The sequence below is a fragment of the Liolophura sinensis genome, chromosome 1, assembly GCF_032854445.1.
Source record: "Liolophura sinensis isolate JHLJ2023 chromosome 1, CUHK_Ljap_v2, whole genome shotgun sequence".
In the NCBI taxonomy this organism is placed as follows: Eukaryota; Metazoa; Mollusca; class Polyplacophora; order Chitonida; family Chitonidae; genus Liolophura; species Liolophura sinensis.
Window position 1 is genome coordinate 72,460,228 of NC_088295.1, and position 144,179 is coordinate 72,604,406.

At 39.2% G+C, this 144,179-nt stretch overlaps 5 protein-coding genes across 7 annotated transcripts in view; 3 read left to right on the forward strand and 2 right to left on the reverse strand.

The window, feature by feature from the left end:
• The window catches only part of LOC135475913 (sorting nexin-10B-like), an 11,680-nt gene extending 5,702 nt beyond the window's left edge, over positions 1-5,978 (reverse strand). The window contains exons 1-4 of one of the 2 annotated variants that reach the window (XM_064755883.1): positions 5,860-5,978; positions 3,992-4,072; positions 2,731-2,831; positions 713-811 (exon numbers count right to left, since the gene is read on the reverse strand). In XM_064755883.1, the coding sequence (XP_064611953.1) occupies positions 713-811; positions 2,731-2,831; positions 3,992-4,072; positions 5,860-5,862 (284 nt within the window). In that variant the 5' untranslated portion in view covers positions 5,863-5,978. Of the gene's footprint in view, positions 1-712; positions 812-2,730; positions 2,832-3,991; positions 4,073-5,148; positions 5,784-5,859 lie in introns of those variants that run through there. The other variant, XM_064755875.1, reaches the window with a different exon arrangement.
• Positions 5,979-10,850: 4,872 nt separating this feature from the next.
• On the forward strand, positions 10,851-12,005 carry LOC135463793 (GATOR1 complex protein NPRL2-like). The gene has a single exon (XM_064741235.1). It carries the CDS (start codon positions 10,851-10,853, stop codon positions 12,003-12,005), a length of 1,155 nt encoding a protein of 384 aa, XP_064597305.1.
• A 22,297-nt stretch (positions 12,006-34,302) lies between these two features.
• LOC135461319 (sodium-dependent phosphate transport protein 2B-like) lies at positions 34,303-42,622 on the forward strand. Of its 2 annotated transcripts, XM_064738348.1 has the most exons (9): positions 34,303-34,847; positions 34,946-35,144; positions 36,208-36,348; positions 36,792-36,923; positions 37,434-37,625; positions 38,530-38,648; positions 38,919-38,987; positions 39,237-39,384; positions 39,578-42,622. In XM_064738348.1, the coding sequence occupies exons 1-9, from the start codon at positions 34,782-34,784 to the stop codon at positions 40,576-40,578; spliced, it is 2,067 nt and encodes a 688-aa protein (XP_064594418.1). In that variant the 5' UTR covers positions 34,303-34,781; the 3' UTR covers positions 40,579-42,622. The 2 variants fall into 2 exon arrangements, with proteins under 2 accessions (XP_064594418.1, XP_064594419.1); XM_064738349.1 differs by lacking the exon at positions 34,946-35,144.
• Positions 42,623-48,396: 5,774 nt separating this feature from the next.
• LOC135463801 (uncharacterized) lies at positions 48,397-53,913 on the forward strand. Its single transcript, XM_064741246.1, has 3 exons — positions 48,397-48,421; positions 48,883-48,981; positions 51,266-53,913. The coding sequence occupies exons 1-3, from the start codon at positions 48,397-48,399 to the stop codon at positions 53,911-53,913; spliced, it is 2,772 nt and encodes a 923-aa protein (XP_064597316.1).
• A 16,370-nt stretch (positions 53,914-70,283) lies between these two features.
• LOC135461791 (uncharacterized) lies at positions 70,284-96,747 on the reverse strand. The gene is made up of 3 exons (XM_064739023.1): positions 96,241-96,747; positions 78,146-78,551; positions 70,284-70,892 (listed from the first exon to the last, which is right to left on the reverse strand). The coding sequence occupies exons 1-3, from the start codon at positions 96,376-96,378 to the stop codon at positions 70,825-70,827; spliced, it is 612 nt and encodes a 203-aa protein (XP_064595093.1). The 5' UTR covers positions 96,379-96,747; the 3' UTR covers positions 70,284-70,824.
• Positions 96,748-144,179: the final 47,432 nt, after the last annotated feature.

Consider the following 144,179-nt stretch of genomic DNA (forward strand, 5'->3'; position numbering starts at 1 on the left):
ACAGGTGCTGAGGGCAGCATGAGATGGCAAATGCGACAACCTCAGGAGGTCAAGTGTGACATCTTGAGGGGACAAATGTGATAACATGGGAGGAGGTTAGGGGGCATATGTTAGAACCTAGGGAGTCAAATGTGGCAATATGAGAGGGCAAATATTGCAACCTGTGAGGTCAAGTGTGACAAACTAAGAGGTCAGATGTGACCACCTGAGAGCCCAAGAGTAACAATTTGAGAGAGCAAATGTGACAACCTGAGAAGTCAAAAGTAACAATGAGAGGGCATTGTGACAACTCGAGAATGCAAAAATGACAACGTGCGAGCCAAACGTGACAGTCCCTTTTTCACAGATCATGTCACCTTTACCTTTGATACCTTATAAAACTGTTACGTTATTGGAAAGTCATGATGGGACAAAGATTATTAACTTCCTTTACGGAACTCACAACAGTCGTTGTCCATAAGACAAATGTAGACAAATGTGAAATGTTTTTACCCCTTTTAGGGAATTTACATTTACAACAATTGTTATCCATGATAAAATGCTACCTCCTCCTACCAGAGGTTGTTGACATTTTAGAAAACTTAGGACTGTTATTTCGGTAAGAGTGAATGACAACTTTCACATTTAACTGAGATCCCATACCAGATGAGCAAGCTCCAAGTAGTCGTAATAGAAACCTGTATCATTTACATGTTACAAACATTTACTTTACCTTGTCAGAAAATCTTCCAAACTTTTCATACGGATGGAGATGAACTCTGGATCAAATCTCTCCGCAAAGAAAGTCTTCCTTGGTAATTCTGGTGGTTTGCTGGAATGGGAAAACACACAAAATATGGAGGAATACTAAATATTTGATTACAATGCTGTTTACATCTTTTTTTTAACCCATCATCAGGTATGTACTTCAGGCAGGGTTGGTTACATATTTTTCAGCAATAATCACTGTATGTAGTTTATTTAATTATCTTGTATTGAATCAAGTTTTAACCTGATTCAACTTCATTTTTATTTGGATCTGTCTCTTTACTTGAGTTATATCTCATCTATCATCTATCTACTCCTATCAGAACTTTTAAGGACCATGTGACCAAATACTGATGACCATGTGACCAAATATTGTTGGTTAAGTACGACAATAAACCCCACTGTTGAGCATTTGACTAAATATTGTTTAAAATACATGTACCGGTACATCAGGTGATGAGTCAGGGTTATCTACTACAGATAAATCACCTGGCTTGCAGATAACTATCATACTTCTAGAAGCAAAATCAAGTCGTGAATGGTGCAATAAATCTATGTAAGACAAAAATGATAACACAGAAAAATGTAAGTCCATGTGATACATAAGATGTAACAGGGCCAAAAGTCAGGAAGTATGCATGTCACTGTCAAAGTAAAAGAAAGGCTGGTCTTTTATTTATTTATTTATTTACTTGATTGGTGTTTACGTTGTACTCAAAAATATATGACAGCAGGCAGTATGATGGGTGGAGGAAGCCAGAAAACTTAATCCACACATATGGTCGGGGTGGAAGCCAGGATGAGGCTGATCTCATTATAGAACACTGCCTCAAACCAAGAAACAAAATACAAGGTGCACTGCAACATCTCCCCAGATTTAGTGATGCCCCCCTAATACTGCAGCACTGTAGCCAAAGTCTAGAATGTTGTTACGCTTCACTCCCTCTTGGTATCGGCACGGTGCAGAATGGGATTCATTCAATATTGTTGGTTAATGGAAAAATCTTTAAAAATTCTGCCTTCCATGTTTTGGCTGGGTCCACTTTGCCCGTCATACTGAATTATGACCTTATTCTGATAGTCTTTGTTTGTATTCAAGATGTCACTGGCACTTAACCCTTTCATGGGAGAAAGAGTGTGGTAGATGGAGCAGTCAAAATTCTTATCTGATGTATTGAGCCATCTATGCTTTTGTGAAAAGTGTAAAAAGATACGAGGTTAGACACAGGTCATGTGTACACGCCCACACCACAATATGATACCTATTTTAATCCCAGATGATGCACACACTGTCCACGGACACAGGTGGTAACACCAACGTCAGAGGTCAGGTATCAAAGACAGCCTGCTGTGCTGTGTGTGTGTGTGTGTATGCATGGAGGTAGAACAGAGTCCTACCGTCATCTGTTCTACCTGCATTGGGTATGATAGTAATGCAACAGTAGGTATCTAGTTCATACTCATGTAGGCTACAAATGGAGAGTAAGCTGTTACCACAGTAAAAACAGAACAATTTGTCTAACATACCATCGCCAAGTCACAGGATTGTAAGTGAAAACAGACACAGATGTGGTCATGAACATACGAATATATCCTCACTGTTTCTAAAAATGAAACACTGCTACCAAAATTCCATACAGAAAAATTACATGTATACAATGGGGACCTAATTATACAGTTACAGTTGGGACAAACCGCAACAGAACTTCATATGAATATTTTCCGCAGTAAATAAATACCATTTTGTCTTAGCTCAAATATATACAAGACTTAGTGACTTCACTGATAGAGAAACATCTCTGATTAGTAAATGTAGTCTCTGTCCCAATTCATGTTGTCTTTTAGTCATCTGTGTCCTTCTGCAGGCACATACCATGTTTACCAAGAGAATAAATACTGTCACGTCACAGGATAATGTGTACCTCTATGAGAGAACAACTTACTGCAGGCATTCTGACAAGATTCTAAATTACCAGTACTTACAGTTGTGGGTGATGATCTTTTAACTGTTTCCTCAGCCAGCAAAATTCTGAGAACCTTCTACGTGTGACCGAACTTGACAGAGAAAAGGCAATATTGGTGGTCTAATAAGAGAACAACGGAAAAACAAACGATATTAAAATAATGTTTAATATAGGTCTGGATAAAGTATCGCAGAAAATGTAAATGTTTAAAACAAGAATGTTACAAAGATTTTGTTCTTTTACAAACCTGGAAATAAGCAGCCGGTCAAATGCAATGTTCTTCACCAAACAGTAACATTGTAACTTTTTAAATAACACAATATTATGTCCTGTACCACCTTTAAATTTATTCACAAGCTTTTTTGTTCTGCTAGCTTCCTTACAACACAAAACTAAAACAAAATAATCATTTATTAATGCTGTCATGAGAAACCTTGCTAACTCTGGAAATATAGTCTGGTCAAGTCCATTAACCTCCATGTACTGGGTATAAGCAAACCTGTCAACGTGTACCCAGATGTGAAATCTCACATACTTTGATAAGTAGAGTGTTTCGCAAGTCAACCTTCTAATCATAACCTAGCCAGGTATTTGTGACACAGGTAAATAAGACACTAGTAGCTTTGATTATCTTAGTATGACAATATAGAGCCTTAATGGAAAGAGTAACTCAAGTAAGAATGACATCAGCCAACAAAGGTTCCTCAGCATCTTTGACATGCCCTATTCTGACAACATTAACATGGGAGAGATAAGAAAAATAAGAGGAAATTGGAAATGAGATGACCTGATTTCAAATTCTGGCTAAATCTATGATAGCCAAGTAACATTTCATTTCTGGTAAGAATTGAATGTCTCAGATATTAGAGTATTCCATGTCTGAAGAAATTAAAAGGACACATGTATGCACAACAAAACTGATGAAGGAACTGACAAACAAAACCTCATGTACAAATCTGCCGAATCAGCAATTCAGGTGTCTAGCAAGTTCACAGCACGTTTTAGTGTGAGAACAAATTCTTCTAAAGGATATGAATTTATGTCAGTTGCTAAATAGCTCCCTGGAGCTGACGAATTCAAGTATGCAAGATGTATATTCAATCTAACCATTACTGTAAAATCACATCTTCGTGTTATTTTGCACGTTAGCAAACCTGTGAGAATTTATGACGTGCCTTACTGAATTTAATTAATTTGGCCACGAAACCCACTGATAATACCACTTAAAACTCTAGACCTGATAGATGAGAGCAGATTAAGCTATTAGGGAGCGTATATACCTGCACTGCGATCTCATATGTGGTGTACTTCTCCTCACAAACCACCTTGACAGGGTTTCGGACAGAGATATCCACAACGTCCTGAAACATAAATATGATAACTGAATTCATAAATGTAAACAAGACAGTTCAGTAAATATTATGACAGGTACTAAATGTATCTGTTTGTAAAAATTGATTTCGTATTGGAAATCACAGGAAGATACTCCTTGTAATTATTACATACTTAATTTTGTAGGTCAAATTCCTCTTTTTTTCATGTCATAAGGCATAACATGACATAACATATTTAAGAAAAGCGAACAAAAAACATGACATACATGTGTAAGAAAAGTGAACAAAAAACTGATCTACAAAGTTTTATGAAAGCTAATGTGATAGCATTTGTCAGTTGATGAATCAGACACAGTGATGACTTAGCTCTGGCATAAGTTCCTGAGTTTTGAAGCTTGAAGCTGACAGAGAATAGTGTACAATAAATACAGAGCTACATCATTTCCTTTGAGAGAGCACAGGGTATAAAGTCCACATATAGAGCTTCACATAGATCCTTCCCTCCCATAACACAATTGTTCAGTTTGGTGTCGAGGAGAAAATGCTTAGAGGCCAATACCGGGTGAGATCAAGTTTTAGTCAGGCTACAATACATGCCATCACATCACAGAATTCTGGAGATGACCAATATGTTAAAGAATGATTTCCAGGTTAAACAATTCGTGTACTAACGTACATTTATTTATACATTTATTCATTTATCCATTTATTTATTTATTTATTTTGTAATCACCAACAACCTCTTTCTTCAAATACAAATATCACCAATACTACATGTCAATGATACCAATGGAACCAGATACATCTGAATGCTTTAACATCTAATATAGAATGCATATATATACTGCAGTCAAATCATTTCACAAAGAAGAAATAATACTGAATGTTTATGCTGAGTGCAAAGACTTCTTTCTACACATATAGCGAGACGGACATCCTCAGCTGCTGGGGTAAAAATAAAATTTTTAAAAAATGTCTGGTCCAATGATTGCATGCTGTTCTGCATATCTGCCTGTTTGGTTTGCCTGTACATGAGTACCATTTAACTTTACACCTGCTAACATAGCTGGACAATGATATCGCATTATAAGCCAAATACTTACACACAAAACAATGGGCAGTCTCATGGTTGCTGTATATGTAGAGGATGGCTGTGTAAACTGGATAACGTAATTCCACTGCTTACTGAAGATCTAATGAAATTCACACTGAAGTCGAAACTGGTCAGATCTGCTGACAAGTGACCATGCAATTGCCTGTCTCAGCACAAAACAAGCCCTTTTAAAAGCTTTCGGACAGTTAATTGTTTGAACTGCAAGATGTCAATCACAATGTGTTGGCACTTTGAACTATCACTTCAGGCCAAATCGTAGATGCCACAGGCAACTGACACTGTAGTGGTTACGTCAGCTTACATGTATGTATCATATATATACACATGTTCGACATGCTTGAATTAACAGGCCTACGTACCCCTTGACCACCCGTTGACCTCACAAACCAAAGGCCAAAAACTATTGCTACGGTCAGCCTGACAGGTTAATTTAGACTAGAATCCACAACACAAGCTGTGGTTGTGGTGGACAATTGAGCTAATCCGCCTTTGATACGCTCCACAGAGTTCCATCTGCCTAACAATAGCGATTTGACCAGTCACACACAAAATCTCTGTCTCTACAACTCGGAAGGACAAGGCCTAGGGTACACCAATCCGAGATAGCACGTCAGCTCTCTCGGTCTCTGTGCTCAAACTAGCCTCTATGCGATTTCCCTAACTGGAGAAAGAGGAAGAAGGAAACCTAATCAAATCTTACCATTAAAGTATCACCCGGTGGTCATGAGGCTAGTCATGCGGCGAAGTTCAACCAAACACTTTGTTAAGTTCCAACCTGCGATCTTCCAGCAGCTTTCCGCCTGCTGACATCTCGTTCAGTCACGTGCATGACACGAAACGTAAATATAAGTCACGTGCTACGTTGCAGGAAGGGGCGTTACTCTGAGAGGCCCAGCAACACAGATTTAAACATAGGCCCTAATCGAAGTTATCTTTGAGGTTTAATGTATTATTCCGTACACAAATTTCTATACTTTCCAACTTATTTATTTACTACTTTTATGCCATTCACTGAATTTTCAGTACAAGTATACATAAACGGATTTTTCAAATGCTGAATCCATCCCTATAACAAGCTACATGTCATTACAGAAAGCTTATGTCATTTATGACGATAGATCAAACTCTCGTTACTCGGCTGATTTACTCTGACTTCTGATCCACGTAGGTTTACAAATACTCCTATAACAGGACCGTCTTCTTATTAGCACATACCTATATACTTTAACATGTACATGTGTGCGTACGTGACCGTGTACATAGGCCTACACCCGCATATCAGTTCATCTTATAACAACAGAAGCTCAGTCTTCGGAGAACAAATAGTAAATATTCTAATTTTAGGCCATTTTTTAAATTCAAGAATAAAATAAAGCCCGCATATGTTTAATATCGTATTTTATTTTACTTTTCTCGAAATGCGTGAAGATTTATATATTTATCTATATATTTCAGCACAATCAAGAAGGATACATTATTAAAAACTTCGATGTTATAAAATTTAGATTAACTACAGTACACCTACAATATCACCAGTTCAAAATTTAGTAACAAGTTACTTCTACATTCATATTCATACTGACTTTCCCTACATCATTGGATTATCATGAGACTGACCAGTGAGCACGCAGCGTCAGTTAAAAATAGGGCTAATTCCTAGAATAAAAGCACATAATGGTTTTTGCATGTGTTACATTACTCGACATGCAGCCTTTTGTTTTATCTGGCGACATACTGTGAGTTTAGAGCCTGTAGTGTTAGCAGCACACTTAATGTGATCATAAAACTATGATATATTAACTTCGCACTACAGCTATTGTATATTTATCAAAACATTCAACAGCTTTTTAGTTTACAATGATAGTATGCAGATATAGTTTAACAGTTTACAACCCTGTAGTGCAAACATTGACTAAACATTATTAGCATCCTTAATGTGATTACAAAACAGTACAAGAAACATAGACAATGGAGCCCTTAGGAAAACGAACACGTGCGTATGAGGAGAAAAGACCATCAAATGTCTACAAGTTCCACGCCAAACTTTCCACCGGCGCAGCAGGAATGAGCCTTGAACATGCCGAAAACAACAGAGGTCTTTTGATCACATTAGCGATGTGTGTTATAAACAATAAAATAAAGATTGGAAAATAACACATGATTAGTGAGGCCACATGTGTTTTAAGTATGTTGCAGATCTCGGCTAAACAAGTTACAAGTTTATATATTAGCTTCCATATAGCTTGGGATATATAGGTAGGGGGTCTACATGTACATTTGTAAAATCATTTGGTATATCCACGATGAAAAGCAGTATAGGGAAGTCAGTATATATGTAGCTGTCCATAAGTGCTTGCTATGACATAATGTTTTATAACTACAACATATTCAACATTCCCTGTAGGATTTACATCTCTAAGTATACATAGACGTGTACAGTCTGTTGCAAAAAAGTAAGTGCTATCCGGATTATCGGGGACACACAGGCCAAAGCCAGCATGTATAAAAGACCAATATACAACTGAGCTATTCTTACAAGAATATGTGTATATAGACCTACATTGGGTCTAAAACCATTTCCTTTTTTCTCTAATGTATTGCACCTGTGTATTCTCAACAGTTCTTAGTCGTGAGCGGTTATATAAATCTACATAATGCCAATACTAATATTACGTGAAGTTACCCAACATGGCTAATCACCTGCTGATAGTACACACCAAGCAGTCTTATACATGTACGCCTACTTATGTAGGCATTGTCTAAGGCGTACCTATATACTTTTTTTATTTCTTGGATCCTTTATTTGGAGGCGAAATTATGCTGAAGCGGGTGGGGGTAGGAGAGGGGGGAGGGGGGTACGTGAGATTACGTAGCTGCCTTTTGAATATCAAGTCCTGTGAGATCCGGTCTTGATGCGACACCGCTTTTTTTATTAAATAAATGATTAAATGATGCGTGAAAACTGTGAATAAGTGCATGCTGCCACTATGTAGGCATATGCATATATATTATACATATATATACATTAAGCCTTGGGCCTGTATGCAACTAAACAATGGTACCGGTACACTGAAAGAACTCCTTCTTCATCTAACCATGTGTGAGTGGGTGGGTGTGTATATGTATCGGTGCATGTACCTGTACATATGTCTATTCTCTGTTTATCCACAGTCGCTCTTCTGATCGACTTACCACTCGCCAGATGTATTGTGGTACACTCAAAAATTAATCAGTTAATTTTAACAGAAAGTCTGTTGTCTGAGTGATGTTAGAATGTATTCTTTTATTGCAGTAGATGGTTCTGTTAAATATCAGACACATATTTTATTACTTCAACATAAATATTACAATAGACTAACATGATAATATGTTGAATGCGACGGAATATTGTGTCATAATAACAGAATACATTCTAGAGATGTTGGATCTCTAACAAAAGAATTTCATGGTGCGATGAACGTGGTAAAAAGCGCTCCGTGCACCTGATCCCACGGAATTCCTTTGTTATAGAGATTCAGTATAGCCGTGAGTACTCGTTTTACTTGTTTATGAGCATTTGTTTAACGTTGCCTTTTTTTACATGTAACTGATGCACGTCTACACTATACCGCAGCAACATGTATGTACCGTGTCCAAATCGTTCAAAGCGGTTTACCATATATATATATGCAGTACATGTATAGGCCTTCCGTGCACAAAATTGAAAAAAGACAGGACACACCTGTAGACTCCAAAAAAAAAAAAAAAACTTCAACTTTTTTTTCTATTATAACCTGGGACTAGTACAACTGTTATATTAGTCCCAATTATAACATAATACAGTGTCATACTCAACATTCATGTGTTCTAATGCAATCTTTGTGTTAAATTAACAGAATATGTGTGCCATTTCACTGAATAATCTTCTGCAATAACAGACTGCAATCTAGCATCACTGAGACTGATTTTCTGTTAAATTAAGTGCCCCCCGCCTTTCAAGTAGTGGGGGCCGAAATATGGAGCCCACCTCCCTTCCCCCAAACTTCTTACGTGGCAGGTAGAATTTGACCTTGCTGGGAAGGCAAAGTGTAGTGCATAGTGCCCCATTCTAAAATTTCAACTCTTCCACTTTTACTGTACTAAAATGAACAATAAAGACTAGATCAGTATTTCTTAAAGTACTTACATGAATGATTCTTATAATATCTGCGTCTGATTAAATAGATAACGCTGTCCATACAATTTAGAGATAGGTTCTCTTTGATATGCACATATAAACTAAAGTAAGAAATTATTCAAAATTATGTTAAGAATTTTCTGACGATCAGGTCTCTTTACGCAGCAGTTCAAAGGTATAAATAGTGATAAAAATTTCGCTAAAGACGCTGTGGCTGGTATAGAAAAGGGGACTCGGAATCGTGGCTCCTATATTCGGGATGTTACTGTTCCAGGTGCCCTATATTTGAATGGCTGAGAAATCGTCAATGACAATTTAAGGTCACGGAGCCTCCAGGGCCCGAGTGGCACCTGAGGCTGATTCGACAAAGACATTTCTGACTTAAATCAAAATTTAAAATGTTTTCACAATGTTTAGTTTTCGACGATGAAGTTGAAATGGTGACACAATTTTCTTAAGATAACATTGATGATGTGGTCAAAATCTTAATTTACAGAGTTCAAAAATAAGCTCTAAAATCATGTTTTTCGTTTTTGAGTCCAAATGGGCTGTGAATCGGCCTCTGGACCCTATGAATAGCCTAATGAATGTGTTGGGGTATAGATTTTTAAACTCGGAGCTCCGGGTTTTACTCTCCTGTATATCTGCACCAACCCCCACCCCGACCTCTCGCTTACCCACGACCGCTCTTAATTAGCTATATGCTATATATACACTTCACACTCCATCTCTCGGTGTCCCAAAATGGCTGAGATCTCCTCTACAGCAATCTATGACCTAGACAGTTCCTGGACCCCCCTCCCCTTATGTGATGAGCTGGGCCCTCCATTTTTAATTTCCTTCTGACGCCCCTGATTATGCTGGCCGCTGTCGTATAAGACAAATATTCTTGAGTACGGCGTAAACCACCAGTCAAACCAGATAATTAGGCCATTTCTTTTTATACACAGTTCAATTTTTTATTAAAGAACCGGAATGTTAAACATCCGCATTGTTTTTTGTGGTAAAACACGCATTACTACACGCATTGCATGCAAGCTCTCGCTGGCTTAACGGTTTAAAACGTCGATCTAGCTGAAACCAAGCATCTACAAATCAAACGAAATATGTTTAAAACTTGTCCATGTTTAAAGCGCATAGGGGAGCCAAAAATAACTCGTCGACAATTTGTTTACGGTAACCGGTTCTGATGTTTACCGATGTTAAATTAACCAGCTTACAAGCTAGTGTAGTGCTTATTATATCTCAAATTCAGATGGGATCGTAAGTTTGAGCTGAAACCTTCTAAAATCTTTTTGCCAGCTGAGAATCGCCAAATAAGAAAATTTCGTAAAATTAAACAACTCCAACTTCGATTCTTAACACCTATTTTCCCATTCAAGGGGGGTAACTCTCGCAGGCATATTTGACATGAACGCGAACCAGGAAGTTGAATTTGTAGTGGCGCGTACGACAGGGAATAGAAGGAAAGTTGATGGAGAAATGAGATAGTCATCGACCACAGCAGTTTTCTGACTAAACTTTCGTTACCAGATATGTTGAAGGCACCTGGACACATCAAGTGTATATTCTATAGTGAGTTCCACCCAAAGAAAGGCCCTCGAATAACGTATCAGGTGCCCACGAATTATATCAGTAAAGAAGTGTTCGATGCTCTACACGTTTACATCATCACCAAACCCGAATTGCAGACCCGGCTGATCACAACAAACGCACTGGGCCATACGATTGTGGGATGCCCAGTGTGTATCGATGGCGTCAAGTACAAACGCAATGCCCTGATATTTAACCTCTGTCTGGTTTTTGATGTGGACACCCCGACTTCTAAATACGAAGTGGTGGTGAAAAAACTCTCCACTTATCTGACACAATTAGAGCTGGATAGAGGGTTCCTATCACAGGTAGACAGCAAGAAAATGTTACCGGACATGCTCCACATTATACGGGCAGAGCTGAATAGGAATGGATATTGCAGCATCTCAGTAAACGAGGTTGACACGATTCATCTTAAGGTGTCCCCTTACGTTACCCAGCTCCCCCAAATAGAAGACCAAGACGTTCCCCAGCTGCTACCAGAGTTCGAAACTCTCAGTGCTCAGGATTGGGATCTCACAACACAACAAATCATTGGTTTTATAGATGGCTTTAATCACGTTGTACGGATTGCTTCGGAGGCGGGAGTTGAATCGAACCTGGTGAAAGCCTGTGTGCAGAATTTGCTGCACTACAAAGTAGTAAAACTGACAAGTAGTTTTCAGTACTCTAATGTGTACACAACTACACCTAGACTAGCGGACCTGTCCGGAGACAAAAACCTGCAGGAGAAGTGCATTAAGTTTGTGACAAATCATGGGTGTTCAGTGCCCACATTCCGAGACGTGTTCATGTTTTACTGCAGTTTTACCCCGGGGACGACTGTCAGGGACCTGTGTGTAAGGTATAACCCCTCCGGGCTTCGCATAGACGAGAAGAAACTGGTTCAGTATGGACTGATGAAAGGATACATTAGGCGATTGTACAAGTACCCAATTAAACTGCTAGACGCTGAGTACACCAAGGGGAAACAACTCTACGAATTTTGCAATGGTTGTCATAATTATGACGAAATATGCTGTAAAACAGGCTTAAGTACTCAGGAACTGGAAGAGAAGTTGGAGAAAGACCCAAACATAGTTATTATATGGAAATAAAGACCCTAGAAGTCATCGGTTTTGATCGGTGCAAATATTAACAGTCGCCACATTTGGCTAATATTGAAATATTGAAATATTGCCGCTAAAGGAACAATGACCTAAGGAAATCTCACAACAGCTATATATATATATATATATATATATATATATATATATATATATATAACACCTCGTTCATTTTTTTTTGAACAAGTTAATGAGTGTGCCAATCAAAAAAGGTGTTGTTTATTGCACATTTCCTATGTGATGAGGTCAATATAATACATGTGCTTCAGTCATACAGCTTTCCAGAAAACAATATTGTTATGCATTCCATCTGTTCAAATTTTAGTGATAATGTATTATTCCATATAGAGCTTGGAGTTCCACTTTGATGCACTTTGTCTTAAATTGTTTTATTGGTACCTGGTTTACATCACGTTTTTGTTGTACATTTCATATTTATTGGAGACATTGTGCAATGCTTTATATTTTAATTGTTTACTATTTACCAGTGTTGTTAGATCAATTTTTTTTAAAGATGAAAATGTGTATGTACTTTACTTTGATTTTGTATTCACTATTTTTGGGTGTGTCAGTTATAAAGGAACGATAATATATGGAAAACAAATATCTTATATCTGGAGCATTAGGTTAAAGCTGCAGCATCTGTGAAATAAAGCAACATTATTTAAAGGTACATATGAAAACCTGCTTTACACAAAATCAAGTTCCAATTCACCAACGTGTTGTTTATATTTATCGCTACAGGTGGCGGATTTCTGTTGTATTTATTTTATACACAGAATCGTTTCAATTCACCAAGGAAGGAATGAGTGAGGCACATTATCATGACCATCTGTGTGTTCATGCCTTCTATATCCTGCTGATTAGCACAATATCTTCAGGCCATATCGAAGACACAATAGCGTAGATTCAACCGAAAACTTTACGTATACGTAATTTGGCGAGGCTTTGGAATTTGGGCGTTTCATGTACACTTGACATGTCTTCTTTCGAAGATGTAAATTTCTTGAACACAGCAGTGAGGGTGGCAACGAGACCTTCCGGTCGGTTGGCTAAACCTGTGCCCAAGGACGTCGATTCAGTCTGCCATTAGTTAATTATGAAGTGCTTGCATAGTGAGGTGACGACGTGTGAGAGTGTTCTGCATTTGCGTTAACTCTGGGTAGCCACATCAGCTCCACTGCATTTTATAGCTCACCATATTTATTTATTTATTTGATGTTGGTGTTTTATGCTCTATGCTCGAGAATAAGTTACTTTGATTTCAGACCTGGTTCTAGATGTACATGCATATGTTATAGCTCTTTCTTTAAAAAAAAACTATAAATAACAAGATTTATATATTTTTTTTATCTCATAATTTGCCCGTGTCAGTGATGTAAATTTTCAGTAATCCACGCGTTATATAAATCACCCGAACTTTTGATTGGTCACCTGAACTTTCATCGAAAAGCTTATCCCGTGAAAAAGTACAACTTCATACCGGATACTTCTATTGTTTGTTGCCATGGGGGGAGAAACCGGCTAGCAATCACTTACTGCACCGGGCAGCAGTTTCTTGGTACCAAAAGGTTAAGTTTTTTGGACTCTAGATAGAGAAAAAAGTTATCTTCATGAAATGTGAAAAAAGGAAATGAAGTGCTTGACGACGTAAGCCTAAATAAGATACCGGTACTCACAAACGGTGAATCCGGGTTCAACCGTCAACTACAGCGGCATGCCTCGGTTTCAGATTTTCACGAAATTAAAAACCTACAAACTTAACTTTGTAGAGCACCAAAGAGTTGTCTAATGTGAATGAACTGGTCTGCAACTGGTGTACCTCAAGATTATTCTTATATCTAGGCCATTCTATTTGCCACATCGAACACGATAGTTGGTCTCACTGTGACCCTTTGATTCAATGTCATTCTACCATCAAACAGTCCAAAACAGAACCAAAATTAAGCCCTTTGAAATATGGTAAACACTGTTTTGTTGCATACTCCAAGTTCCATGATGGCTAGATGGTTAGTAAGATTAGGAACTAAGTTAAAGCCTATATTTGAATATTTCATTCAGTATGATTTTCGAAATCACCGCTCCTCGCACCCTGGAAGTCATCGCACCACTTCATAGAGATATGACCTAGATTTAGGTCATAGTTTTTGAGCCAAATGTTTCCACAAATAGCAGTTATGAATGCTGATAGTGACCTTTCAATTTATTACACGTCACTAAAAAATGGGATGTACGGAGGCTCCCAAGAGGGAGCAAGAGCAAGAGGGAACTAAATGCGCAACGACGCTATAATAGCTTGAGGCGGGTGTGACATTCTTAGCGAGAACATATCACCACGAATGTCTGTCAAGGTCAACATCAATGAATGAAAGAAAAGCACGATACTCTTCAGCTTTTATCCTCGAGGAGACTGAAATACTGCCTATGAGGCAATCATTAACCACGCATTCATTCTTTCATTCTGCACATCCGGCCTCAGGACACCCTTTACCGGAATACTGTTGCTTGGCTCAAATATTTGACTGAGGTTACAATGTAATATCAAAGGAATTGAGGCATCTGGCATGAAGTTATTTATTAATTTGTCCTTAATTTTTTTTTATTTATTTTATTGTTTTGTAACCACATTTTCAAAATTTTTAGGTTGCGGAAACCATGGTCATGCCCGACGTAAACCACCAATCCTGGCTAAGTTGTGGGTATAAATTTTCATATGTATATGCATATTGTTGCACATGCTGCGTAAACGTGGTTTTCAAGCATTCCCAATGTTACTTACAGGCTGTATATTTGTTAGGTATATATATGTACATATAATGAAATACTGGGTACAGCTTTCAAAGCTGACACCGGAAGTCAGAGTACACCCGGCTGTATTGACATGCGGAGCGAAGACGTGATATTTTTTTTTTTGACTCTGATGAATGTGCGTACCTGATAGTGTGAGGCTTACCTTAAGTACCGAGACAGTCCACAGGTGAATCTAGTGCACATAAGTTAATGAGTTTGACCTTTGCACAGGTGAAACTGTTTGGTGCTTTTGTTTTTGTCTTTGAGTGAATGCCTGGGTGCCTGGCTGTTCCTATCTGTCCCAAATATAAATGCAACCATGTAGACGTTACCGTTACATCTGTTTAGGTGTACCCGTTAAGGAATCAATCCCAGACAACGGCGTTATTCACTGAAGACCGGTAACCATATTTAACCTGGGACTAACATATTATGTATATATTAGTCCCAGATTTATCAAATAAGTATTTATGTCAAAAATTCAAACTCGGCTACAGTTAAAATGCTTTGTTCTGTAGAAAGTTCAAACTTAATATACACTGATTTAGCACTGCAGAGCAATGTGACAATCACAATTCGAGATCTTTCCTGTTCACATTTATTTGTTTATTTATTTATTTGATTGGTGTTTTACGCCGTACTCAAATATATTTCACTTATACGACGGCGGCCAGTATTATGGTGGGGGGAACCCACGACCTTCCGCAGGTTGCTGACAGATCTTCCCACGTACTCCCTGTTCTCAGTTTGGCTTTTTAAAAGTTACAATTGATGACCTTAGCCTTAAGTTGTTTGATAAATAGGATCCCTGGGTGAGCTTGCATCACAAGATAAACTGGCTCGTTCAGGTTATGTATTTGTGTGGAGGTTAATATCATGCCCGCTTCCCTGTAACTGTATATGTACTTGTATCTTGGTAAAAGAACAGCATCCTGGTATAAGAACAATAAATATAAGCTGTGATGTATATCGACCTATATTTACATTAAGTATGTGCCTGTTAATTAGTGAGTGTGTAGCAACGGCTCTTCAACTTACTTGGTTGGCTACATTGCCTTACTAGAAAACGCCAATAACCGAATTAACTCCGTTCTTGTAACAGGACATATTGTTACACAAGCGTCCGTGTGGACACAAAGCGCATAAGTGTACCATGAGTGTAGACATTTGTTTGTCATGTGAACGTGTTAATTGTCCCTCATTCATGGGACTAATACAACCGTTATATTAGTCCCAGTTCATTCTGAAGTATACCACCCCAAACATAACTGTTACTGGTACATTTAGATCGGTATTCCCGCGATAGTTTAAGTTATAGGCGAAACCATTAGACCTAACGTACAGTCTCGATAACTGGGGTAGAATTAGCTCTACGTCAGATTGTAGGTTTGTAGGCCATAAAAAACAAAACAATTCTGTCAAAAGTTTTAAACATTTACATGGCTTTATGAATCTTACTTACTCAAGCCTAAGTGTAATTGATGTCCTCTTTGCAATTGCAAATGTTTAAGAAAGAGAAAAAAAAAAAAAAAAAAATATATATATATATATATATATATATATATATATATATATATATATATATATATATATATATATATATATATATATATATATATATAGTACGAACATCTCTTCGTGTTTCTTCTAGAGGATTTTCCGGTCGGTGCAGGTATAAATTTTGTCCTGTTTCTCCACCCGTAATCCCGATGTCCGTCAAACATATAAACAAATTATCTTCGATTACGATGTGTGGCCTCGGTGGCCGAGATAGTTAGATAGAGACTGAATTCAAGTCCAGTTCATGCTGTCTTCCTCATCGGCCGTGTGTGGGAAGGTCACTCAATAGATTTCGGATTGTTGGGGGTTATTAAATGAAATCAGACATTTTTCTTTATTTCAGCAAATGAATATTTTTGAAGATAATTTTCCCAGACTGATTTTCTTTTGTGAAAATATCGGTGTGGGGGGTTCTACAGTACAATTTCAACTCTTGAGAGACATTACATGTAAGACATACATATACATACAGGTATACAGTACACCCACAACAAATTTCTGTATTCATAACTTGTCTATATCCTGTTTGCACATATTTCAGAAAATGTCGTCGTCATTCAAAGAAAGGACCAAATAGTCACCTCTTTAGCGCGTCCTGTCGTTTGGATCCGGGATCACGCTGATTTTTATCGAATAACACAACAATATTATATGTTATACTATTTAGGGCCTCAGAAAATATGCAGGGTGTGTACATGGGCACTCATGGACGGGATGTGTATTACGGGTAATGCATAAGTGTTACAAATGCAATGTTGGGAGTGTCATCTGTCCAGTTTAAACCAGTGTATTCATATAGACAATTATCATAAATGACTAATGTATAACAAAGCTTGCAGAGCGGATGTTTTCTCCACCAAGTTCAGCCGAATGTGTTGTGTTTTTTTTGTAAATACAATGTTAATGTTTTCAGTCTTCTGAATTTATTTATTTATTTGATTGGTGTTTTACGCCGTACTCAAGAATATTTCACTTATGCGACGGCGGCCAGCGTTATGGTTGGAGGAAACCGGGCAGAGCCCGGGGGAAACCCACCGCCATCCGCAGGTTGTTGGCAGACCTTCCCACGTACGGCCGGAGAGGAAGCCAGCATGAGCTGGACTTGAACTCACAGCGACCGCACATTGTTCTGAAAGAGTGGTTCTTGTTGCTTGTTTTCGTGTGTTTCAACCAAATATTTGCGGCCCAGTTGTTACCAGTGTATGTAGTTCAAAATATTTCCTCCCGCTCACTAAATTTCAAATATTTGTATTTCTCGGTACTCTAACACTTGATTCTGAGAAATATTCTTTTTTTTTCTGTAGTTTTTATACGACACTTCCATGCACGATTGCTACTATATATATACTGAAAACAGTTGAACAGAAAAGAAAGACGCTAAGCCCTTAAAGAACGACTGTGTTGATGACGTCATCATAAGTATATGGCTGATATAAAACAGTCTAGTATCCAGGGAGATAACCGCACCTCGTCAGTTGGCTGCCAAATCCCTTGACTTGAGGGCGCTTCCGGGCCAAGTGGAAACTGGAAGCGAGAGGTTGACGGCTTGCAGAAACTTTCGGCATCAAAGAAGCAAATAGAAATAGAACTACGAAACAGCGATGCCGGAGTTCAAGCTGACATTTGGGGTTTATGACGTCACTTCTGGTTTAAGGTACTCTTTAATGCATTGAGATGCCAAACGGTGTTGCCTTATGATTTGTAAAGTAGATATGATCACAATAGGGATTCAGGTCGAAGTCATGAATGCCTAAAGGCTTCCAGAGTCCACCATTGACAAATATTAAGCAAAGTTTACATCATCAATTGTTTCGAAACTCCACACCAGTCAATTGTGACCATATTCAGCCGACTAAACGTGTCTGCACAAGTACACCCTGAATGACAAAACTGTCTAAATACGTAACAGACACCAGATAATGTCAACAAATACATTCTGGCCAGGTTACAAGCTGTTCCGAGGTTGCCCTGCTCCTACAAACAGCGGTATAGTTGGAAACAAAGCTCATTTGATGCTTGGAAACGTTCATGTAAAGTTAAGTATAAAATGCATATGTTTCTAAAACGTTAACCTTATACATTTAAATAGTTTCAGAAAAACTTTTGCAAACATTTTAAATTTTAAAGTTTAAACTCTGCAGGAGAAAGTTAATCTAAATTATAATGAGTTTGTTTTGGTGGTATGACATTTTCCCGACCGGTGGTTATAGAGTCAGAACGTGCTTGAGCCCAAGTCGTGATAAGGCGGCACAGGACGGAAGGATTAACCCAGAATTTTGACGGCGACCCTTACAACAGCAATTAGCCTAACAAAACATTAGGTGTATTGTGTCACAAAGGCAAAATAACAACTGCACACCACAGCTTTGGTGTCTATAGCTTAAGCCCCTTTCTTTACATCTCTACGTTCTGTATGTATTACTTAAACAGCATACAGCCTCTCACAATGCTCCAGATTCATGTTATACTGTATGTTTAAACTTGCATACCAATTGCATAATGCATCGTTACACACATTGCCAAAATGATAATGATACATTTTTTGCACACTGATTACAACACCTTTGTGAATTTCCAAAACTATTTTTAGATATGGCTTTATATACACGTACAAGTGGATGTAACTTTTGTTCAAGTTTTTAAAACTTTTGTGGAAACAATTGTTTTTCATCCCATTGTATTCATGGAATCTGTGATTAATCTGAGATAGAACTCATGTATGGCTGATGTTATCAACACATGTATTTGCTTGGATTTCACAACTGTTTGTTCTGTCAGTTTTCGCGCTATAGCCGCACATCACGAATTCATGTACCTGCGTATGCATTGCATCAAAGCATATTTCTCATTTTTAACATCATGTCCAACCCAATGAAAACCTGAACAGATTACGCATATAACAGGTGTCATTTTCATAGTAGGCTCCGCTGGAATGAACAGTACACATGTATATAATATGTGATTTATAGAAATCAGCGTTTTACTACTTATTATGCACTGCTGTAGGGCTGTGTTTAAACACAAGATGTTAGCTTAACCACGCACATCGTTAACTCATCATTAAAGTGTTACCTGCATTTTTACACCAATATATCATCCTATTTTAAGCTACTTAAAATACCAAAAAGAAAAGTATCTGATGAAAATTAAAGCTAGCAGAATACATATGCATTAACTTTGATTTAAATGTGCTTCTTGTATAATCAGTTAATTCCGGCATAAATTAACTTACGTTAGAACAAGACTACAACATAGAGAATAAAACCAGAGCAGTGACGACATCGTGATAGTTGGCATATGGTCATATGTATTATCGGTGAAATCTGGTTTTTGTTTTGTTTGTTTTTTTTTGGTGTTTTTTTTTTTTTTCGTTGTTGTTGTTAATTTACGTCAATTAAAGTTTTATATCTGTTGTTCATGTATATGTTTAAAAATAGGAACATATACAGCCCCTAGCATCATGGCTGAAGCAGAATTAGATAATAGAAATGCGGTGGTGTTAATTGCAATTTATTAGACGACACTGGTACAGAATTACTCAAAATCTATGCATCGAAATAAACATTCGTATACAAGCGGTCAAAGAATAAGTTGTTATCATATTCAACATACAAACACATTAAAACAATGCAAATGGACCGAGCCTTACTGTATGCTTAGTCCACCAGCAGAATCCTGGTTTATATAGTAATGGAACATTTCAGACATCACGATTCAACGTTTATGGACTAAGACTTGACTATGTCGTCATATGTTAATCCAAAATACAAATGTAGTCTGTATCCTGGCGGTGGCTCTATAGCAACACTTTCTCACGTAGCCACTTAGGAAGCAGTTTTTCGATGTCACACTTCGATTTTAGGTAGACGAGATCCAGCTGCGGCTTCCTGTCAATACAACAGCCTGTGATAGTGGGCGAACGTGAACGGCTGTTGACAGGCGGCTGCGTATGTCGAAAACAACGGATCCATATCATATAGCCAAACAACTGGTCTGATATATGAAAATATAGATACCTTAATCTAATGTGCATCTTATTCCATATAATCGGGGCCTCCGTGGCCGAGATGGTTAACACGCCAGGGCGGCACAATAACCCTGAACCTCTCACTAATGCGGTCTCTATGAGTTCAAGTCCAGCTCATGCTTGGTTCCTCTCCTGCCGTACGTGGGAAGGTCTTGCAGCAGCCTGCGGATGGTCGTGGGTTTCCTCCGGGCTTTGCCCGGTTTCCTCCCTCAGTAATGCTGGCCGCCGTCGTACAAGTGAAATATTCTTGAGTACGGCGTTAAAATCAAATAAATAAATATTCTCTATAATCGAAATGAGACTGGACAAAGGTATCGATATATCACATGGGAGTCACTCATGGTGGTTGTACAGAAGGTCATTTAACAGCTATCAAACGTCAAAGATTCGTACATTGAGCAGCATCTTGTAAACTTACTCACTGATTACACAAAACCTTTCTAAGGTTATTTATTACCTGTAGTAACAATGCCAATATTGTCAATATACCCTAGCAGTCTGTCCACCATCGTTCCTGCATGATTGGCCAGAAGCCCGTACTATCATTCTCTCTGCCTACAAAATCAAACCTTTTCTTTCTGGTTGCTTCCAAACCAACATTGTCATCCTCTTTTAGTCAGTAGAGTCGTTATAATCCCTTCAATCCCACAATGGACACCACTTCTACATTGTCAATTTTCTCTAAACACCGCACCCAATATCGTTCACACGTAAAGAGGCTATACGGGAGATTTTTTGGCGTCCATATTGGCTAAAATCAATTTATCTGTATTTACAAAGAATAGCACAAATCACTGACCTTACCAGCACTGTTTATAATGTTAAAATGAGTTTAAAAAGTTATAATGCTCCGACTGGCTTTATTTTATTTTATCAACGTTATTACCGAATTTGAAAGATAACACGTGTACAGATTAGGCTGACATTTTGTGAAAGGTAATTATTTTGGCTATCCTAAAATAGCAAAAATTCTGTTGGATGTGAGCCATTGTCAGCTGGGCATCATGCAGGACTACAATGGCTTTGTAGAAATCGGCACGTGACACCACTACTGTCATTATTCTCTAAACACCAAGCCAACATTGCCCGAACATCAATTCTGTTGGTTTCATGACACGGTCTTTATAGAAACAGACCTTCACACAAAAACACTCGTGTTGTGTGATCACGCACTTGTGTTCTTTCCAACAAAAGTCTTGTGTCATATTTGAACAACCCTATCTTGTGTTGAACAAACATAAGGTCTTGTGTTGAAAGAATTGAACAATGAAGATGTGTTCGATGTAGTACACAACTTTTTGATGTACCAATACAACTGGGCATGATAGGCATAAATTACCTCATTTTGGTTTAACACAAGTTTGTGTCTTATTATTTGTATCGCAAACATGTGTATTTCACATCTATTTAACACATGTTTTTGTTGGGGTAACATATTTCTGTGTTGAATAAAAACAACACAAGTTGTGTCAGATTTCAAAAAAGTGTTATTTTGAGTGCATATGTACGTTATAATTCCCCTGTCCACAATGGACACCATTTCCACACTGTCATTCTACTCTACACACCAACACCCACATTGCAACTTTTTATAACAACCCCATTTTTATTCTCGACGGAAACAGTCTAAATGCACCATTCCCTACTAAGCTCCAGACGCTCTCTTTTAACCATTTAGGACACCACGCCTGTGAACTGTTTCTTATTCTCTGACGAAAATGTTAAATTTCAACGTGCAAATATTTCGTATAAATTAGATTTATCAATTTTGTTCCTTCACATCTACACTCAGAAAAGATCTTCTATACGTTCAAGCTTTCCTGTCAGAAAAGTTTGCCTGCCTTCGCAGCAGGCTATATATGTACAAATAATCAGGTTTTATTTTAATTGTCAACCTTCACACCCACTAGCATCATGGAAATGATAATAAAATGCTGTGAAATTAATAACAATTTACTATACGTCACATATACATGGATATACCCGTTTTTGTTCTTTTTTTTTTACTAAATTGTTATTTCCACCCGGCCTTTCAAATAGTTTACATTCCCGTTCTCATCCGAACAAAGACAGTTTGTACAACTACCAATTCAAGCTGCACAACAATCTCTTCTGTTCTTATCAAAACAAATGTGTCTATGACTAACGGATTATGTCATATATTCACGCTTTCCCCAGAAAGCATACCATTCTACCGTATATGCGTATCCAAGCAATACACTTCTACTCCATTAATGACTCCAGCAAAACCTACCACCATGACTCCAATAAAACCACCCACCGTGACATCAGCATCATCAACCACCATCACTGCAGAAATACTAATCACTATTGATTGATTGATTGGCATTTAACGCCTTGTCCATGTCCAGCAACACTAGCCAACGTAACTCTAGCAACTCCGATAACAATGACTCCAGCAACACCAACCACCGTAACTTCAACAACATCAACCACCTCAGTCCAGTAACGCTAACAAAAATGACTGCATCAACACCAACATTCATGACCTCAACAACACCAACCACCGTATCTCCAGCAACTCCGATAACAATGACTCCAGTAACACCAACCGCCCTAACTACAGCAACACCAACCACGGTAACTTCAACAACACCAGCCACCGTAACTCCAGTAACTCCAACAATAATGACTCCATCGACACCAACATTAATGACTTCAGCAACACCAACCACCGTAACTCCAGCAACTCCAATAACAATGATTTCAGCAACACCAATAACAATGACTCCAACACCGGCCACCGTAAGTCGTGCAGCAACAATAGCATTAATAACCACAACAACACCAACCACTATAACTCGAACAACATCAATCAGCATGACGCCAGCAACACAAACCACCGTGAAAACAGTAACCACCATGAATCCTGAAGCACGCTGTACCTGAAGAACCTCTTGAATTAGAGCCGTCACAACCGTGTACAACACACGCCTCCTGAGTTAGAGCCGAAACATTTCATCCTTGTACCTGACATACCCCCTGAGTTAGAGGAGGCCATTTAGGACACCATGCCTGTGAAATCGAGTTCTTATCGCTTGACGAAAATGTCACCATAGTCCTCCATCCTGAGTTAGAACCGCCACACCCCACCAAGGACAGCGATCCTGAGTTAGAACCACCACACCTCACCAAGGACCTCGATCCTGAGTTAGAACCACCACACCTCACCAGGGTCCTCAAACCTGAGTTACAACCGCCATACTTCCCCACGGACCTCGATCCTGAGTTAGAATCACCACACCTCACCAAGGACCTTGAAACTGAGTTAGAAGTGCCACACTTCACCAGCGACCACGATCCTAAGTTACAACCACCAAACCTCACCAAGTACCTCGATCCTGATTTAGAACCACCACACCAAGGACCTCGATCCTGAGTTAGAACAGCCACACCACAAGAGGGACCTATAGGCTGAGTTAAAACTCAGGCAGACGACCAAGCGGTACATGAAATAGAACCCTTTACAGTATTTCTCGATGCCTGCAGTGCAAAATATTTATATTGAATGCTGTTCGTCGATATATGACGATATATATCAGTAATCTTCAAAGCTTGTATTGACCATGATACAGTTGTTTGCTTCTCTGCACGCCGTCCAATAACACGAAATAAACAGAAACTTTTGATTTACTTCACTCAAGCGACGGCGGCCAGGATAATGGTGGTAGGAAACAAGGCAAAGCCTAGGGGAAACCCACGATCATCCGGAGAGGAACCCAACATGAGCTGCACTTGAACTCAATGACCTCTTTGATGTGAGGCTTCCTTTGACTTAACGGAGGACCCGAGTGCAGAATGTCATAGCTAACGGTAATTTGCGCAAGTTCTTGCGCCAATCGAGGATGTATCAAGGCTGGCAATTTTGAAGTTTATATATTATCCCGATCAACGCTGAAGGCGCATACGATTTACTGAACCGGAGTCAAATGCCGCCTTCGATCGTGGCACTGCGTTTGTCAGAAACCTGAATACACGTACTTGAAGACCGGTGTGACAGTTCGAGCCAGAAGAGTAAGTTAACGGAAGATGACCGGACTACAGACAAGAATGTTCGCCTCGCGTCGCCATGCAATGTTGTCATGCCTCGCGCTGCCATGCCCCACTTAAATCACAGCATATTCCGGAGGTTGATATATCAAGAAACCAACCATTGTTAATCCATTAGCTCATAGATCCACCAGTCGATGAAGGATGAAGCCGAAGGGTGCCTGTTGCAATATAAGAGACATCTATATATAGGCTATAATAATGTAATACTGGGTGGACGTTAAACATGAATTAGACAACTAAAGATAAATTGCAAATATATATACATCCTTATTGCCGTTTTGTTTACTACCACACAGACCCTTTAGCTTCTGCTGAGGAAATTAATGTACAGTAATCTTCAAGGCTTTTCTTCATTCCGATGACATTTTTCTTAAAATATACATCGCTGACCAAGCTCAACATGGCAACACATGACATACTTAAATGAAAAATAGGCAGTCCTCACACCTTATATGTGAATGTTAGGCCACGTTCCTCTGCAATGTGTAGGAGCCGTATACGCTATAACTGCGCATGTAGAACGCCATGACCTAAACCCATATAGACAATGCCCAGATAGGATTCACCACCCAGGGTTTGATTAGATGGATTCGAGCCAAAATGTCTTTGGGCCGACTGCAAACACTTGTATATATTGGGTAAGCATAAAAAATGGTCCGTACTTTGATACTGCATTGATCCATTATCCTTTTTTCAAACCCTTTCAAACTATAGACGGTCCCCTTTTCATGACTTAATATAATGACCAGTTTTCAAGGTCATATCTTGAGTAGTCTGTACATATGGTTAAAATAAAGACATAGCCTCAAAAACGCACGTTCCGGTGACCCACATTGCATCACCTGTCAGGTGTCATGAGTAGAGCGCGCGCTGCACCTGTGTGACACGCGTCAGTCAATTGTTGTCTGGAAAAATTGTCTGGCTCTTGTGTCAGAGAAACCCTTCTGCCAGATAGGCACAAGTTTTGCTGAATCAAGATGGTTTTCTCTGCGGCGGATAAGGAATTGATCAACTTTTCTAGTAAAACAAGGTAGAACATCACTTTGAAATGTCCAGATCATGCGCTTTCGATTCTATTTTGATGTTGGTCCCATTAACAGAAATCTTAAAGGATGAAATTGAAATTTGGTCTGCAGACTTAGGACATAATGGTTTTTGAGTGTGTAAATTTTTAGACGCTGACGTAATAGGGTTTCGGAGATATTTAGTGTCAAAGTATGGCCCATTTTTTATGCCAACCCGATATACTTCCATCAATACTAAAGGTTTGGGCTCTCTTGGCGTCCTGCTCAGTAAATGTATATGTACCTACATGTTCAGCTGTTACAAACAAAGCACCACATGCTATAGTATGTTGAAGTACATGCATACATGGCACGACACCTACTTGTATGTATAAAAGCTATATATGTATTACAATATATCAATACATATATAGTTTTTGAACCACTAATTGGTAGTAGGAAGAAAAATGTTCGATTCTCCTCCGATCAATAAGTTTTAAAAAAGCAAAGTGTTTTTTTCTGTTAAAACTGACAGATTAATTTTTTAGTGTATTAAATCTGACAGGCAGTTTGATAATACAATCTCAGAGGCAGTGTAATTTTAGTTTTGGAATATTATACTATCTATTTGCATGTATTGAGATTTGCGGGAAGGATGTGTGTGCATTGTTATAATTTCTCATTTAACTCCCTAGAAATCGGTTAGAATGCATCCCAGGCGGTCTTGAGTTAATTTCAGGGGCTTCCTGGGTCTATGCGATCCCTTAGTCCTGATATCTGTGCTGCGACACTAGCGCCCTCAATCCAGAAAAAGTTCCACCACAATTGATGCATGCACCACGTAGACATTTTCTGAGGCAACAAATGCTTTATTGAACGTTATCTCGCGAATTAATATTTTTTTTTCAACATTTAGGGTATTTGGAATAAAACTTCCGGAATATTAACATTTTTTTCTTGGTTTTCTTGCAACAAAAAAATTACTGGCATGATGTAATTATTATCTGGTCAGATAAGTTAATATGTTGACGTGTATAGAGACTACTCAGGATTTTATTGTATACCTGGCATAAAATCGGTACTATATATAGTCTATATAAATCTCGAATAATTGTGAAAAAAATGTTAGATGGTGCTCAGACGACATTTCCTGAGGGGAAGCGCATTGTATAACCGGTCCCTCTGTACCCGATCAAACATGTATAATGTCTTCGCTCCATTTAACTCCTCTCTTACGCCTGATATACCAAAATAAATGTGGTTTACATGCCAGCTTTTAGTAATAGCCTGGACCATTGACGTTTGGTGCTATCTTTACCCCCGATGGACGGGATGCTTGTACCAAAACAGCACAAAGGGGACATAAACACCTGCAGAGAAAACACATAGACGAAGCTACAGTGGAATGGACATATGTTGGCCATGCTGCTATAAGCTTTACGCCATCAGACGTCATACCAGTATACTGGAGACTCTCGGCTTCTGCACAGTATCCGGTACCCCCAAACCCCGAAACAGTAAACAATAGATACGATCATCCACGAATTGCCGTGCTCTCTAGCTTCACTTTTATGTTGGTCTGGGAGAAATGTTACCGGGCCAGTGGGGTAAATCTAAAAACAGAGGCCGTATCTATAGATTGAGCCTCGCAGCCTCTTGGACTCGATCCAGTTTTACGGACTCTTAATTTCTCATTTGCGTAATTCGACATACTGTGGCTTGTGTTTTATGTACTGGCGTGTATGTCAAATAACTGAGATTATTCACCCTCACATATATAAAGCCTGATATCAAACCCTTGCCACTCAGGATATAAACTCATTCTTCCCTTGGTTGGTCTGAAGTGCCAGCTCAATGCCTTGCTGATCTGTCTATCTGCTGGCAGCCTACTCGGATCTGTGCAAACGAATGGAAGGAGACGGCGAAGCGTCTGTGAAACTAGCGAAGAGCTAGAATGGGATATTTAATCCATAAGCTTCATCCTGTTTAATAGCCTATATAACGTGCTATATAACGCTTGCCAGCTTTTCTAGCGTCATATGACGGTATGCTGTATATGAGGCATTTACAGTCAATTCACTGATGCAGCTCTTGTTACAGACAAACAATAACGAGGTGCATTTTCAGATATCTATTTCACCTGCAACAAGTAAGTATCTTTTTTTCTATGTTAATGAAATGTTCCATTATACATATATAAGCTTAACATATCTGTCTATGCTTAGAACTCAAGCCACGTTCTTGTTTAATTATTGTTGCAAGGGAATTATTCGTGTAGTGCATGTATAGATGTATAAGGTAACCTATGATAGGCCAGTGCATGGTATAATAATATAGAATTGTTTTCAACCAGAAACAGATGATTAATTATGTATTTAGGAAAACATACATTGTATTCTTGGCCACAGCGGGATCGAGGTGGTAGGATAAATTCGTCGATAATATTTAGATATTTTTAGAATGAACAGCCACAGAACGTAGTATTCTATGCATAATATTCTTAATATCCGTGTCGGTATCCTTACTTGCATGTGTTTAACGAGGTAAGTAATGCCCTACAGTCGGTACGTATGGCGGTTAAGGCCATCATAGTACATGTACATATGTACTATCGTTCCATCGTATATCGCCCGGTGACGGTACGAAGCGATGGTACGATGGTACGAAGCGATGACACAACCTTACGATTTATTTATTTATTTGATTGGTGTTTTGCGCCGTACTCAAGAATATTTCACTTATACGACGGCGGCCAGCATTATGGTGGGAGGAAACCGGGCAGAGCCCGGGGAAAACCCACAACCTTCCGCAGGTTGTTGGCAGATCTTCCCACGTACGGCCGGAGAGGAAGCCAGCATGAGCTGGACAGCGACCACATTGGTGGGAGGCTACTGGGCAACATTACGACCCGATGATGCGAGGCGACATTTTAGCAAACAACTGGGGTTAGTCATCAAACATGTCACTAGTTCGTCATATCACTTCGTACAATCATACAATCGATTCATGCCATTGTGTCATTGTTCATGCCATGCCTCGTGCAATCGACTATGGCCTAAAGCGGCTTCCACAAGTTGAAGCCTTTGTAATTTAATAAATGGCGCCAACTCCATACTAACACGTGAAAAGCACGCACCAGAACCGGCATACAGCCGTGTAAAAGCAAGTTGCCTGCATGTAGCGTACAAATTTTACGTGTATATGCCACTGGTTTGACTCTTTCAAAACATAACAAAACAGTAATTAAGGTTGTCTTGGGTGCAGTTCTGCAATTTCGGTCAGACCAATACCTGTATGGCGCCAGATTATAACTGTCATGAATACGTCAGATTTCTCAACAAGGTTTCCCACTTTCAGGTGGACTGGGTTTCGGTGACATGAACTTTGTTAAAGAAGACGTCACGTTTACGCCGTTCTCCTTTACAAGGTGCGTGCTTTCGACTCTGAGCATGCATGACCGTGCTCGACGAACCTTCGAAAAGGTTGATCACAATAACTGATCACTAGTGTAGCACCTGGTTGTAGGCCTTTAAAGTCGTGTGTCCAGCATCCGTACGAGAGAGTTCGTGGCCGAGCGGTGACGTCAGGATGCATCATTCCAGGCTGCCGTCTACACCGTCAGAGTCGCCAGAAAGAGAGACCTCTGTCTACACAAACGAGGCCTTTTCTCAGGTGAGTACAGCCTATTTATTTACTTTTATTGCTGTTTAACCCAACACTCAAGGATTTTTTTAATTTTACGAAGTCTCCCGTGTATAAACCTCTGACCATAATTTCATTATTTGTTGACTTTCCCCGTGTAACGTCTACAGATTTGTACGCCATATTGGCGAAGGCAAGTGATGTTAAACATATGTACTTCATAAACGTCCCCGCAAGCAGCGTATCACCAAAGCCCACAATGACCGACGTAATCTACAAATGGCTATCATTCCTCTCCAAGGACGGTACTGAACTCGCACTGCGTGTGCCTCCGTCGTAGTTAAGAGTGGCACACCTTCTAAGTGAGTGAGTGCTTGGGGTTTAACGTCGTACTTAACAATTTTCCAGTCACATGGCGACGAAGGAATCCTTAGAATACGTCTAATATGACTCCTTGTTGCTGGACGGATTTTCACTGCTCTTACCGAAGGCGAGTAAGCGGACACACCGAACCAATATACTGATATGGGTTAAATCAGTCGTTGCACTATCTCCTTGATGCTGAACGCCAGGCGAGGAAGTTACTACTTCCTCTATAAGGTCTTAGGATCTATCGGCCCCTGAAGCGGACGCTCTACCAACTGAGCCATCGGAGCCGGTAGCACCTTATAAAGCACACTCACTGAACAGCGTTCCGCTATACAAGGCCAAAAAAAAAAATAACAATTACAACTTTTTCCATAATTTAAAATCTTAGAGAGAAGGATAACTTTCGAGTAGGCCCTATACTGAAATGCCGAATTCGAGTTTTTTAATCTTCCCTAAAACAAGGAAATTCATTATCTGTTCATATTCAACACTTTCTTTGAATAGGGTTAAGTACTTTATGAACCCTTAAAGCATTCACAACTGTAAACTAAAGTCTGTGCATGTAGGCCTACAGTTTGTTTGTTACATTTTTCTTCATTGTGTTATGACTGATAACGAGACTGAGCGCTCTTCGCGAGAATCTATATCCAAATACATTATTGATAATATTATGTAATATTTTATAATAATATAAATGCTATCATATATATCTGAAAATACAAATCCTTATTTCCTTCAACTTATGTACCTATGCCACTCAGAGGAAGCTCATGCTCAATCAGTCTAAGCAATATTATATCTCCCTGAGTGCATCGTTCTGTATAGGCCTACCTACCATAGCTGCAATATGCTTTAATTGGTTCATCTGATATTGGCATTGCTAAAAATAGATGAATTTTATAGTCCATGTATGCTGATAAATGTTCATAAATGTCGATCTTTTAGCCCGTACGTGTATGCACATCGGTTTTCTGCACCCATAAAACTGTATGACTTTACAGAATTTCTTTTGCCAGTACTCATTATTGTAACAAGGCAAAAGCTTCACCCGAAAGATCCAGCCCAGAGGCTCCGCCTATACAATAAAGGGGAGACAATTTTTTTTTTGTATTTGGCAAATGTGTCAAATTACTACAGTTATTGTCTCGTGAGGACATAATCAAAAATTTTGAAATTTAGCCGAATTTACATTTTGTCAAAACAATAACAATGTTTGCGACGTGCACTTTAAAGAAAATCATTTATTTCAGGGTCGAGTAAGCCATGCATGCCTTAACACTAAATTTGCTTTGTGCATATCTAGAGCATACTCAAATTTAATTTAGGCCCATTTGTACTGATCGAGCGCGAAATATATGATTCACAAAGTGAATTGATAAATATGTTCACAATTATGTTCTATGCTTGCTTTCAGTATCTATAAGAAAAGACGATTATTACTAGCTCTTATACAGGTCTAGTTAGAATAGTATTCAAAGAATCATGACGAGTATTCAAAACGCACGTATGCCTACATGCAACTGTCCAAGACATACGTGAGTATCCAACACTGCATGTCACGCACGCGTGACCTCGTGAACTGATGACATCAAATTTTGGTGTATCGAGATAAGACCGACAAATAAGCCTAGTGTAGAACTACGTGTGCCTACTTGGTACAGTATTGCGAAGCTTGGACAGTCACCTATTGTTTTAAGAATTTACTAATTTTATTTGGTTGGTGTTTTATGTCTTACTCGGGAATGTTTTACTTATATAATGGCGGCCAGCATTATGCCAGGAGGAAACCGGGCACAGCTCGGGCCATATCCACGACCATAAGCAGATCGCTGACAGGCCCCACGTTGGTCACGGCTGGGGAGTACTCCAGCAACAGCTGGACTTGATCTCAAGGCGAGCCCATTGGTGAGGGGCTCCAGATGAATCATTGGACACTTTGCGTCTGGGCTAACATCTGTCAGGTTGTGTGTTTCGTTTTGTTCTTAGATTGAAAAACGTTTATTTCGCACATAAATTTAGAATTTCAACTTTATATGTTTTGTTTGTAATGTTTTCCACTCAGCCATTCCATAGATGACATAAAAGGTACAAATTGACTGATCTGATTGTTCTCACGTATATACTACCTACAAAATACATAATGTACTCTGCATACACTAAACACATTCACAAGTACTTCACCAATTCTGTCCACCGTGCACTGGTGTACATATTTCGAGAAGTTTACAAAAGTAAGTACATGAACAGTAACAAATGATTTAACCTTATCTTAATTGTTGCTATTATTTTTCGTTGCCGGTAATAAACAATTGCCAGCTATTTTTTAGCATATACCCAGAATTGATTTAAATCCATAAATCCATGATTTACCCGGATCATACGACTCGTAGTACATGTCCATGACTGACTCGGACCACACGACTCGTAGTACCTACCCATGACAGACTCGGACCACACGACTCGTAGTACCTACCTATGATAGACTCGGACCACACGACTCGTAGTACATATCCATGATTGACTCGGACCACACGACTCGTAGTACCTACCCATGATAGACTCGGACCACACGACTCGTAGTACCTAACAATGATAGACTCGGATCACACGACTCGTAGTACCTACCCATGACAGACTCGGACCACACGACTCGTAGTACCTACCCATGATAGACTCGGACCATACGACTCGTAGTATCTACCCATAACTGACTCGGACCACACAACTCGTAGTACCTACCCATGATAGACTCCGACCACACGACTCGTAGTACCTACCCATAATAGACTGGGACCACGCGACTCTAGTACCTACCCATGATTAACTCTGACCACACGACTCGTAGTACCTACCCATGATAGACTCGGACCACACGACTCGTAGTATCTACCCATAACTGACTCGGACCACACCACTCGCAGTACATACCCATAACTGACTCCGACCACACGACTCGTAGTATCTACCCATAACTGACTCGGACCACACAACTCGTAGTACCTACCCATGATAGACTCCGACCACACGACTCGTAGTACCTACCCATAATAGACTGGGACCACACGACTCTAGTACCTACCCATGATTAACTCTGACCACACGACTCGTAGTACCTACCCATGATAGACTAGGGCCACACGACTCGTAGTACCTACCCATAATAGACTCGGACCACACGACTCGTAGTACCTACCCATGATAGACTCGGACCACACGACTCGTGGTACCTCCCCATAATAGACTCGGACTACACGACTCTAGTATCTACCCATGATAGACTCGGACCACACGACTCGTAGTACCTACCCATGATAGACTCGGACCACACGACTCGTAGTATCTTCATGTATAGCAGAAACTAGGGATACACATTTAAAGCTATACTGACCTCTGCTTCATTGCATGACAAAGCGGTGACCTGTTGGCACCCTTACAAAATAGAACCACTTCATACAAATAAAATTATGAGCCTGTTATGAAACCCTATCAGAAATCAATTCAAAACAAAAAAAAAAAAAACAAAAAAAAAACTTGTATTTAATATCTTTCTCTGGTCTTGGTCACAGAGAGGATAATAGTAATAGATTAACTTAAACTCTGTGCACTGACGCCGTTATTAATATGCGTGTAGGAGCACAAAATAATAGACTTCCGCAAGCACGAACGTTCCCCCCACAGAGTGCACGTCCACAAACATGTTACACTCAGGTACCCGGTATCAATTTGGGTTAATTATGAGCCGTGTATAAAGCAAACAAAACCATATGTTGCTGTATTGTTATTTAAGGGCAAACCGGCGCTAGGTGTTAAGCCCGCAGTTAATCTTTCGTGTAGCCAGTACAGGCTGATATTTCACAGTGGGGATATTAAGTGAATTAAATAGACTTAACGCTGTGATTTAGCTGACCTCTGCAGGCATGCCGAGATTTGACTAACAGTTAGACCAAGGCCGTTGGCAAGCTGTCATACATGTATATATCGGTATGAGGTAGAATAAATTAATTTCATGTCATTTTTAAGGCATAGGCCTATGTTTGTAAGCATCAAATCAGCCCCGAACAAAAAAAAAGAAAAAAAATGTCAAAAACTTCAAATATATGCAGCCTACATTCTAAATCTTGACCCGCTTTAAACGTTTAAATGACACACACACTGCCTGTGTTCAAAACCAGAAATAGGATTTTCTTCCCTCTTCATTGCTGACCAAAGCGCCGGCCAGCCAGTGCTTTTCTACAGCGTTGAGGCTGTAGGTAAATGTGAACTGGGCAGCCTGTAATCTGCATATGAGGAAGAGAGACGTTTATAGCTCCTATAGGCTGAAACAGCCTAGAACTGTAGTCCTGCGTAGCTGCTATCAATGCACTAGGAAATGGAAACTTGAAATAATGCATGAGGGTCCTCGACACGAGCTTTATAAGCCGAGTCGGGCCTACATAATGCGGGGCAGTGAGCGGACACGTGCTGCACACAGAAACTGCCTAGAAGCAGATCCAACCGGTTTCAATATTGACGTCACTGGAGAGCGAAGAAAATCCAATTCTTGACAGTGAAATTGGCCACACTATTCCCTGTTTAATCATATAGAAAAATAATAAAATAGTCTAATGAGTAACTTAGTTTCATAAGACATAACTAGTTGATAAGACACCAGTATAAATCGATGTTAAACCTGTGTTACGCACGTGGCGCCATATGTTCTGAATAAATTACAGATCTTCATAATTTATGTCATCTTCCCTTCCATTTCAGTCAGAAACAAAGCCTGGAAAACGCGTCAATTGGTAGCTGGGAGCCAAGAAATACTAACACAGATCACATATTTCATTACTCTTCTAAGCTGAAATTTCGTAAAAGCCGGCTCAAGGTGACAAATACTATATAGTATACGTAGTGACCCCGCTTAGTAAGTAGTCCGTGCCATTCACCTTCATGTTACACTCGTGTTCCCCGCATGTTCAGAATCCTGATTGGCTAGCAGAGACGAGCCTATTTCTTTATTATTATAATTACCTTGATAATCAGGATTAGAAAAATAGATTACATACTGCCTTTATCCGACATATTAACGATATTAACTGCCGTCGTTGACATGGTAAACATTATCAGCTTAATTTCAACTTAATTTGGTTATAATGGGAGTAAACATTCAGGGTCATTTCACGTGAGATCGGCGCATGAACACAACATGAATATGTATGAGTCTGTAAAAATCACACGTTGCCGGCGAGTTACCGGCAGAATATGGTGAGCATTTGAGACAGGCAGACACCACTGGAAAGAAAGCCGAACTCGACCATTTCGATGTCTGCTAAAGGCATCTATCTCCCCGACACACCGCCACCTGAGTACGAAGACGCTGTGAAGCAGGTAAGTGGTTAGGCTAGAGTGAATTATAACCCTTTCTTAGTTAAGATAACACCAAGTGGCGGTGAAACACGCTATTTTTCGTCCTCCCCAAATCACAGGTTCCCGATGACATTTATGCGGAGACTCCACAAAATGCCGCTGAACACGCTGAAGCTGTGGTTGTATTACTGGCAAAGGAAGGGTTAGGCCGTGGGGAGAGCCCTCCGCCGGAGTATGATCTAGTAGATGATGACCTGAGTGACCCTTGGTCGGACACTGACTCTGCCTTAGAGGAGAGCGATGGCCCAACATGGTCTGGTGGGTATATGGAGAGCATAATTTGTGTTGTGTATGGAGCGCGCGAGGCGCCAAGCTAACGGTCATTTCTGCGCGCGCCGGCATATCTCCGGGTTTTAATCTCCTCCTTCCTCTTCCCGCTAACACAACAATACATACCCCATCCATGCCACGCGCACCGCTTTACGTAGACATTTTCTCAGTTTTTAAACAGGTAGATATCTAGCGCGAGCAGTTGTCGAGATTCCATAAACATCTGGGAAGAAGTAATATTGATTTGCAATAAACTTTCCATTGGATCCTGATGATATCATTGTCATCATTTTATGTATACAGTGCTTTAATTTTAATTTTTTTCTTTCTATAAATCGTTTGGTAATATGGAACTAATCGACTATAATCAAGTGTTAACAAGGGTTTTATGATCGCCACTTAGTTGCGTCTTTGAAATTTTTCAATGAAATAGTCGTCATAATGTTTTTCAAAAAATTAAGGGGAAAAAAGGCTTAGTGATAATTAATTTTTTTTAAAAAGTCAGTAGATATATATTTTATGTTGTTATTGGAGGGGGTGCTTGTGTAGGAATCCTGCGTGTTCTGACCATTCTTCTAATCTTGTCATATTGTCATCTTCTGAAACATTGTAAAAGGGTGTAGCAGATTGAAGGGTGCTAAACTTGATTTAAGATCCACCACCCCAGTTAACTGTTAGACAATGAAGATGACCTGATGTGACTTAACATTTAAGGCAACAGTGCTTTAATTGTTTGAAATGAATTTAAATCGGAACATATTGACACCCGGAGATTGCTTGTTCTTGATTGTTTATTCATGATGTCAACATAATTAAACCTTTCGTTTTCAGGTGCATGGAATGCATTAAAATGTGGAAAACATTGAATCTAAATTAATGTATCTTTGGTCATTGTTTGTAGGACCATATTCACAGATGCATGTTTTTGTTTGTATAATAAATAATCTTTCTCCTTTCTAGGAGAGAGTAAATGTTTTATTTGTGGACTAAGACACTCATGATTTTCCATTTTTCTTTTTTTTTTTTTTCTTTTTTTTTTTTCTCTCACTAGAATTGGGATGTTGGTTGAAGTTCAGACGGGTGACAAAATGGACCATCCAAATTCTCGGCCTCTTTATGCTCCTTTTCTTCTTCATCTGCTCTCTGGGTTTGCTCAGCTCAGCCTTCCGTCTCCTGGGTGGGAAAACAGCTGGTAAGTTAAAATCTTCCTGATTTTTGTAAATTCAGTGTTTCTTCCTCTGTCTTTTACCTGTATTTACCTGATTGGCTAAAATATATAAAACTGTTCTAAAAGACGAAATAAACCAAGTTGAAAGTAAGGAATACTGAGCAGAATTTCCTATGAATTGGTGTGTTTTGTAAAGATTTTGGGTCCAGTTGTAGGAAAAGTTCAATGCACTTATTTGCCATGGCAACCAGCAGAGTTTCCATTACCATTAATGGATTATGTTGCCATGGCAACTTTTGTAACTAAAAGAGCAAGTTGTGTAGGTGGAACCTGAAATCTTCTCAAAGTCCTTAATATTTTATTTTGTGTATCAAATTGTTAAGATCCATGAATTGAGCACAGATTTCCATTGGCTTTGATGAGAGTGTGCCTTTACCTAACTATATCATGCATTTTGTCTGTTACAGGAAATGCCCTCTCCGACAACGAGTTAATGAGAAATCCAGTGGCAGGCTTGATGATAGGAGTACTAGCCACAGTACTGGTTCAGAGCTCCAGTACCTCCACCTCTATTGTGGTTACAATGGTGGCATCAGGAAGTGAGTAACTGGGTCATCATTGAAAAGCTGAACCAGTAAATCTGGCCGTTATATCAGATGCATTCATTTTTGTCTGCTATTAGTAAAACATAGTTCAGAAAAGGTTGCAGAAATGTGCACATTTGTCTCTTGCCTCCATTTTATGTACTTTCAGTAAAATGTAATTAAGGGGAAAAAAGGTTGTGGTGAAACTTGTGATTTTTCTTTTTTTCGGATTTATATAGAAAATGAATGTAAAGAAAAGAGTTGGGATTGAGTGTATTTGACCTAAAGTTTAGCAGTTTTCGAGTGGCACCATTTGTTTGGTTTTGATTCAAACATCTTAAGCGGCTATTAATTGGCAGGTCTAACAGTTCTGTGTTAAGTTTGAATAATTTCTTGTCTGAAAAAGTTAAGTACTGTTAAAACTTCAGGTACACTGTACAGTTGTTATCAGTGAGCTGAGGAATGAGGGGGGATTTTTTTGTAACTCATCGATTAAATTATTTTTCTCTTTGTTTCTGATGTTAGTCATTGACGTTCCCTCGGCTATTCCGATTGTGATGGGAGCAAACATTGGGACATCGGTGACAAACACAATCGTGTCTCTGGGTCAAGCTGTGGACAGGAAGCAGTTTTGCCGAGCCTTTGGTGGCGCCACAGTTCATGATATGTTCAACTGGTTGACTGTCATTGTTCTGTTACCGCTAGAGGTCTTTTCAGGTAAGAAATTAGTCCTTGTGCAGCACTGGAAAAAAAAATCGAATCAAATCAGCAAAGTTGGTACTTAGATTAATGAACAGGGCCAAGCATTGGTCAGTCAAGTGTTTTGTGATTGGGTGGGGTTTCAGGAAACTAACATTTTGAATATGCTTGTTGCCACTTTGATTGGCAGTCAGCACTGAGAGGCTTTAGCAGGGAAACAGGACTGTGTCCTGATTCACAAAGCGCACATAGCACTAGGTTCACGTAACTGCCATGGCAACGTAATACCTACAGTGCTGGTCGCCATGAAAGTTACGTGCATGTAACGTTACATGTACTTTGCAAAACGGGCCCCATGTTGGCTGGGTTTCAGTATAATGTTATCGGGTGGAGTTTCATGTTTGGTGTCTCAGGCATGATACTTAAGTGACGGCAGCACTTTGGTGGCATGGGCTCGCCCTGCCTCAAGAAGACACAGTGTATGTTCACCCTCTTAATGACTTTTCGTTGTCTGAAAAATTGTTAAGTAGGACATAAAGACCCAGACATATGATACATACATTTCAAATGTAGGAGCATGGGTATTACCTGGTTGCTAGGTGACCACAGCATGTTGTGTAGGTCTTGTAATCCTGCACAATTAACGAGTTAGCCATAGTTCATTATTTTCTTGACAAATGAATCTGTGTAGTTTGCACAGACACAAAAGACCCACTTCTACCGGTTGAGGGCACAGACAGTGGGTCACTGATCATAGACAAAAAGGGTAATGCAAGATCCTAATCCATCATTATGCCAGACAAAGGCGCATTTGTCTACAGTAAGTGATGGGTATGTAGGCTAGCTCAGGTTACTGCACTGTTTTTTGGAGGTCACCGAGCCATGCAGTTCTCACCTGATAGAGGTCACTTTGTACTCACAGGTTACATGTTCCGCCTGACCAGTATCATTGTCGACAGTTTCCAGTTGAGCACAGCCAAGGGAGGTAAGCCTGATCTTCTGAAGACCCTGACCAAACCAGTGACAAACCTGATTATCAAGGTGAGTTTGATAAGCTAGGTACATGTAGATGACAGTCAAATTTTGTGACAAATATTATTAGTATTATAGATGTGTGAAAATGTTCACCTAACTAATTTTCTTGAAGTTATTTGAAATGAGTTAGAAGTGTATTTTATTGGAAGTTGGTAAAATGAATTATTTTAGGTAAGGTTGTAGAACTACATAATTGTTTGTGCATAAAACATGTGAACTATTGTGGTTAGGAATGCTGGGAATTTTTATTTATTTATTTATTTTTTTTTTTTTCAGCTTGACAAGAAAGTCATCAGTAAAATTGCAGAGGGACATAAAGAATATGCTGAAAAAAGTCTGTTAAAGGTATGTGTATTTGAGACGCATAAATATGTCCTTCAAGAGCTTGTGGGTGTCTATTATATTTATCATTTTTTGAAATATTTCTAGCAAAGTGGACCATAGAAAACAAAAAAAAAAACCCAACAAAGCAAAAGCATTTATTTTGAATTGATTTACAAATCTTGTTTTGAAAATGACTTTCCTCAAACAAATTGTGATGAAAAGAAAATCAATCTGTTTAGCAAAAATGTGATGTTCTTATTTTGTCATTAGATATGGTGCAAGTTTCAAGAAGTCAACAGTGTGGAGAATAGAAGCAGGGAAGCAAATGTGACCTCACTGATCAATGGAGCCTCAGTTGTCTCCCTTCAGAACATCACAGAACCAGTTAATGTTACCAACTCTATTGGCCTGGAGAAATGTGAGTGAGCTGAGATTCAAACAGAATTAATAAAACAAAATCTCTTAATTTTGGTACTGTTTTCAGATATTGGTAAATGTGCATTTATTCATAAAATCCAGTTGCTCCTCCAAGAGTACAGATTTTAAATCTCCACTTTTCTTGATGCTTCATTTGTGGGGAATGGCAAAGAACATCTACCTTGTTTTTCCAGGCCACACACTATTCAGCCATCTTGGATTGAGCGACATGGTCACTGGGATCATCCTCCTGATCTTCTCCATCTTCCTTCTCTGTCTTTGTCTCGTTGGGATGGTGAAGCTGCTACAACACATGCTCAAGAGCCACATCTGCAAAGTCATCCGCAAGTTTGTCAACGCTGACTTCCCTGGCTACCTGGCCTTTCTCACTGGCTATGTGGCCATCATAGTCGGTGCTGGACTAACTATACTTGTGCAGAGTAGTTCTATTTTCACATCCGCTCTCACCCCACTGGTAGGTCTAGGTGTCCTGAAGATAGAGCGCATGTACCCCTTGTGCCTGGGTGCCAATATCGGTACCACGGCCACGGGGTTATTGGCCGCCCTTGCTGCCTCCGGGGACAAACTAGAAGCTAGTCTGCAGATAGCTCTCTGTCATCTCTTCTTCAACATTAGTGGTATTGTTCTGTTTTATCCTGTTCCATTCATGAGAAAACTTCCCATAGGCTTAGCGAAGATGTTAGGAAGGACAACAGCTAAGTACCGTTGGTTTTCCATCCTGTATTTGCTGGTGATGTTTTTCCTGCTCCCCGTTGGTGTGTTTGGCTTGTCCATGGCTGGAGTCATTCCCTTGGCCGTAGTGGGAGGAACCTTTCTCCTCCTCATATTTGTCATTGTCCTCATTAATGTGCTCCAGAGAAAAGCTCCCCGCGTCTTGCCTGCAACACTCAAGTCCTGGAAGTTCCTGCCCAAGTGGATGCGCTCTCTCCAGCCCCTGGACAAGCTGCTGCAAAAGGTAGGAGAAGTGGTGCAGAAGTGCTGCCCATGCTGTTGTAAAAAAGACAGCTCTGACGAGTCCTACTCCGAGATCGAGTCAGTGGGATGCTTGTGTTGCTCTATGACAAAACCCCAAAACCGTAGACCGGAAGAGACTTGTATGGACGAATCGCCTATAAGTTCCAGATCTACCTCTGTCTTGTTACCTATACATATAGAGCGTTGTAGTGTAGTATGACACCAGTGCTTTCAATAGAAGATCTTATTTTTGTACCATCTATGCTCTGCACAAACACCGTGTGCGAGAAATATGTAAATATATTTGTACTTGTACGTAAGATGCTAAATACAGCTGTTTAGAAGAATCTCATTGAACAAAAAGGCAAACCCCTTTTTTTATATTCCATTTTATTTGCAGTCTTTTTGTCCTTTTCTCTATCATTTGTACAATGTGTTGTTTTGCTGTTATTTCAACCATTTCCAGCTATTTATTCCTGTTTGGTTTATTTATGACCTTGACTGTGAGGCATTCAGCATTGAAAATCATTAACCGGGAAGGCCGCGACTTTATTCTCATCAAAGTCACCGACCGACATAAATTCAGCAAGGTTGAAGCTTGTCCGTAAATCGTTCTGTCCAAAACAAGATTTCGTGAAGAAAGCTCTTGTTCTATCGTAAACCTCTTTGGTAATTGTAAGAATCGATTTTCATAGCATTTATTAAGCTTGATCCAAGGCAATGTGTGCTTCATTTGTCGTAGGTTTTTTTTAACGGAACAATTTTGTCTGGTGAAGAGGTTTATTGTACATAACTTTTCTCTTTTTTTTTTCTTTTTTTTTTTGATGTTAATGAGTTATTCCTTTTACTGTATATTGTATTTCCTGTTCGAGTTGAAATAAGAGGTCAGTATGCGTTACATCTGAACGGTTTTTCTTTCGTTTTGGGCCATATTTCTAGTCTGCAACGGTACAGATTTGCTGCTGATGTCCGCGCTCTATCTTGTCAGACGTTGTCAACGAACTCCACCTATGCATTTATTAGTAAGGGTGAACTATATACCCTATAGCTAGTCAACGGTCTCTCGTATTACATTATGTGAGTACATTCAGGTGAACAAATTTGAACTTCGCAGATGATTGCATTGTATACAAGGCCAAGCTTGCGTTACCCATTCCGACTTCTTATGCGTGGTATTGTTCAAATGAAGTATTTTAACAAGTCGTGCACGAAATGTTTTGCTTACTGCCGTCGTATTTATGTGAAGATAAAGATGCTGAATTTTGATATAAACATTCTTTTAACTGCATTTATTTATTGAGATTTGACTAGTTATGGCACTTACCATTGTGTAAGGTATCAGCTGATGTTACTTGTACGGTATTTTTATTTTCGACAGAAGAACAACTGTTTTGACTTTTCTTTTCACCAAATTTACAGGGTAGTACCTGTAGCGAATTCCTATTTTACTTAATCAAGTTAAGCTCGGAAACATATTGACATATATACTGACATGTTAAAGTTCTTACAGTAATTGATCTTCACCTATTTAATGAGTTTTCTCTTCACAGAACCGTTTAATGTTAATAGTGACGTTGAACTATGCTTGTTACGATCAATCTGTTTTTTGGGACATTGTGTTTACAGTGGTTATATTTATGTTGTTACATATATTTTGTTCACTGACTATTGTTTTGGGATGTCAATAGCCATGCAGCTGTTTTGAGTTCTCTGCTGTAAACATATTTATCAATAACTGATTATTTGTTATTGAAGCCTGTAGTTTCCTTTCTATGGGTATTTGCGTCCACAAGCCAGAACAAGAGTTGGACATATAAAGTATTATTTGCTGGGTTTAAATGTGCTAAGATGAACATATCCGAAGATCTTGGGGGTTTTTTTTTATTCCAGTTCATTCCGGTGAATGAACTGGTGACGGGAAATCCATCGCCACTGATTGACCAACCAACTTACCGCCATCATGCAACCCTGTGCAACTACCAAATAGGGTTTTATTTATTGTAAATTATGTCCTGTTATTTTATGTCACAAATTGTTCTGAAAGCGGAGAAAATAGCTCAGAATAAAATTCTTACACTTGGAAAAAAATATCAATTTGTGGAATTGTTTGTGTAGGTTGGTGAATGCTGGCTTGGTTTTGGAAAATTTTAGAGACGGTAATAAAACATTCTGTGAAATCTTCCTCGCGATCGGGCTGAACTAATGTCTATGTGGCTAGAAAGGAAACGCGAAAAAGAACAACACAACGAAGATTTTGGGTTTGAAGGGAAATGAAGAAAGTTATGTAAAAAACTTTCATCTTTGCAACTTATTTTTTTCAACTCTATTGTTTGGAAATTGCAAACTTTCCGCCAATGGCTTGAAATTTTCAAGAATGGCGATTTCCGTGAACTTGCTGGCAACGTGAGGCCAGACTAGGTATCCCTCCACAACCCAGTGGGGCTCTTTCCCTACATTGTCATGCCAGTTGTGTTGGCAACTATCACTGTTGATGTCAAGAAAGCAGGCTACATATTTGCCGGACAGTCCGATGGAGCTTTGAAAACCAGTAGTTCAAATCCATTTCTGTTGAGCGTTACAGACGTTACATAACAAGGGCATGCGCCTGTGTTGGGTTGTATCCTAAACTAAAACCAATCGTTTAATACATCCTCTTTTTTTTTTTTTTTTTTTTTTTTTTTTTTTTTTGTTAGCTCGCCGAAATTAAGGGCCTTTGCGTCTGTTTGTAGACAATTTCAGACTCGATCTATGACGAGCTTTAACAATAGTTTGAATCAATGGTAGGCCTACGTGAAGAAATTGATGGGGGTAAAAACTACAGTTGACGTTCCGAACTTTGAAGGAGAAGAAAAATAAAACTGACACCAAAATCTGATGAAAGAGCGCGAAAACGTATTTGCAAATATGGCTTCAATATTATTTTCTTTAAAGGGAAAAGTATTTAAAAATATTTTTTGTAGTGTGGGTATTTGTGACCACCTCTTGATACATTTGTATTTTATCGTCTTTGCATAATAATGTTCTAAATAACGATGTGATGCATGTCTAATAAATTTATTTAAATTTAAACTGGTCTATATCCAAATACATGCATTTAACCTGAGTTAATAATTTATAAATATATTTAAAAAATATAAATATAATCAAAATCCAGGTTGAACACATTTGTTAGATGAAAAGACCAAATTCTAGTGCAAATATATTTGTTATACATGTGTTACGTCCCCATTTATAACATTATTACGCGGACAATATATACCAAGAGGTAGTCCCAAACGCCCACTATGCAAAAATTAATTTCAGGTGTCTGCTTGTCTTCAAAGAAAAATTGAAAAAATATTAAAAACCTAAATGATTTACAACTAACTTTTGGCACCTTCACTAGTATGTTTTCTTCACCTTTAATGGTAAAATGCAATGGTTTTCCAGCTGGTTTGCTCCACATTAAACCTGTACGTGTTGACAAAAGATTTTACAGTAACACCTAATCTGGAATAGTAATGAATACAGCCCCAAATTACCGATGAAATGACGAGTTCAACTCGCTTGAGAACGAGCGATCCTCATCAGGGAAAATACATGTAGTCTTGCTGGTGATATTTGGACGCTCCAATTCACTTGCTCCGAACCCTCTCCATAGTTACATGTACTTGCAACAAGAATCTGATCATCTGTAATCATGAATTCAAATCTCTCACTTCTAAATTTTACCGAATTTCATTGCAATGTCAGATAACAAACATACAAAAAAGTAAGCCTGTGAAAGAAACATTGTTCTGACTAATATGCCAACTGACAACACACTGCATTACAATTTTAATTTTGACGGTCGGACCGGATGCTTAACATAAAGAGTATACTTTTAGGTATCGGTGATCTCAAACAATGATGAGCTCATACGGCTGAAAATAGTCGAACACCATTTCGTTGTTAAAAACGAGACGTCTTCTCACGAGGAATGCGCAGTTACAAAGAAAACGGTAGAAGGGAGATAACCACATCCGCCCACAGCCAATGCTGATTGCGTGGATGACGTCAGTATGTAATGTATGACTGTTGGCAATAATGTATGTTTGGATAGCACTAGATGGCGGTGCGCAGGCGGCGATGCTGAAGACATGCCAGCCGGGGAATGCCGAATAGGCGCCAAAACAGGTGCAGTATAATGGGCTATATTTACTACTTCGCTTCCCCTACTAACAGCAACTGCATGCATATACAGTGTTAACATCGTGGAAGCCGTGTTGATGGCTGTAACCGCGTATTGTGTTATTGCCATTGTACAGTGTTCGTCTCTCCTGAGATGAGGCTGAGTGTATCTTATCTCTGGCTACAGTAATTAGTATCTCGGCCACTCGGTTCGATATTCACAGTCCCGCTGACATGGACAGCCTGCTATTCCGACCTTCTCATATTGCTAATTTTGTACGCGGTTTGGGTGCCTACAAGGCTACCTAGCTGCACGCGGCTTGTAGACCCAACCGGGCCTTGGGAAAGGCGAATAGAGTGTACACACACTAACCATTATTAGATCAATGACATTAATAGTCATTTTTACCATGAAAACAAATTAGGTGCTGATACAAGGGTTAAGTTCTAGCAAGGGCATTGGATTATATACATGAATATAAAACAAGGGCTTGAACCCTTTCTCTGGGTCATGCGAAACGTTATGTAACTGCTATGGCTGAAAGAATGCGTGGCTGTCGTTTAAAAGCATCAAAGCGAAAGCGCAGTGGATTAATGTAGGCCTGTTTGTGTAAAGGACACATTCTGTGTGGATGCACGGCATGTCATATGGCTTGTGTCCTCTTCATGATGTTTCAGTGAGACAGCACAATGAATATGACGTCAGTGCATGGGATAATATAGTCAAATAAACAGACGTAATGATTTCTGTTGAAGACCAATCACACATAATAAAGTCTACAAAAACGTATAATGGTTATACAAAGAATCGGAACGTTATAGACGATTTTTCATATTAGCCTATACAAATTTTTCAAACCAGTGTACAAATGATTAGCATCAGCAGTAAACATGTAAAACGAATTGTTGAACACCACGGTTTTGGGGATATTACTGCTCGGCTATCCAGCTGTGAATTGTTATTATTTTTAAATCCTTATATACTGTCATATATAATGATACTACGAAGTAGAAATGTAATCTCGAAAAGTTAAGCCGCATCCACACGGTGGGATTTGTCATATACTGACTTGCCTTGCGATTAGTCGAATGAATTAATGGACAAGCTTTAGTTCGAACTATTTATATTTCCACCAAATCGACTGTCAACAAGTTTCAATTTTGTTGAATCGGTGTAAATGGCAAATCATGCCGTGTGATCGGAACTTAAACATACAGATGATTTCATTCAGACCGACTTATATGCGGTAAATCAGTTCGATCTAGTCATTCAATCGTGGTCAAGTTATCACAGGGCGAAGCTTCAGATTATAGCAGACTTTATGCTGGTGCACTGTAGACATATATACGTCAGCACAATCTGTGAGACTCTACATGTGTCTCTTTTCTGACACCGCTAATTAGTCTGTCAATCGTTTGTGGAGTTCATCTACGAGGTATTTCAATAATAAAACCAATAACCAGTTTCAATCATATGTTCAGTCTGTAAATTTGTTCATAAGTTGATATGTGGACTAATCCCACACTCATTTCCAATAGGTTGATGAATGGGTTAATCCCTCAGACCTTTGATGTCATTCAGTTTGTGATCATTTTATACAGGTTGATCGATCTGGTAATGCCACAACCAGCTCATGAAGCCAATCATCCCATACATTAATCAGTGAAAGAATCAGTCGTTCGAATTAATAAATGGCATGTCAAGAAACTTATCATTTCATTTAGTTAGTCATGTAACCGACCATTTATTGTCAAAATTTCATTTCTTTATATTTATTGTTTGCTTCATTTTAACCATATTTTATTGTTTTATTTTGGAACAGAGAACTGGCTCAGTGCAAACCCAATTTCATTAGCCACGTAAATTCTTCCAGTAATCTCTTCTTCCTGTTTTCATTTCGTATTTATTGACTGTATGTTAGACGTAGCATCTCCCTGTATGTGCAAACTAAGCTAACGAAGGTATAGATCTGACGTCTTACAACAACTGGTCCAGAAGTGGGAATTTCCATTTCCATGACGTCGAATCTCGTCGAATCTGCTTCGTGTTCTCCCTCGATCTATCAATTTCCCAAGCTGTTTCAACAGTCGTTGACCCCTCTGTCTGCCTAGATTCTGGTCAGACCGTGGTCTCGCTGCGCTTGTTCTGTTTTAGTGACTGTGTTGTCCAGATTTTCTACAAGCTTTTGTTCGTATGAGTATTCAAGCTTATGCACTTTTATAGGAAGATAACTGCTGATTTGTAAGCCACAAATTCATAAACAAAAGAAAACAGTTTTAGCAAGGGATAAATAGATAGAAATTCATTTTATTGGATAAACTCTGATTGAGTCCTGGATCTGAGCAATTAGATGCAAGATTTAAAATTATGGGACCTATGACGTCACCCTCGAAAGGAACTCCTTATATGAGGAAGCACGACGGCTGTGTTAATATCAAAATGTTAATTTTACGGTCTCAGCCAATATGGCCGATCTGTAAAACTGTTCTGCAGCATGTATTGTGATGATGTGAAGGCATTGCAGGCATGCGCGCTTCTGACGTCTATGGAAAATACGCGGAGGAACAATATATATACACGCACGTGATCACCACAGCAACAGTATTACATAATCAGCGTGTCATAAGATATGCAAGGCTTATATGACAAACAGACCAGAAGCGAGTGTGATTAGTGTACCATTCATACCTGCCCCATCCACTTCGTACATAAGACATGCATAAATGTGTTCCGTCCTTTTCTGAAGGTAAGGATATGTATATGTATCAGCTTATACAACACGATTAAACTGGGTGAAGTTGGCGTGTTGGTTCGAACTGTAGACCTATGAACTGCATGTCGAACTAATCTCTTTCCGCTTTGGACAGTGGATTTAGAGAGAGATACATATGTAACTTTGTCTGTATTCTGTTTATTAAACTTTCCGAATGTATACAGGAGAGCAATGTGTAACTGCATCAATTCAAATTAAAATCCGGAGTAGTATTCTCTTTATCATTCAGATGCACAGTTATGTCTATATCAATGAATCCAACCGTGTAATAACAAAAGCGTTGCGTTACTCAGCAGTCAAATACATGTATATAATAATAAAGTGCAATACCAAGTGACATATTACACCGAAATATATAAATTTTCTCCATCAGTGGGTAATCCCTGATATGTTATCTTTTTACAAATTATAATGCAATTATACTGTTGTACAGGGTATGACATACAAGAAACATGTCATGCATGCTTCCACGATATGTACACCTTGGGAATATTATACTCTTGACTTAACTACCCTATATCAGACATTGGCTGTGATTTCACCGTTGTCTGAATTATCCACGTGAGGACTAAGCTTGAGTGGCTTAATTACCATTTCTCTGCATATGTACGCCCCCTTTCCATTCTGCATAGCGTGGCGTGCATGCATATGTACATGTCATGTATGTGGGTATTGGTGAAAGTGGCTAAATGCCTGAGGTTGTAACCACGTAACCCATCGGCAGACAAGTGAATGTTCTAATCAGGGCACAAGACAATGTGGCCATAGCATCGATTTGATTATCTGCTGAAATGACGCCTTCATCTCACCACTAACCGAGAGTTCCCGCATCGTAATGTGAACGAGGCTAATCCCATTTGAGTTCACCCGGCACGCCACCTTGGCAGGCTCCATACGTTCTCAGTCAGGCACGTCTGGCTTATCTTGTAGGTCTACTCCTATAATGCCATTATGAACTTATGTGATATTTTCTCCGCTTTTAGGTAAAGAGGAACATTGGACATGAAAGCAAGATGGTTCGTGTTGAGTTTACGTGGATGCCTGTTCACATGGCTGTACATTATGTGACCGACTAAAACCACTCATCCGTGGTCAAAGCTTCACTCAGGGAGAAAATGGGTCATTCTAATTCAAAACCAGGTAGGTTAAAGGAACCAAGATGACCACAGTGTATATTCGTATCACATGGATTGATGACTTTAATAGACCATTTTGATCGAAATGGATTATGCTTTACGATTCACAGACCTCCAGATATGTAAAGTTATTTTCAGCTATAGTCTCTAACTGTATAGCTGTAATGAAAGCTGTTGTTATATCCGAGGAGACATATTAAAACACACAAGCGTACCAAAGATATGCGGTATATATATATATATATATATATATATATATATATATATATATATATATATATATATTAATGCGCCAGTCTTAACATTCGTATTTTGCATATGCCAATGTGAACATCACTGGCTATAGTAAATAAACTTGTGTTGTGCGTGTAAAGTTGAAGACCTTTCCCCGAAACTGAATTCACAGAGGCGCTTGTTTTCTGATTTGGTACACTAGGATGAGATGATTTGTTATTGATGTTGAAGGTTCGTTACTCGACACGGTGTATGGGAGTTACGTCAGCAAGGACATTCTCAAGGCGGTTAACGAAAACGGCGTGGGTGAGGAGCAGGAGTATTTGAAGCGTGAGTATGGGTCTGGGATTGTTGAGTATAAATGTGTGAAGGACTGAGGGGTATAGATATGTCAAGAACTGTTGAATATAAATGTGTCAAGGACTGTTGAGTATAAATGTGTCAAGGACTGAAGAGTATAGATCTGTCAAGGACTGCTTATTATAAATGTGTCAATGACTGTTGAGTATGTTGAGTATAAATGTGTCAATGACTGTTGAGTATGTTGAGTATAAATGTGTCAGGGACTGTTGAGTATAAATGTGTCAAGGACTGATGAGTATAAATGTGCCATGGACTAATGAGTAAATGTGTCAGGGATTAAAGGTGGAGAAAACATAAATATGACATGAAGTTCAGATGAAAGAGTGTGAAAAGTTATTCCTAAATGTGGTCTTAAGTATTTTTTCCGATTTTTCCCTAAGGAGAAAAAGACACTTGAAAATAAATTTTGTATGGTGAGTATTAGGGACCTCCTTTTGGTATTTATAGTCTTTGTTTAATAATGTCATAAATGAGGATGTAACACAGGTTTAATAAATATTTTTGCACTAGAATTTGTTCTTTTCAGCTAACAAATGTATTAAACCTCAAATTGGATCATATTTATATGTTTAATATGTTCATAAATATTATCATGATTTAGGTTAAATGCAAAAGTTTCGATATAAACAACAAATTTACTTTCAAATAAATTTATTAGACAAGCATCACATCCTTATTTAGAGCATTATTATGCAACAATGATAAATACCAAAAGTTGGTCCCAAATACCCACCATAAAAAATATTTTCAAATACGCTTTTCTCTTGAAAAAAAAAGTAAAAAAAAAGTATTAAACATCATATTTGCAAATAAGTTTTGACACTCTTTGATCTGATTTTGCCATCATTTTTATGTTTTCTTCTCCTTTAATGAGTAAATGTGCCATGGACTAATGAGTAAATGTGCCATGGTCTAATGAGTAAATGTGTCAGGGATTAATGAGTAAATGTGCCATGGACTAATGAGTAAATGTGCCATATACTAATGAGTAAATGTGTCAGGGATTAATGAGTAAATGTGCCATGGATTAATGAGTAAATGTGCCATGGACTAATGAGTAAATGTGTCAGGGATTAATGAGTAAATGTGTCATGGACTAATGAGTAAATGTGCCATGGACTAATAAGTAATTGTGCCATGGACTAATGAGTAAATGTGTCATGGACTAATAAGTAAATGTGCCATGGAATAATGAGTAAATGTGTCAGGGATTAATGAGTAGAAATGTGTCTGGCGGTTAAATTCCTCAGAAATTGGTGAGTAAATGTGGTAGGGAGTAGTGCTAGAGATTGGTGAGTAAATGAACCAGAGGCTGTAGCTAGTGTGTCAGAGACTAATGACTAAATATGTCAGAGACTAGTGAGGAAATGTTCCAGAGACTATTGAGGAAAGGTGCCAGACTAGTGAGGAAACGTGCCAGAGAGTAGTGAGGAAATGCACCAGACTAGTGAAGAAATATGCCAGAGAGTGGTGAGGAAATGTGCCCGACTAGTAAGGAAATGTGCCAGAGAGTAGTGAGGAAATGTGCCAGAGACTAGTGAGGAAATGTGCCAGAGACTAGTGAGGAAATGTGCTAGAGACTAGTTAGGAAATTTGCCAGAAACTAATGACGAAATGTGTCAGAGACTAGTGAGGTAATGTGCCAGAGATTAGAGGGCAAATGTGTTGGGGATTGTTTTTGTTTTCATCCGAAAAATGTTTGGGTCGAATCTCAAATATTTCCTTAAAGATTAATTCCAATGTGAGTGTGTCAAGGAATATTCTTTAACGATGCCTGTGGTGTTAATAATATTAAACTATGAAGGACGAAACGTTTAGGTCCTAATTATGTATAAAGAGAGAGAGTTTTTGACATTTATTTATAGCGTATCAATACTGCTACACTCAAATTCTCATGGTGATTTGCTAAGAAAATATATTATGTAGCAGTATGTATGTTGATTAAAAAACTATGGTTCTTATTCTTTACAAATGCTCTCTATATTAGATTTTCTGTTCATATCCATTATACTTCTCACAAAGGCCATGTTGTTACAATGAGAGATGGAGCAATATTGCTTTGTTGAAATACGTAACATTTCTGTTTTTGTTTCCGTATACGAAGACCAGATAGTGGCCCTGTTGTAACAGTGGGAGAAGGAGCTTTATTATTGAGTTTAAACACTTAACAGATCTCTTTCTGTTGACATAGGGAGGAATTAGCTATATTATTGCATTGAAATACGTAACAGTTTTGTTTCTGTTTGATTAGATCGGACAGAGGCCCTGTTGTTACAATGGGAGAAAGAACAGGAAGTGTTTGTGGAGACGCTGCCGTACAGAAAGGCGCTCAAACAGCTGGAAGAGGTGGGAGTAGTGTTCGTGGTGGGAGAACCCGGGGACGGGAAATCAGTCATAGGCCAGAAGCTTTTGCAGCATTACCAGGGCCAAGGTTATGAGCCATACTGCGTCACTTCGGTGGACGAGTTTTTCCAATGCTGGACTTTACAGCCGAGCAAACCACTGGTCATTCTTGTGGACGACGTGTTCGGCAAATTGAACTTCACACCTTCGGATGCGGCGCATTGGTGCCAGATCCGCCAAATCTGCACCGTCACTGCTGGCAAGAGCAAATTGATATTTACCAGCCGACGACATTTGTACGCCGAGTTCTGCGAGAAGTTCGTGACTCAGCGGGAATCAGTCAGTGCTCTTGTGCTCAACCTGTCCGACACGAGCAGCCGTCTCACCACGGAAGACAAGTACGAGATGCTCCAGGGATTCTGTGATGCCAATAATGTGAACATTATTGTTAGGGAATTGAAGTCCATCGCGTCAAACCCGGCGAACACCACCTCATATCCATTTGCATGCAAGTTTTTCACGTCCGTTGGTGATTTCAGGAAACGAGGCGGGGAGTTCTTTACAAAACCCGTAGAAATTTTACAAGAATATATCGAAACCCTTCGCCAAACCAATAAGACTTCCTATTTTTGCTTGGTCGTGTTGATGTTGTCCGGCGGTCAGCTACAAGTGTCGTCTCTGGACGCCTCTCAGACAGAAGAGCAGCAAGCCCGCATCACGGCCATCGCCGCCGCCTGCGGCTTACAACAAGGCAGTTGTCCAGGAGAGCTCAAGAAATGTCTGCTCGGTATGAAAGGCGTGCTTTTGTACCAAGACGACACCACGCATATTGTGGAATTTTCTCATGAAATCGTGGAAGAAGCCGTGGTTGTGAATTTTGGGAGTCATAACCCACAGGAACTATTGACACTCTGCTCAGCGGCGTTTATTCAGCAGCATGTAAACGCTGCAGTGAGTAAAACCGGATTTGTTATTCAGATACAACCAGCCATGTATAAGATTCTTGCCAAACGCTTTCTCTTAGACATTTTAGAAGACAATGCTGAGTGGGTGTTTAAGAATCCAGTTGTTTGTGATGTCAGCTTTCAGAAAATCTGGTGCAAAGTATTCAGCGAAAACCTTCCGCTGATGCACAAAATACTTGAGAAAGAGAAACACTGTTGGTCACAAGTCAAAGATGGTAAATTGAAAGTGGACTGGAACGGTCCTCAGGTTTTGATGAAAGACAAAATGACCGGGAAATCTGTTACGTCTGTATTTTGTTGGGCTGTTTACTCTGGTGCTCAAGTTATTCTTGATTTCTTAATGGACAGAGTGGAGCAGTTTCTTCCCGTTGAGACTCTCAAAGGCACTTCTCTTCACGGTTCTATCATACCTGCTACAAAAGGAAGGCAGACTCTCAAAGAGGCCACACCCAAGAAGGTTCTCAAGTCGCTTGTTTTACAAGCAGAAATCCAGAACTGTACGCGACCGTCTTTCATTCATATTGCAGCCGGAAGTGGAGATCTGGACATGTTGTCCATTCTACTGCAGCATCAGGTGGCAATTACGACCAAAGATTCGTTTGGGTTGACCCCGACACTGTGCGCAGCCATGCATGGTCACACGGAGGCGGTGAAGCTGCTCCTGAAGAGTAGTGATGCGGCTCTAGTGGCTAGAGATTCATTTGGTCGTGGATTATTGTACCTGGCTTCACTTCATGGTATGCTAGAGATTGCAGAGATCATCATATTCAAAGGGGCGGTAACGTCAAAGGAGTCACGTGATAGCTACGGGATTACACCCCTCCACTTATCGGCGTCCAGGGGGGACAACGAGTTGACAGTGCTTTTGATTAAACAAGGGTTTGACATTAAAGCCAAAGACTTCCAAGGCTGTACTCCACTGCACCATTCTAGCGGCGGAGGCTTTGAGAAAACCGTCAAAATTATCCTGGAAGCTGATGCGGATGTTGATGCCTTGGACAAAAGTGATCGGTCGGCTCTTCACCATGCGTCTCGCGCTGGTGCGGAGAACGTTGTGTCTCTGCTAATAGAAAGGGGCGGATCTGTATCGACGCGAGATAAGGACGGCAACACAGCCTTACATCTCGCTGCCCAGTTTGGACACTGTGCCTGTGTGACAGTGCTCACGGAAAAAAGAGCCGATACTGACGGAAAAAACGCCAGTGGGTGGTCGCCATTACATCTGGCGGCACAGGAAGGACGGAACGATTGTATTCGGATGCTTGTGAAGGCGGGAGTGGGTGTGGGTCAGGTAGGGGGAGAAGGTGAGACTGCCCTGCACTGTGCGGCTTCCTATGGTCACGTTAACACGGTGTTGCTTCTGTTGGAACTCGGTGCTTCTCTGTCCGCTAGAGATGACAGGGGCTGGACGCCACTTCATTCGGCAACGTGGATAGAACAAGAACAAATCGTCGCCCTCCTTCTGGACAAAGGTGCAAACCCCGCGGACAAAACCATCACCGGTCGTACTGCACTCGATTTTGCCGAATTGTGGCACTCGAAAGACATGGTTCAGTTAATGATGGACAAGCTTGCTGACGAATGGTGCTGAAGCATTTTCAGTTCTTTGCGAATAAAAGACCCCATTTAGCTGACATGTACTGATTTAAACAAAAAAAAATTCCAAGGTGAATCTGGAGAAAAATGCTTTCCAAACTTGTCCCAAAATGTGCTTCAATTGGTAGCTCGACTATTGGACGTGAACATCTACATGTGTTATTTGGTGCGCATTGATCCATTCCACAGTTTTATCAATTCCGAATGAATAGGTTTAGCGAAATGTACTTCCGTGCTAGTTTGTACACCCAGAAAACCGCCATAACTAAACAGGCTCAATTTACCCATATACAGTGGAGAATGTCATTCAAAAACGACAAGACTATAGTTCCTAATGTAGGCAAAAGTCACCATATCTTCATTCAAGAACAGATCTGTAATTTATTCTTCTAATGTTAAATTATTCAAACCGACTGGAGATGCCAAACCGCAATAATGGCAAGCATGCACAAAACTTTCTTGTTTACATATTGTTTAATGTTGTAGCTTTCATTCTCTTTGGTGTAGTTTGTACTCAATGGCTATCCTTGTAAAGAAATACGTCTTTTGCTGTCAACAGTCCCGTGTTAATTGCCCTAATTTTGAATAGGCACAATGCACTAGAAGAAAAGTGATGAAGTGCTAAATCTGGTACTTGGCTTCAAATCCCCCTCACTGAAGACTATAACCATTTGTACGAAATATTGAGAAAAAAAACAAACAAATCATTTCGGACTGAAATGATGACTGCTCTCAGTAATGAGTAATTCGAATTCCTGAGGACCAGTAGTTTCCCGGCGATGTACGCCTGTAGAGTAAGGTGTAGTACCGTGCCTGTTGTATACAACATGGCACTGGATAGGCTGTGTTGTCGTTAGTATCTAGAGCCCATGAAGTTTTATCCCGTATATATAGCTAGCTTGGTAGTATTACGCTCTTGTCTGTTTCTTGTACGTCCTCTTGTCTGTCCTGACATCTGCACGCAGACCACCAATCTGCATGATATCAATTCCCTCAATACACAATTAGTGGCCTGAACAATCACTATCTGTCTCTAACAGTTTCCTCAAACACAGCTTGCGCCAAAAGCAAAATTGTTTCAGACCCCAGTGACTAGTCCATTACCAGATGGTAAAGCCTGAGACCACTTGGAACGCGTTAGGGTGTTTCTCATTGCCTAAACTCTTTTGGAGTGGTTGCAGATCATTTTGCTTGACATGAGGCACTCACCCTACCTTCAAACAGAACACATGAGTGGCTGAAAATGTTCTTTACAGAATATTTCTGATAATACTGTAATAAAATTAAAAGCATTTTACTTTTTTATTAACGATGTTTTGTATTCCAATAAGTGTGAATAATATAACAGACGCATTACGCTTCAGTCTAAAATACTAGAAAACATGGTATTTTGACTGACCGCAGTTAGTTGACGACCGACCATAAACCACCGAATAATTCCAGCGGACCTTATGAAAGAAGTTAGGAATCACCTATCATGGTGATCCAGATATTTTCATCACACCCAACTATGTATTCAGACGAAATCGAAAAACTCCTTCTTGCCTTTAACAAAACGGTTCAAATCTCTGTACTGTATTTGTCTGTACCTTTCATGTTTCCTGTACACTTCCCCGCGTGTCTGTGCCCATAAACCACTTACGTAATACCCATACACTGCAACGTGGCAGCGTGAAACGATTTGTTTTACTGAGCCTTGAAGCTCATTGTGCAGCCTGTCAGATTCTCTCATTGTTTATCGCTGTCTTTTTGAGTGTGTTCCTGATGACTTACTTAAAAGAACAAGCGAAATTGTCTTCTTTTTTCTGTTGATACTGTTTTTAATATTTTACATTGCCTATGTTTGCTTAGATACGCTCACACAACAGTATAACTTAACTGAAAGCTAGATCACAAATTATTGCGTATCTTTGATGTTTGATTTGATTGTTGTTCCTTGGAAAAAAATACAATTACTTTCCTTGGAAAAAGTAAGATGATAAATTAAAACTATGAAAAATACGGTATTTACGTCAAGGCTGCAGCAAAACTTCTCTCTGTCAATTCTACTAAATGGACAATCGCATTTCATTAGGTAATGCTGTCTGCATATTGCCAATCACGCAGGGAAATTTCCCGTGAACTTTGACTTAGGCTATAACTGCAACCGAATAATGGAACAATATCACACATTATTTTGATTTTAAGAACCCACAACAACATACATTCTGTGAAAATCGCCACAGATAAGAGCTAGGGACCACGTTACCTTTTGTGATTTCTAAGCCACGGTATTCAACCATGGTTGATATGTATACACGCATGGTATTGTCACGCGGTTTAATGTGTTTCGCTGATTTCTGTGTCGTTGATTTGATTACTTTTTTACAGTGATTTTTATATTTTACCCATTGTTTTGATATTTTATTTGTTGCCAATGTCAGGCCTAAATTGAATCGATTCTGTGATAATAATGTTGACACTGGTTATGTTGTGTCCTGGTTTGACAGTTGTTGACGTTGAACATGAAGTATGTATAAGGTTACATGTGATCAAAAAATAAATGTAAATGTTGGAGTAATCTGAAGTAGTGAAGCCTTTCATGTTTTACATGGTGACATATTCCGTGTTTTTACAGAGTTGTTAAATACGCAGTTGAGTTGTTTGGCTCCGTGAAGCTGTCAATTTGTCAGCGCCCTCAACATTCGAAGAAACTATACATTTTTTGTTATATATAATTATATGATTTTTATGCTGAATGGAGAATGTGACATTTCAATCTTCGGATGATGAATGTTGATGGAATGATTTTATGTAGGTTTTAAACAATTTTCCATTCTTACCTGGAAAGAAGTCCCCCATGGCATCAGAAAGCCTTCTAATACAATTAAATTACATCATCCAAATGTGAGCTCATTTAACTCGTCAAAGAATCCAGATTACACTATTATGGCAATTTTTTAATTTGAATCTCATTTAAACGAAGATCGAATTGTTCGTCTTGAGAACGCTCCTTTGAATTTGAAAATTAACGAAGCCATTATCATCATGACAAAGGCAGTCCTTTTTGGACGAGGTGGAGTGTCGTAAATTGACAGAACTAAGCAAAACTGATTTTATCTTGTTTATTTTAGCACGGGATCTAATATCAATCCACTTCTAGTGGAACGTCATTACTTTACTTGTCAAATATATCATAAAGTTGGAACGGAGATATCCTTAGCCCTCAGCGAGCCGACTTTCAGTGAGTCCTATACACGTTCGAGACGAAGAAAACCTTGTTTGGCTGTCAAAGCGATCGCTCGATACAACGGCCATTCTTCTGTGCTGCAATGATGGGTTTTCTGCGAGTAAATTTATTACAGAGCGGCAGGATATGAAAATATACAGGGTCAGTAACCCTAACATTAAGCCCAATATATGAAGGTTACTGACCCCATATATTGTCGTATCTTGTCACTGAGTAACCATGTATTAAAATAATACTATCATCGCTTGGGAAGGATACCGTACGGTTCGTTCACGTCGTTGGTGCAGGAAGTAATTTTTCCACAACAGTATTTGTTACGTAATAAAAGAATTATGATATATATGTGTGTATATATGTTTGAGGTTTTACGTCGTATTTAACAATTTTTCAGTCATATGACGACGAAGGTCATTAGGTGTGTGCACATATACTGTGTCGTCTTGTGGCAGGGCGAGTCGATGCCGCCACTAAAGTATCATGTCGAAGACGTCATGCAGACATGTCACATTATACTGACACCGGGTCAACCAGTCATGTTTCTTCGCTTTAACCTCTCCTTACTGAGCGTCAAGCGAGTCAGCAACAAGTACCATGTTTTAAGTCTTGGGTATGACCCTAACTGGATTTGATCAAAGGTCGCCCGACATCCAGGCGGACGTTATATCCATTAAGTCAACGAAGCGGTCCTAATAACAGTACGTGCTGATCGTTTCTTTGATTTGAGCTTAACACCGTGGTTAGGAATTTTTGTCTTGGCAGCTGTCAGGTTTATAGATGGACTAAAACGGGAGTTCTCTTATAAAACCAAACACTTTCACCTGACAAACCTCCTGACTGAAAGCCGCACCCGAAACAGCGAGAGCTAGATTCCAACACGCTTTGGTCAATTGCCTGTCAGTTGCAGCTTTAACCATCTAAACTACGATATTTGTTCCTTTTTTATCCATTTTCCACACGCATGACGCAGGTGGTGTTATATCTTATCATTTCCTTTGACTCATCGTAACCCGACTGTATAACGTCATTGCGATAAATTAACGCTGGAATTGTGTGCCTTGGAGACGTCAATTTGGCCTCTGCCATGTCGGTCTGCCATTTGATTCATACAAAGTATATCCAATATAGTTATATATTTATTTTTAATGAAATATAGAAACATGAAAGATAGGCCTATACTGTTTATTCTGTTTGAATTAACAGAACATGAAAACAGTAAAATGTACACGTAGGTCGGGAAAATGTCCATATTGTATGTCGCCACGATTTATTGTCATTATAGCGTTAATCCCGAATCGCCCATTCATTATATACCGCATGACAACCCCTGACAACGTTGGAAGCCTGATAGTTATCATAGTATCAGAGTTGTTTCCCCTGCATTATAAGCACACAGATGAGAATTTGTTATGAAAAAGGGATTTGCGGTAATGAAGATTTGTTCAATTCACATCGAAAATTATCCATGATGTTTGAATCCATCTGAAACTTAGCATTAAGATTCTGTTCTACAATTCGGTTTCTTGAACAAAAACGGACTAGAATGAAAATCTGTTAATGTTAATATTAATCACAGGGGCTAACCAGCCTTAGTTGGTAGTAGCTGTTAATGTTATTTCTAGTGTAAGTACACTGTTTTGAAATTGGAAACTTCATCATACAAACTTCTGCGAGCGATCACAATTTTTTTCTTGGGCCATCTACTTGTATTGGCATCATATGCTGGATTTAAAAAGCGACCTGACTGGCCAGGAAATTGTGATCTGAGCTGAAACAATCAAGACCCCTTGTGTCAGCAGGTGTTCCGTAAAAGCGTTTAAAGCACATTATTACTATTCATATCTTCTCGTGCGATTAAGTCGTAAACGTTTATAGCCGTTTCTGACAGGACACGCAGTGTTTGTACAATAAACGTATTTGTTCAAATGAATGAATGGAAAATAGAAAATATATATTCGTACAATGTATATGGTGACGCTCTTTCAAATGATCCGATTTTATAGGATGTTTATGTTTGTTCAGTACACATACACAAGCAAACTTTCACAGAGCATGGTATAGTTCAGCTAGAGCTTAGTACAGATTGACTGACAGACAACACTTTTTTTCATTAATAAACTATTATGCACCAATAGGGAGTTTCAAGTTGGAACTCTTTTGTTGTCAAAGGTAAAAACAGTCCTACTGTGTCATGTGCCTTGTGAAAAATGTTAGCCAACCTGTACTGACATTAATTTATTAATCACCTGTTTCACCCAGTTCCAGAAGTATAGATGACACCTCTCTCCTTTATGAACATCTCAAGTTCACAAACGTTCATCTTCTCAATTTTTCTCCATCATTCGTCTAGTCGTTTTCTTCAGATATGTTTCAAAAGAGTCTTGACATTGCGAACAGTCTTCATTCTAGACCACTGACGTCTAATGAATTGTAATTAACAGCACTGCATTTTTTTCCAAATTCAGCTTAAGCCGTGGTGCTAGAGGGTGGGTAACTTTCTGCTGTTTGAACATTTACGTGAACAGTTAGAATAAAAATTCTACTGAGCTACCACACTGTCGTCGCTGAATTTTTGCACCCTGTATATGGAACACGAGAATATGTGACGAAGAGTTTAAAGTGCACGTAGCAATGTGTACACATAATAGTAGTATACGTCAATATATGGCAAGCAGTCAAAAGTGCACGTAGCATTGCGTAAATTTAATTATAGTATACGTGAATATGTGACAAGCAGTCCAAAGTGCACGTAACTTTGCGTGAACATAACTATGCTATATGTGAATATGTGACAAGCATCCCAAAGAGCGCATAGGAATGTGTACACATAACTCTAGTACACGCGAATATGTTTCAAACAAACGTGTGACAAACACATAACTCTACTACACATAAATATGTAAAAAATAGTTCTAAGTGCACATAGCATTGCGAACACATAACTATGCAACACGTGAATATGTGACAAGCATTCCAAAATGCACGTAGCATTATGTAAACTTAATTATAGTATACGTGAATATGTGACAAGCAGTCCAAAGTGCACGTAACTTTGCGTGAACATAACTATGCTATATGTGAATATGTGACAAGCATCCCAAAGTGCGCATAGGAATGTGTACACATAACTATAGTACACGCGAATATGTTTCAAACAAACATGTGACAAGCAGTCTGAAGTGCACGTAGCATTGCGTACATACAACTATAGTACACCCTAATATCTAAAAACAGTACGAAGTGCGCGGTACTATTGCATACACATAACAATTACCTCAATCTAATAACTAAAGTAAGCGCCATTTCGATATAGTTACGTGCTTGTAACGCTATGGATTTCGTGAAACTGAGACAGGAGAGAAATGAACCTCTCAGATATACTATCTTTAATATTTTTATGTGATTTTTTTAAAGAATTCAATAATGATTTTTGGACATGCTTTTTAACTGACTACTATACATGCTATATTCGTTATTTAGTTACCAGCTTTCGTTGTCTGTTATCCGCTGCTAAATATAGAGCCAAACACAATTTCTTGACTGTCTCCAGATTTATTTATTTATTTATTTATTTGATTGGTGTTTTACGCCGTACTCAAGAATATTTCTCTTATACGACGGCGGCCAGCATTATGGTGGGTGGAAACCAGGCAGAGCCCGGGGGAAACCCAAGACCATCCGCAGGTTGCTGGCAGACGTCCCACGTACGGCCGGAGAGGAAGCCAGCATGAGCTGGACTTGAATTCACAGCGACCGCATTGGTGAGAGGCTCCTGGGTCATTACGCTGCGCTAGCGGGCTAACCAACCAAGCCACAGAGGCCCCTGACTGTCTCAATATAAGACTTCACCTAGCATCATTTTGCACACACACATTAAAGGTAAGTCGAAATAAGAAAAATAAAGCAGCTTAGGCCATTAAGCGCAATGATTATATTTCACTGGTGATTGAAGTCTTATGTTAAACTGTCTATTCGCCTACAGTCTTGTCATTTTTTTGACTGACATATTTTCTGTTATAGTACTCCGGTAGCTTATATACAGTCTTGTGCACAGCCGTGTTTATTAGGGAATTAACGGTCAATTCACTTTATTATACTCGGTGTGCCTGAAGTAACATGGGATTAGACAGAAATGTCAGTAGCCTGTCAATGAAGGGCCTCAAGGCTATCTGTCCATGGACATAAAATGGCCAACTGTTGTAGCCTTGAGCTGAAAGATTTAATTTATCTTCAACTTTTGTTTTTTTTTTCTCACAAAGTATTTAGCCGTGAAACCATATCTTGTTACACAACAGGGAAGCTTAAATTAAGCTTCTCTCCAAAGACTAATGATTCAAAAACGTTCCTATAGCTGTTACATGAAGTCAATTAGATGTCAAGTCTCTTTTTCGGGTTAAATGTAAGGATTTTTCTTAGCATTTCAAACTGATTTGCACACCATTCCCATTGATATTTCCTGTCCAAAAATCAATTTTACTGCTCTTAATTACGACATAAAATAACACAAATTTTTTGGAGGGAGTAGGCTGTGTAATACAGTCTTTGCGCAAAGGGATAGTCCGTTGATATTCCGCTATTTATTTTCACTTTTAAAAGGCTCTTATCCATTAAGGCGTTCAAATTCAGTCGTATCCGTTTTGCATTGAGTTTTAGCTGAAGGCATATCTTTTGTGACACAAAAATATATCCGGGTTGTCTAACTGAGCAACTGAGATTCAAAAAAGCTATTCATCTGCTATTGTTCACCAATGCAAATGAATGATTGAATGCTTGGGGTTTACACTTGTGTGTGTACACTTATTGTGTCTTCTTGTAGCAGGGCGAGCCCATGCCCCAAAGTGCTGCCGCCACTGAAGTACCATGCCAAAGACACCATACATGACACCCAGCCCAGTTACATTATACTGACACCGGGCCAACCAGCCATCTATCCTCGGTCTAACCTTCCCGTGCTGAGCACCAAACGAGGCAGCAACAAATACCATTTTTAAAGCGTTTGGCATGACCCGTTCTTCACCAATACAAAGCAGAGGTCAATTCCACAAAGCCAGATTTGTTTCAAATCAAACCTCAGTCAAACTATGAAATTGGATGTAAACCTGACGTACTGAATTCTGACAATGAAAATGGCATTGACGACTACTTTATTTATTACAGTGCTATAATGCCATATTCAAGAATTGTTCACTCATACGATGACTTGTAGAATTCTTCAGTTTAATGGGCGGATGAAACCTGTGGTGCCTTGGGTAAACAACCCACCTTTGGCACTTTACTTTCGAACTTTCCCACGTTCGATGTACAGCTATATACTATATATTTGCCTCTAACGAACGATAGACTACGCAAATGTTAACCCGAGTCTCCTCGACGGGTTAATGCCATCAAATCCGCACGAAGAGTAAGGCTCATAAATACTCTGCTCTAAAGATAATATTACATTTTGTTGCTATGCTCCATTCCAGTTCCTCGCCATTGAACATCTTGCGCATCATAACTCAATTACTTAGTCGCGAAACTTCAAACGGACGTCATCAGATACAGTGGGTATGTTGGATAATGTGTTATTGTAGAATACGCTCTTGTGTAAGCAAACCTTACCACTCTTCATCCGGATTGCGTGTTCCGACATGGAACACAGTCCGGTCGATACACCACTTATTGTCGGAGAAAACAAATTAGTGAGGGCAAAAGAAGTTAACCTGCAATCACCATTATTCACTCCATTGGATCTCCGTGGGGAAGGGATTATTTTTACGAACTGTTTAATTACGTGATATGATCATCGGTTCAGTCGGTCATTTGCTGTTGTTATAGCGGTGTATCTTGTGGTTACAACAGATTTGCTCACTGGAGTCCCAACTACAACAGTTTTTCACAATTCTTCACGTGTGAGTTTTTCTCGCGTCCCATCAACATCATCCGGTACTCCACACGGGCTTCAGACTTTTTCCCTTATTTATCTGAGAATAATAGATTCAGCGTCACTTTGCTACAAAAATCTCCACACCCAGGAACTTCCTGATTTGTTGATTAAGCCACTTAACTAAACTGATAAGGCATTTAAAAATTACTGAAGCAAAAAAGGAAGGATTGAAATGATTTGTATGTTGTATATCCTTCAATCTTTCTGTTTTTCAAGTATACATGATGACTTCCTCTCAGGTCGTAAAAGGTGAGGTGTTGGTATTCCCCCGGGATATGTTGTATTTTATGCTTGCCTACTGAACTGTTACACGCTTGCAACGACTTGAGTCATGCGTTGTAACGAGACTTTAAACTGGCGGGTCAGACTAACAGCTGACACTAACCTATCACCATGTGATTTGTGGTATTTCCTGAGGCCTGGTCCCTTTGCATTGTTTTAATGTGATTTTATGTTAAATGTGATGACAACACAGCATTTTGAGTAATTATAGACGAGTGGCGTCTAATAAATTGCAATTAATATCACTGCATTTTTTTACGTAATTCTGCTTAAGCTATGGTCCTAGATGGTGTGTAATTTGCTACAATTTATGCATTTACATGAACATAATAAAGCCCTAACTGAAGTAAATTGATAAGAAGTCGTGTTTCACCGGTTAGTTGTGACCATTTGCCAGCTATCACACTTTCGTCAGTGCTCTGTTTTTTCTCTCTATGCTATACGTCTTGATTACATCATGTAGGACATGTTGTTTTTCCATCATCGCATATCCGGATGCTAGCTGCACATCAGCTTAATGTAATATACTTTCATAGTCTTATTCGTTTGCCATATTTCGATTTCAGGAAACTTGAATGCCTGCTACTTTTTACTCTCAAAACCAGACGAGTCTGTCATGGTAACAAATGTAGTACACAGGTCAATATGATGTGAAAAAACATTACATAAATGCATTCCTCTACCAAACTTTTCCAATTATTTGAAAATGTATACCATGTCTAGTTGACAAGTTACGTGTTTTTACTCAAGTCCTGATGTTCTATATTCACCATATCATTTTCTCCGAATTATTATCACCCTGTAAGTTTCTCTAATGTGTATGCACATTTTTTTGCGTTAATACGTGAAATATTAGCAAGGTAAGTTATATCACCTCAGATAGGTACCACTGTAGATAGGGAGCATATCAAAATGCGTTAGTGTCGATCCAACAAGGGAAAAGTATCTGCAGCCATTTTGGTGAATATTTACGGACTCGATAAGTTAAGTCGAGTAGCAGACAAATTTACACAAAAGCCATTTGAATGGGGTCTTTGATTGTGATTAGTAGTTAAGAAGTACATCGAGAAGGAGGCGATGGAAGAACAAAAGTTTAAAGACCCTGAAAGTACCTATGACCAATTCCACAAATTCAGATTTAAATAAAAACTGAGAGCTCGTCATGCATGATGCTTAATTTTGGGTGATGAAAGTTGAAACTTTCACACTTGACACATTTCACCACTACAGCGTCGCATCGCAAATTTTTACTTAAGTCTCCAGGGGCCGATTCCACAAAGACGTTTGTGGCTTAAGTCAAAATTTAAAACCTCTTCTCGCTTTTTAGTGCTGGAAATTTAGACATATTTGCCTTAAGGTAACATAAGTAAAGTGGACAAAATTTTAATTTCGAAAGCCGAGAAAAAAGCTTTAGAATCACATTTTAAATTTTGATTTTGAAGTCGGAAATAGCTTTGTGGAATGGGCCCAAGACTGTTAAGCAAGTCAGCAAAGAGTTTACCTCAAATCGCTTCTGCAATGTACTAAATTGACAACTATCATTTAGTTGGTAAATCTATTTACCCAAAGTAACGCAATAACTCCGTTTGCCGTTCACAATTTAAGTAAAAGCCTTCTGAGTGAAAGAACTATTGAACAGTTCAAAGAGTAGAAAAGCTGGTGCACTTAATTACATGCTTAACAGAAAAGTATCAATCTAGAGGAGTAGTAGATGATGAGTTTACTTAAAACTTACCAGAACCCAGGGCAATAAACACAGGAAATACGTGTTAGAACGCCTATGGCATCCATTATCCATTATGCCTACAGCGTAAACGATTAGTAGATTGGAACAGGTCAATCCGAAATCTCTAAGGACATTTGCACTTTATAGAGAGCCGTCCTCGACTATTTGAAACAAGGGACAACGTGGATAGGGCAACGTATATGTATACAGTTGCCATGGCTTGTTTGAGCCAATCATTAATACCCTCTTTTGTCAAGTGTGAAGGCTATTTATGGAGGTGTAAATAAGGCGCGAACATAACCCAGGTGGGGTAGACACTGAATAAGATTTTACCATCGCAAGAGATGAAAAATAAAGTTTTTCGCAAGCCTTCAAATAAGAAATTTTTCATGTTTTTTATCACCTCCTGTTCCTTGCAAAGAACCAGGCAACCAGTGAATAACCATGTGCGAACGTCCCTTCTCAGTCCATTGCTTTAGCGGAATTTTGCTTCCACATAAACGTTGTGGGCTGTCTTACTCCAGCTTCAGATCCCTTTCTTCAGCTTTTTTAAAAATCTCACTGATATATTAAGAATTGGTTATGACATGTATATATTGATTTTACATTTCTAATTTGAAATTGCATTTTTGCATTTCGCACTGAAATATCGACTTTGTCTGAAAGCTGATGACTACTTTTTTATTCTAAATATTTCTTCCGAATAAGTTGGTGCCCTTAGTTGTTTAGAACTGGATCCTTGAATTAGAGGCGTGGGACGCCTTTTTCGGTTTGACTTACATACATGTAGCATGTGGAATATCATATTTGTCGCTTTTAAATTGCAAATGAGTAAATTGCATTGAGTGTCTTTTCCTGCTCAATGGCCGGTAAGACCTGTGTTGTCTTGCATTACATGAGACCATGTATCCCACATAGCTTCATGGAAAAGACGGATATAAATATGACTCCACAGCTTGGACCTGGATAACTGGAGTCGGCAAATCTTGCCCTGAAGGACGAGAAGTTCGAAAAACAAAATATGTTCTCATTGGCTATAATTTGGTCGCATTATTCAAGCGTTTCCTTAAGAAATATTATGCTGTTTTTATCATAAATATACTAATGGAAAAAAGTAATTGTGCATCACAGGAAATGGGACAAAACAAAAGATGTTTGAAAAGTTATAAACCTAACCGTCAATAAATATTTAGCCAAGCATTTTTCATGAAATGTCATGTCACGTATCGCGCGTGGCACGTGCACTTCGTGTATAATGACATGACTCACATTCTGCATGATGTTTGACACATGAAGTTCACACACCTGATTTCGAAAATTGAAGAACTGTTGATTATTCTTTAGCCTCTAAATGTTGTGGAAAACACGTTAACTTCAACATCAACTGTACGTACAACATGCCACGGCTTACAGAAAATCAGCGTCTCCGCGCCGTGGGTATGCTGGAGACTGGAATGGCCCAGAATGAAGTTGCCAGACATTTTGGTGTCCATCGAAACACGATATCCTCTCTATGGCGACGTTTTCAACAGAATGGGAACACGAGAGATTTGCCCCGGTCCGGCCGTCCACGTGTGACGTCACGTCAGCAAGACAACCATATTCGGCTGACCCATCTAAGGAATCGATTCCAGAGTTCCAGTTTGACTGCTCGGACCATTCCTGGCTTACGCCCAATCAGCTCTAGGACTGTACGGAACCGACTGCGGGAGCGCAACATCCGACCCAGACGTCCTGCCATACGTTCGATTTTGCTCCAACATCACTGACAGGCACGTCTTGTCGAGCAGACAACATCTACGGTACAGGAGACAAAATTGGGATGGTGTTCTGTTCACTGACGAGTCGAGATTTCATCTGGACGGCTCAGATGGCAGGGCAAGGGTGAGCAGACGTCCTAGTGAACAGTATGCTGACGCGTGCGTTGTTCAACGTCGAGCGTTTGGTGGCGGCAGCGTTATGGTATGGGGAGGCATCACATCTCATGGGCGGACCCAACTTGTCATTGTGAATGGCAATCTGACAGGCCTGCGATACAGGGGCGAGATCATTCTGCCTCATGTGCAAGCGTTCATTCAAGGACATGGACGTAACATCACACTTCAGCAAGATAATGCCCGTCCACATGTCGCTCGTGTTGTGACGGATTTCTTGAGACAGCACAACATCCCGGTACTCCCTTGGCCAGCAGTTTCTCCTGACCTGTCCCCTATCGAGCACGGATGGGATGAAATAAAACGGCGATTACGTCAGGGCCCGAATCAGCCATTGACGTTAGCTGATTTGGGACAAATGTTGCTTCAGACATGGAACAACATTCCCCAAGCTTTCTTCACTCTCTTAGTGTCGTCTATGCGTCGTCGTTGTCAAGCCCGCATCAACGCCAATGGTGGATACACACGATATTGAGTTTGTGAACTGACTTTTGACACCACATCTCTTCGAATGCGTGCCATGATGCCTAGTGTCAAATCATAAAGATTTCGAGATTATCCTGTCAACAGTTAAACAGTGATTAAACAGAATACCAAATATCATATTCTTATCTTAATTCATTAGAACATGGCATAACTGCAGATGATGCACAGTTACTTTTTTCCAGTACTATACATTCACGTACGGGTTTACGTGGGTTGATTTATGCATCGTGCGAGGTCTGTCAGCGATCGCTACTGTAAGACTTCAGCCTTTCCTCTGTATAATCTTCTGCTTTGTAGGAGCTGCTTTTCTGAACTGGGAGCTTGTCAGTATGTAATGATAACATTCGCCCACAATAGGGAAAAGTATTTTTTATAATAAAAAGGTCATTCATATTACATGTATTTATGCCTGGTTTTTCGTCTGCTTGTGAGTTATACTGACATTTAATCATTCTTGGAATCCCCTCAATGTCACGGAGGACAGCGGAGTACCGTTATGAAGGGTATACACCTTTGTTTTGATCATAAGGAATGAAGAAACGCTTTGATCAGTTGTATCGATCCAGACGCTCAACTTCGATCATAAGCAAATACACGGAAGAAAGAAACATGATCTAGTACCAACAAAAAGATTATTTTATTGCTCTCACTTTTATTGTTTTCCAGGTTTCTGAAGAGCAGGAAAACAGTTATAGCAGACGGAAAAACTTGCTCACCTGAAGCTGTCTACCATTAGTGTAAGTGTACTGTATATCAATCCAAGACAACGTCCTGGATAATTTTACTCCATTGATCCCAAGATTTCAGACCAAGTGATATTCCTGCGTCACATATTCCCAGACGCCATGAAATAGCAGTAATATTTCTGTACTTGGCATGGTGATTAATCAATGACTGAAAATGGACAGCCATTGATTTCAACCGATAACTCTTTCCGCGTGCACTTTTCTGCATATGCTTTTATACCTCTCCCGGTCATGTTCCACTCGCTTCATTTTTCTGAGTCTGACTAAATACGTCTTCTCCTATCCAGTCGTGTGACAAATAACATGTCAGATCTGATCCTCCACCGCACGATCCACAAACCTCACCCCCTCGATTCCACAGGAGACGTTTGATCAATCATCTTTTATCCGTATTCGTCCTACTTAAGCGAAGCCTCAATATAAGGTTAATTGGCAGAAAAGGTTTTTCGTCTTCGAAAAAATACGAGATGTAAGAGAATATATAATATGATAGAGCCTGTTGGCTTTTGCACTCCAAGACTGTTGTTCAGAAAAATGGCCAGTGTCTTGTTCTTTATTGGGATGTCCACCTTCGCCATCCGTTAATCGGATTTCAACTGGCGCTTTATTGCCAATGTATTCAGTATTTTTTGGTTGATCTTTAAAACCAAGAATATTTCAGTGAAGGTCAGTTTTACGACCGGAGGAAACCGGAGTGCCCGGCGCCATTGAAGGACGTTTCTACATGTGATCCACATATTTCGACCAGCAGAGCAATCTCCGTTTGTACGTCATGCTGATTCAAGGCAAATAATTTCTAATGAATTTAATGTAAGACCATCGTATAGCCATACAAGACGGCTAGGCCCCATGGTTAATTATGTCCACGGGTTATTACTACCAAGATCCAGGGAACGGGCGGAGAAATGTTACTACTGAAGGTCAACTAGATGTTTAATAAGCAACAATAGCAATCGCAGTTATTCTTAAAACAGTTCCCAATACACATATGCCAGGAACAAACTCTTCGTAAAATGGGAAATTTATTTATTTACTTGATTGGTATTTTACGCCGTACTGAAGAATGTTTCACTTAAACGACGGCGGCCTACATTATGGTGGGAGGTGTAAAATAGGACCTTAAAAACCCTTTACGTTTAAGTTGTTCGTTTGTTGTTGTTCATTATTGCTTTTGCAATGACTTTTTCTGCGCAAACCGATGACGTAGTACTCACGGATTACTACAGAACACAGATAAACTAAGTTTGAATCCTCAGGAATTCATTCGAGCCTAAGCTGTATACTTTGTTGTTCATTCCTGCATTTGCGAAGAGGTTTTCTGCGCAGACTGGTGACGTATTACTCATGGATCAAGAGAGCAGTTGTGAATTCAGTTTGAACCTTAGTCACCAGTGCGAGGGGCAAGGTGTCTCATAAATTCAGTCACCGTCTAAACTTCATCTGCATTTAGTTCTCTGTTATCTTCGAAAAAGGGATTTTATTGTTTCTTCTTTTTAAGACTCACATCACAACTTTTCTCTCTTTCCATTCTCTAGAAATGCCCGGGCGTCACACAGTAATTATAGGGCTGCATTACACCCACACACCAACGTTGTCCGAGCAGAAACTTGTCAAGAGTTGAGTGATTGATTGCTCCGTATTGTGGTTTACGAAGTGCTCAGTCCCATATACAAAAGCGACCAGATCTGTGGATGGAAAACCAGGGAAATCACTTAACCCTTCAACCATCTGACGACTTTAACAGGACAAAGTGTCAAGCGCTCCGTGCAGTTGGATTTTAGCACGAATACTTCACCTGGCCAAAATTTCCTTCTCTTTGAGGGGATGGCATTTAACATATTGTCAGCAAGCGCCAAAGTTAGACAAATCTCGGTTACGTAGATATCATATTCTTCCAGAAATAGACCTATTGTCAACAATTTATAACTGAGAGCTTAATTTATTTGAAATATCAAAGAGCTTGTCTTTCTGCTGGTACTTACGAATTCAACAACATAAATTTAGAAACCAACATTTTATTTCTTATCGAGCATGGCCCCGTTGCAGTTTTTCCCTCAGTGTGATAAATCTGTTACTTGTCGTAGGACAATATCGTAGGTAGAAGATAGACTGTCCAGTGAAAGCAAATGGCGCACGTCACTAGGGACAGATCCCGTTTGTCACGGATTCGGATAAGAGGTCAGTTCACAGCTTCTCTGGAATGTGCGAAGTGGCGGCCAAGAATAAATACATGCTGACTGGTTTATCCCCAGCTCAAAAAATTATTTTCTACAACATCTATAATACTTCGAAAATAAACAAGGAATGAAGAAAATCACACTTGGAATAAGAAAGTAGTGTACAGAGAAGAGAGATATCCGCGGAGAATACACAATTTGAATAAAGAGTTTGACAGAGTCCAAAGTCAAATACTGCAGATAATATGGTGAAATTAAGGGAACTGTTCATTACGGCTGTAAACAAACAAAACTGTACTTGGTTTCTCGTCACGCGTATTCATTCACCACAACAGATTACAGAAAACTGTTCATGTAGATTGTTGTTTTTGTTGGTTAGTATCAGCCCAGGGAATCGCAGTTCTCAACCCCGCAGGCCATAAAACCCTGGAGGTGGCTGTCTCTTCAGCGACTGACCTTCTTGGGATGATTCTGAGATGGTTAAAACAAACAAAAAAATATTAATGAATACATTTATATTATCCTCGATAATTGTAGGCTCTATCTCATTGAGGTTTAATCAACATTTCCCGTATACGACACGGGGACAGGTTTATGGGTGGAGGAAAGCGGGCTGAGCTCGGGCAAACTGTCGATCTTTTCCAGTTAACTGCCAAACCACCTGACTTAAGAGTTGCAGTCGAACCACCACTGCTGGATTCGAACACACGACCTGCCAGTAGAGAGAGCGACAATGTGTGTACCGCTGAGCCAGCAAAGACGCATCTCCAGATTTATTTATTCCTTGCTTAATTTGATTGTTGTTGAACATAATACTTAAGAATGTTCACTCTGCTGTGGGATAAGTTTGAAATCTGAATAACATGTAGCTCCATTATGGCCACATGCCCATCATGCTGTAAAAACTCTGTGGTTTAGAAGACAGAATAGTTGAAATATGTGGCTACAAAAGACGCCAAAAACACTCTGATGAGAACACTAACCAGCCGGAAATAACTACAATTAAACATATGAGCCCAGTTGTCCAAAATGTATTAAAAGTTAGGCAGACTTAAAACTTAATACTAGTCTTGGTCTAATATAAAACTAATAGGACTTTAGTCCAGACTAAAGTTAATTCTGGCCTTAACTCCTAATACACTTATGAACAACTGGGCCAAGCAGCGAAGGTAGATAATTTGCTGAATTCAGCTGATTCTATGTACCGGTTCTACATGTAAAGTATTGGTCTACCGTAGGCGATCGATCAAGCGCCATGCTTGGCAAATTGTAGTTAATGTTGGTGGTTAACAGAAGTGCTGCTAATTACTAATGAAGAAATTACATGTTCGGCAAATTCATTGCCATCTATCTTCTGGGTCGCTGATAATAACTATACACGCTTTATAACTGTTCCATCTCTGGCATTAAGTGGAAAGATCTACCAGTAAAATGCGGATGATCCTGGGCATCCACCGGGATCTTTCCGGTTTCTTTTCACCCATAATGCTAGCCAGGAGACGTTTAAGTGAAATATTCTTGAGTACGGGCGTAAAATTCAAATCAAATAAATAAACTTTTCCACAGGAAAGGTTCCTCACTGACTGAATGATTAACTTAATAATGATTTTATATCATGTCAAGAGTGCGTGGGATATAACGTTTTGTTGTGGTATAGAATTACGTTCAAGCAGACTGCCGTGTTCATCGTTCTGGTCTTATCTGTAACTCTCGGCTATGACATTAACCATTCCACGTGCATCTATCGACCTCAGCCAAAGGCCTGACTGACAAAGCCGCCTTATCTAGGATTACGGTCAGTAGGGAGGCATTCTCGGTGGGACGGGCACATCCTTTAACTAACGGTGTGATCGAGATCGGAGTGGGAAAAACACTGATGTCTGTCCCTACGGGATCATATTTCTCCGGCATCATTCGAAAGCTATCAGAATCGTTTTGAGTGCCACTAAACATTTCTGCGTCTCTCACTAGCAGCAAAGAAAAAAAATTGTCTTTTTACGTGGACATATCTAGTTCATGCATGGCAAGGTGAAATGATCTTCATGTAGGAACGTTGTTTAATGATGTCCGGTGCTAGTCGACAATTATCAGTCAGTTGGTCGGTACAAAGACACACCAGCCTACAGGAAGCCATGAATTGAACTCAAATGCACATGATGTCTTTCATATCTCCTGTACTGCATCATATCGAATTATCGCCTGGTATTATTGGGCTATCCCGCTAAAAAAAAGAGCTAAAATAAGTTAGTATCGGGTTTGTCAATTGGTGAACTGTGGGTGGGAAAGAGAGACCTAATCATGGCACGGCATGATGATCTGAGCAATTTCCCACCACTATGGCACAGAGCAAACATGAAATCCTGTTCAGAATGTCGGAAACTTATACATATTTCATCATATTTCACTCTCAACAACAAGCCGGTCATTATGTTATGTATCAGCATACTAGCAGCAACGTCATATCACTTGACAATTATATTTCAGGAAATGAACACTCTCGAGGAGAGTCATGTTATTAATATATTAACAAGTGAAAATGACCAGTTAATTAGGTTGGAAAAGGACGCCAATTTGTCGTCTAATGTGACGTCTAATATATTGCACTTAACATCAGTACATTTTTTTAATTCTTCTTAAACCATGGTTCTGGTTGGCGCGTAATTTGCAACAATTTAAGCATTTACATGAACAGTTAGAATAAAACCCTAACTGAGATAAAATGACAAGAGGTTGGCTTCACCATTTCCATTATCATAGAAGATTAATAGTAAATTTGTATGTGCATTTATGACAATCAAATTATCAACGATAAGACATGTTTGATTATCTTGAATGACTCATTATGTAGTTCAGCCGATTGTCATGCTTTTAACTGCACAACTCATGACGACCAAAGCAAGACCTATACAATTAAGCAAATAAAAGTCTTATCAACCTTACATTTTTTTAGGTTGCGATATTTCCAAAGTATGACTCACAAAACAAGTGAAGAACAAGGATCTACCATAATCAAAACCTGATTTTGGTTATAGATGTCAATTTTTGTATAATACAGTGAGGGATTTCATATCAAAATGCAAATATATGCCTAAATCGATTGTTTTAGAGTGACATAAAAAGTTTTGTGCGAGGCAAAACGGTTCATTTTTTTATAATATGAAAATTATGTTCTTAATAATCTTTCGTATGAAATGGCAATGTCATTTAAAATGGGGAAAATTTAACACCAGGTCGTAATTTGAAAGTTCAAATTCTTGTCTTATCGTGACTGTTTATTTGCATATCAGTCGTCAGTGGTTTAAAAAAAACGGGTATTGCTCTAACACTTACACCACTGCTTCGCCGAAATACGCGATCGAGCTATGTATAAAATGAAAACATCTTGCCACTGCGAGCTTACAATACACGATGTATTAAGCAGGAAGTATGTATGTTTCGTTATTTTTACTGTGTTCTCAACTCTTTTTCCAACAGTGCTCTTGCTTACTGTGCTTTGTAACGGATTACTCCGGAAGAAGACTAAGCTTGAGTGTTCGAGGCCAATGGTTACAGCAATTAAAGAAATGCACTTGAGTACACATATGCGTTTAAATTTGAGAAATTTGCTGCCTATGGGTGGCTACAAAGTTAAGACCAATATGGCACAGGTATGTCTAAATATGGACAATTATATACAGGTTAGCTAAAATGTGAACAACCTGCAACAGGTGTGCCTAAATGTGAAACAATTCTATACAAGTGTGCCTAAATGGGAAACACTTTGGAACCGGTGTGTCTAAATCTGAACATCTGTGTGCAGGTGCCTTAGGACCATACTCTTGGTGCAGATGTAAAAAAAATATAATAACCTTCACGTTTTGAGGTGTTCATATCTATCAGAACTGATCTGACAAACAAGGCTATTTACCGGAGTGCGACAGTTACAGAACAGATGTTACTAGGTTGTGCCCATATTACGGAAAAGAATGCATCAATATCTAACTATTTACATATTGATGCACTTGACAAAACTTCTCTAACAATTCAAAGCTCAAGGTTTTTATACGACTTTAACTGAGGTATTGGGTCTATTTATTATTGTGATTAGTTAAGAATTTGTGACAAGTAGCTCAGAACTATATTTAGGGATATTATTATTTAACTTCATCCTTTTGAGACTCCCAGGACACTTTCAGAAAATACCAAACCCCCAAAACCATTTTCGTTTGACTAAAGCGACGGAAATGGAAGTCCAAAATGATGTCCATTTCCCTCTAGAACGCATGCGCTTGTAAATTTCACTGATTATCTTAATTTACATCAAGCTTTTTGAAATCTAACATTAAAATGAACGTTTAAATAAAGGTCTGACCACAGGAAAGTGAAATGTTTTTATTGAACTGTTTTATTGAACACACACACTGATACCACTGACTTTATTATACTCTGGCGTTAAGACATAATTATTCGTTCTTATTCTTAAGCTGGTTTCTGCTCACATGTAAGAATGCAGTAATACTTCTTTGAATCTCCCTTTTTTCTGCTTTAATTGGTTTTGAGGACATCATCAATAATATATCTTGCGTGGGCAGGTCTGCAGCAGCCTGCGGATGGTCGTGGGTTTCCCACGAGCTCTGTCCGGTTTCCTCCCACCATAATGCTGGCCGCCGTCGTATAAGTGAAATATTCTTGAGCACGGCGTAAAACACCAATCAAATAAATAAATCAATCAATCAATGATATATCAGTTATATCTCGCTAGGTTAAAGGGTGGAGAACTCCGGATAGCCTGGAGTAATGGCAATACTAGATGTCCCGACTTACACACATCTATGCCCAATTGTTCAAGGTTGATAAATATGTGCAAAATTCTTCAGATTTAAACACACGTACACAAAGTGATTGGGCATGAGACACCTACGTATACACCCATTTTTTTCTTGATTTAGGGACACCTGCAAAAAACTGTTCATAATACCACATGTCTGCATCAAGTAGATGATCCTAAGGCACCTGTATTAAATGGTTCAGATTTAGACACGCCTGTACCAATTTGTTTAAATTTAGACATGCCTGCGCCAAACTGTTCACATTTAAACAAACCTCTACCAAAAATATCCAGACTTAGGCACACCTGATCCAAATTGTCCACATTTAGACACACCTGTATCAAATTGTTCATATTTCGACACACCTGTATCAAATTGTTGATTTTTAGATTAACCTACACTAAATTATTCACATTTAGCCACACCAGTGCCAAATTGTTCAGATTAAAAGACACCTGTGCTAAACTGTTCAGATTTAGATAAACTTACACCAAATTGTTCACATTTATCCACATCTGTACCAAATTGTTCAGATTTACACAGACCTGTACCAAATTGTTCAGATTTAAACAGACCTGTACCAAATTCTTCAGATTTAAACAGACCTGTACCAAATACTTCAGATTTAAACAAACCTGTACCAAATTCTTCAGATTTAGCCACATTTGTACCAAATTGTTCAGATTTAGATAAGATGATAAAACGCAGGATATATTACAGTCATCATTGTCATATCACTGACATCAAATGGTTCAGATTTAGATAAGAAATATAAAACGCAGGATATATTACAGTCATCATTGTCATATCACTGACATCAAATGGTTCAGATTTAGATAAACCTACACCAACTGGCTCAGATACAGACACACCTACTGCACCATGTGGATGATCAAGCAATCTCTACTAAATTGCTCAGATTTAGACGTCTTAACAGTCAATCAAACCCATATCAAAATGTTCAAGTTCAGACACCCATAAAAAAGTGTTTTTCACACTTAGATCAAATTGTTCAAACATTTACATATCTATACCAAACTGCCCACATTTCAAATTTGAACTCAAATTCGTACTTTTTACCAACCTACACCCATGCATTTATATATATATATATATATATATACCAGATTGTTCGGAACTAGTTACAATGTAACCACATTGTCATCTACACAAATTCAATATCTGGGACTACACTATAGAAGAATAGTGTTAAGAAATCAAAAGATACACCCGCAGTAGGTTTATCACACCTGTCGCTTTAGCTGGCGCTACACTTGAGATGGAGTACCCTGTGCTGATACAGTGCTGTTCGCGATCATTGGAGCCTAACCTCCCAAAACGAAGCAGCCGTAACCAGCCTACTAGCTGTAGCCCACACTGGTCAAGTTTGTACAGCGTTAACCCATGTCCACGCTCGGCCAACAGTAAAGGTTTTATTGGAACCGAAGCATTTAATTAACCTGAGCAAATTCCCAATGTGTCGAGGCTAGATTGTCGACCCCGTCCCTCCGCTTTATCACTGCTGCTCGATGTAACATGAACAAAGATTTTATTTCCACATCTCTTAATGACTTGATTAATCGACATCAGTGGCCGTTTTTCGGCGCCTTCAAAGACCAGGAAGGTAATAAGCAGACGGCGTATTTACCGGATTAAGCTTTTTATAGTGGGTTGAGCGGAGCGGTGATTATGCGATTACTAGACCGTCGGCGAATAACTGTCGTTTGTCCAGTCTCTCGGTGCATTTAACGCCGGCTTTAAATGGGATTGATTTTCAAACTTTTTTTAACAAGGTTGAGGTGATTCAAGTAGGGATCACAAATCTGGTCAACTTGTCATCCACTTTTCATTCTTTTCATTCTGGTTTTAATAGATGACCATGACTACAAAATGCATGCCTGTATATATATATATATATATATATATATATATATATATATATATATATATATATATATATATATATATATATATAAAGAAGAAGGTATCGCTCTTTCTTTCATGCGCAATGACGGCATGGGTCCAAGCTGTACCGACCATTGTTTTCTTATGGTACGTGCGTACTACAGTTTTCCCACAAAACCTCATCGTGCTTGCGACAATCACCACACTACTCAGCTTGGACCCGAAGGATTTTACGCGAAGGTTTGCGATTTCTACCTTTAGTTATGTCTACCCAATGTATCCAAAGTTAAAGTTTGTTTTAACAGTCTGTATATGCACAGGGAGCGAGCAGTGTCGGGGTCTAGTGGTTAAGCGCTGACACACAAGAGGTCCGTATGCCAGCCTTGAACAGGGAATTCGTAGATTCCTCTGCTATACATGTATTTGCTTATAGGCCCTTGGTGACAATAGGCGGTCGACGACCAGTGAGCGTTTACGTTTGTTGAAGATACTTGTTTTCCACGAATACGGTCTGTATATATTTACGTCACACCTAGGAAAGTTCATCAGTAACTTGACAAAGGTAGGTGGTTTACCCCGCGGAATTCTTTATCGCACCCCAGAATCTGACCTCCGTTGTATAAGTGAAAACTTCTTGAATGTGGTGTTAAACGACAATTAAATAAATCTTTACTACACGATGGTTTGTTTTTCTCCTTCTAGAGTTGAAAACTTGCTTGAAAATTGTTTTACATCTCAGATCTACACCACAGCTGATCTAAGAGGAAACCATAGTATTAATATCAGTATAAAAACTCATTTCCTTAGTCTGTCTTCAATGTAATTATACGTCTTTGAAACAACCGAATGGTGTGTGCAACGTGGAGACTGTGTTTTGGCTCATTATCAGGGTTAATACTTTGCATGGAAAACTAAAGCCATAAAGGTGCTCAGGCGATAATGACTTGTGATGTTGTAATTGGCTTTCGAAGTGAGCCGCAGACAATCCTGCCTTCTTTGGTATACACCTACCGCTGATCTTGGATTCTGACAGGTATGATTTTAGCCTATCACCGCTGTCCGACTTGCCCATCCAAAACCTGTTCTCCCATCCGTTTGGGCGTTTTCCGCGTACACCGTAGAAGCTGAAGGAATCCAACCGTTTATGCCCCCCTCGGTACACGGGCGGAAGCCGGGTGATTTCGGGGTAAAGCCGCTGTAAAATCGGGTAATCATTGTCATAATAAAACAGTCTGGAAAGATCGGCGAGAGAGCGTCGCCCACGGGCACTGTGAAATCCTACTGGCCCACTATCCCCAGGGAGCTGCTTCTTTCCGCGAACAGGAAAGAACGTCTGCCCATCGAACCGTTTAGAGGCCATGTTTAACACATTCTGTAGTAAGTCGTCGTCTTCGTATGTATAGACCGGCCTTTCAATCTGTAACAAAATTACCTAAAATTACTTCAGAAGAAAAAGGGCTTTTTTGTCCACTATGGACCACAAACAGACAAACTTTGTTTCGTAATTCTTTCTTTTTTTAAATAAAACTCGATGATATCAAATTCCCAAAGCTACAGGCTTTCTATATGGAAAGTCAAGACGTGATGTACAAGAGAAAAGCCACTGCAAAGTTATCGTATGTCAATCATCGAATTGTCCGCTGTAACTGGTAATCAGTTGTATTCGCCTTTTCGCCCTTCCCTCACGCCCACTCACGTTATGCTTTTTTTCTCCCGGGAAAAGAGTCTTTGATATCCCACCCATGGCAAGTGTTACTGTCGCTACTTCGATCCGTCGTACAGTAAACATGTTAAGTAAGTAGATGGACAAATAACGTATGTGGAGTGACCACTTACAGAATACACTTTACTAAGTGCGCGATTCACGTCCATAGAACAGGACAGATCCTGGTTAAGGGCCTTACACACACCAAGTGCACCAGTGCCTTACCAAACCGTGTTCTGTTAGCGAATTAACACAAAGCTGGTTGTCGTGGATCATTCAGGAGGAATCTTTACTCTGGTAATTCCCAGTGTGATGATGTTTAAAGTACCTCCCATTAAAGAACCCAGGATCAGTGTGTACAGAAACATTTATTTATTTGATTTATTCATTTGATTAGTGTTTTACATTTATACGACGGCGGTCAGGATCATGGTGCGAGGAAACGAGAAACATTTTGTGTAGTATAAATAAAAAATAAAGATACTTTGTGCAGGGTCACCAAAAAAAACGGTATTAAACTCTTCACAAGATGGACCAAAGTTTGTAGATACAAAATGAATTCTGCTGGTGGAGTATGAGGCCTGGTCTCTTTGCATAGTTTTAATGTTATTTAATGTATATTAAATGTGATGACAACACAGCATTTTTAGTAATTTTAATAACATCACTGCATTTTTTTCACGTAATACTATTTAAGCCATGGTGTTAGTGGGCGTGTAATTTGCTACTAAGCATTTGTATGAACAAAACCCTGACGGGTAAATTGACACGTAATGCATCGGTTACGTGTGGCGATTTGCCAGCTTTCACACTGTCGTCGCGGCTCTGGTTTTGCTCTCTATGCCGTCCGTCTAATTATATTGTAAGATTATAATTCTAAGGGCCAGATACACACATGTATGTCCATCTCCAAAATAATATCAGTCCCATTACAGACGGAGTTCAACAAAAATAATGCCAACTTCATATGAAAATCTAGTTCGCTACAAAAGAAAGAATATTCAGCTCGTTTCTTAACTTTCGTGTGAAATGAACACTAATATAGGATTCTGCGTATCATATTACTGATACAACTAAATGAAGAAAAAAAGTAGACACTATAAATTCAAGCTCGGTGACAATAAACGTAAACAAAAGAGTCTGGATCAGACGGAGCACTGCGGGCAATAGCAACATGACTCCGCATGGAGCACATAGTTCTATGACAACACCATCAGCTTTAATAATGTATTGTGTAAAACAGAGCGCTTTTTGGGGATATAAAACACAATAATTTAACTAAAAAGATAAAAAAAAAATTGAGTCAACAAATCAACGAGAGGCACGAAGCAAGTCGAGTGCACCAAGTGAGCGAGTTCACGCCTATCGTTTGTGATCACGGTGTTCATCACACACAGATATGGATGCACCAGTATCGAAACAAATAGGCCCTGAATTAACCCCCTTGTTACACGACAGCGACCACGTAACGCAACATTAGTTTTTGAGGCGTCAAAACACGAGCCTCGTCTATTACAGCAGGCATGCAGTGTAGTGGTGACAAATATTTTATAGGCATCAGAATGTAATAAAACATATCACCCTTTGAGAGTCTCAGAAACGTTGAGCGATCGTAAATGAAGTCGATGTTTTCAGCTTAAGAGTTCGAAGAGGTTGTATTTAATTAGGGCTAGGATTTAAAATTACCCCCGAATGGATAAAAAGATACATAACGTTCATTCTGGACTTTTTAAATAAGTTTACAAAATTAAATTATTTCTCAAGGCTCGGTCATCAACTAGTTTATTAAGTTGAAAACTTGCCACTGGCCATTTTCTGAGGTTCCACCTAACCAGACCTTACTCCTAAATAGGAGAGCGACCTCAAGGGAGGTAATTCGGCTCGACCCTATTGCAAGGGCTCCTAGGCGTTCTGGGTTTTCAGAAGAGAAAACTTCTAACATAACTGGAGTAATTAAATCGTTCATTAAATGCAACAAAAATCATCAAGAAGACATGGCATGCATTCACTTGTTGGTATATCGCTAAGGTCATTTACAAATTTACACATTTACAAAGTCTTTTTTGGATTAGAATCAAGTGAGGTGGAAATTTGTTCTCTGATCTCAACGGACGCAACCAATCATGGTACATTTAGTTAAGAGGTTATAGCCTCCACTCCTATTTCTATTCTTAGCTCGGTGATGATTTGAAGTCTTGTGCACATTTTCACACGAATTTCAACATAGGTAAAGCTCAGCCTAATGTCAACATTCTGTGAGTAATTGGAGCGCCATGTCTGCTCATTGTCTCTGACATGGTATTCCATTTATTTATTTATTTGATTGGTGTTTTGCGCCGTACTCCATTCCACTGAAGCAGCATATGAAACATGTCGCCACCAAACGCGGTCTGTTAAGTTGGAGCACCACCGTGATCGAAATAATGTTAAAGTCCACCCTTGGCAAGGGAATTGTCGTCGTCGTTGCTCTGGTTTACTCTCTGTGTTTCAGTCTTTCTGTGGTGCTCTTGCATAAATCAGTATTCTGCTGGCGAACTAGTCCCACATACGTGGTCCATTTGCATCGTTTTCACGTCACTGTTTAATACCTTGTATATGTGATGACAACACAACATTCAGAGTAATTCCAGATAGGTGATGATTTTTTACACCAAATTCTGTTCAAGCAATTGTGCCTGGGGGTGGGGGGAGTGGGGGGGGGGCGTTTGATTTTCTGCAATCTAAGTATTTACTTCAACAGTTAGAATTAAACCCTGACTGAGATAAATTGACAAGATTGACAAATTTCGCCGTTTACGTGTGACCATTTATCGACTATCACATTATCTCATATACTCTCTATGCTGTAGACTCTTATGTCGTATGACGGAAGCAGAGTTACAAATAGGCTAAAAAACAGAAATGTCTGTGAAAAGAAATAAGATCACAGTTTCTTACTGGGTATCTTTTTGCCCCATTAAATTGATCGTTTCTGGCCTTTTTTTCTCGCTTATTCAGTTTTGGGCTCCTATCCAATTAATGATATAATGCATAAAAGAAAGGAAATATTGAATCTGCTGAGCGGCTAAAGCTTCCGATGGCGATTTTTTATTGTTGACGAAAGCTGCTATTTTCTCCAGGCATCTTTTACATAAATACTATATAAACAATCAGGAACAAATTCATATTCAATCTAATTAATACCTCTGCCTCTGGCCTTGGGAAGATAATAAAAGACGCAGAGAAGGTTAAATTAAGACGTAGCAGACAGAAGAATTGATAAGGTTTAAGAAGGGCTGCAGGACAGCGATTGCCTCTTAGGATGGCCGAGTGTGAATCCCCAGTTCTCTAGTGTCACTTGTTTTTGCAACGAACTTCAACGAAAGCGCTAATTTCCTTTATAGTCTCAAACCAACCATTCCCTGAAGGTAGAGGAAAGCGCTTGGCGGAAATCTCCGTCAAATCCCTAGAACAGGTTAGACAGTTCGAATTTCTTCGACTTTATAAGACTTTGAAGCTATATCGTTATAGTGAAACCATATCCCAGTTCATTTCAAAACTCAGTCGTACAATACAAGTATATTCTCATTATTTAAAGGAATTTCATTTCTCTGGAGAAGAAACACTAGAAGAATACAAATACATATATTATCAAAGCAATTCGCACCAACACAAATCCCACGGGCCATAAACAGGCTGACGGATTATAAGCTGTGTTGGAAACAATTCATCCGATGACTATTGTTTCATTTCAATACATGTACGTTGAGAGATAAGGGCGAATCGGGGGCAGTATATAACGTGGACAATGGTGCGGTGTCCATTTTGATGCTTCATCATTGCTTTATCAGGAGGCAAATAAGTCTTTGATTAAAAATATACCGTCCTTGACGGCGAAAGCCCCGTGTCTGCTTTTACAGTCTAGCTATTATTCCTATAGAACACGGGTCCATTCATAGCGAGCCACCCGGAATAATAATGGCTAATGTAAGACAATGGCTTAGCTGGCAGCTAGTCGCTCTGGCCGACGGTATGTTTCCACTAATTGATTGTAAGAGGAAGATCTGGTATGTCTACACCTGTCAATGTCAGTTTGTCTGCTATTAAACCTGTTCAGTCCCGTTGAACCGACAGGTGTCTTTTCTCATATAACATCAATACAACTGTTTCGCGTCCGCGAAATCAGAGCTCTTGTATACAAGAGAACTTTTCAAATAAGACGTGATCAAATCATGCCTTCGAGCACAGAAACTTTTGCTTCGTTAGAAATTATCCATATAGACTCAGCTTATTCCTATACATATCTGTTGGTATTATAAATTGACAGTACAAAGACACCAGAAACATTAAACATTCCCCAATACCTAAACGACAGTTCATAAGACCTATACCATGACGTGGCTAATCATTAGGAAGTAAACATGTTGGAACATGAGTGTATCTAGGAATGTCCGGCTTACCTGTGTCTTATTAGTTACAGGTGTGGCATCAAACGTAAGGTATAAAAATAATCGCCCATGAATTAACTTAATTAAATTTTACCAAAGACGTATTTTTCTATCAGTTCGTCTTAAACACGATAATGATCACTGGAATGAAGTATAGTAGCTACTGCATCAAAATCAGAACTAATGGGTGCATACTGGACTCATGATTATATTGTCTATCCTAATCTCAAAGTCAACCTGATATTTGCGCATCTTTTGTAAACCGTGACAGGACAATAACTGCAAGGCCTGATTCCAAAACAGAATGATCCTGGCTATCTAATGAAAAAACACGTCTGTCCAAAAGTACAAGGGTCTCTACTGCATGTCTTTGAATATGTAACCGAAAATACATTTTGCAATGGCTTGATTTGAAGGCGTGGTATGATTTCTGTAAACTGGGCATCATAACAGGTTACTTTCCGTTATGATCAGCCTGGAAATGAGGCGATAACTAAGATATAGTTCTAGAATTTAAAATTTTAGATTATGTACATTTGAACCCTTTAACTTGAAGATCATCTGTACAGGGTATACCTTATATTGTACTTCCTATTGCATTATTCCGCTGTGAAATGCGGTAAAGAAGTAAGACATGTGAAAAGCATGGAGAATATGGATTTCTTTTCCGGTGTATCGACTGTCAGCATAGCTTCAGCCCTGGTCGCTGACTTCTCTCTTATATTAGGCAGAGTTTGCTTCATTCCATTGTGGGTTACAAGGCTATTATCGGGTTGCTTTAAGAAGTTCTGTGGTTATCGACTAGGATGTTTCCTTCGTCTTAAGACCGAAGGATTACAACATTTGAATTCGAATTGAACAGAATTGCCTGTAAAAAGCTACGGTGTTATTCGAGAGAACCTTTTTGTTGGGTAATTTAAATTGCAAATGTATTAAAATGCACATGGAGGAAGACGAACCCGCAATTAATTTCTCCAGGGGCCCTGGCTGGCTATTTGGAGTCGAGTGCTTGTCTCGCGGAAAGCGACTTGCACCTGATCTAGTAGGTCGCGAGTTCGAACCAGCGATCATTTTGTCAGCTGCAACTGTAGAACTATTTATTTGATTGGAGTTTTACGCCGTACTCAAATATATCGGGAAAAAAGCAGGGCTGTAATAGTAAGCGATGAACCAATGCCCACAGTCAGAAGGTTTTTAGAGAGTTGTGATGGGAAGTCAGAAGGTTTGTAGAGAGTTGTGGCGGGTTACTCCGAGGCTCGGGCACCCATAAACCTGATCCGAATCGAATGAGCGAAATAATTTTAGATACAGGCCGTTCGGCCCCAATCATATAAATACATAAATTTCTTTCCCACACGGTCGATCTTTAACCTCGAATATGCCGAACACCAATGGTCAGAGTGAAAATTTACTTTCATTTTACCTAAACCACTTATTTACCGTCAGTAAGTTAGTTCATTTTTCATGAAGAAAATGTTGTTTCGTCTGATCGAAATTTTTTTCAGAGAGCTCAGAATACATGTGGCCCCTGCATTGCTGTAACCAGGAACGAAATGATTACATCGATACCAATTTGCAAAGAGAGAATGCGGCAAACAGAAATGAGGAGATGGACAGGGAAATGGCTGAGCGACGTTTTCCTGAAGGAAATGGATGGGGGTTGAGATGTAAAGTTGCTGGTTATCTGCGACAATGATCAGCGGTGCTCACACTTATATCACGCGATGCCACCGATGTGAACGCGTGGGCTAGAACGCCATAATTACGCCGAGTACGAGGTTAATAAACGCTGACGGAGAAAGACTTCCGTTTTGACTGATTTCTAAATGGTTAGAATTAATAAAAGCTTTTCCCGTCTTTGACTCCGGATGCCAACAGCAATAAACAAAAGAGAGGTTAAGAGATGTCGCTTAGAGATGACCTGCCTGAGATGCTTGCGTCACATCGGCGTCGACTGAGTACATTATTTACGCCTTCATTTCACAAATATTGCACTTTACATTTCTGACCCGGTTCGGATTCAGCGCTGCGCAGTAGTTTGCAATTCTTGTTTCTCCATACGTGACAGGAAAGTGATTAGCTGGTTTGTCGTTAATATTTGCCTTATCATTTAAAACTTTCCAAACATCCAAACAGAGTTATTATGGCTTAACAAAACTAATACAGAATATCAAGTACTATGACAACGGACATGCCCTCTCCAATTAAGTCAATGTCATATGTGTTAAGTCAATTAGACTGTAAAGATATTAACCCGTTTTGGCTTTTATGCTGTCAGCGCTCTTCTATGGCAATACGAATAAACGTGTTTACGATCAGTTTGTATAGATCCAGTGTAATTAACTGATTCATACTCCGCTATTATATTATAAGACAACAATATTATTCAAGAGCACATAAATGATGATTGCAAAAACAGAAAGAAATTCTTCTACAAAACTTGTTAAAGAGTGAAACTGCATAGATACCATTCTTTGGCTCTTGGTCTTAAATGTTCTCGGCATTTATTGATTGTCTTTTTTCATGTAATACATGATGGCATCAAGGTCTTAATGACTGAAAAGCATAGCTTGACGAAAATTACTTTTTACTCAGTCCAGATATTGCCATGTGGACAATGTCATGATGAATTCAACATTGGCAAGCGAATCCTTCTCTGCAAATCATTTCCTGGTTTCTTTGTTACTATAAGCATCAAAGCAAATTCACGTTGAGCTACAGTCGAATATTAGGATAAACCTCTTGGGACACCGCGTGGGAAAGAGATTTAGTATTCTGGACTACTTACGGAGACCTGGTTTCACAGATCTTTGCCCTCTCTATAGATTATCGCTATCATTATCACTGCCCAACATATGGTCAGATACGACATTAAGTCGATTACATTCAAATATATGGTGATCTAATCCGTTAGAATAAGTCTGTTAGAATAATTTACTCACCTGTTATAACTCAGTAACGATCAATCAAACACGTAAGTACACTAATAGGATTTTTTACTTTTAAATTCAATAATAGTTACCTGAGCAGAGTATTTCGAAGCTGACAGGCTTTAAAATAAGTGTTTCCATATCTACTCAATTCTCCTACTCTTTCGCGTCAGAATACTGGAGAAAAATCGTTTTCCCCTCTTTTCAATCCCAGGAAGATGAACTTATTTCCAGCATATGGCACATAGGCCTAGATTTTAAGCCACAGAATGCCAGTCCATAGTGAATGGTCGTCGTTCTGTAAGCCGGCAGTTGTTATCCTTCATACATTTAAGCTCCCTCTGTTTTCGCCTAGTAAGAGTTCTAAACTTCAAGTTTTAACGTCACTTTCCACGTTGCCCCAGTTATATATGTGAACGAAGTGCCCCTGTAGGACGATTGTTCCAATGCCGTAAAGTGTTATTTCATCGAATCACAATTCTGAAGACTCCAGACATGACAGCTGGTTCTAAATATGAGGAGATATTAGTGAGTGTTAAAACCCCAAGAGGTGTGGGGCTCTGAAACAATTACGTTATAGACCAAATGATAAGACGAGACAACAGACTGATCAATAAACTTTGCAATATATTGATTACCTATTAGTTGAATTAGTACATTAAAGTGTTGTTTTCGTGGGTAATGAAATCAGATGTTCGAATCCATCTCTTGCTCTTTTGACTACGGCTTTAAGTCAGGGGTTTTAAGTTAAGTCGATCCGAGCTTCACTCCAGGCCCTAATCATACCTTAGACAATCTAGGTACAGCCTCACAGCTAATACTACCTACGACCTCTTCGCCCTACTGCGATCTTTTGATCGTTGTCAATCGCGGCCGATTTAAGGCGATTGTAACCCTGGACAATGTTTTCCATCACACCTAAACTGACCCAAAGTGACTCTCGCAGGACTATTTATTCGCGCTAAGTCACATGCTTGCATGGAATCAAAGACGGTGTGTGACACAAACGTGTGAACATCGTTTGTGACGCTTGTAGACAGCTCGTACGACAAATCCCGACCAATTAAGAGCGGTTATAGTTCTGATTGCGACTGGTTTTGTACATGCGACCATTCTGAAAGCCACACGATCGCTAGCAATTTCTTCAGATTCATTAAGATTCGCGAAGATCACTCATGACTTATCGTGCGATTAATCCAAGATTTATGACAAATACTTGCGATTTCTCTGTCGCAGTTTGCCTTAAATAGTCGAACGTATGGGTGTGACTGGAGGTTAAGAGGGGGAGGGGGAGGGAGAAGCGAATATAGTCAAGTATTAATCAGCACAGTGTCAGTATAATGTGAATATGTGCATGAGGTGTCGCGTTTGGTGAGGCAGCGCTATAATAATGTCGACATTAGGAAAGAACGTCTACATAAAGACATCATCATGAACTGATCTAAATATAGCTGAAAACTACATTAACTACAAATGAACAGGAACAAAATCTTGGTATATATTATCAAATTTAGGTAAATATTGGAGTCGTTATTTGTAAATTTCAGTTTGCCTATATCGATGATACCTTCCCAGTTGCAACGGTAACAGTGACATCCATGAGTAAATCCAAGCTGAATAGGTGAAAATTCAAACACAGTATTCAGACAATCTATATTTAATAGCCCAAATATGTTCACCTGGGAAATCAAAGATAGACGGTGAAATTTGTTTGGATATTGCTGGGGGGTTATTTGTTTCCTCGGAACTGGCGCCAGTTTTTTGGTATCACGAACTTCAGTCCACATACGTTAAATGATGGATGAACGAGAATCCCGTTGCCCAGTGGCCATATACATGAATAACGCCTTTTCAGTTTTGCCCTTAGTCCACCATCTGCATTGGCCAAACTTATCTGTTCTGGATATGATTCAGGACTGTGGGAAATTTGTGCTTAATCTGTCTTGCTTCCATAGGGAACATCCCTACTCTGTGTGTTTGCTTTGGCTTCAAATCTCACTGCTTATTTTCTTGTCTGCAGTAAGTGAAACGGCTGTAAATATTGCATGAGTTTAACGTGAGCAAAAAGGGATGACAACGTACAGTAAACTGTGACAAACGCCGCCATTGAAACTAATTTCTTGCATATAAATCAAACACTAAGAATAGCTACGTAATGGGCTTTTGAATATTGATGCTTTTCGCTTTAAAATCTAATAGTTGGTCGGCTACCTCAGCCTTTGGCAAACAGCCGAAATCCCAGAGCTTTCAACAAACAAGATATTCCCGATAACAACATTGTAAATTGGCATTGGAGCATTTGTACCCTTTTTGGTAAAATAACACATGCTCAGTGTCGCTGTTCAACCGTGAAGATGGCCATCCGTCCAAAAAAATCACAATTTTGAAATTCGTTTTGAGATGTAATTTACTCACAGCATGACAAATGACAATTTGACAGAATCTGCACTAAAACGTCTCCTCGGTACATTGCAGTCGTAGATAAGCGACATCTTCGTCATGTGACAACTTAACAAAGATCAATGTTATAACAAACAGGAATTTACGCTCGGGGCTCTGTCAGATTTCCTCCCACCGTCACATCAGTGAAATATTCTTGAGTAGAAGGTAAAACATCAATCAGATAATTAAAGAAGTTACTCAAATAGGAGTTATCATCACCGAGATCTACCACATGCAGACATGGGTTCGACGTGTGGTATAGCGAATTTTTATAGTCACTGACAGGAATTATCATCCGTGGACAGACATTGTGGACAACCTAAATTATCGCACACATGGGTAAATTATCACAATGGTGTAGTTTCGAGAACTTCGAGTATTGTCACAAACCAGTATTATAACGAAAAGATAGAAACTATTATCGGTAGACAGAAACTTTCACAGAATTACAAGCCTGGGTTTTCTCTTACTTGTAGTCTGGTCGCTTTAAATTGTGTTTTGACGGGCCAGAATTATTACAGACAAAAATTATCATGGACTTAGACTTGGGTTATTACACGGTACCACGAGCTCGTTATAACACAGACATGAAGGGTAATCGGAAGGCAGGAATTATTACTGACTTCTGTTATTACACGCCTGAGTTATCCCAGACTTGAGGCCTAACTTGTATTTGCACTGACCATGCAGCATTATTACATGCAAGAATAATTTTTTTACCTAATTCTGTTTAAGCCATGGTGCTAGGGGATTGTTATCGCTACCATTTATGCATTTACATGAACAGTAACAATAATTTATTTGACTGATGTTTTATGCCGTACTGAAGAATACCTTGCTTATACGACTGCGGCCAGATGGGGGGCATAAACCGGAGTTTGACGGTTTGCAAGCGATCACACAATCGTCGCCGCTCTGGTTTTACTTTCTTTGCTATACGTATTTAGTTATATCACGTTGTATCAAAAAGTTGTATTGTCATTTACCAGGTTAATCCCAGAAGAACAGACATTATCACCAACCAGAGTGGTATTAGAAACTGGTTGACACATACCGGTATGAGGGGCCAAATTAACATTTAATCGAGAATTATCGATATCGATAAATAAATTATAGATATCGCTAATTTATTTATCGATATAGATAAATAGCCATATTTATCAATATCAATAAATGAATTAGCGATATCGATAAATGAATTATCGATATCGTTTAATTATTGATCGATATCGATATTTCATTTATCGATATTGATAAATATGGCTATGTATCGATATCGATAAATCAGGGACATTAGTTGCATGATAATAGTAGCTCCCTTCTAACATGTCGGGGGATTTTGCCGTTGTTTGAATTAGTTCAAATGGCGGGTGTTTCGGATGTGGACGATGTTTTGCGTGTCCTAAACAACCCAATAACTGGAGTTGAAAGAACACTACAGCAAAATATTGGTAATTTGTATTCTTTAAACAATAGATTGTTCCAGGATTCGGAAAACTTGACACGAATAAACTCAGCGTTGTCAACAGACCCTGTTAATTCACTGAACAAGGCACTCTGCGATCTTAAGAGGCGAGGTACAGGCCCGTGTACATTTGCGATCTGCACCATTATCATCAAATGTAGGCATCACAGAAACGGTCGGCGTGGAGACGGACTTACCTACACCGCGTAGAAGTAATACTAGCAAAGGTAAGCCAGTCAGCACCATTGCGCCATTATACACATTTCTCAACAAAACTTAACTTTACACTCATGCTGGCTTCCTCTCAGGCCGTATGTGGGAAGGTATACCAGCAACCTGCGGATGGTCGTGGGTTTCCATCGGGCTCGGCCCGGTTTCCTCCCACCATAATGCTGGCCGCCGTCGTATAAGTGAAATATTCTTGAGTACGGTGTAAAACACCAATCAAATAAATAAATAAATTAAATTTACAGGTAAAGTACGTGTAGTCCTTCCGCTAATATAGTGTAAATTTAACAGTGTCTGGTTTACCAAGCGAAAGAGAAATAAACTAGAAGTGCTTTAGCAGTAGAAAAGAAATTTCTGTTCGTGTAAATGTGTAATAATCCGTTGGTCGCAAATGTACATGTGAAATAGTCTTGAGCAAATAAATAAATAAATTAACTGGAGTTTGCTGATGAAGCCTTATGGCGAAAACGGTTGATCACACAAAGGTAATTTAAATGTAATATATCAATATCAGTTGAATCATAAAAATAAGCCTCTGTTTTATCTGGCGTAACAACGTAGGGTGTAGCTGTCATTTCCATTGAAACTAAACCGGAAACAATATCGCTAATTCATTTATCGACATCGCTAATTCATTTATCGACATCGCTAATTCATTTATCGATATCGATAAATGGCACACAATTATGGATATCGATAAATGATTTATTGTTACCTATAAATGAATAATCGATATCGATAATTGATATCGGTAGTTCATTTATCGATATCGATAGATATCTATCGATATCAGTAATTCTTTTATCGATATCAATAAATGAATTAGTGATATGGATAATTCTCGATTAAATGTTAATTTGGTCCCCCATATGCCAGGGTTATTACACATAGAAATTGTCATCAACCTGTGTTATCACGGCCTGGGTTACTCTGCAGTAGTATGCACTTCTATTATGACATACTAGGATTATAAGAGACTGATATTCTCATCAACTTGGGTTATCTCAGACCTGAGTTATTAGAGAGTATCAGAAACCTGGTATTGTTAGTGTATTGACCTGATTAAAAATCGACCTCAGTTTGTTATCTATATAATAGTGAAATGTCCCCCTATTTATCAGTATTTTGAAAGAAGGGTCATGGTATTCCACCGCCGCGTGGAATAGGCATTTCTGTCCAGAATGCTGTTTTGTTCTGATTTTGTTTATTTGAAGCCGTTAAATATTTATTAAGTGCCGATGATAGGTATTAGGTCAAATACGTATTAGGGTTTTTCAAGACGGAACCACATCGTATGGGGTAAGCAAGCCTTGTAAACATAAAGGAAACAAGCGGAGGAAATATGACTTAGGACGTTATGAGTGTTACTGATGTAAGTTTGTAACTTACTCAGCAATTATTGCATTTTATGTCCACGTTGTTGAGCAGAGTAGAAACGGCAATCGGAGAAAGGTGTTAGGCAAGGTTAAGGTTATCAACAACTTAGTATCAAAAAATTAATAATGAACTTTATATAACTAATTAATGTAGTTAACACCCGGTGTATTGTGTCTCGCTATGTTCCTTTTTTTTCACTCGAAACACGTGGTATTTAATCTTTACTGTAGAGTAGTGTCTATGGGTTAAATATGAACTGAATTTCATAACTCTGTTTGTATATATATTACAGTAGAACTGATTTACCGCACAACTGTTTCATACCATATCAGTGTTATCTGGATAACAGCTCAGTTGCAACAGACTGTTCGCTGCAATGGGCTTCTGACAGAAAATCAGGGGCATATAAATCGTGATTTTCAGCCAATTCAAAATTGAATCCGTCTCATGTGTTTTATATTAATTGTGATGACAATACAGCATTTTGATTAATTCCAGGGAGATCTAATATATTGCAATTAACATCACTATATTTTTCTTTCGTCTAATTCTGCTTATAAGCCATGGGGCTAGGGGCGGTAATTTGCTTCTGTTTAAGCATTCATATGAACAGTTAGAATAAAATCCTAACCGAGGTCAACTGACAGCGGGCCGTACATCAGAGAGAATGTGCGACATTTTGTCAGCTATCACACAGTCGACGCTGCTCTGGTTTAGCTCTGTATGCTGTAAGTCTTTTATACGCGCGTTGGAATCCATATTGAATTTACCATATATGTATTTCTACGTAAACTGACGGTTTGATTTAGATTAACTTGTTTAGGGTAATTTCAGGTGATATAGTCAACAGAGTTAGATTCTTGCTCATTCTTTTCAGTTGCGTTGGTTGAGATAAAGTGGAACGGAACATTATAGGCTGAAAACGTTCCAGATCAGTGGCTAATAATGCTGACACTACAACAATCGTGGATTGTTAGTCTGGTACTGACGATATTCGCCTAAAGTATCTTCATCGTGACCCACCAGACCAGTTCCAAAACTTTCAGATCTAAAAACTTGGCGCCAAATACTATTCCTTAGTGTCCATCGACAATCACAATATAAATTAAACTTTTGTGTTCATTAGGTTTTGGTTTGGGGTTTAACGTCACTTTCAATATTGCTTTTTCCATACGATTTCAGCGTGCTCTTCTACAGCAGACCGGTCCTAATGTAGGCATACTGATAGTTCTGCATCACTGAAACGCTATGCCGACATATCCGACTTAACCCCATTCCCTCGACCCTTGTACACACAGTGTACTGACTCCTATCTAAACAGTGGCTGGTCTTTTTTAATGAAGTGCGTCACAGTGAGTTGAAAAGAGCAGCAGTTTTGAAATCTTAGCTATGTTTTAATTCTCATAAAAAATAGCTCCAAAAGTACAGTTTTAGAGGTAAATATTGGTCATAAAATGTCACTTGTTGAGGGGAAACTTATATTTTCCACTAGGATATCATCGTACACTCCAAGCAAACCTCGAAACACTACCAAAATTAATGGAATTTTCAGAATGAGACAAGAGTAGTTTTAGGTCAAATACGGTAACTAGAATCTCCCACAGAGGAAGACGCTGTAACCTATCGGCCAATCCACTTAAATACTCTAACTGGGATCTTCCACTGACGAAGATGCTGTAACCTATCGGCCAATCCACTTAAATACTCTAACTGGGATCTTCCACTGAGGAAGACGCTGTAACCTATCGGCCAATCCACTTAAATACTCTAACTGGGATCTTCCACTGAGGAAGACGCTGTAACCTATCGGCCAATCCACTCAAAATACTCTAACTGGATCTTCCACTGAGGGAAGACGTTGTAACCTATCGGCCAATGCACTCAAATACTCTAACTGGGATCTTCCACTGAGGAAGGCGCTGTAACCTATAGGCCAATCCACTCAAATACTCTAACTAGGATCTCCCACTGATGAAGACGCTGTAACCTATCGGTCAACGTTTGCTCTCACTGCCCTGGTAAAGTGAATAGACCACTGAAACAATAGATTATTTAACAAAATTGACAGTGCGGTCCAGATTGCATGTTTAAAAGTTTAACGACTGTCAGACTAACAGTGTCTTATAGATCTGCTCGAGGCACCAAAAATAGACAGGTTGAAGACAGGTTCGTCCGTCTCAGCAATATTAACAATGATACATTCAGTGACACAACATTCTCTAATGAAATTCGATTGGGTCTGTTACTCGTTGTAAAGCGATCACTAGCTGACAAAATCGTGTCCAGGAGTGTCGTGAAGATTATCAGTGGTAACGTTTCATCTGTTCTTATTACAAAATCGACGATTTGTTGACAAAGCGGAACAGGTTTTCCAAACGTTTCTCTCTTAGAAGCATCACGGCAAAGAGTTGAACAGTGTGTGAGGTGTTTTATGTTTTCAGTGTCACTATTCCCGTATGTTTTCAGTGTCCTGTTCTAGCAAGTAGGTCCCAACACAGACATATTAAGAGTGCTGCCTCACTGAAGCACTGTGCCGAAGACAGCAGACGCAACGCTCCATCCAAGCCAACACAGAATATCGACACCGAAGCAATCGGTGCTTACGTGATCTTATTAGTGCGTCAGTTCAGTGAGTGTAAAAGACCACCAGTTTGGTCATGAAACGATGACAAGCACCAAAACGAAACAGAAAAACACACATGCGTAACGGTCCTAACGAAACTCAAGGAATTCAAAACGCGACATCGTCTCTCAAAAGTCGGCTGTGAAGACTTTTGCGCACATGAAGTCGATGTCACAAAACGCGACGAAAACTATGAAAACGCGACAATGAGTTTTAAATGTTTTGAAACATGGTATCACGTCTTCGTACGTCGATTTTTGGGGGTTGAGACAAGTCGCCCAAACACCACATAATTGGGACCTCAGTGGCTTCATTGACGGTTGTCGCTTTAAGTTAAGATTACTCTGTGCATCTCTGGTTCCCTTATGCACTCGTGAACCTGTGCGCGGTCATACAAGTGAAAAATTCATGAGCATAGCTTTAAACACCCACCAAAAAAAGCAAACACAAGACTACTCCTTCAAGTCTGCAAAACATAATATCGACTTCAGAAAAAAAACGTATCTGTATTATATCGCAACCTAAGAAGGAGCTCTGACAAGGTGCCAGATCGCATGTGTAGATTCCGCTACGTCGTTATAGCATATAGTGGGAAATGGGCCCAGTGATTGCGCATTTTATGGGTTTTGGCTTGAAATGGCTTAAGTGTGGTTGCTAAGTGGAATGCCGTTGGCTAAAATAATGCTATCAATGGCAAAATAGCCTGTTACGCACTATGATACTCTATCTTTCTGACACAATAAGTCAAATTTGCTGAAATTTAAGTCCCCGCAGCACTATATCATGTGTCAGTTCTCTTCATAAAGTCACGTGTCACGGGTATTCCGGTGAAACTCATTTGCTCTAACGCTTTGGAAATCTTATAATAACTATCATCTAAAGTAAAATATTAGAATAACGTCTCAGGGTCTATTGCTCAAATCTATCGGGTTCCATTTAAGCTCAGGATTTCACCCTTCTTACTTAAATAAGGTCTTATTACGTCAACTTGCCGCATTTACGAACAATGGTCATTAAAGCAATACGAAAAACATCATTATAGTTTTCTAGATGAGTTCAAAATCAATCGTGGGGCGTTAATTAGAATATGGATTTATTACCCAGAGAATCCTCAACGTCCTTTATCGCTGAAAATTAGTGACGGCTTCCCTCTTGTATCACTCTAACAACATTATTGAGACCTTCTGTTTGGCCAAACGATTATTTGAGCATTTATTTCAAGTCCTGTTTAAATCTAGGTTTTGCGATAAACGAATAGGGATGGGTTTTTATCATCACAATGTACCAGTGATATGCGAGTGCTGGATTAAAAAATAAAGATGACAACTTTATTCAAGGTTACAGAACTTCTTCTAGATAGTCCATCATATCGCCGTAGCCAAATCCCGTGAAAAATGTTTGGAACCAATGACATCTATACGAAGTGAGAAACGGTCTTGGGTCCATTAGGAGGATAAGTCGTTAATGCGTGAGTGTAAGGCAGTAACTTCCTGTTCAAGGGTAAATTGGTTTCATGCAGCAGTAAGCATTGTTCTCTTGTATTGCACATGCCCTGTCTACGACTTTCTCCAACAGAACCATTTCGAAGAGAAATTCACTTGCATATTTTCCAAGATGAAAACATTTAAAACTAACAAGAAACAAAAAATATAAATAAAATAAATTGATTTACCAATAGATTTAGCCTTGTTGCTTATAGCAGTCGACTATTAATAATTTAAACTTGAACCACATGCTTGTCGGATATTCCAAGCTGTAACCAAAGCGTTTCCATTAAGTATCTATAAATCCAATTTAACTGGAAAGCATAACGGCGTTTCATTTTCACCCCTTTAAACATTGCTCGTGAAATATTGGAGAGATAATGGTACGATGGTCATTGAGCAGTACTTCATAAGAATAAGCTTACCTCGGATTGCTGGTTATCTTGGGTAGGCGTCCTGAAATTCTGATCATCAAAACTATTGGCAGAGTCTGTGACACAATGAACGGATTTGAAGATCATCAAAAGTGATATTAAGAGGCACGAATTCCATAGGACTGTCATTCTGACGAAGGAAATCAAATAAAACCAGCACAGCAACTGCTCCCTTTACTCCGAGGCTACTTTTGAAAAAGGAAACACACTCTGGAAGCAAGAACCGCAGATACCCAACGTTTGAACCCGTGGAAAAAGAGCTTGAAGAAATCACGCTGTGGAGCTGTAGAGCTGTAGATAACACCTTTAAGACAGAGTACCCGTTAGAGTGCAGAGTGTGTATCCAGTTTGAAACTCTTTAGAGCGGTAGAATACCACTACAGACTGAAAGACGCGGCCGTGGGGATGTCTTGAATAGCAGAGCGCAGGCTACCCCTTCAACGATTACCAATCAGCCCTATTTATACGGTTGAAATTCTCATCTGCCTACATGCTTTTGTGGGATTGATCATTTGGGTTTGGGCCGGGGCGTCCAGTAGTGTGATTCGACTTGACTGGTGTCTGTACTGAAGGTTCCCGCCCAGTACAGAGAGAGTCTCAGATGCCGGTCAGCACACAGTCCGTACACACTACCCAGCCAACACAGTACGGGTACCTCTTCTGTCATTGGACTGACGCGTCTTCGGACTAATCATCACAAGGCCGTGCCGTGGCTGGTGCCTTAAGAAAGGTGCTAAGAGAGCAGAAACCATGTGATTACAAACTCTGATGTGAATAATTGACGTCAAAGTCACCTCCGAAGACATCGTTGCCTGTACACTCGACACCTCTTGTTTCCACTTAGTAAATCATCACTTCAACGATATCGCCCTTACTTATATCAAGTTCATTAAAACATTAGAAAAAAGTAACCCGTCCCGTACCACATCCACAGACACACATCGTTTTTCATTGTCAAATGATCACCATTGTGGGTCACGCCGTGGTGTTAAAAATGTGTTAAAGAGTCGAGATAAAAAAAGGTTTGCTTGTAGTCTCAGTCCTCACAGTTAGAAAAAAATTCCAAGATAGACAAATGTAAATGACGTAAATCTACATGACGGCTGCAATATTTTTTTTCTGTTGTCATCAATGCGGAATAAGTGTGCCAACTATCCCACTGACGTTGTCGCTCTGGTTTTACTCTCTAGGCTGTAAGTATTTCATACTGCAGGAGAATTCTGCTGGTGGACTAAGCATCCTCATCGCTTGGTATCCCTTTGCTTTGTTTTCATGTTATTGTTTATAAAATGTGATGGCAGCACAGCATTTTGGGTAATTCTGGCCCAGTGTCGTCTAATAAATTGCAAGAAATAGCAAAACCCTAACTGAGGTAAACTGACAAGAGGTCATATTTTTACGTGTGACCATTTCCCAGCTATCACACTGTCGTCGCTACTAGCTTTTACTCTCTATGTTGTAGGTCTTTTTTTTCAAATATAAACCAGTAGCGCGTTTGTTCAGTCCGCTATGTGTCCTTGAGGTCAAAATGTTAACACCTTTCAAGCTAACTGAGACTATCTTATCTAAAAGTCCAAGTCATCATTTGGTTGGCTGATTACGTCAGGACCCAACTCAACATGGCTTAATGAAATGACATAAAGCAAGCTGTTTTCTACAGTTTTCAAATCTTCTAATTTATTGCCGGAGAATGCAGGAGAGGACCTACCAGAGATTTTGAGTAAAACCAGCACAAATTAAATCAAATTTTAGCTATTTTTTGTAGAATCAACCTCGAACATTAAAATCATTTAATGCTATGTTTCTTTGTTTATTTGATTGGTGTTTTGCGTTTTGCGCCGTACTCAAGAAAATATTCCACGGCGGCCAACATTATGGTGGGAGAAGAACAGGCAGAGCAGGTTGCTGGCATAACTTCACACGTACGACCAGAGAGGAAGGCAACTTCAGCTCGTCTTGAACTCACAAGGACCATATTGGTGAGAGTTCCCAGTGCTGCAGGAAGGAATTTTTTTGTGTCAGCCCTGTACTTATTCTGAACCACAAGACAAACTGAGTAATTTCGGACTCAGTGTAGCCCAAATTATACACCTACTCTACTGCACTGACAATGCCTCTGTGATGTCAACGGAGTTGTTCCGTCTTGCCTGATACTTTTTGTGATAATATTTGAGTTTCCATCTAGCTGTTTCAGGAATCAATATTTTGCTGCCTTGAATTTTCTTGCGACTGTGCACCAGGACTTACGTAACTCTCATCATATGTAGTGATACAACAGTCTTCGGGCCCTAAATACACTTTGATCAACAAAGAAAGCAAAACACAAAATACGTTCAAAAGAAACCCACCTTTAGAGATGAAGCCGTCTAATCCACCATAGTTCAGATTTCTAGCCACCGAGTACACAATGCAAGCCGCAAGCTTTTCTAATCTTCTGTGTCACCCGATATCAGATATCAACACTTGTTAAATTTGCTAATTTATTATGTTGACTTGTTCATTTAATTGTCGACTTTTTATATTAAAATACCACAGGCAAAGATGACAAGGACCCTGTCCTTCTGTTTGAAGCCCTCTTGCTACTATTTACTATGACAGCGTTAAGGCCTATGCTTCATACACAGCCTGAAAAGAGCATCGGGATGCTCCACTTAAAATATGTGATTCAGCTTTCAAATGCGTTATTTGATTGTGTTTATGTTGGCAAGCTTGAGAGGCACATGCCAACAAGCAGCGATTGCAAAGTACCTTCGCTGTGATGCTCATACTTGATTTCCAGGCACTATTCAAAATATGTCTTGACTATTTAAAATATATACGCGTAATAAAAGCTGGACTACTGATAATAAAATTGTTTACACTTGGTAATCTTAGCACCTGCTATAGTTGTGCAGTTAGTGATCTTCGCACCTGCTATAGTTGTGCAGTTAGTAATCTTCGCACCTGCTATAGTTGTGCAGTTAGTAAGCTTGACACGTGCTACATTTGAGCTCAGAATCATTTTAAATTATATTAAAAGGTTTAATGCAATGTAATGTAATAAATGCTATCTATACGTAAGGCTAATCCTTACTATCCTTACTAAGGCTAATAAGCTGTATATCAATTCAAAGATATACATCTATCTCCAGAATAGAGCAGCTTTATTACAACACCAGCAAACACTTTAACATGTACCTGATAAGTGGTATATGTTAGAGTCAGTTAGGTTTTAGAACGAATTGGTTTCCAGTGTCAACCCTTTAAGAATCCTAATAAGAAGAAGTTCTTAATAGAAAGAATAGTTACTTTTTCAGATTTTTTTTAGAAATTCAAATGTCAAATGTTTGAATTCTATGTTCTTTTATATTTACATGTTAAATCTAGTAAATGGTAAAAGTTTAGACTTTAATTGCAGAAAAATATTTATCAGGACATTGGGAGATAAGATAAGCGCCATGCATATCGGGTGAAATTTTCATCGTCACGAGTCTGTTCCTTTTTTGTTTTAATGAAAAAAACCTCACAGACATAAATCCTGACAAAGTTTTCTTGCAATTACTTCATGTTTTTTGTTCTTGTTCTTTTTTTTCTTCTTTTGTTTATGAAGTCTTATTCTACGCTGATTTATAATCAACGTCTGCCGGCTCAGTTGGTAGAGCGTCCGCTTCGTTGGGCGGTAGATCCAGGGTCAATCCCTGGTCAGGTCACAGGTAAGACCTTAAAAGAGGAAGTTGTAGCTTCTTCGCTTGGCGTTCAGCATTAAGGGCATAGTGCAACGACTGGTTAACCCGTATCAGTATAATGAATCATGTGGGGCGGCTAACTTATGTTGTCTCAATGAAGCAGTAGTAGATAAAAGAAAGGTGCAAATCCGTCCATTAGCAAGGAGGCACATAACATGCACTCCACGGACTCAATCGTCGTCATATGACTGAAAAATTGTTAAGTACGACGTTAATCCGTTAACACTCACTCACTCACTACATGCAGCCCATTTCCCGAAGAACTTACATGGATCCAAAAATAAAATACATAATGCCAAGCAAAAAATACAGGATGAATCTTTCCAGAGAGGATTTTACCGATGAAAACATAACCCTAGCTGATAATTTGAAATCTATATTCAGACTTCAAAGTCGAAGAGAACATATGCAAGAGTCGTGGCCAGTCTTTAGTTTCATGTTGAGGTCCGGTACTTCCATGGGAATATTCTTGGCATCGTAGACGTCTTACACGACTAAGTGTGATATTCTTTTGCTCATGCAAATGCGCTGGGAGCATCAAATACACCCGAGAATCACCGATTCAATACTGAGTGGGAATCTTGCTGAGGACTCTCGCTCTCTACACAAAACAATGAGTTTCACAGTTAACGGATCAATAAGCAGCCTAAGCTCCACATAGGAAACGTCTTACAGGACTGAATCTGCTCAGGTCACAATAACATTGTATATCTAAATAAATGTGCAATGACCACTATTTATGACTATTAAAATGATAATATATGTAACATTTAAGGAGAATAAATAAATAGTGCGTTTTAGCAGATCGGAGACCTCCTTGGCTCAGTTGGTTAGCGCGCTAGCGCAGCGTAATGACCCAGGAGCCTCTCAGCAATGCGGTCGCTGTGAGTTCAAGCCCAGCCCATGCTGGCTTCCTCTCTGGCCGTAAGTGGGAAGGCCTGTCAGCAACTGCCGGATGGCCGTGGGTTTCCGCCGGGCTCTGCCCGGTTCCCTCCCATCTTACTGCTGGCCGCCGTGGTATAACTGAAATATTCTTGAGTACGGCGTAAAACACCAAACAAATAAATAAATAAATTTTAGCAAATTGGCCTAAAGCTCCTGGAGTATCTCAATTCGGATTTGGTAAACTTTAGAGAATCCGGAAAGTGGGATGCATTGGTATAGATCTTCAGATACCCACCCAAGTTAAAACTACCAAAGTCATGAAAACACATGTTAATAAGGTTTGGCTCGTCAGATTTTTTAACTTCTGTCTTTAACATTCGGACACCCCCAAGGAGTTATATGGTCCCACAGTGGTATTGGGATGATTATGCCGCTCTCTAAAAGAGACATATCAGCCCCAACCTCATCCAAAATTTGCCCGCGAGCAAAGACTGAAAGGAAAAAATTTGCGCTTTTCGTACAGATCGTCATAGTATGACGGCTTAAGCAGGTCAGAGGTTGGGTTCGAAAATCGACAAATTGTCTTCTGGGAACGGTTTTATTGTACTCGTTCCTGATTTAAATTCCTCCCCGTGTGTGTGACATGCTACATTCCACTGTCTGGAACCTTTCAACACAACGTATGCAGACCACTTCTTTCAGATCAAAACACAGTGGTTGTTGCAGAATAAATCTGTACTGGATACTCCTCAATATCTGACCACGTGCTCTAGTAAATCAAGCGGCTGTCAAATGTGAAACGATTTTGCATCATGTTGTTATGTAAATGAGGTAGTTATGGATTTATTAAGATGTATAGCTCTGTTAGCTACGATGAGTTTTAAGTTCTGGATGTTTAAGACTCAAGCTCATGTTTTCATGTCTCATTTTGTAATATAAATGTATTAAACATACTGGGGTTTCATACGCGCCCTTGTCCCGCATTGATAAGATGTTACACAACAAGCATACGAACTAACGGACGGATCACAAACGCACAGGCACGCCAGCATTTTTGTTTTTTTGGTTTTTTTTTGGACGGACGCTGACAAGCTTGCATGATCAGCACAATTTTAAAAGGTGTTCAGAATCAAAGGTGGCAAGTGTTCGCTCCAGGGAAAATATTTACATATGGACTTACATCTACAAACTTTCCCCACGCGCAGCGTTATTCCGCCATGCCGTATACGCCATTCCGTATGCCCAGGATCCGCTCCATAAATAAACACTGGGATTCGGGCAGTTGTGTTTATGTGCAGGAGTATTTCAGTTTACCTTGACACACAAGGAACTGCTACCGCTCCATTCCCATTATAAAACCGAATGATCCAAGCTATGAACACAGCTAAACAGTAAACGACGGCTAGAAGAGATAAGAGCAAAAAATACATCCAAAATGTGACAAAATTTTAAACGACAAAATATTCAAAGTTTACTAAAATGTCTACGTTTCGTGAATATTTTTCAGGCCAAACATACGAATAGCATCTCGTTCATTTTTACAAAATATACCTGAGGTAAAATTCATATTCTCATCGAGAATCTGACTGTCTCACTATAAGATGAAGCAATCGGAAATCAGAAGCGTAGACGGAATGTGAACAGCCAGGAATCTTAGTGGTTCAGTAGGCTGGTTAGAGACCGGTCTAGGCATCTGAGTACTTTTCAAGATTTCCGTTCCAAGGCGAAAATTCGGGCATACCCTTGTTAGCGTCACGTTGGTCCACGTAGACGGACATGACAACAAACATGCAAGCAGTCCTATTTCCTGCGGCCATACACTCACCGTCATGATAAGGACTAGTCTACTAATCTTGAAATCCTATCTGACGATGAACGGGAACCTACACAGATATCAAACCAGGCCGGACTTGCTGGTAATTTAAGTTTGTGTCACCCTGTGTATTCCACGTACTTTCCGTACAATGCAGTGTGCTGTATTCAGAATGCAATTTTCATTGTGAAATAGATTCATATTGTATCCCGTATTTCACTGCTCAATAATGTATCACATTCAGGTTTTTTTTCATTCTCAAGTTTTCATTGCACCAAATGGACAGTTCGTTGAAGAGGAATTCTTCTTATTCATACCTATTTAGACTTAATATGTTCAGGGAATACACCTTAAAGGTTCAGTATAAGACTATTATACATTCTGGGGAACCTTGGTGTTAAGTCGTCTCAAGCAAAACCATCGTGGAACCACAAATAACATTTACCGTCTAACACATTAGACCTCTGGATAAGACAGGCGTCTCTGGAGCCTCGACTTGATCTCATTTTCAATCATATTCTACTATAATAGTCTAACCGTAATTCAGTTTCTGTCCGGATTGTCCAGTGCTGTACGGATTCTGTCAACTGGCACATAGTTTAAACTTCTATTTTTTCCTCAAGAATTCCTCCCAGTTAGTATACACAAGTGATGTGGAGGCTTTGATTTTATGACGTATCAAGACGGTGTCAGTAGCGTGTTGCAAGTAAAAGCTCGTATAACATCTGGGCTTGTGAACATACTGACTCCACAGCTTTTTGATGTATATCGATACATTTGTCCTCACAACACTGTGAAGCAGGTTCATCACCAGGACTGACCGGAAGGCCTAGCGCAGGCTTGTTTACAGTACAGAAAGGACTGTTAATGGTTTTCGATTTGCTGATGGATTGGAACTAGGCTCATTTTAAAGACCAGACGTAAATTGACAGTCGGCTATCACGCGTCTATATATATATATATATATATATATATATATATATATATATATATATATATATATATATATATATATATATATATATATATATATATATATATATATATATATATATATATAATAGTTTGACGTTATTTGTAAAGCAACTGGTGTAAACAATGACCTGGTGTAAACAATGACATGTGGTTAACAGTACTGATGGCCAATTCACATCAAATGATTTACTATACCATATTCACTTGGGATACAGAACTGATGCTGATTGGCTGGTGGCTGAGATAGGCAAGTCGAGGATATACCTTGCCTAAGCTGAATTTTGGGTATGGCATATTCGTTCAAGCGTGAACAAGGGTGTAAGATTTAACCCCGGAAAGCTTATCCTCCATTGTCAACCAATCAGCGTCGATTCTGTATCCCTTCATATCCTTGATAATATTGATTCCCAACAGTCAAATATCGAGACTGAGTTAAATTTTATGATTTTGCAGTACACATAGCTCATCAAAAAATTCCAGCATTTAACTTTATTGAGTCTCTCTAAAAAAAAATGAAAAAAGTAACTTGAAGATACTTTTGGTTGCGATTCCCGGTGGTCTTTCTACTACCAAATGCATGTCTTGTGTGTGTGTGTGTGTGTGTGTGTGTTATTCACTTTAACTTCTGGGTGACGTAAGATAATATACGGATTATACAATCACATGTTGTCAAGACTCTGACAGTTAAGATAACAATCATGCATACAAATCACGGCATCACTCGTGATTTTGCCTGCTCACGACTGGTCATTTGTTGTTTTACTTCAAAACCGACATCGAATAAATTTGTCCCGAAATGTTCTTACAACTACTTTACGTTGTTCTGTTATGACGTCGATGATGCACGTTTTCAGTGTATTGTCAGGAAGCGCAGCCTATAATTGGTCTACTTGTATCTACAAGCTTCATGGTATAATGGCTTATTTCCACGTGCTTGAAAGAAGCGATTCCTATCCTGAGCTACACCTGAAAAAGATCATTGCTGAGACCTTATCGCATGGACGTTTCTTTACGGAAGATTAATCCCCTGATTCAAATCAAACATCAAGAAAGCAGCGACATTTTTATGCAGAGAATCAGTATGATCTTCAGAGGGCTGTTTCTCAAAGAGGTCATAACATTACGCCGGCCTAATCCCCATGACGTCGCATACTAACGGCATACGCCGCTTTTGTATTTGCGACCGGCGTAACGTTACGACCCTTTTGAGAAACAGTCCCCAGAGAATCAAATTTGAGTCTTATGAATTTAACTCATAAAATTTAAAATTCAAACTTCTAAGAAATTGAGCGAATCCAGAGATAATACATGTAAATTGCAAAGAAAATGTTGATTTCCATAGAGGCTTTTACCGAAGATAACATAATCCTAAATGACAATTTGCAGTCTGAATTCAGACATACGTAGAATCTTGGTAAGACCTGAGCTGGGAGTACTGGGTCTGACTTTGATTTACCTTGGTAGCGTAAGCATCTTACACGAAATTGGTATAGTACGTGTGATATTTTTTTGTTTTTGCAAATGCCCTGGGAGCATCAAATGAACCTGAGAATTAGCAGTATAATATTGACTTTTTGGTAGACTGGGGATCTTGCTGAGGAATCTCGCTGTCCACACAAAACAACGTCCACGTCAGGTTAACATTGTATACTTAAATACATTTGTGATTATTTCCATACCTATGTTTTACTGCTAGAGGTTTAGAGACATAAAAAGCAGACGATTATATTTATGACTTTTAATATTAATATGCACATGATATTTAAACAGAATACATAAATGGTCGCCACCTTTCAGCCAATCGCAGGTAGTCAGTTCCCTAATGTAAGCTATATATAGTGACACAAAACAGGTATTCCTCTGACGCACCTTCTCATCATTTAAGACTTTCGTGTGATTTTAAGGTACAGTGTATATCTGTTATATATAGGCAGCTGTAGAAACAGATAAATTCTATCTCATGTTCGTGAAAACAATTGCTAAATGTCTAAAACATTATAAAACAAGCTGTGAATAATGAGACCATCAAAATCCACAAATAGTCATCTGGGAACCGTTTTATTCTACTCATTCCAGATTTAAATTCCTGTCAATGTTTGCGGCATATCACATACCACTCTAGGGAGCCATTCCACACAACGAATAAAGAACACTTCTTTCAGATCAAAATACCGTGGTTGTTGCAGAATAATGTGCGCATGATACTCCCCAATATCTGACCAGATGACGCACTAATTCACGCAATTGTCAAATGTGAACCAATTTTGCACTCTTTTGTTATGCAAATGAGACCGTTGTGAATTCGCTGTTAGCTTTGCGGTATTTTAAGTTTTGGAAGTTTAAGAAGAAAGTGCATATTTCTCTGTCTCTTTTTGTAACCTGTGCATAGAGGTATTAAACATATTCGTGGTTTAGTACGCATTCGTGTCCTGGAATTAGCAGACTCTTCTGACAGTCACCCCAGAGAATGTCTGTCCCTTCTCTCGTTAACCGTGGCATTTTGCGGGTGTCCACAGCGTCCACTCGGAGGTGTACTTGTATTTTTTAGTCCGCATACTTTTCGGACAACCCAGTGTTCTGAACTGAACACGAAAGTTTGAATGTGAAAAGATGACGGGATCATATTTCACTGACATTTTTCCGATGTATTATTTCACGAAATGGACACTTGTTCGAGCGAAATTTTTTATCTATTCTTAGGCTTTCATGGTGGAATTATTGAACCGGGTAGGTATACATTAGTACATTTGTCCTCACACCAGTATGAGACAAGTATGTCATCCGGACTGCCCGGAAATCCTCGTGCAGGCTTGTTTGCAGTACGGAAAGGACTGTAAATGGTTTTCGATTAGCTGATAGATTCGCATTAAAAGATGCACCAGGCCAGACGTAAGTTGATGTCAGCTACTCTTTTGTACGGGTGCATATCAAGTAACTGACTGTAGTGAAGAATATTCTGCACACTAGCAAGCGTAAGCTAATGCCATGTTGTTTCCGATTTTATAAATACCCATACACTTGTACAGCATCAAAAATTAACTGACGTCAAATCACTTCATCTTGTACAGAAACTGACGTAAACTGACGCCAATATTGGTTCCCAGTTTGTACATTTTTATCTACAGCCTTTAACTTAACTTCGTTCAGCCCCTCAAATATCTGTAAAATACTGCCAGAGACTTGTTTTGTTTTGGGGTTTTTTTTGTTTGTTTGTTTGTTTTTTTGTTTTTTTTGTTTTTTTTTTGTTGCTGTTGTTGTTGTTGTTTTTCTTTCTTTTTTTTTTTTGTTTTCTTTTACTTTAATTTCTGGGTGACGTAATGAATCACGGATTGTGCAATCAAGTGCTGTCTATTCTCTGACAGTTAAGATGACAGTCATGCATATAAATCACCGCTTTTTTGGTGAACTTCTGGTGCGCCGTGACATCTGGTTCTTTGTTTATTTTACTGTAAAATCCACACCCATAAGATTTGTATTCTTACATTAAGATACTGATGGTTATACTACATTTGGCTTAATTCTGGAAGTTTCATTGACAAATACAATTATTACCCTGAGCTACACCTGAAACCCTTATTGCCCAGAGCTTATCGAGCCTACGTTTCTTTACGAAAGATGAATTCCTTGATTTAAATCAAACGCCGAGAACGTAGCGACCTTCATATGCTGAGAGACGGTATAATCTCTAGAGAAGCAAATATCTGTTTTGATGAATTTAGCTCATTAGACCTAAATTCAAGCTTCAAAGAACTCGCGTGAACCCCCTAAAAGGATGTAAACGTCAAACAAAACGTTGATGTCCATAGAGGCTCTTGCCGACGAAAACATAATTCTAACTGACAATACGAAATCTAAAGTCAAAGAGGACATACGTAGAGTCTTGTCAAGCCCTGAGTTTGGAGTACGTGGATTTGGTTTTGAATATCCCTAGTATCGTAGGCTTCTTACACCACTAAGTGTGATATTCTTTTGTTCCTGCAAATACCCTAAGAGCATCAAGTGCACCTGAGAATCACCGATGTAATATTGACTTTTTGATAGACTGGAAATCTTGCTGAGGAACCTCGCTCACTTCACAAAACAACGTCCTAGGTATCTTTCACAGAGGAAACGCTGTTCACGGGAGGACTTCTCCACGTTAGGATAACACTGTATATATAAATGTGCTTTCCATGTTTTCCATGGGTATCTTTTATACCAAGAGACGTCATAACATCAAAAGCAGATACTTTGTGTGTGTATATATATATATATATATATATATATATATATATATATATATATATATATATATATATATATATATATATATATCCAGGACATATATATAGACAGGATATATATATATATATATATATATATATATATATATATATATATATATATATATATATATATATATATGTACACATTATATCTTTACCAGAATACATAAATAGTCTTAAGCGCAAATCGCATCTTGTTAACTTCCCTGTGTCAGCTCTTCTTTGTCACACAAAAGCTGTATTCTTTTTCGCGCACCATCTTAACATTTAACACCTACATATATTTTAAGGTAGAAGATATATCTCTTTCAGCAGGCAACTGTAAAAATGGATAAATGCTGTCTAGTTTCTGAAAACAAGTGCTAAAGGTTTATAACATTATAAACTAAACTGAACAATGAGATCATCCATGGTGTGTCATATGGGAACAGTTTTATCCCTTGTTTAAATTCATTGTGAAAATGCAGCACGTTACCTACCTTTGTCTTGAACCATTCACCACGATGAATGTGAAAGACTTTTATCAGGTGAAAAATGACGTGGTTGTTACAAAATAATCTTTACTTGATACTCCCCAATATCTGACCATGTGGCCTATTAAATCACGCAGCTGTCAAATGTGAACTGATTTTACATCCTCCTTATTATGTAAATGAGACCGTTATGAATTTATTAAGATGCATAGCTCTGTTAACTATGCTGCATATCAAAGGTCTACATGTTAAAGACGCGAACACATATTTTATGCCTAAAGGAAACATTTTCTCACCTGTATCTATACAGAGAATTTTGAGAATGCAATCGACTATTTGTATATCAATTAAACCTAATAGGGTTATATCAATTCACCTATATACATGTTATGTGTGTACGGTTTATTTGAGAAAGCAATGCTTGTTTTCTATACTGACTTCACCTAAACGAATATAATGTCGCCTATAAACACAGAAGCGGTATTAAACATCTTGGTGTTCTTGTACGCGTTCTTGTCCAGTACTGACCAGACTGCTCTGAGAGTCACCCCAGGGGGTGTGCCGTCTCACGTTACCGTGATGATTTGTGGGTGTCCACCGCGTCCAGTCGGAGGTGTTACAGTACACGGATGTATACGAGCTGACGGATGGATCACACAAGCACAAGCACGCCAGTAGTTTTTTGGATGGACGCTGACAGGCTTGCATGATCAGCACAATTTTATAAGGTCGTTCAAGAAACAAAGGTGGCAAGTATTCGCTCTGGGGAGAATATTTACATATAGACTTACATCGACACACATCTCAAAATTACTCTATTTTAGCCATACGGAGCGTTGCTCTTCTCCACACCGTATGCACAGGATCTGTTCCAGAAATACACACGAGTATTCCGCCAGTTGTGTTTACGTACAGGAGTATCTTAGTGTAAGTGGCCACTCACCTACACTTACTGAACTGTTCCCAGCAACAATGTGAAAAAGTTTTAAACGAAAACACTTTCTGAAGATCATTGAAATGTCTAGGTTTCGTGAATATTTAGCTGGCCAAACATACATATTTTGTCTGAATCATTTTAAGGAAAAGACCTCTAAAAATCGAAGTAGACATCACTAAATAGACCATTTAAAACTATGTACAAATATAATTTAGTTTATTTAAAGGCATTCAAACACTTCAATTCTTAGGTGGGCTTTGTGAACCATATATACGAACTCTGACGTCACAGGAAGTTTTCCTACTGTAATTACGAAATTCAGTGTTTTAATAACTCTTTTTACGCATGAGTAAAACATCACTGAAATAATGTTCTCAAAAATTTCTTTTTTCTGGTGAACATCAGGAGAAAAGGTGATGTGACGTAAGAGTTCCCAGACACCGTCAGTTTGGCTAATAAAGCCCACCATAGTATTCAAATATCTGAATGCCTTTCAACACTCTTAAAAAATTCTGAAAAAATAAATGAAAATGTTTTACGCATAGTTTTCAGTTGTCCGTGTGATGAATCTTACTTCCTATTTTAGCATTTTCTTTAACAAAATATACCTGTTGTAAAATTTATACTCTCATCTAAAACTTACCTATCTTACGGCATCTAAGTACAGTTCAAGCTTTTCGTTCCATGTCGACGCTCAGGGATGCCTTTGTTAGAGTCGCGGTGGTCCACCCAGACAGCGTCTGATCACTGTTCAAGCTTTTCGTTCCATGGCGACGCTCAGGGATGCCTTTGTTAGAGTCGCGGTGGTCCACCCAGGCAACAAACATGACAGCAGTCCTATTTCCCGCGCCCATACAGACACCGACACAAGCCTCCTAGTGTTGAAAGCCACGTCTGTCAAACCAGATCTGACTCGCTGGTAATTTCAGAATTTGACATTCTATATATTCCAGTCGAGTTAGTTTATAGGACAACGCACTGTGGTATTTTCAATAAGCAACCTTCAGTGTGCAATATTTTCCCGCTGTATCCTCTATTTCACAGGATAATTGTTGATTATATTCGGGTACATTATTTAACGAATTGTATTGATTACATTTTCAGGCGTGTTCTACAATAATAGTCCAAACCGTAACACAGTTTCTGCAAGCAAAGGGAACTATACGGGTTGTCCGGAATCTTTTCAGCTGTCACACATTTCGAAGATCTCTTTTTTTCCTATTTAACCATTTTTTTTATTAACACTGTGTGTCAAGGTTTGTTTTCAGGACTTATCAAGATTTTGTCATTAGCGTGTGTTGAGTGAAAGTTCGACTTGTGTATATTACCCAGTGACTGGTATACACTGGCACACCAGTACGCAAAAGGTACATCACCCGAACTGATCGCAAAGCCTACCCCTTTTTTGTTTGCAGGACACAAAGAAACTGTTCATATTTTTCAACTTGCTGATCCACTATAGGCCCGTTTAAAAAAAAAACAGACGTAAACTGACGTCAGTCGGTAATCTGGTTTTACTGATTTTGTGCTTGTGGTATGAACTAACGTCACGTGATTTTCTGTAGTGAAGCACAATCTGTACATTAGCAATCGTAATCTATGATTCACTTATTATATCCAGTTTAGTATCGTACGCAAACAGGCGTGAACTGACGCCAGTATCGATTCCCAATTAGTTCAGCGACAAATTTTGAAATTCGGTGATCTTTTATTGTAACAAGTTCAATTTTGGGATTTTTAGTACATAGCTCATCATAGAATTTCAGCATTTAATTGAACTTTACTCAGCCCCTCAAATATCTCAAAAAAGCTATGGTTTGTTTTGATTGTATATTCCGCTGGAATATTTCTACTGCAGGATGCTTGTGCTTTGTGTTTTCTTTCACTTTAACTTCTGGATGTAACATGAGGATTGTGCAATCATCTGTTGTCAAGACTCTCAATGCTAAGCACTGCTTCTCGGGTAAAGTTGGCGCTGTGACGTCTACAGCTTTCCTATTTGACATCAAAACCAGCACCCATCAGACTCATAACTAAGTATTCTTAGTAAGTTAATGTATTCTCTTCTTTTTTGTTTTTGTTCTGTTTTTTTTTTATTATTGTTATTATTATCGGCGGATGGAGGGTGGCTGTCTTCTTGGTTGCTGACGTGTTTATATTATACACGTTTATATGGTTTTGCGTGCCCACAAATGTTCTAGCTGTAAGAGACATCATTGTAAAACTGAGAGGATGACAACATGTGGTTATTTCCGTATGCTTGAAAGATGCAGTTGCTATACTGGGCTACACCTAAATAGGCTTTTTGCTAGAATCTTGCTAAGGAAGGTTAATCTCCTAGTTTAAATCAAACGTGGGAGAACATAGCAACATTCTTATGAAGAGAGACGGTATAATCTTTAGAGAAGCAAATATCATTTTCCATGAATTTAGTTTATAAATCCTAAAATTCAAACTTCAAGGAAGTTGCGTGATTCAAGAAATAATAGATGTAAAGTCCAAAGCAAATGTTGATTCCTGTAGAGGCTTTTACCAGCTAATATATAATCCTACCTTGCGATTAAAAATATTACGTCAAAGAGGACATACGTAGAATTTTGGCAAGCCCTTAGTTGAGACCACTAGGATCTGACATTGAATATCCTTGGTATATCCTCGAAGACTAAGTGTGATATTCTTTTGTTCCTGCAAATACCCTTAGAGCTTCAAATACACCTGAGAAATATATGTATATCCATGATATTTTACCTGAATACATAATTAGTCGCCTCCGTTAACTTCACCCTGTCCAGCTATTTTCAGTAACACAAAAACTGTTTTCTTCTCGCACACCATCCTAATATTTATGACGATTTATAGGGTATACAATATATCTCTAGCAACAGACAGCTGCAAATATGGATAACTGCTTGCTGAAAAATGACAATTGATGGTTTTATAAAATTATAAAATGAACTCATTTATGAGACCCTCAAATTCTATAATGTGACAACTGGGAAAACATTATTTTCTTACAACGTTTATTTAAATTCCTCTCGAAGTGTGAGGCACAACACATACTTTTGTCCGGAAATGTATTTATGCACAATAGTATTTTTGATACACAAGAAACCTTATCCGCCCATGGCTATAGCTATACAGTAAACATAGCGCTGAAAAGTTTTTAACTACCAACTATTCTGAAGATTATCAAAACTGTCTACGTTTGGTGAATATTTTGCTGGCCAGACATACGTATAGCGTCTCGCTCATTTTTACAAAATATGCCTGATGTAAAATTCATATTCTCATCGAGAACCAATATAAGCTGAAGCCACAATCGAAATCCAGAAGCGTTGACGACATATGAATAGCCATGAATGTGCGTAGGTCAGCACACTGGTGGTCTAAGCAGCTATTCCACAGTGACTCGGGGATGCCTTTGTTAGCATCACGGTGGTCCACTTAGGCAAACATAACAACAAACATGCAAGCAGTTCTATTTCCCGCACCCATACACTCACTGTCATGATAAGGACTAGTCTCCTAATGTTAATCTCCTATCTGACGACGAACTGGACGTTACATGGATATCAAACCAGGCTGAACTGGCTGGTCATTTAAGTTTGTGCCGTCCTGTGTATTCGTTAGTACACGTGATTTTATCACAACGCAGTGTGCCATATTCAACGCGTTGCTTTTAATTTGAAATACAACTGTACATTCGTACTCTATTCCATATTTCATCTTTATCGGGTATATTATTTCACGAAAAGGACAGTGCTTTGCAGGGAAATTTATATCCGTTCTCAGGTTTTCATGATGAAATTGTTTCACGAAGCCATGACTTCATATTTCACGAAATGTACAATTCCGTGAATTTTTCCACTTCATGTTTAACCTTCATATTTAGCCTTGATAGGTTAAGAGAATACGCCTTAACTTTTCGGTGTATGCAGATTCTACGTACGAGGCAGCCCTATTGTTAAATCGTCCAAAGCAAAACCCTCGTGGAATTACAAATAACATTTATCATCTGACACATTAGACCTCTGGACAAGGTAGGCGTCTCTGGAGGCTGCCTTGATTTCATTTTCAGACGTCTTCTACCATAGTAGTTCAACTGTAATACAGTTTCTGTCAGCAAAGAGGACTACGGATTGTCCCATACAGACTCTTCCACAGACTCTTGTAAATTGGTACGGTACAAATTTCACAAGTCTATTCGCTCCCATTTTTCTTCCTATTTTATTTTATTTACCAGGCGTGGGGAGGTTTTTTTTTTATAAGAATGTGTCAAGACCTTATCGATAGCTTGTTGTACTTAACGAGTCTTATGGCATCTGATTTTGTAGGCATGTTCTCTGATTTTTTGGGATATATTTGTACGGAACGTCTAGCCCAGGCTTGTTTTAATGTGTAGAAAGGACTGTTAATGGTTTTAGTCTTGATAACAGATTGGTATTTATTACTGCACTAAGACTAGACGTTAGTTAACGTCATCTGGTTATCATCGTTAACCTAATTTAGCACCGTTCTGTACAGGTACCGTAAAGAAACGTAAAATTATTTACTGCAGTCAAGAACATCTTGCACAGTAGTAAAGCGCTAACTGATACCGATGATCATTTTCTATAGCAGCAGACGTAAACATACGTTATTTGCTCAAAACAATTGGTACCCGATTTGTACAACAGTCAAATGTTGATATTCAAAAATGTTTCGGCCTCAAAGAGTTTACAGCCTTGAGCTTATTGCACGTAAGTTACCTTACGTTGTTGGAAATCAACCGTCGAACGCAGTGACACATGCATTGTCAGAAAGTATATCTTCCAAGAAAAAAATTCAGTTTTGATGAATGTATTATAACTTCAAAAACCGTCCATGAATAAAAAAAGAAGATAGAAATGCCAAACAAAATGTTGATTTCCATGGAGGCTTTTATCGACTAAAACATAATCCTAACTGACAATTTAAAATCTAACGTCAGACTTCAAAGTCAGAGAGAACATACGCAGAGTCTTTGCAAGGGTGTGTGTCCTTGGACCTGACTTTGAGTATCCTTGGCATCAAAGGCGTATTACACGACTAAATGTGATATCCCATTGTGCCTGCAAATGACTCGGGTGCATCAAATACACCTATCAATCACCGATATAATATTGACTTTTTAGTACACTCGGGATCTTGCTGAGGAATCTCGCTGTCTATGCAAAACAACACATCTTAGTGAACGAGTCAATGTCCAACCGAAGCTCCACATAAGAAATGTGCCACGGGGAGGTGGGGGGGGGGGGATAGTATGTGACACTTAAATATGCTGTTAACCTATGTTTTACATATAGAGGTTTATGGACATAAAAAGCAGATTCTTATGAAAAACAAGACAAGCAGTCTTGTGGCGCACTCTTATCATTTAAGACTTTCATGTGATTTATGGTGCACTATATACCTTTTATACATCGGAAGATGTAGAAATAGATAAATTGTTGATATCATTACAAAACAAGGTGTGAATAATGGGATCGTCCTAATCTACAAATTCTTATCTGGGAAGCATTTTATGGCACTCATTCCTGATTTAAATTCCTCTCAATGTGTGTTGCATGGTACATACCATTGTCTTGAACCATTCAACACAACGAATAAAAAGCACTTCTTTCAGATTAGAATACCGTGGTTGTCGCAGAATAAATCTGCACATGATACTCCCCAATATCTGACCATGTGGCCTATTAAATCACGCAGCTGTCAAATGTGAACTGATTTTACATCCTCCTTATTATGTAAATGAGACCGTTATGAATTTATTAAGATGCATAGCTCTGTTAAATATGCCGCATATTAAAGGTCTAGAGGTTAAAGACGCGTATGGGTGTTTTTATGTCTAAAGAAAACATTTTCTCACCAATATCTGTATAGAGTCTTGCATTGTTACATTTTGAGAATGCAATCGACTAATTGTGTATCGGTTAAACCTAATAGGGTTATATCAATTCACCTATATACATGTTATATGTGTATGGTTTATTTGAGAAAGCAATGCTTGTTTTCTATACTGACTTCACCTGAACGAATATAATGTCGCCTATAAACACAGAAGCGGTATTAAACATCCTGGTGTTCTTGTACGCGTTCTTGTCCGTCAGTGAATATGCAGACTGTTCTGACAGCCACCCCAGGAGGGTGTCGCTTCTAACGTTACCGTGATGATTTGTGGGTGTCCACAGTGTCCAGTCGGAGGTGTTACAGTACACGGATACGAGCTGACGGACCGATCACACAGGTACGCCAGCAATCTTTTAGGATGGGCGCTGACAAGCTTGCATGATCAGTACAATCTATAAGGTGGCAAATGTTCGCTCTGTGGAGAATATTTACATATGGACTTACATCGACACACATCGGAAAATCACTCTACCTTCCCCATACGCCGCATTATTGTTCGCCATCCCAGGTGCCAGGTATCCGCTCCACAAATACACATGAGAATGCCGCCAGTTGTGTTTATGTAAGGAGTATCTTAGTGTACCTTGATAAATAAGAAACCATCCCACCCCATTTCCCTTGTACCATCGAGCAGCTAAGCCAAGATTTGAACATAGCAATAGTAAAGGCCTGTCAGAAAAGAGAAAAGAAGAACACACAGCTGCAGTGTGAAAACGTTTTAATCCATAAACTATTCTGAAGTTTATTGAATGTATTGAAATATTTTTTGGTCAGACATACGCATGGTGTCTGGCTCATTTTTACAAACTATTCCTGATATAAAATTGATATTGCCATCTAGATCCTATCTGTCTTAATATAAGCTGAAGCCCCAATCGAATCGAATAGCCATGAATCTTTGCGGTTCAGCACTCGGATTAAAGACAGCTCTAAGCATCTGAGTACTGAATGAATGAATGCTTGAGGTTTAACGTCGTACTGGGCAATTTCATGCCGACGAGCAATCATTAGGTGTGAGGCCATAAATTGTGTCTTCTTGTGGCAGGGCGAGTCCATGCCGCCCAAGTGCTGCTGCCACTGAAGTATCATGCCAAAGACACTAGACATGACACCCATCCCGGTCACATTATACCCTGTTAACCAGTCCTGTTTCCTTGCTCAAACGCCTCAATGCTAAGCGCCCAACGTCTCACGGCTTGGAGAAAGACGCACATGTGAGTTCTGCTTAAGCTTTCTGTTCCGTGGCGACGTTCGGGGATGCCTTTTTACCGCCACGTTGGTCCACCCAGGCAGACATGACACAAACGTGGCAGTAGTCCTTTTTCCCACCGCCATACATCCAACTCCATGATAAGAACATGTCTTCTACATCAAAAAAGCATATGTACTGTATGATCGACAAATATTAAATCCCTGTTGGACTAGCTGGTCGTCAACGAGCACTTAGGACAATGCTACGTGCTATATTTATAACACTACTTAATATATAATACATTACTGAGAATAGCCTCATACTGTATCCCGTATATCACTGCTTACATATTTATTGCAGTTACATTTTTCGGGTAAAATATTTCACGAAATAGACAGTTCTTTGAACGGGAAATATAGATTCATTTTCGGGCTTTCATGGTGAAATTATGAACCGAAGCCACGGGTTTATCATTTCACGAAATGGACTCTTGTTTGAAGGGGATTTTTTTCCTGGTCGTATTTAACCTTAATATGTTGAGGGAACGCCTTAGGGATTCGGTGTATGGCAATTCTACATACGGGGAAGCCCTTGTGTTAAATTGTGAGAAGCAAAACCCTCGTAGAATTACAAATAACATTTGCCATCTAACACATTAGACCTCTGGACAAGACAGGCGGCTATGGAGCCTCGCCGTGATTTTATTTTCAGGCGTGTTCTACCATAATAGCCCAACCCTAATACAGTTTCTGTCAGCACAGATTGTTCCGCACTGCAAGTGATCCTGTCAATTCGCACACATTTCAAAAAATCTCTTTTTTCCCATATTTCATCGTTTTTATTTACTAGGCGTGTGTGCAGGTTTTGTTTTCAGAACGTATGAAGACCTTATCAGCAGCGTGTTGTAGATAATAGTACCTATGGCATCTGAACTTGTGTGCACACTTGGCCTCAAACCAGTAAGAGATAGATATATCACCTGGACTGAATAGAAGTCCTAGACCAGGCTTGTTTACAATACAGAAAGAACTGTTAACAGTTTTCGGTTTGCCGATGAATTGGTATTTAGACTTTTATCAGGAATATTTCACTTATACGACGGTGGCCAGCATTATGGTGGGAGGAAACCGGGCCGAGCCCGGGGGAAACCCACGACCATAGTCAGTTTGCTGACAGACATTCCCACTTACGAGGCCTGTTTTAAAGACGAGACGTAAATTGAAGTCATTTGGTTATCATGCTTATAATGGCATGATTGTATACGTTTCTGTACTGACAGTTGCCGTAAACGTGAACTGATTTACCATACTGAAGCCAATTTCGCATAGCAACATGTGGTTTAGTATAGTGAAACCCATTTGTACAGCAGCACGCGTAAATTGACGTCACGTCATAGACTATTCTGATGCCCATTTTGTACAACAGTAAGCGTTTACTGACGGCAAATGTCGTGTTACATTGAAACCCATTTGCACACCAGTAGTCGTTAAATGACATTATGTTATTCAATATGTGAATGTCCATTTTACGAAGCAACAGGAGTTAACCGACAAATGGTAACAGAGGGTTAGTTTCAATTTTGAAGTTGTTAATTATCCTTATTTGGATGACAATACAGCATCATAGCCCGTCATCTGGCGAGTAGCATTTGTCAGATCTTGTTTGTGTTTGACATTTTCAGTCAGTGTCACTGGTTATTACTGCAACAACTAATCTGGTAGTATAGGCTGTTTATTAATCGAGATGCACGTCGGATATATGAACAGTTACAATCAAAGCGTAATTGAGATACATACTGGACTGACAACTTATGAACTGGCATGGAACACGATTTGGATACTGATTTAAGTCAATCGCCTAGAACCTTTCCTGTGTCTTTCCGTCAGTACTGAGAACTGTTACCTGAATATATCCTAATTTCTTATTCTATATAGCTCCTCAGTTCTTTGGTGGTGGAGTTTGACGTTGTATTGGAATTTGGTCTTGCTACTGTTGACCCAGAGCATCCATTATGGCTGACGGCTTGTTTACAGATGTCTGTTCCGACGCCTAGAGTAAGGCTTGGTCTCATATAATGTCTCATATAATGTATGACAGAAAGCACACAGTTCCATACGATGGGCAAAGGCTAGCATCGCTATGGTACTTACCCTTTAGGGCAAAGTAATATCGGCTTAGTAAAACGAGCCTCTTTGATTAAACTGACATAAGCTTGTCAAGTTTATTACAACAACCAAGAGAAGGAACCACGTCAAAGTTTTTTTCGTATGAATTGTAATTTTGTGAAGTGTTTGATTCGATCTGTAGTCATTTGGTATTCCATGGTACTGGTATGGTATGGTATGCCTTAATACGCTATGCTATAGACTCAAGCATCTGTTGGTCTTTCTCAACCAGCCAAATAAACTTCACATAAAAAACGTTCAAGTTATTTTATTAAATGTCACCAAAGTGAGTATATATCGATAAAGCGACCTGAAAACAGCTGTGTTATTTGTTTGGAAGTAGGGCTTGTACCAGCTGTGCTTGAATAAAACAGGTTTGTTGTATTGGTTTGTTGTAGGAGATGAAAGCTACACGTGGGCATTGATCGATATTTGAGGGATTGCTATGTGGGTGCTGACATGTGAACACAAGTCAAGTAAACTCTTACACAGATTGCAACACAAACAAACACGCTCTTAATACAGATTAACCAATTTCTAAAATGTGAACGGATGCTTCTGATACAATAGCCCATAGCTCAATATCTTAACAAAGTAAAGGGTCTATCAAGGTTTTTTTTTCTTTGCTTTGAGAATCGAGAAAAGTACATTAACTGTACGTCCTGCAAAAGAAACATGTCTTGTTGGACTGTGACAGGATCGGGTGCCGTGCCTGCCATGTTCCTTACTTGATGCTCGCTTTTACAGCACTGTACATATAGACACATTGGGGGCCTCCCTAGCCGAGGTGGTTAGCGTGCCAGCAGGGTGCAATGACCCAGCAGCCTCCCACCAATGCAGTCGCTGTGAGTTCAAGTCCAGCCCATGCTGGCTTCCTCTCCGTCGTACATAGCAAGATCTGTCAGAAACCTGCGGTTTGTCGTGGGTGTCGAAACAGACATTTATATACCAGCAGTCAATCAATAGAAACGTTACAGGTCAGTAATCGCAAGGCCAATTCCCAAACGACGTATAACGCAAATCACCAAAGCACTAAGAAAGTACATAAAGTACAAAAATTGGTCGGAATTCAGTATTCAAATTGTGTACCATGGTAGCATATCAGTTGTCGATAACAAAATATGTATGTCAGTTGGGTTTTGATTGCAAGCATTCATATATCCAACGCAGCAATCTAATTCAACACGCTAAAAATACAGTGCCTAGCCCCATTTTAAGCAGAATTAGACACAGTCATGAATCCAGAGGTTATGGACCCTCAGTTCATATTCACTTACAACAGAATTATACTCATTGTAAAACTTAAGAAACTTGAAGAGAAGGCGTTTGATGGAATATCCTTGACACATCAGTTTTTGCAGTAATAACCTGTGGCGTTGATTGAAATCGACACACAACACACAGGATCTTCCTTTAAATCCAGCGAAGTTAGATAAATATCTTTCACAGCCTTTGCTACACGTGGATTGTTTATAGCTAGCAGATATAAGGTTTAGTGAATGAAAAACCATCGTATTTATATGAAAACAGTTATAGATTGATCAAAATGGAGGCACAATTTGTTCTCATCAAAATACCTGTACACTGTTGATACATGGTTTCCCCGAATTGCAAACTGATGTTATTAATGAGAAATTCAAGCAACTCGGTGAACAAACATCAAAACATCCCACGAATTGTAAGCATTGTATATAGTGGAACTGAAGAAGTCTTCCTTCCATTGCCCTAGGATGCGTTTATATTGACATATACTTCACACATCTAATCTAAAACGTTGCATTTCTAGGCGTTTATGTAAAGCATTGCATTTCTACACGTGTATGTAAAACGTTACATTTCTGGGCTTTTGTGTATAAAGCCGCATTTCTAGGCGTTTATGTAAAACGTTGCATTTCTAAAAGTTTGTGTATACAGTTGCATTACTAACCGTTGGTGTGTAATGGGCCATTTTGATGACCGTCGCTCCATGGTTCAACTAATGGCAGTCAATAAACAATTCAAACCAAGACCTAGTTGGCGCCGCCACCGCTTTAAATCCACGCATCAGCTGAACAGTTACAGTTCCAATTCCGGATATTTTGATATAATTTTCCATTCACAGGTGTTTGGGTGTAATAGTCCATTTCCACATGTGCATGATGCGTCATTCACAGGTGTTGGCGTAATATAGTATTTCCAGATGTCAGTGCGTAAAGCAGCATTTCCAGGTTTTCTGCGTAATGCAGTATGCTCTAGTGTTCGTGTGCAATACAGTATATCAAGGTGTGTTGCAAATGATTTAACCCTCTTTAATACCTAATCAAAGTAAGTTCCAGCAAGTCGTCACATAATAGTTGAATACATGTAGCTTTGAAAGATAGGAATTAAGACCTTACCAACCAAAGTAGTTGAATGTTATGTAACAGAAAGTATTTTTTATGTTTTTTAATAAAATTAAGTTTCTGAGTCAGTTGTCAAGCTTTTTCTCAATTCCGTAAATGAATTATTTAAAAGACGGTGCTTTCGATCTGTCTTCCAAAAAAATAAAGGGTGTTTCTGTCAGCTTGTCACTTCATCGATTCCTGGAAACGGTCAATCTGTTAACCTTCTGAAAACCATAAACTGAACGCTTCGATCAGTTAACGATAAAAAAAAAATATACAATTTCAAAATTGACGACATCCATAACTTCCTTGTCTGTCAGCTAGAGAGAAACTGTGAGATTTCAAAATGAACAATAACAACAAAATCTTGTGAATTAGCTTGCTTCCTCACCAGTATAACTTCTTCTGCTGTTTTCTAGGATGCTGTTTTTTATTACTTTTAAGATTGTCGATATTTGCCTCATGTAAATGGCAAATTAACGTGTCAGTATGGAGAGTATGTCGTGGAGATATTCAAGTTCAGTGCCTTTGTCAGAGACGGTGTGAGCACAACTTGGGATTTCAATGAAGACAAGAATACCGTGTAGGATAACCCGAATCGTGCCAAGTCAAAAAAACTAGGAATTGGGGAGAAAGAAGTTGGCTTAATCGCGTTAGCCCTTTTCCAGACCAAGCGTGACTTGGCCCGGATCTGAAGGTTTGCTATGTAGTCTACAATTATAGGAAGTATATAGACTGGGAAAATCTTAAGAAGGCGGGAGCGTGTCTGTATGCAGACAAACTTAAAAGTGTGTTTAGAAGTTCCAGTAAAGCGAGCTTTCTAAGATGGAAGAAAAAAGGCCTTTCCAGACTTCCAGACGGATGGTTTGGTAATCGGCCCCACTGCAATTGCTATTTGTCATCAGCTTAATTTACATGTCTGACGAAAGTAGCTGAGAAATAACCATCGTATTGTTTCGCAAAAAGAGAACGTTGGGAATCTGAAACTGTGTCAGTTTTCAAAGTCTGTGAGAGAGAACAAAAGCCTTATTCGAAAACTAACTCTCGCCTGTCGTGTGAATAAACGAGATTAGTTTCATTTCCCATTTACCAATGGTCAATGGAAGTCTAATTCCCGTTTACTTGTCTGTTCAAGAAGTTGGTGGGAACTTATATGACAACCAGTGAATCTGTACTGTTACCCTGTCAGAAAGCGGAAACGCCTCCGTCGAGTAGAAGACTTATAATTTATAGTACGGACCAAATATGTCAATGTGAAAGAGCTTTGAAAACAAATGCTACATCCCGTTCATATCTTGTTTCTGTATCACTGAACGTTACAAAGTTCTTATCCACGTTCTTCGTTCTTAAGAGTTGAAAAGTTGTTTTCTTTTATTGGCTTCTCGATTATTGACTTGACAAAATTGTTGACAATTGGTATAAGAATGCATGTGAGGACGCCTATGTTCAAAACTCGGTATACACGGTAGCTTAACTAAATTCTGGTCCTTGGGCTAAGTCTCCGATGACTACACGACTTTTAAATTGAACCACACACATGACTACTCAAAAGGACTGAGAGCAACTTTGTCGGGTTCCTTAGCAATGTTAGAAAACTACTATTTAGTACAACTCGTGCCGATTCCAGTTGAGTTGCGTCGTTATTTCACATGCCTATGTTCACATCATGGAAGACTTCACAACTCCATATCATATGACACGTTAAACGTCGTTTTAGGAATTGGCATTATTGACCCGAAACGTCCGTATTGGTGGACTTCTAGTATACAAATCTCTATTTCAACGCATAGATCCCTGTAGCAGTCCGGTCCTAGATTCCACATGTTTACAGTTCTTCCGTTCTTCCTCGCTGCAGCGATAGACTTGGCAGTCAGAGTACTCAGAATCAGCAGCTGTGTTCCTCCTTTACCCATACTATTACGTATTTCCAAGAATCACTGCCAAGCCAACGGCATCTTCTGTAACGCCGGAATCTCAATTCATTTTTGTTGATGGCAATTCCCAATGAGTTTGTCTGGACACGGGGTTATTCTGAATAGATGATATTTACAGTATGCAACAGTACCATTGGCGTATGTAATGACAATTTTCACCCTTTTTGGACAGGGTTTGGGGTGTTAAATTCCTGGATGTTTCCCGAGGTATCTATGTCATTTGTTAGTTGTTCAAATATTTTACACTTGAATAAATGAATGACTATGGCTAAACGTCACTTCGGCAATACTGCAGTCATATCGCGGTTTACATTTTGAAGAAGCTAGCAATATACATATATTTTTACATCTGAATATAGAATGTACTACTTAGATTATGTATATATTAGAACATAAAAATACTACAAAATTCATGTGTATTGATAATCTGAACACTTTCTTGCATATCATCATATTGAATACTGGTACTATGGTGTATTTCTTTAAACTTATATAAAAAAATATATCGAATTACGAAAAGTATTCTAACTGCATATATGACATGTAAATGTGTAGACTTTGTCCAGTTACGTGTCCCTGACCAAAGGGAATTTTGAATGTTGGTATGGAGGATTATATGGAGAGCTGAATACAGGCTACAAGTTAAAAGAAATAACCCGCAGTGTACTAAGCTTGGGTTGGGCATCATGTTCGTTATATCCCATATAGCGTTTTAGTGAGGCAGCATTAGGGGTGTTTCGGTATTGACAATGTCCTGGGACATAAAGGCGCTCTCGTCATATGACCAACGTTGTGTTGAATGCGATATTAGCACATGTGAAAAATGTTATCTCCACGGGTATTGACCTCACGACATATCATGTCAAATTGTTTTAACCATGTAAAATGGAATGATCTATTTCTAAGTGCTAATCTTGTGTACAATGAACTAAGTGTTTTCTTGAAAACGTTCAGTTGGATTGACACAGAACTCAAGAGAGTCCTCATATTCCCCAGGGGAGAGGCGGCTATGTGTTGGCTCTGACTGTCCGTAACGACATTAGCGTTAATCAATGCTGTACCACCAACCCAGCGGAAATGGAGCCAGAGATCTGGGGTCGAAGCATCAGTGAACTTTTAAATTTGAATTTTAGACAGAATTCTACGCAAAGATATCCCTTTTGCAGAAACTCATGCACAGTCACATCAGAAAGACGTGGAGAATACTAACCGCTCATCTAGCAAGCTTTTGTGATTTAATTAAGACAGAATCTGTTTTAAGCATAACAAGCGACACTTTACTTTTATGTTATATTTACTTGTACATATCGATGAATTACAGAGATATTGACATCAAGTTTTTATTTTACAAAATACTTTCCCTGTATGATGTATATGCCTGAACAGGTTATAGCTGATTTTTTGTCAAGAAAATCCATATTTGGTAATTAAATGAAATTTTTTCTGTTTACCAAGAAGAATTCAAATTCAAATGCCTTTCAGTAAATATCGAACTCGTATCTGCATTATTTATGGTGTTAAAATTAGTCTCAAATGTAAAAAGTTATTATTCGATCTGTTTTATAAATTTTAGGAATTTTATTACCGATTTTGAGCCCTAACACGTGCAAAGGTGAAATTCACATTTTGTGAAAGGTGCTTAGTTGGGCTGTTCTAATATAATGGCAGTAATTCCGTTTGATTTGTCCTGTATAATTTTTACAATAAAAGACGCTACGTATTAGTCGTGATTGGCGCCAGGCGCTCATCAAGCCAGTCAGTATGTAGTATGTAAATTAGCCGAAGTTTTGGTTGTATACCAGTAAAAGCGCTACATCAGGTATTTATTCGCCTACTTTGTGAAATGAGTGTAAAAAAATAGCACAATGAACAGGCAGTTATTGAAATCTCTAAACGTGTAGCTCGCGGAGCCTGGCGAAAGGCGTTGAGTTTCTGAAGAGTTTTCGGAGAACCGCCTTACCCATAACAATGCAGGCTAAGCTCTATCTGATTTGATGACATGATTGTAAAAAGAGGCATAACACTTCGTAATTCAACATCAGGTAGAAAATACGGAAACTTGACGACAACAGTATTGTTAATTATATTTTCATTTTTTTATCGGGGAAGGGTGTGTAGGAGGGTGTAATCTTTTTTTATTTCCGACATTTGCCATCGTGTATTTGTAGCCTGGGTCTGTGCATTTAGAGTCTATGAACATATGCAGGCTGAATTATTTGAGCTCTGAATGTTTTTGCCGTATCTATTATATTATGTCTTATCTTTGTCATCACCGCGTTCGTTACGTGCTATAGCCTTTCTGTCTTAATATAGCAATACAAGAAGGAACCAATTTCGTGTTCATTGCTTTCCGTGTTTGTCTACCTTACATCAGTGGAACAGGTGCGACGTCATTTATATATTTATTTATTTGATCAGAATTTTACGCCTTACTCAAAAACATTTCACCTATACTATTTTCGTCAGCATTATGGTGGGAGGACACCTGGCAGAGCCCTGGGGAATACACGACAGACTTTCCCACGTAAGATCGCAGAGGAATTTAGCATGAGCTGATTTTGAACTTACGGAGATATGTGCAAGGCTTTTGTAAAGAATGGTGTCAATAAGAAACACCTCTATGCTTAACCAGTTATACGTGGTGTGCGACGTAGCATTGGTACACGCTACATCTTAGTGACTTGTTAAACACCAAGACGATCTTAAATCAATCAGGGGCTGAGGAGCTTTACCTGGTGGGGCTCCGAGTTCATTAGCTAGGCGACTATATGGTGATACAATACTTATGATAACACCCAGACTGATTGGCACATAAAGCCTACCCGCTTTACGGTCTTCAGAAGAACAGATTTATCAGTCTGACATATCTAATAATATACCGCTGATATCTGGAACACAATTACTCGCCTCTCTCGAGTCAAACATTTGGCAGCCCAGGCCCTAATCTGGTGCCCACTCTTCAGTAGGAGTAATTTATTTATTTTTACCCAAATTGGCCAGGATTTCAATGACAAAACTAGAAATTCGTGTCAGCCTTGTGCGAGTAGTTCGGAGTAACGCCTCTGAAGTTTGTGTTACCAACGCAACTGTTCACGTTAAATTTGCTCAATTGAAAGGTATCGAACTGGGTGTGAATCCAATGCGGCCTCATCTCCAATTTCTACCAGCCTTTCTTGATCAGAGAATGTTGGCTTGGAAACAATACTCGCCTCAGACACTGGACCGGATCTTCTGCCTTCACCATAGCATTATATGTGTGTGTTCAAAAGAGAATTCGACCATTGATTAGTCCACACTGGCACTGTCTTCCGACGGTGTGAAGGCGCGAGCTCATTTGATGATTTCTGACCCCATTGCTCGGTCACGAAACCATGAGTTAGCTTTTGGAATAATCTTCACTTTAAACATACTATAACGCTGGGCTGATTCTCGTGTCTGGTATAATTACCCGCCACTCTCCCCATGCTCATGATGCCTCATTCGCCATGGCAAATCTGGTTACATCATCTCATATATACAAGGGTCTACGAGGAACAAAGCTGGACACAATCCTGTTTTTACAACAGTTATCTATAGTGATCAGATATCTACATGCGAAATTTCTGACCATTCATTCTGATTACGCGTTACTTACACTGGATAAAATTACACGCTATGCTTATTTGGAATTTCTTCTCAAAACAACGCAAACGAAACGTTTTAATTTGAACAATGTATTCACCTGATGCTTGTCGAAGATTACTTGACAGTTGCCAAGCAGCATTACTCCTGTATAGAATAGAAACACAGTGTAAAAAACCGAAGTATTGATTGTGTATTTAAGCCAATCAGCCGCTTCGTAGATGGTGAAGGCTCTGTCTATTATATCATGGAAGGAAAACGTAAATATCGCAATACAGATTTACATAGAATGCCAAATCAAACATAAAACGTGTAAATCCATCCTCCGCTTGTAGGTAAGAAAAGTTTTCTTTTTTTTTCTTTAGCTCCAAATTCACAGTTCGTTATTTTCTGCCATGGTTTCTCTAACAGTGGATATAAAGATATTTGTGTGGTATAAATATAAACTGGATTATGCTTTTCTATTTAGATGCTAAAAAGTTTAGATTTGTTTGGAAAAGCTACAACATAGCAATTAATCTATTTCTGTACATGCACTCCACTCCAGACGGACGATAATGACTGCCACACTTCATAAAGCTATAAGAAGAACGCGTTGCAAAAGAAAATGATGAAACCCTTACCTGACAATGCTATTTTTGTGTCCAATCATTTGGCAACCTTGAGGTATTCCGGAGGTATCAGAATGATAGAATTAAAGGTCCAGTAATGTACAGGAATTCAGTGATACAGATATTATTGGCAACATTTCAATGTGGGAAATAATAACTTCGGTGAAGTGGCGGTCTGGAAGAAAAATAAGTGATCGCCATGCATTGATAACCAATGTTAAAGAAAAGACTTACATTCCCATGGATATTTTCTTTAATACCATTGTAAAACTCTCAAATATGAAAGAAGAAGAAGTAAAAAAAAAACAGACCAAATATTCCATGAAGTCTTCAAATCACATCAACGGTTCGCCTGGGATATTTGTATATATGTACATCTGCGATAAAATATGTACTAATTCTCATATGTCGAAAATGGGGTATACTTTACAGCCAAATAGCTCACGTCCACTGATTGTCTCGGGAATTGCTGAGAATTCCGACCTGTGTCTTTAGTTCGCCAACTTTCAGTGACATGCATGTAGGCTTATGCTAAGTGACTCTCAGGGGCTCTCAGGTTTTGTTAATGTACCTATTTGACTAAAACCTGTTCGAATACTTTTGAGAGGATTGTGATGTTTTGAACACCATGCACCTACTTGACAAAAACCAGCCTCGTTACTTTTAGTTTGAATTTAATGTTTTGTGCAGAGACGTACAACACGGTGAGTATATGTTTCCGTATCATCGAGAGATGGTGTGGCCTTGGACAAACATGAGGCACATTTATCTTCATCATCACCGCCCAGGTGAATCCCCACCAGAACAATCTAATTAGACGGTCATTATCCCAAACTGCCTGTTACTGATGGTCAATAGGTCCCAATAGGGATCAAGATCATAAAGTAAGTAAATGCGTGCAGTGTGCGTTACCAGAAGGGGCCGAACTCACCCACCTCACCTCTTTGAGTCAAGACGTCATCTTCAATCTGCCAGAACACTCCCGGTTTTATCGCTTGACATTATCGTGAAGTTGAGGGTGTAAGTGAAGGCTAAATTACGAACTCCCACTATATACCAAAGTTACCGTTCCTACCGCTTTATTTGTTCTTTCAATGGAACCCGATTCAATTTGGCCACTAAACACTGAATGGCGGTAAAAGTAAGCCATCGACAGCTGTCACTTAGCGATCACGTGGTCCGTGTATTTACTTTTTCTTTAAGAAGCACAAAAGGTGAAATATAAAGCGTCGTGAAATGTTTGGAAACAGCCATTGAAGAGACCCTGTGCTTTAGTGGATAAGGAATCTCAGAGGCCTATTGATCCGCGATCTAAACCACTCCACAGTGTTAAGGGATCCAAGCCAGCTGCATCTAAGGGCTTCACGCTCTCACCATAGGCCCACTCAAGTCTATCATGTCTTTGTTTAACAACCTGCTGAACGAGAACTTTCTAGTACATACAACCGACTCCTAACTGACCGCCAATGAGAGCAGTAATGCACCGCTGTATCAGCCTTAGCGCTGTATCAGTCCAGGTGTCAGGTACACCACCCAGAGGTTATAATAGAATCTCAAGTATGAGGTCACATGTGCTAAAGCAGTGCATATTTAAAGCTGGCAGATAAACTCAGTCGCTCTTGTGACACTCTCGAGTGTTCCGTATTGTGAATTATTTAGGTGTTCCGTCCTGTGACACTTAAGTGTTTTTCCCTTTGCACTCTGAGTGTTCTGTCTTGAGTGTTCTCTCCTGTTATAGCCTGGAGTATTCTGTCACAGGATATAACACTGGAGTGTCACAACACAGAACATTCCAGATTGTATTACGGGGCAGATATCTCAAAAATGTCAGAAGACAGAGCTCCCCAGGCTATAACCTAACAGGGCACTCAAGACTAAACACTGAGTGTAAAGGGTCACAAGACGGAACACTCAAGAGTGTCACAAAACGGAACATACAAGAGTGTCACAAGACGGAACACTCAAGAGTGTCACAAGACGGAACACTCAAGAGTGTCACAAGACAGACTACTCATGTGGTTCACAAGAGTGAACTCTCAAGATTGTCACGAGACAGAACACACAAGGCGGTCAGAAGACAGGTCACTCAAGTGGTTCACAAGACAGAACACACAAGGCGGTCAGAAGACAGGTCACTCAAGTGGTTCACAAGACAGAACACACAAGGCGGTCAGAAGACAGGTCACTCAAGTGGTTCACAAGACAGAACACACAAGGCGGTCAGAAGACAGGTCACTCAAGCGGTTCACAAGACAGAACACACAAGGCGGTCAGAAGACAGGTCACTCAAGTGGTTCACGAGACAGAACACACAAGGCGGTCAGAAGACAGGTCACTCAAGTGGTTCACAAGACAGAACACACAAGGCGGTCAGAAGACAGGTCACTCAAGTGGTTCACAAGACAGAACACACAAGGCGGTCAGAAGACAGGTCACTCAAGTGGTTCACAAGACAGAGCACACAAGGCGGTCAGAAGACAGGGTCACTCAAGTGGTTCACAAGACAGAACACACAAGGCGGTCAGAAGACAGGTCACTCAAGTGGTTCACAAGACAGAACACACAAGGCGGTCAGAAGACAGGTCACTCAAGCGGTTCACAAGACAGAACACACAAGGCGGTCAGAAGACAGGTCACTCAAGTGGTTCACAAGACAGAACACACAAGGCGGTCAGAAGACAGGTCACTCAAGTGGTTCACAAGACAGAACACACAAGGCGGTCAGAAGACAGGTCGCTCAAGTGGTTCACAAGACAGAACACTCTGATTCTCGAGAAAGATCTCTCAAGTCTTTTACAAGACAGAACACGTGAGTTGTTCACAAGACGAAACAGTCAAGGCTGTCACAAAAAAGAAAAGATTCGAGCATGTCACAAGATGGAACACTCAAGTGGTTCAGAGAACATTTAAATGGTTCACAATACAGAATGTTCAAGTGGATCAGAAGAAGAATCACAAGAAGGAACATTCAAGTGGCTCACAAGACGGACAGCTCGACGGTACCACAAGACAGAACACCTAAGTGGGTCTCAAGACGGAACACTCAAGTGGTTCCTCAAGTGGTTTCTTGAATGAACAGCCAGATGGTTCACCAGGCCGAACAATTTGTTCTTTAGACGAAACACTCAAGTGGTTCTCAAGACTGAATATTCAAGTGGTTCAAATCTGTTTCCGCTATGACATCACGCGATTTCTGTTGTGTCTTTTTGTAATATAGACTGAAAAGTGTAAGGTACGAGTAACATGACATCGTTTTTCTGTAATATGGCGTGATCCCTGAACTCGTGAGAATTGCTGATGAAAAACTGATGTATAGAGTTAACAAGCACTCCGAAACAAAAAACAAATTCCTCTGGCCGTTTAAGTCTCTGTCTATCCTCGTTCGAAACGAATGAGATTATATTCACTGATATTAATGTGCTATAATCACGCGGGTTGCGGGTTGAGCCTGATAGTTGAGAGGTATTCTCTAACTCGGACATTCATCGATCACGCTATTTCTATGTGTGGGAGCACCTGCTACCGAAAGAAATACGAATAACAGTTAATCATCAATGCTATTCTCAGTTTTGATCAGGATCGCTATAAGGGGAGACGAAATGCTAGAAGATGACTTTGTGCCAAATGTGCCAAATATCAATTGTTTCTTCCCTGCGAGACTCAAATCAGGTTCGGTAAACTTCAAGAGCGTGGAGGCGAATGAAATACGAGTCGTGTTTCTATAAGTTTGTCCTACAGTCGACCATATGTTCGCGGCAAAGGGAAAGTCATGGAATATTTGAGGAAACAATATCATAGTTCACAATTAAACATATCTCGGAGAAATGTCCTAACGAAGTCGGTGTTGATCGTGTCTAATACAATAATCTTGGCTGGATGGAAAGGTTAAGCCCCGTACATGACTGAACTCGAGTATCGAGCAGTCCCACTCCACTATACTGTGCTCGCGGTGAATCAGCATACGGACTCGTCCGGCTAGCTCCGCTATTTCTCGAAGTGTCATGCCTGTACTAGGCGTTATGGAAGATTCCGCTACATCAGATAACAATACAAAACTTTGTATTACTGGAGGTATATCTTAGGTGAAACATCGTGTATAAGAATGGGGCTCAGTGTTAATTTAACAATAAGAGAATGAATATATGCAGTTATTCAAAAGCTCGACTGAGGAATTACGACCTTTACAAAGTCCGTATGGTACTGTCGGTTTCCTTTTAGCACTATACATGTGTAAAAGACAAATTGTGTTTTGTTTGTCCTCGACTTAATGTCGCTTTCAGCATCAAAATTAATGGCGTCTCCTTGTATCAGATTGGTTGTTGCTTGTTTGGTGTTTATAGAAATAATATTCGTCACCAAATATGTGACTGAGTTTGCTACATGTTCTCGTTGTATTATATTAAAGGCGACTATTAGTTTGCTACATGTTGTCATTGTGTTATATCAAAAGCGACTCTTAGTTTGCTACATGTCGTCATTCTGTTATATCAAAAACGACTCCTAGTTTGCTACATGTTGTCATTGTGTTATATTAAAGCCGTCTTTGAGTTTCTTACATCTTTTCAAAACGCTGTCATATTAAAAGTGGAATCTGAGTGTCCCATACGTTATCACTTTGGTATTCTGAGCTTTAGCAAAAATAATACAGAAAACAAAATTGATTTTGCTCTTTTTATGCAGAGTTCGGAACAGGTTGTGATAGAATAAGAAAAAATGGCCCAAACGCGTAGAGCGGGCCATTTGTACTCATTTTCCCACACATTAGACATTGACTGTCTCAAATACATTGCCCTAATACGAACACAACTCAGCAACATTTCTGTACAAAAATTGCGAAAAAAAATTCCAGAGCGTATATTCTTTGGAATAAATATTTGTTTACTATTGTTGCGCTAGAAACTGAATATCATCAGCCAAGAAAAACACGTAGCTGTAAATGTGGCAAGTTATCAAAGGCAGGGATAACTGAAACAAGCAGATATTGTGACGTTGGTATTTGGGTTATAAATCCTGTTGACTCATGCAATAACGATAGACATAAAAGCCGTGCGGCCAGTAGAGCTCACATAGCGCGCAGGTGCTTTCCTTGGGCATAATTAATACTCCTCGGAACATGAAGATTGATCTGAACAGATATCCTTTGCTACTTTTGACTTTTATTAATGCCAGCTTATAATGTCGGGCTGTTTTTATATAGAATGGTGGAAATTAAAGATGTCATTCTGACGATATGAAGCTTTATTCACGGGTTGTTTTCACCTCATCCGAGGAGCATATGAGGGCCGGTACTAGGGTGGTCCTATGATACAGTATCGTACCAGATGTCATCACGTCGGACCTAAAGTCAAAAGGAATCTTAGAAGATAAGGCGTAAATCTGAGATTTCTTAGAACAAATCAAAGCACATGAATGAGCAAATAATAGACATTTGTTGGCGACCCTTCACTCACTAGTCAACGACACTCTTAAAACTAAAGTGTTACATTTAACCCTCTAAAGATCACGAGGACTGACTGCACTTTTATAAAGTGTTCATGTTAAATGCTAAAGTGTTAAAAAATTTAGCACTTTAATGTAGTTGAAATATGAACACATTTGAAGAGTGTCGAAACATAAACACTTAATAAAACTGGTGAGATACATGCATGTAACGCTTATACGTGCCGTAACCGCTCTTGATCTTTACAGTGTTCCATGTGACACTTCAGTTTTAAGAGAGGATATTTTCACGGTATGATTGTTTGCAAGGAACATTATCGCTCTAGACAGAGAACACTGCATGACGCACTACTGTAACATGGCATATCACATAGAATCCACTGTTCTGCTATGACTCAGTTTGAATAGGCAAACCTGTTATCAATGATTTTATTTTATCAAAGATAAAAAAAAAATTGTGAAATATACACGCACATCACAGGATGTCATCTTGTCAACACACGACAGCCGATGAACATCTAACAGTTAGTCAGAACGACAAGTTCCGATGTCCATGCACTACACGACAGCCGCTGATCATCTAACAGTCAGACAGAACGACAAGTTCCGATGGCCATGCACTACGCGACAGCCGCTGATCATCTAACAGTTAGTCAGAACGATAAGTTCCGATGGTCATGCGCTACACGACAGCTGCCGATCATCTAACAGTTAGTTATAATTACAAGTTCAGAGGTCCATGCACTACAAGACAGCTGCTGATCATCTAACAGTTAGTCAGAACGATCAGTTCCGATGGCTACTTCACAACGACAGCTGACTATCTAACAGTTAGTCAGAGCGACAAATTCCGATGGCTACTACACAACGACCGCTGACCATCTAAAAGTTAGTCAGAATTACATGTTCCGATGGCTACAACGCAACAGTCGCTGACCATCTAACAGGTAGTCAGAACGACATGTCCCGATAGCTACTACACGACATCCGCTGGTCATCTAACAATTAGTCATAACGACATGTTCGGATGGCCACTATACAACAGCCGCTGTTACATCTTACAGTTAGTCAGAACGAAAAGATTCGTTGGCTACTACACAACGGCCGCTGACCATCTGTCAGTTTGTCAGAACGACAACTACAGAACGGCCGCTCATAATTAACCCAGTTGGTTAACGGTTGACTGCATTAACCATAGATAATTTTTGTAATTCTACGGGTATATAATGACACATTGGCTTCACTGAGTAACCCATATCGCCGCTTTTACTAAGCTGAATTGCCTCATTTCCTAACCACCGGCCCCGATAGCACAGTTGGTAGAGCGTCCACCTCAGGAGCGGTAGATACTTCCTCGCTTGGCGTTCAGCATGGAGGGGATAGTGCAAGGACTGGTTGACCCGTATCAGTATAATGGCTCGGTCTTACCTGCCTTCGGTGAGGCGTCTCAGTGAAGTGGCACTAGATAAAAGAGCGGTGGAAATCCGTCCTGCAACAAGGAGGCACATTACATGCACTCCAAGGATTCCTTTGTCGCCATATGACTGAAGAATTGTTAAGTACGACGTTAAACCCCATGCACTCACTCACTCACTCTTCCTAACCTGTATGACTGCTTTTACTAATCTTTACAACCGCTTTTACTAACCTCTTCAGACGCTTTTGGTAACCTGTACGGCAGCTTTTAATAACCTGTACAGCCGCTTTCACTAACCTGTACAGCTGCTTTTAGCAGACTTTACCAACTTGCACAGCCGCTTTTACTAATCTGTACGGCCGCATATAATAACCCATACAACAGCTTTGTACACGAAGCAGCCGAGTAGTACCCGGCACTGCCGATTATAGCACCCTGGACGACCGTTTGTAACCGGTCTTGTAGTCACTAATAGCTAAGTTCAGCATTGTACTGACCACTGCAGGGACTGTTCCACATATCCTCATAATAAAATCAACCAGTGTTATACTAGTGAGCTGATTTTCTCTATAGTCAAGAAGACATGGTTTTAGTTCTCCTTCTGGTTTTATTCCTTGGATACGAGCGAGTTGTTGAGCAGTACCGTGATTAATTCTCGAGGGTCCGATTTAGCCAGTCGTCTTATCGCATCCAAGGACCAATTATTTGCGGTGTTGCAGGCTACAAGCCGAACACGTGATAAGCCTGTGATTACCAACGACTAAAGCGCCCCCTAGGCCTTCACAAGGCTGATTATCGTCTGACCACTTGTCAAGGAAATGTCGTCCGAATGATAAGGTCTCAGACATACGACACTGCCAACAAGTGTAACATTATATCACCGGGCGGATCATGAAGTACTTTAATTCCACTGTCTTCCACGCTATTCCAAAGGCATCTTTGTTTCTGTAGCGCATAACCAATAGCGATGAAAAGATAAAAGGAACACACTTTCAGGTTTGACCAGCGATTGACCGCCATGCACTTTGAGCCCATCGTGGAATCCCTTGCACGTTTATGTCCTCATGGCGTCATTTGACCCATCATCTAGGCCACCTTTGTCCCATCAATTTTAATTTCTGCTGAGGGAGCTTATATTTTCAACTAAGTACGCACTTACCGCCACTTCCAAAATCGCAGGGGTTTTTTTCATGTCGAAATTAGTTGGTTATGTCCCTGATAATTTTCCCACATTTAATTTTTGGGTCTGGCCACCAAATTAACAATGATCGATGCTACTCCCGGTCTGTTCCCATCTGGTGTAATGCTACGATAAGAAATTTTCTTATTAGCTGTTATTCTTTCTGTTGACGATAAATCTTCGCCATTTGCGTTTCATCGTCGTATATTCAGCCGCTCTGGGAAAAGTTTTGTCGTACATTTTCATTGTCAACTGCATTACGGCCTCACGGATATGCACCGTTGAGGATTTATGCTACAGCCCTGACAAGAATCTTTACAAGAAACACCGAACCTAGAACTTCCATCTGTGTGGTGATACTCAGGATTGGTCTGACCGATCTACGTCTCCAGGTGAATATAATAGATTTCAGCGCAGAGAGTATAACCTGGGCTCGTATTTATTAAGCAAATTAAGACTTAAAATCATTGTAAGTGTTTACAAAGCCAAACTCCGAAGAGAAAGAAACTTCAATTGGGGGTTGGTATACGTTGTTCTGTAGAAAAGAATCAGTGTACAGAGTTTAAACTTTCTATCACAAAACATTTTAACCGTAGCGGCGTTTAAACTTTTGCTTTAAGTCTTAAGACGCTTGAGAAACATGGGCCCTGAGTAAATCATCAGATGTAATCAGATGAAATATCTGTTTACCTTAGTTAGGGTTTTATGCTAAATATTCGTGTAAAATACGTAAATAGCATGTTACACGCCTCGTAGCACCATAGCTTAAGCAGAATTAAGTAAAAAGAAGTGTAATAATGTTAAATGAAATCTACTAGACGCCACTGGCCTAAATTTATTGTTCATACATGCAGAAATGTTTATCGTGGGTGTAAGGGTAACCTTCCCAACGAAACAAATCTGTCACATGCTGTGCAGAAACACGTGCGTGGCTTTCAGCTCTTACGGTGCACACCTCCAAACCATGATGATCCCACGCCCTCCTAAGCACGTGGCCATGTGCCATTATGTTGCTATCAATCCACAGCAGATTGTCCAAGGCCATTTCTGTTGTTAGAATACATGCAACCTCGGATTACGAGACGGAGGGATATGAAACTCCGCTGTCACAGCCCAGGGTGTTAGGCTCGCTATTGTTTTAGCCCGGGCAGTGGCGCCACAAAGTCTGGGTCGCGCACGGTAAGCCCTGACATGTCTAGACTGCTTCGGGAACTATCGTCGGCTGTCGGAGTGAGCCGTTGTCTACGCGGACAGAGCCGACGTCATATCCGACAGACCTGATGAATATAGTCAACACGCTACGTTGTGGTCAAATCGCCCGCCGCTGTTCACTTCTTCCCACACATGGAAAATTATGACTCCCAATACCAACAGATAATTGTGTTGTACAACCTGGGGCTTACTGATCACTGACGGAGTAGAAAACATGTGTGTAATGTCCCATCATAAACGAGTTGTGTGTACATCCGATACCCTAGAGTGTAATGAAGGAAAGCATAGGTTTGGTTTAAATACTGGCTTTAGGGTCGCTTTCCTGGCGGATATCGTGGCCCATCAAATCAGTGTTTTATTCATTTTATTTAACACATAAATATTTTCGGTACATAATAGCAGTGCGTTGGTATACTATTTACATATGTACATGAGTCAATTAGTGGGATTAAACCTCTTTGTGGTAGCATGTGTATAGCTTATTGTATAGGTTCAAATGCTGCCATGGTCATTTAACAGAAAGGGGGTAAATAGTAAGCTATTTACAGAGATTAACGTTATCTTTACATTAGAAATACATAGATCTACATTAAAGAATTACAATGAGTTGCCTATACAGAAATTTACACAGAGAGAAAAACAACAGTAGTGCTTTTATTTATTGGTTAACAATTTTGTTCTCTTGCTTCCTCCTCTGTGACGTGGAGTTCAGGAGCTCCCGCCACTTATACCGGACGACGTCCAGGAAAAACCAGCGTACTGGAAACCTGTGCCTGTAACAGGTGCTACAAGTGTAAATGAGGAGCAAGGATGGAAGAAAGCATACTTGTTGTGCATACTTATAAAGGTGAAGCAAAGACACTCACATGCGGCTTTCATGTTTTCTTTTTCTTCTTTTGATCTTGATGCTGGCCGTTTTGTTCATAAAAACCAAACCTGAGGAAGACATTCTCAAGGTATCTGTGACCATTTCTCCACGATCTCCCATGTGTTGCTTATCCGTCTTCCCAGCACCCCCGACACCCCCGCACCCCCGACACCCCCGCACCCCCTCAGCCGGTGAGAAGGGGTGATTATTGTGAATGTAAGGAGAGTCTAAATGAATGCCGAACAAACGTCAGGAAAGGTCATAGGTGCATGGACAACTTTTTTGTGTTGCATCATGCTATTGAATACTACCTCCGTACAAAAAACAGATGTATTGTTCTTATGTAGATTTCTCAGAAGCATTCGATACTGTCTGGAGAGGACGATTGTGGTTTAAACTACTGAATGAGGGATTGGGAGGAAAATGTTTTAACTTAATATGAAATATGCATCTGGCTATGAGGTCGTGTGTCATAACAAAAATATCTAAATCTGAATTCTTCCTGTGTGAAGTAGGTGTAAGGCAGGGAGAGAATGTTTCGGCATTACTTTTTCCCTGTACTTAATTGAATGACCTAGAAGAGTTCATTATGTATAATCAAAAAACAGTATTTTGTTTAACTACAAACATTATATATAGGTAATTTATCTTACGACTGATATACTACTGGGATCAATATTTTGAAACATTCTGAGAGAATCATGGGATGTAGAGAAATAATTTGCGCAGTTTAATAAAGCATGCATCTTAAGTGACACAAACAAATCATTTTTAGCACCATTATCATAATAATTCTGTGCATAAATTCTTTGAAAAAAGTGCTTTAGTGTTAGAAAAGGTTGAAGATTACAGTATACATCTTAATTTTTAATTTTATATCTCACTGACTCTATGTCGGACAAAAACTATATCATATAAAGCAAATTTCAAACTCTATTTTATCCCACCATAATGCTGGCTGCTGTCATATAAGTGCAATATTCTTGAGCACGGCGTAAAACACCAACCAAATAAATTCTAAAAATTGTTTGTATGTTTTGTACTGGTCGAAGGCCTTTGGCCTATGCACTACTTATTTGCTATCATTTATTGTATTTTTCTGTCTTGATTCGTGTTCATAATTCTAAACACCTTGTTGTAGGTATCTACTTGTTCTTTGACCGCTATGTTTTGTTGCGCTGAAGAATATCTTACTTACGACGATTCTTTTCACAATTTTAAAATGTGAGCGTCAGATAAATCGATTCTGATCATATAGAAAGAAGATAGCACATTAAAAAGTCCATGTCACTCAGAATGGGTTCCATATTCCATTCAGATGTCTGAACAGTTATGGTCATTTCAGTAAATTAGAGAATGACTTCGACGTTTCTTTTGATAAGAAGCCTTCCCCTTGATGCCACTCACAAACTAACATCTGAGTTGAGTTCTGCTTGGTCAAGGTACGAGTTATCTGATTGACGATGGCCAGTTGGCTTCTTAATTCTGGACTTTTGAGGCATAAGTAATCAACCCTACAAAGGAAAAGAAATGTTTTGTAAAGACAGTTTACAATAACAGAGAGGGCTAAAATGTTAAATCAGCATTTAAGCTCAGATCCAACGTGTACAAATTTGGCTTCACCACTCTCATGAAAATCAACAATACTTCAATCAGACCTGAATGGCACATTTTCATTCTCTTCCCTTAAATATATACGTAAGTATAGCCTAACAAATTCACATGCTTTCCATCATATTACGCAATTTCATTTAACCTTACCGCTCAGTTTTCATTTTATAGTGTTGTAAATAAATGCAATAAACACTAAAATAATTAAATACACTCCCAGCAATATTTAATGCGTCTTGTTGGTGAAATAGATATCTAAAATTTAAATGGTTCTATTACGGAGCATTGGCCTGTGTAGAACTGCACTCTGGAAGTAGAAAACAGCCGATTTCTTACAGCTGTTCACATTTAAACAGAAAAGTTTTTAAGTGTGATTTCCGTAACGGTTTTTTTTTCACTTGCGTTGAAGGTAGTGCTGCCAAACTTTAACTTTACACGCGCAACAGTGTAATGAAAGTGCTACAAGAGTTCAATGCCTAAACAAAACAAAATCTGAGTCGTCTTTTAAACTTTAAAGACCCGAGGTGAAAACTAAAAACCCGAAGGAAAATTTGAAAATTCTATTTTTTAGACGTTTTCAACAGAAGAAAAAATGCAGCAAATTTACGTAATACAAATATATATTTACTATATGTACAGTTTCCGAAATCACGTTGATTAAAAGTCAGTTTTGTAAAACTGAAAAATGACCCCTCGGCCAGATGAAATCGAATCATTCAACCTTGATCATACCACAAGAAATGAAGAATTAATTTCGGCGGTAAATACCTGTCGAATTCTTGATAGTTGAATTATTATGTCGGCAAACATATAATATACTGACCTCAGTAACCTTTTCAGGAAAACTTAAAATAGGCGTATTCTGACTGTTCTACGGAAAAGATTAAGCGATGTCTTCTTTAAGGTTCTGTGGCTGTTGAGTTAATCTCGCGAAGTCTCGGACTGCCGCGTGATCAAGCGAGGCGAGGGAATGATTCCCAAGACTGAACGAGAAAAATTGAGCTTCATATCCCTCCATGTCTTTATCCCAGAAGCAAGTCAACAAAGAAAATGACATCAAACCGTGCAAAACGCATGACTTTGTCTAGATGCAGATGGTCTCAAGCTGTATAAGACACACTGATCATTATTGTTACGCGTACTGATAAATGGTCGCTTTATGAGCAAAGCTGTACTGAAAGCCCGAGAATAAAATAGTACACAGTCTGGGATAGCTTTATCTGATGGCAATATTTAGCAGCATGACAAGAAAGATTAGAGCATTCGTTTTTCTTACAAATCTATCAACCTCTCGAAGCTTAATTATGTCTTTTATTGCAAAACGTTTTGACATTTATGTCATGATCTCTATTAATAAAAGTCTGATGAAATAAGAAGGCTGACAGAGGGTTAATTTGTTCTATCCTGGCACATCATGGGGTTAATCCTAGGTGATTTGTCAAACGTCGCGCACAACATAAAAAGGTGGATAGTTTCGCTGTATACACCATTCATCGTTCAGGACGTAATCAAACATCAAGACACAGCACGTGGGAACGGCTCTGTAGTCCTCATATTTGGTATTTACTACAGCACAGACAGGAACAACATATCAAAAATGTCCCCCACATGGTATGGTAAAGTTGGATGGCACAACATCAAGCTACACCGGGCGTGAAAGAGAGTGGGTAAGATTTACTTCGTTACATAAGATTAATTTTAAATTTTAAAGACAAGTTTTAAATCTATGCATAAACAAAGAAAACATATATCTCTGGCACCATCACAGAAACGTTATTGAACCCTAAAAATTAACCCTATTAACCCTATTAAAACATCAAAACTCACTCAGAAATGAACGGTTCGAGAACACTGAAAATTTGAGATAGATTTTCATAGGGTGACGTCCCATTTAAACTCCCGTTTTTCTGTATCATTAATTTAATTTATAACAAGACACTCCCATGGAGAATTTATTTTCTCAGATGATATGTACATATTTCAGCCCTACAGTTGGAGGAGAAATGCTCTGCATTTCTATCCCATCTCTTAGTGGTGAAGAAGCGATCCAATAATTCTTGAATCCGGATCCCGACATGATTCGTCACAATCATTTAATGGAAATTTCCCTTAAACAAAGCAAAATCTGTGCCCATTATTCAATTCATATCCCTACATAACTTATTCCCTAAAGTTGATGACAGACAGACAAACAGGTAGACAGCTGTAAAATAAATAATCGCCCGCAAAAAATATAATTTCTTCGGTGGAGAAAATTATAAAGCAGAGAGCCAAACATTTTTAGCACCATTTTCATAATAATTCTGTGCATAAATTCTTTGAAAAAAGTGCTTTAGTGTTAGAAAAGGTTGAAGATTACAGTATACATCTTAATTTTTAATTTTATATCTCACTGACTCTATGTCGGACAAAAACTATATCAAAGAAAGCAAATTTCAAACTCTATTTTATCCCACCATAATGCTGGCTGCTGTCATATAAGTGCAATATTCTTGAGCACGGCGTAAAACACCAACCAAATATATTCTAAAAATTGTTTGTATGTTTTGTACTGGTCGAAGGCCTTTGGCCTATGCACTACTTATTTGCTATCATGTATTGTATTTAATTTATTTATTGGTTTATTTGGCGTTTCACGCCATATTCAGGACTGTTTCACTTATCCAGACATTTTTGACACTCTGTATTTACTTACAAAAGAAGTATACTCACTTTAAAAGTTAAGATAAGTAAGTTTATGTAAATGGTTAACTAGTAGCAACGTACTTGTGCTCTGAATGGACGCGTTTGGAATATCCTTAGACTAGTGTTTGCAGTAATATCTTTCGACGTTGACTGAAATCTTCACACAGCACACATTATCTAACGTATGCTATATAAGACGAGATATGTACACACCACGTGCGGTAAATTTCGGTAGATTGCTATCCAAATAAGGATATTTATAAATTTCTGAAAAAAACTGAAAGTATACCTCTTGACGTAATGGCAGTGTTACAGGAAAACGTTGCCGTCTACAGAGATACAAATCCAAAGATGCACCATCGGCAAATGCCCAATATTGCCACTTTATATAACCACGGGATACCAAAACGTATTTTTGAACTGAGCCGTAAGGTAATGAGCACAGTCATTCTATTTTTACACCACTAAAAGCCAGCTTCACTCAGAAGTCAAAGTAATCTCATCATCAATCATAAGAAATGTAAAATCTGTGCGCGGAAGGACAGTTCGGAGAGTCACCCAGTACGTGTTAGTGCGCCTTTTGACCTGTGCAGCCAACTCCCTTGGTGACGAGTGACTTACACGAAATATTCGTACGGTTATGCCTGTAATTGATAGGAAGGAACTGAAGCAGAGAACAAACAGAAAAACATCATACATCTGGAGAAGCTAGGAAAAGCAGACATCCTGTAGGACCGTAGAGTGTGTAAATAAAGGAATTCTATGCCTGCAGCGATGTCAGCTGAGGATATGCAATCTTTTGCATGCACCAACAACTGACTCCTACTCTGAAAAAGAAACTCTCTATTTATCATATTTCACAAATTATCCTACATCAAAACACTTTTGTCAACACTGTTGACCAAAAAACGACATACTGTGTGAACTAACAAAATCAAGTTAGAAGTTAGAAAACCGAATACATGTTTGAAATGGAAAATGATATTTTATAGCGAGACGTTTGCTGAACGAAGTAAATGAAGGTAAGAACAATAGAAAACTCTCTAAATAAGAGGTAATAATTGAGATATTGAACGAGAAGACAAATGATTTGGAACACTACACAAGGATGGGTATTTGACTTTACGTGATAGAGAATGACAACGAGAGGAACAACGAAGAGGAGACAACTCAGGAAAGTAATGGCGATACTACAGGATAAATTGACCCAGCAAATGATGATGACAGTATTGACAACTCAGAGACCACTCAGAAAAGTACTGCTTTCTAAGCAAGAGATATTGTTCATAGGCTGGAAACCATCCGGAGAGGAAAAGGTGCTGATGGGATTTGGGGTTGTAAATCAAGGAAGACCTGACAAGACAGAATCAACAACTTTTAAAAAAGAGCACATCGCACAGTCTGGTTGGTCCAGCGTGGTTCCAATGGAGAAATGATCTCTCATCAGATCAAACATATTCATCCATTAAGAGATCTTCAGAAACTTATGTTGAGACCATGCAGCCAACGAAAGTTAGCGGATAAACACGGCGACAAGTACCAGGAGATACAACCGGTCAGTCAGTCTCAACAGACATTGATAAGACAATATAGCAAGTGGGATGGTGAGGGACTTCACAAATGAAAACTTGCACCTCAAGTTATTAGCTAAACAAAATACCCGTAAAAACCGCTCTCTCACTCTCTGTTTGTTTGTTTGTTTGTTTGTTTTTTTGTGGGGGGGGTTGGTTTTTTTTTTTGGCTCTGAAAAATAATTGAACAACCTGTGGACTTGTTCATGTCATAAAAAGAGATAGATATGATACTTTTTACAGAAATTAAAGATAGTCTACGCCGAGATTAGATCTAAACACAAGTTCAATCTCTTTTAAGAAATACCAGCAACAAAGAATTTATAGTTCTTTATTTGACTTTGGTCACTGACACGGTGATTTAGTATGTTTAACAATTCAGTTAACTACTCATGATTATGTTTTAGTAAAATGATTAAAACAAGCACACTGGGCTAGATTTAGGTCTGAAAAATACTTTATTTGCACACTGGTATATACTCAGCCTTCTAGTTCACGTCAACAGTAATACGATCTACCAAAAAATCGTGAGAACATCCGAAAACATGGCAATTTAGGAATCGTTTTTCACAATTATTTTCTAAAAGGAAAATGCAGTTAAAACAGTTTCAATGAACTGCCAGGGTTTGTCGAAAAGAGTGAAAAGGCGAGACGTGTTCAATTACTTTCGAAAAAAGAAATTCTCCATTATATGCTTGCAAGATACATATATTGATAAAAAAATATTAACATTTGTATGATATAAATGGGGACAAGACGCCTGTGTTAGCCGATATAAAATACGTACTGAGTAATGATGAATGGAAAAAGTTTAGAAAGGGACCTGAAGGAAATTAATTAATTTTAGAAATCGATGAAGGTTCGCTAACATTGATAAAATTTGAATTTTTGAATTGAAAAATAGGCGATGTAGAAAAGTCTTCAATTATGGTTTGTGCCACTTGGAGTCTTGTCCTGAACCCCAAAATAGACACAGATATTTACAAAGGTAAATAATCCTGCTGCCAGAACTTTGGTGATAGTTATGATGGTGGCTCTGTTCAACGGAATGGCGTACACC

Coding starts and splice junctions, on each gene's coding strand:
- LOC135463793 (XM_064741235.1), top strand. CDS start 10,851: ATGTTGAAGGCACCTGGACACATCAAGTGTATATTCTATAGTGAGTTC.
- LOC135461319 (XM_064738348.1), top strand. CDS start 34,782: ATGTCTGCTAAAGGCATCTATCTCCCCGACACACCGCCACCTGAGTAC. Junction 36,924..37,433: donor TACAATGGTGGCATCAGGAA/GTGAGTAACTGG, acceptor TTCTGATGTTAG/TCATTGACGTTCCCTCGGCT. Junction 38,988..39,236: donor CTGAAAAAAGTCTGTTAAAG/GTATGTGTATTT, acceptor TTTTGTCATTAG/ATATGGTGCAAGTTTCAAGA.
- LOC135463801 (XM_064741246.1), top strand. CDS start 48,397: ATGGGTCATTCTAATTCAAAACCAG. Junction 48,422..48,882: donor TCATTCTAATTCAAAACCAG/GTAGGTTAAAGG, acceptor TTGATGTTGAAG/GTTCGTTACTCGACACGGTG. Junction 48,982..51,265: donor GGAGCAGGAGTATTTGAAGC/GTGAGTATGGGT, acceptor CTGTTTGATTAG/ATCGGACAGAGGCCCTGTTG.
- LOC135461791 (XM_064739023.1), bottom strand. CDS start 96,378: ATGACAGTCCTATGGAATTCGTGCCTCTTAATATCACTTTTGATGATC. Junction 78,552..96,240: donor AAGATAACCAGCAATCCGAG/GTAAGCTTATTC, acceptor ATTTTGTTACAG/ATTGAAAGGCCGGTCTATAC. Junction 70,893..78,145: donor GTCAGAATCCAAGATCAGCG/GTAGGTGTATAC, acceptor TAACCATCTCAG/AATCATCCCAAGAAGGTCAG.